This window comes from Gallinula chloropus, assembly GCF_964237585.1.
Source record: "Gallinula chloropus genome assembly, chromosome: 1".
NCBI lineage: Eukaryota > Metazoa > Chordata > Aves > Gruiformes > Rallidae > Gallinula > Gallinula chloropus.
Window position 1 is genome coordinate 62672847 of NC_140085.1, and position 143769 is coordinate 62816615.

Below are 143769 nucleotides of genomic sequence, written 5' to 3' on the forward strand. Positions count from 1 at the left end.
CCTCAACACCACTCAGGTTTATGCATGCAGGGCCACAAATCCTTAAAAAGCCTTTTCTCTCTCAGGCCACGCCATCCCATGTTGCTGACTGAAACTGAGGCGTTTTAAATTTCCTTCATAGGGTGTCTTGAACCCCCTCCCTGCCAAGCAGGCATTTCCATCAGAAGAGGGGTGGCCAGCAGGGACAGGGAGGTGATTGTCCCTCTCTCTACTCTGCCCTCGTGAGGCCCCATCTGGAGTTCTGTGTCCAGATCTGGGGCCCCCAATACAAGAAGGATGTGGAACTGTTGGAGAGGGTTCAGAGGAGGGCCACAAGGATGATTAGAGGGCTGGAGCACCTGCCCTACAAAGAGAGGCTGAGGGAGCTGGGCTTGTTCAGCCTGGAGAAGCGAAGGCTGCAGGGGGACCTCATTCCAGCCTCCCAGTACCTGAAGGGAGCAGAGAAACAAGAGGGGAATCAGCTTTTTAACAGGGTAGACAATGGCAGGACAAGGGGGAATGGATTAAAACTGAAGGAGGGAAGGTTTAAAGTAGATATTAGGGGGAAGTTTTTTACAGAGAGAGTGGTGAGGTGCTGGAACAGGCTGCCCAGAGAGGTGGTGGATTCCCCGTCCCTGGAGGTGTTCAAGGCCAGGTTGGATGGGGCCCTGGGCAACCTTGTGTAGATCCAGGCCTGGAGGTTGGTGGCCCTGCCTGTGGCAGGGGGGGTGGAACTCTGTGATCCTTGGGGTCCCTTCCAACTCAGACCATTCTATGATTCTATGAACAAAACTCAACGTGTAGCACAACCAATCTGCATTTAACGTTATTTATTCTAGACATGGCTGTAGAAATCCATGCCAAAGACCAAAATACTTAACAAACGGCATGCAAATGCTTTCCTATTGCCAGCAATAGAATAAGCAACGGTGAGTTGTTGTTTTTTTTTCTGACAGTCTGCTATTTATAGTAAGCAGGCAAGCACGGGGGAGTGACTGCAAGGAGATTCCATGCCAAATAGAATGACAATGAAATCTGTCAGGATACGTGCTTGTCATCACTCCCTCTCCCTGTAAAGAGCAGAAAAATAGGGAGTGAGGATTTCCTGCTTGATACCCAAGGCTTTCAAATAGCCTGTTCTCTGCCTTGGTGAAAGTACAAAATAAAGCAGGCATTTCTTTCTGCAGTGGAGTGATCAGCAAAATGCTGAGACAGGGGTTTTCCTGAGGGTTGTTCAGTGTCTTGTGCCTTTCAGCAAAACCCTTGCAGTTTGGGGGGAGTTTCCCTGACACCTTCTAGTGAGTTATAATGCCCAAGATGCTGAAAGAAATAGCAGGCAGATGGAGCTAGTGATTTATCCATCATCAGAAACAGAGGATAAGTGAGAGTGTTTATATGTGCCATCTGCAGCTTCCTGCACTAATCCTACAGTCTGTTCATTATATTCAGGGTTGACACCAGCAAGAAGACCCTTCAGTACACAAGCGGCACTGAACTGTAGTGAAAGTGTAGTTAAATCAGATGTAATGAAGACTTTGAGATCCCTGGGAAGAGTAGTGTACCTCAATATTTTTGCTGAAGGAGGCTCCAGCAGAAGACACCCACAAGTATCACTCATAGACATACTAGACTTTTCAGGGTAGTTTTCTTATGTTTGAGAAACAAAGTCGTAAATCCTAGCCTGCTTTTCCACTGTAACTTTTGTCAAATCTTTTGACTTTCTACCTCAATATTTGCCTCCATGAAAAAAGAAGATACTTCATTTTATTTACTTTGTATAGATACTGTGAGGCATTTTTGTATTTCCATATTACTCTCAACATGTGACTAGTTAAATAACATGCTGCAGTGGAATACAGTGCATATTACTGAAAAGAGGGCTGAATCTAATGGGGACTTACTGCCTGGAGTTTTGTGGGTGTCAACAACTTATTTTGCAGCAATGATATTGTGGAATGTGTGTGCCAGCACATTGTAAGCTTTCTAGTGGGAGTATCTCCGACAGCAAGAAAACTCAAGCCTACAAGGGGCCCCAAGACCAGTCATGTGGCTCTGGTAAACAAGAAGAGGAAGATAAGGGCTAGAGTCCATGGCAGAAAAACAGTGATGAAGATGAGGGGATGAAGTAAATGACCGCCAGGGTCCATGAAGACCACCTAAAGACTGTGGTACACATGCAGGACAGGGTGGAAATCTATGATAATGAATTCTGGGGAAAGTAATGTGTTAATAATTTTTCAGAAAGATCATTAATATGCGTGTTTAACCTGCGTATAAGCTGTGCAACTGACTTGGTCAGCGCACACATTAGGAGAAGCGATCCCCTGTGCTCCCAGTGCTGCAATAAAGAATACCTGCTTAATAGTCACCAGGGTTATTGAGTTTTGATTTCAGCCTTTCACAGCATTGTTACTTTGAAGGGCCACCAGCCCACATTTGAGGACATATGAAGCACATGTTTCAAAACTAATTTTCTTGTGCACAATAGAGATGGGTCCAATTTGTAGCAATCCAGACAAAGCTCGTACTGTACCAAAACACTGTGTTATTCAGACTTGGAGTGCAAGGCTAGGGCCATCTCCTGTGAACAGACACTGTTCATGCTCAATGAAAAGTGAAATTAGAAAAAGATATTAGTTTTAATATGACTGTGTTAATGTATTAGAACTGGAAAATCCAACTTGGGTTTGGACTAGATGACCTTTAAAGGTCCCTTCCAACCCAAACCATTCTGTGATTCTGGGAAAATAATAATAAAACGGTATCTTCTGAGTGCTCACAAATATTTAAGGTTCTTTCTGTCTGTCCACACAGCAAAATTTGTCTTTACATTCCTCCCAAAAAGTAGTATTCTAATAACTACCTTTTTACATGGGAACAGCAGAACGGGTAAAAAGAATTTAAAGAAGAAATCCCATGGCATCCAGATAAGGGTAAAGTCCTGGCCCCACTGATTTTAATCAGAAGTTTGGCTGGATTTCTGCTTTAGCACTTTTGAATAGAAAGTTTTGACAGCGTCCCTTTTATCATCCCTCAGCCCATGGATGTGGGTAAGCAGTAGTATGTTCTTAAAATATAAAGAAGACTATTGTGATGCATCCCTATTGCTCTTGAAAGCTACAGGCTGGAAAGCACTGGAATGAATGTGGAAATTTATCAGGAAGACATTTTACTCCATAGTTCAATACACAAAGGGATGGACTGGGGCTGAAGCACCTCTTCACTGATGTAGACAAATTCTCAGTCTTCAGAGATCCTCAGCAGGCTGAGGGGACAGTCTTGAGGATATGAGTTCTATAAAGTTTTGTTTAAAAAAAGCACAAACAAAACCACATAGACTTTCAGTTCTTGTGTCAAATTCGTTTCTGAGATGGTCCTTCCCAGGAGTAAAGGCGAGTAAAGCAACAGAAGGAAAACGCTGTGTGTCTGTGGGGCTTTAGCTGAAGGTGGCATAAGGAGGCGTTTTCACAACCAGTCACCGCCCTGGCAGAGTGGTATCACAACTCATGTTTTCTGTAGTACACGATTTGCAGAGATAGAGGAAAGCAGGTCACACAAGAAGAACTGTCTCTCTTTTTCAAGAAAAAACTCAGACTTCTGGGGACAAAAATAAATTTAGCTCCCACTTGATTACATTATATTTTAGCCCTAACGGGGGCAGATTACCTAAAGTATTTTGCTATGATTTTGGTTTGCACCACATGGAGCTACATGTGGCAGAAAAGTTGAGTAAGAAGCAGTCTTTACCCCATCACCAATAGGCTGATGGCTGCTTTTAGGAGACAGATGAGAGGTATCTGGTGGAAGAGAGAGGAGAGCACTTAGAGGCAGAGTTATCCAATTACTCCTGCATTTGGCTGAGATGTCAGATTTTTTTCAGTTTAAATTTTTTTAAAAGCAACATTTTCCTGGTTTTGTACCGATGACCTGCCTAGCTGTTTTCACAGTACCATATAAACCCAAGGATTTAATGGAAGGAAAAGGTGTTCAAGGCCTCTGTTACAGTTGAGGACACCATGGAAGGTGCTGCTGGGGACACACAGCCCCAGGGAGGGTTAAGGAGAACAAAATGAGAAGGGAAGAGCGTCAGGGAACAGACACCATCCACCAAACCTAGGATGACCCACCTCACCCTGGGATGACTGAGTGTGATACCCAGTGAAACAGGGGACTAGGAAAGGGGCAGGAGAGATGTTTGGCCAGAGTGGAGCCTAGGGAAGAAAGCGTGTTTCTTAAAGTATTTCACTACGTTCTCTCTTCCCCCCTCTCCCCAATACTTGACTCAGGGATCAGAAGTTGGTGTTGACTGACAGTAAATTAAGTAAAAATTACCTTAGTCGAGAGCCTTCTGCCTATAATATGACCAAGGGAAAGAAAAAACCAAAAACCAAACCCAGCCATCTTCCCTCCCTGCAATTCCTGGAAGTTCAAAACTTCCCTCCCAAAGCTTTTTCAATTAATCCTACCAAAGGGCTGGTTTTGCTGAGGCTCATAGGCTGAGCACCTACCCTGTAACCATTTTTGCCCCCTCCCACTTGTGCAGCCCTGCCCTTTGCTGTCAGGCTCTCACAAAGGCTCTCTTTTCCTCTCATTCGCTTTCAGGTCTTACCTCTACATTTGTTTCTCCTGTGCCTATTCCTTTGCCTCCCTCTGCTGTTGTTTTGGGGTTTTATTCTGTGCTTCACAGCTGTATCCCTTGTTTGACTCACCGCAGGTTTGAAGTACCATGGATTTGAAGTACTAGGTTCAGATCCAGCCAGTTTTAGCGATGAGGAGCATTATTTAATGGAGATATTTACTAAGTTAAAGCTTGATTAAAACAACAACAACAACAAAAAAAAAAAAAACCAACAAAAAACCCTAGACCCTGAAATACCGGTTTTTGGCTTTCAGGATGCAATAAGCTTGAATCTGCACCCACCCCTACTGGCACAGCTCAGTTGGCAGAGGTGAGTTCCTTCTGTGCACAGAGCCAAATCAGGTCAGAAACACACAGTGGAAAATAACATAATAAAGTGTCCATCCTCAGTGATTATTTTATTTTTAATCATGTGTTTTTCACAGTTACTGAAGAGAAATGAAACTGCACAAATGTTCTCCTTTAGCAAATAAACCCTGTGCATAGGCTGGATGTCACAGACTTGCCTTTGCACAAGCAAGAAATGACTAATGAATGTTTTTCTAACATTTCTACTGAGTATAGTCAAGTTTGTTCAGTACAAGGAATACTGTGCCGACGTTGTGCGGGGGATTTTATAGCTCCACATGTCAGGCAGGTATTCCCAGTCTCCATCTGTATTTTTGCCACTCTCCCCCCTTTCGGAAAAAAAAATGTTACTAGAAATTTGCTTCAGTTATGTTAGCAAAAGGCCTTAATTCAATAAAACATTTCAGCAGATTCTGACCTTCTTCCATCTTAGTTATACGGGGCTAAATTAAGGTTGGCAGATTCCTGTGTGTCTTTCTGTTTTCCCTTGGGCTTTGTTGTGGAGAAATTATTAAAAACTCGTAACTGTTTTAAAGAAGTAATAATTTGCATTTATTTGCATCAGGGACATGTAATTATCTGGTTTTATATTATGCATTAAGTAGATCATTCCACTACATGACACAAATCTAAAACTGAGAAGAAAAAAGTCTTACTCTTTAACTCCGACAAGGTGATTAACACCATTTTTAGTTCCCCCAAAATCTTAAGTCAGTCCTATCCATGGCCAAAGAAAGGATGCAGCACCTAAACCTGACCAAAACTTAATTGTTGTAAATGTCAATAGTGGCTTGAGAGTATAATATGCACAGATTTTGGAACAGAGCACGATTATGCAATGATTTCTTCTTTCAGTCATTTAAGGACATTTACTAACCAACTGAACATTGACTTGTGGTCACTTGAAAAGTGATTGTTGGACACAATTCTGAATGCAATTGGACTTAGAAGTTACTGATGATGTCCGAGTAGAATAATACCTTTAATTTCAAACACATTCAAAAGCAGTAGAATGCAGCTTCCCTGTTTCTCAGAAAAAAAATTACCCATATAGGCAAGCCAGTTATCAAAAGATACTGAGACTGATACTGCTGATTAACATAGTCTAAATATTAATTACCCATTAATTACCTGCTACAGTAACTAACAACAATAACTCAGCTAAGAGGAGTCAGTTCAGAGCCATCATACAGGCATTAAACACCATCACCTTCCTGAATGCCTGATTTCCAGATCCTTCCTAATTATCTTCATGCGTGTGGATACTGAAATGCTGTTCGTAAAGCTGCTGTGCCTTTCAGAAAGGGGCAGCAGTTTCTGTCCTGTCAATGAACTTCCTGGGCCACTTTTGCAACAAGAACATTTACCAGCTTCACTGGATTTTAATTAGAAATTTAAAAAAGATTATGGTGGTTTGGTTTTAAACTCTCAGTTAGACGATTAAACTATGAATCAGAAATGATTAGGAGAGTGCTGTGATCCCCTCCATTTTGGGGTGTAAGCAAGGAGGTGATGGCTCAGTGGTCCCCCAGAGGACCCTCACGGTTCTCTTGCCATATCAGAGTGATCTCACCCTGGATCTTCACTGTGCTCTTGGCTGCAAAACTTGTGGAAGAGCCAGAAACTTCCACGATTGTGAGGAAAAACAGTCTGGTGGCTCACATGGTATGGTTGTCTTTTGGTGGCTTTGCGAGGAGCAAGCCCATCATGTCGCACAGCCCTGACTGGAAAGTGAATGCTTGTAGAAATTCAAAGGCAAGCATCAGAGTCTCCTTCTCTGGAGACATTCAAAACCTGCCTGGATTCCTTGTGTGTCTAGGTGATCCTGCTCCGGCAGAGGGGTTGGACTAGATGATCTTTCAAGGTCCCTTCCAACTCCTGACATTCTGTGATTCTGTGATTCTGTGATTTCACTGCATTAGACTTTTTGGAAGGTCTCTCTATTCAAGCTACACGATCCTGGCCTGCTCCTGGACTCTCCCTCATCCAAAAGTCTGTTTTTCACAGCACCACCTACCCAGAGTGCTACTTGTGCCAGACTAACTTACTTTCAGCGTGGGCAGCTGCTTTCTGTACATTAAATAGAGGAAAATTAAAGCCAGCACAACTATTACTACTAGAGAACTTCACATTCATTTCAGCAGAGTATTAAGGGTACTATCACACTGTTTTTGACCCTTTTCTAAAGCCCACTTGAGCCACTGACAATTATTCTGGTTTTCAAACCAGAAAAGTAAGGGTAGATTATATCCCTACCTTACAGATGTTGTGTTTAGACTGTGTCTTCATACTTACTAAGGTATTACTAAATTTAAGTCATATCACATTGACCCCCTCCTATTCAGAAAGCTCCTCAGGTACAGGAGATTAAGGTAACTTGATGTGATTTGTTTGGATTTATTAATGCCAGTTACTGCTCATTACCTGGTTACTTTCTAGTGCTTATACATAGATAATATATCTTTATTTCTAGGAAGGGAAAGTAATTCCCTTGGTTGTCTACTCCCCTTCCATCCTTTCAAAGGTGGCCACTGTGATGTCCATTTTGCAGGCCTCTAGAATTTCCCTCAACCTTGATGTATATTCTCTCCTGCAAACAAATAAAGGGGTCAGGTCTCCTGGACTGTGGCTCATGGGCAAGTTTCATCACAACTGTACTCACACAGATAAAGCTTAAAAGGATGAGTCAGTTCAGATATTTCGTGAGACAGAAATGCAGAACCATCTAGGCAACTTCCAACCAGATCTGCAGACTGCAAGGTTGCAACAGAGACAGCTGACAAGAAATATCCTGTAGCTGGGGCAACGATGAGTATACACATCATATTTCATTTCTGATGTTTACAGCTATTAAGCATATGCCAAAATGAAGGTCAGAGCTCTCTACTTATCAAGAGCAGCCTGTCAAGGTTCAGATGTGAGATACCGGCCTTTAACATAGTAGGAAGGTGACAAAAGCAGGGTGAAGAATGAAAAAGGTGTTACATAACATGGAACGGACCTAAAACCACACAGGGCATGTTGCTTTTGTGTATTCTTCTATGCATCAGGCCTTCTTGTGACAGAAATAAAATGAACTGTGTGGTACAAGAGGTAAAATAGAGAAAATTGCCTGAGCTGCCTTTCCCTGATTAGAAAATGTTTCATAAGCTTCTGACAGGCTGGAGACTGCATATTCACAACACACATTTGCAGAGGTGGATGGAGTCTTGATTCAATTGCCCTACTGCTAAATAAAAACCTTAACGAGGCTCCGAGAGATGCCTGTGCTTTGCGCTGAATTAATGAAGGCCTGTCTGTGAGAGGAAAATCAAGTGTGACGGTTAGACTCTTTTCAACACGATCCCCCCAAGCACTGACTGGATAACCACCCTGAACAGCGAATATGTAAGTCTTGTTTTCAGTGATGATGTGATACAGAGACCAAGCAAATGAACTTAGTGATCTACAGAGGAACGGGACGTAGTTAACTCTGCTTAAGGTTAAGATTAGGCCTGGAAATAGAATAGGCTTTGAGGATTATCCATTAAGGACATACAGTATAAAGACATAAAAACTACATACATTAAGGGCATGAATGTTGCTAGCAATCAAGGGTCAGGAAGGAGACTTACGGCGAGATACAAGCTTTAATTTGCAATCTGCCAAGGAGCAATTGTAGTTGCTGCTTCAGTGAAAGCATTAATCTCAACAGCTAGTCAACAGGGGACCATATTCATAGCAATTATGGTCTAGATGAATGGCCTTGTTTAGCCAGCAATGGATAATACGTCTGAAAGAATGGAGGGCCTGCACTATGAGTTAAAAGCACTTGCTTTTGTCTAAATTTAGGCCATAGAATCATATTGCATCCAATGTAGTAGACAGCTATTGAAAATCAAAATAAAATAGGGGAGAAAATCATCCCAGGGGACAAAAAGAACAAGAAAAGGAGACTGAGAAGAGAGCCTTGATAAAAAGACCTCTTATGAATGGATCAGCAGCTATTGCCCGCTGACTTGACAAGGGACCAGAAAGAAGCCTCACAGCTATGGAAGTCCCTTCCTTCCCCTACAAGCAGGTTATCTCTTTTTGGAAGACAGGCTTCTGACTCTGTACAGATAAAAGGAATAGACAGTTCCACTCTGTACAAGAGTCCACACTGCAGAGGAAAACACAGTATGTCAGCAAGAAGTTCTGGAAAAGAAGGTTCAGCCTGGAGCATCTTGATCTTAATGTGCATGTCTTCTTTCCTTCCTGCAAAATTGGCATGAGGTGGAGCAACTGTGCCAGCAGCTTGGCCCCTATCAGCAGCTCAGACCCATGCAGCTGCTTGCTCACTCCCTATCATCAGGATGGGGAATCAGAAAGGGTAGAAGTGAGAAAACTCATGTGTTGAGACTGTTGAACACATAAAGCAAAAGCAGTGTTCCCAAGGAAAGCCAAACAAGGAATCCATTCACCATTTCCCATGGGCAGGCAGGTGTTCAGCCATCTCCATCAAAGCAGGGCTCCAACACTCCTAACTGTTATTTGGTAAGGCAGACACCATAACTCTGAAGATCCCCCCTTTCCTTCTTTTTCCCCAAGCTTTTATTACTGAGTGTGATGTCATATGGTATGGAACATCCCTTTGGTCAGTTGGGGTCAGCTGTCCCAGCTGTATCCCCTCCCAACTCCTTGTGCACCCCCAGCCTACACACTGGCAGGGAAAAATGAGAAAAAGGAAAAAAGGGTCCTCAACCTTGTATAATCACCGCTCAGTGATTATACAAGGTTGGAATAAGTTCCTCCCACTCTAACATCTGGAGCACTTGGAGTCAGGATGTGGCAGATGAGCAAGGGGCTTAATGCTATGTTTTGAATGAATGAATCTTAGGACCAGATTGGAGTCCCTGATTGCAGCGGCCATCTGGATGCTGGATATTGTGGTTTTGCATGGCAAGGTTCTGTTGGAGGAGTGGGGGGGTGCTGCAGGGGTGGGTTCTGCAAGAAGCAGCTAGAAGCTTTCCCTAGACTCAACAGAGTAAATACCAGCTGGGCTTAAGGACAGACCTGCTACTGACCAAGGCTGAGCCCATCAGTGACAGTCACAGCACCTTTGGGAATCATGTTTAAGAGGAAAAAAAAACCCTGCAAGCAGCTGCTTTTTGCCACCAGAGAAGGGAGTGAGAACATACAGCATCTGCAAGAATCCCATCCTGGCAGCATTGGCTAAACAAGCTGAGAAGTTAGATTGACCTCCACCTCACAGTTGTCCAGTTTAGAAGCCCACTTTGGTTTTACAAGGACTAGAAGTTTCTTACTCTGCAGTGAGTATCTCATACTTAAGGAACTTTGGTACTTCATCAGCGAGGATCTGTTTTGATTTGTCAATGAAAAACTCTTTCAGATTTTTTTTTAGATGGGGGATGACATTAATCATGTAAGTAATTTTAGGTAGAGGAAGAAATATCTACATTACTGCCTAGGAAGAACTGCCAATGATATGTGACGATTTAGAACAAAACCTGTTCTCTTCAACTGCAAAGTTCAGATCTGGATTAATAATTATGTATGTTGGCCTAAGCAGCTTATGGTCAACGTTGCCACCAACCAGATATAACTGTATGCAAAGAGGTTTACTAAGGAGTTTCAGCCTCTCCCTCTTTTTCCCCCTCCTCCCCTCAAAGACCCTAGCCAATCTGAACTTCCCAAAACAGACCTGGGTAAGAACTAGCCTGATGGTGCCACTTCAGCCTGATGCATCTGGTATTTGCCTTATAATGAAGACATATGAATTTTATTATTGGCAAGGGTTATTTCAACCAACATTCTACATGACATGTGAATGTTTTAAATCCTTTATGTACCTTTAACCTGTAGTGCTGGATTGGATGCATTTTATGTTTGATTTCCTCACATTACCAATTACTAATACAAAGAGTTACAAAGGTATACAAGCTCAGAGACAGGTGAAAGAGGTGCATTATGTCTCCTTGCTGCCAAGAACTCCCTCTCAGTAGGATTACCGGATTAAAATCCAACTCATACAGTTAAATATAATCTTATCAAGCTCAGTTCACTGTACATGAGAAGTGTGAGGTTCTCTACACGGAAGTTTGAGGCTAAAAAGAGACAGATGGGGAGAAGAAGTTTTTTCCAAGACAGCAAAGGAGCTGATACAGCAGATATTTAAAGATGACTTGTCAGACGAGAGTACTGAAAACTGCAAAAATGACAAACCAGATGAGGGCTAAGAATATTTGAACACTTGGAGATGCAGAAGAATAAAAATATGCTGGTGCTTGAATAATGCCCGAGATGAATTAAACCCCCTATAACATCATGTCCTAAATAACTAAATATAATGCAGAAGAGCAGGACTGACATATTTCATAGAGACAAGTTTAGATCTAAAGGAAGGAGGAACATACGCAATGGCATTCTGGAGCGCCAGGGTCTGTGACAGAATGAGTAGCTCTAGCATCTTATAAAATAAAAGTCATCTAACAGTGGAAAAACAAGTTTTAATTTTTTTTATGTTAGCCCCATGAATGAACAGAGCAAATTCTGGATTACAGAGCACACAAGTCATTTCATAAGGATGCCAGTTGTAACTGTGAACAAACTGAAGACAGAATTACCATAACTTAGAAATACTTCAGTTACGGTGCAGCTCAGCTTTTTGAATCAGAGTTTAAACGTTGTCATCTTGCTTTAAATTTTAATTAATCCAGCCACGCCAGTAGTTTTAAAGTTTCAAGACATTTATTCTAAACCAACCACACGTTACCAAGCTCGACAACAAACAGGGCGCTACTGAACGCCCTCTTCTATCACGAACAACGCGCTTACAACCAAACGCTTAACGCTTCTCCATTTTAATTACAATTTGGGTGTTAGTGATGTCACAATGCGGATAATTGCTCTAAGGCAGAGCCGAGCGATGTGGCAAACCCAGCAGCGTTGCGTGGCTGCAGAACTGTAAGCAGTGCCGAGGCTGTCCCGCAGAGGGCAACGGAGGGCCTCTGAAACTGGTTTTCTCTCCGTAAGAAGAGTCTAAAACCATTTTAGGTGAACATGTTTTTAGCTTAAAAAACCCCACCCCAAACCTCTCATGCTGTTCCCCGCAACCCCAGGTGCTTCCTAATTATAACCAAGTTTTGTTCATTATAACTAAGAGCCAAATTTTGATTTTTATAATAAAAGTTGTTTTCAATCTGAGAACAAAAGCCTCCATGATCTTTGAGATATGGAAAGATGAAAACTTCCAGGAAAAGCAAGGAAAGGGCAGCTTCCCTGAAAATGCAATGCCGGTGGCATCTTTTGCAGTAATGTTTTTAGTACAATAGCCTTAGTTTACTTCTGGATGTTGGGTTTTTTTTTTCTTTCTGATTTTCAGAACCATCTGTACCCACAGATGTAGCAGGCAGCTATACTATACATGTCAGAGAAACCAGAAAAAAAGAAAAAATTAGGGGTGCAGAAGGCTCCCTTGTCAGTAGGGCAGAATCCTTACTTTACTTTCATCTCTTCTCTGCCCTCCCTTACCAGTAAAGCCCCATGTGGTACATGTTACCACCAGATAATAAGATAACAACTAGCAGGATTACAATGAATAATCCTCTAGTAACTCTGCAACTACGCTATCTCAGAATAATGCAACTTTCATTATCGTCTTTACTGAACAGAGCTTGTTTGTATTCCTGTAGCATCTACAGGCCCTAATCGTAGCCCACAAAGATACGTGCAACCACTGAACTAAACACTCTGCCTTTTTACTGTTCACCTTGGACTCTAAAATACTTCACCTTGGTTATTGAACACGCAGAAGAGAACTTGGGAAAGAACCATGAGATGGAGGCACTATCATAAATTCCTACTCGGCAGATGGAAGTTGTTCTTGCCTTGGGCTGAGCCTCATGTCTAGCACACAGCACACAGCTCTTCTGCTCACCATTTCACCCTTCCTTTTGCAAGAGCTGGGAGGAAGGAGCAGTTGCACACAACTGGGGTGAAAGGCCTCCTTCACTGTTATAGCAAATTTTATCCCATAAAGAAAGGAACTAGATTAAATCTTTGTGAGTCCTCAGTGCACTAATAGGCCTTAATGGTTCTGAGCAGCCTCACCTGGACCTTCCACTCACACCCATGGGCCCTCTATTTAAGCTCAGCCCTGGGCATTCAGTCCTTGCCTGAGCTGTCTTAGCAGAGCAGTGCTTTTTTAGGTCAGTCTGTGTTATGGCCATTCTTGATCTGGGCCTCAGCCTGTAGACAGACTTCCCAGCTTTGCCTTCAGCCTGGTTTTGCTGCTGTGGTTCTGTCTTGGTGGTTACCGCATGTGATCCTAACTATGACTGGGGGATTTTTTTGGTTCTGGTTTCACCTTGGATCTTTCTTCCATCCTGATACCTGCCTCTTCATCTGGCCTCTTGGCTGAACAAGATCTCTGTCTCCAGGTTTGTCCTGTTTGGGTGCTGTGAGAGTGGGCGATCAGGTCCTATCTCTGCCTGCTGTGCTACTACATACTTTGGCTCCCAGCTCACCTTCCCACTGATGAGCAACCCTGTTCCTACTGCTTCCCGACACCCTCAAACATCAAGTTGACCCTTAAGTTACTTGAATTTCTGCTCTTTTTGAAGGGTGTAGAAATATGCCTCTTCCAAAGATGGAACAGAGCTGCTCCCCTTTCACATAGTAACTTTTACATCCTCTTCCTGACCTCACATGAAGGAGGGCTGGTTGCTGTAGCCTTCCTACAAGAAAAACAGATTGTTTTCCCCTGCTACCTGTGGGCCTCCCACTGTTCTACACCTGATCACAGATACATACTGCACAGGCAAATGCTTTCCCTAGCCCAGATACTAATGGTGGCACTTAAATGGTTCTGTCTGATAACCCTGGTAAGCGAGGTACAAACTCCCCCTGCTCATCCAGTGCTCTGTGTTGTCAAATCTGAAAATGTGATACTTTGGTCATTTTCCCTGTAAGAGGACCTTTAACATAAATTTTCTGTGGCATAATTCTGGAACTTAGGAAAGCCTGTATCAGCGTTTATGTGATTCAGTTTAAGCCATGTGAGCAGAGGCCTAAGCTTTTCCATAAACCATTGCTGATATGGTGTGCTTCCAGCCTATCCCTTGTATCACAGACTGGAACATGAGAGCTCTATAAAGGTAGGAAAGCATGCTAAGGAGTGAGCAACAGTAATGTTCTGGGAGCCTCCAGGAGAAGCAAAAAGCGTAGTATGGGTTCACCTGGCACACTTGCTCAGTGAACCAATGCCATCTGAAACTGTGATCTCTCGGCAGGTGTTTACCATTACTAAAACCCCACCTTTCTTTTTTATGGAGGTCTTAAAGTGTGAAAGTGCAAGATGTGGTGTCCTTGAAAACAGCTTTAAAAGAATCTCTCTGTCACAAGGCAAGATGTGAATGAGTCATAAATTGCACACGTGAGCAGGCCTGGGTCCCACACTGAAGCTCTGTCCAGTTGCTAGACCGCCAGCAGCCTTGTGAATTTGCAGCTCTACAGCAGGAAAGCCCAGGTGTGTAACTCTTCTTGGAGTCAATTACCTCCTCCTGCTGCCCGACTTTGGGGAGAAGTGTTGTTTAATTATAGAAAGCTTTGTAGAAGGAAACTTCGTATCTAATGATGAAAACAAATTTATTCTCTATTTTTCAACATTTTATATCTCACTGTTGAGAAGAAAAAGCAATCTGCTGCAGTCAGGAATATGTATGTATCTTTCTACAGAAGTATTAAGAAGTACTGAAGAAAGAATACTTAGCCTTTTAATTAACTTGGATTATTCAAGGAGCAGAATGAAAAGATAGTGATGGGAACATTAGTCCAAGATAATGGGTGGCACTGCTACATAATTGAGGTACAACAGATAATTCTATGAAAAATAGATTGAGATTATTTTCAGACTCGGGAAACATTAATCCTTTGACAATTTTTCTGCGTCATTAGTTAGGCCAGGACTTAAAGGTGCCTGGCTTTTTCTGAATGTACTGTCAGCCCTTTCCCTTGAAATAAGTGGAAAGAAGATGCTCAGCATTTCCCTAAGTTATTTTCAGCATTTTGTGACCATTTTCAGTTACAGCAGCTGGCAGGCGACGAGCACCTGTGTAGACACCGATTTTAAATCCAGTAACATATGTAGGCTGCTCACAGTGGTTTTTCATTACTACAGACATTTTTAAAACTGCATCTTGAGATGAATAAGAAGAAATCCAAAGCGGGGAATTCCTGTTGTTACAATAACTGGAACCACCTCTTGCCAATTTATGGGTATCATCCAGAGCGTATTTTATTTCCACTGTTACTGCCTAAGTTATTACTTAAAACCACACCTGATGATTAACACAGCGCTGCTGAGTGGTGTGTGACTGTACTTTTTCCAGCACTCTGCACAGTCCAGCTCCTACTTGGAGGAGCAGTGCCACTTGGGAGGAGGGGGGGTTCTCTTAAGCAAAAGAAGGACAGCATGAGGGGCAATGGCTGCAAGTTGGAGCACAGGAAGTTCCGCGCCAACATGGGGAAGAACTTTTTCACAGTGAGGGTGACAGAGTCCTGGGACAGGCTGCCCAGGGGGGTGGTGGAGTCTCCTTCTCTGGAGATATTCAAGACCCGTCTGGACGCCTATCTGAGTGATATGTCCTAGGGAGCTGCTTTGGCAGGGGGGTTGGACCCGATGATCTCTCGAGGTCCCTTCCAACCCCTACGATTCTGTTATTCTATGATCCACGCCGCGAGGGTCAGCAGCTCCCTCCGAGCTCGGCCTCTCTCCCAAGTCTTGCCCGTGGGATTGTCCTGAGCCTTTTGTTCCTTCGTGTTCCCCGCGCAGCCGTTTCACAGGCGCGAACCCGTTATGCCCCCGCCACAGCGGCTCCCTGGCTTCCTTCCTGCCTTAAGCCCGCCCGGCCGCCCCTACAGCGAACCATGTCCTGCCTCCCCAGCTCTTCCAGCGGGCTCACGGACCCGGGACCGCGGTGACGGCCGCCCGGAGCAATAGGGGCGGTGCCACCGCCTGACGGGGCGGGGCGCGCCTGCGCTCGCGCCCGCCGCGGCGGATGAGGGGATCAAACGGCGACCGGGCGCCGTGCTCAGGGAGGGAGGGAGGGGGTGGTGAGAGAGCGGGGAGCGCGCGCGCGCGGGAGAGAGAGAGGGAAGCAGCGCTCGGTGCCGCGCGCGGCAGGCGGAGCTCGCGGCGGGGAGGGGAGGGGTCCCGGCCACCGCCCCCACCCCTCCCTCCGCACCCGTAGCCGCATCGCGCCGTGCCTCCCGCCGGGACCTGCCCGCGGGGAGAGAGAGGTGAGAGAGAGAGGGTTCGGGGGGGCGGGGGTCGCTCGCTTCGTCGGGCCCTGGGCCGAAGCTCCTGCCCGTGCCGCAGCGGTCGGTGCGGGGCGTGGGGCAGCGCCGCAGCTGCCGCCACGGGGCACTGTGGCGGGGGGGGGGACGACGGTGTGGTCGCGGTGCCGCTCGGGTCCCCGCCGGTGCTGTGCTGCCGGCGGTGTCAGGAGAGTGTCGCCGGGTGCCGCCTCCCCGCGGTCTCCTGGGCGGGAGCGGGGTTCTGGGAGCCCCCTCCCCCCCGCCGTCTCCCCGGGGTCTCCGGCAGCGGCTCGGCCTGGCGCCCACCCGGGGACGGGGAGAGGAGGCAGAGAAGGGTGCGGTGGTCGTGGCTGAACTCGGGACGGATGCGCGCTGAGCGGTGCCCGGGCAGCCGAGCGCCGTGCCGGGGTGCTGCGGTCCGGGCGTAGCGGGGTTGTAAAGCTCGGTTTTGTTTTGGAGCGGCAGCGCGCCCCCCGCGCAGCTTTGGGCTTCGAAGCCGCTTCTCCGTCAGGGACTGGCTGTTAGTAGCCGCCGTGCTCACGCTTCCAGCCCGGGAGGATTCGCGCCGCGCTGCCAGGGCAGCCCGGTCAGGTACCGGCTGCGGGCAGAATTTGGCTGCTGTGGCGGTCGGTACGCGCCTTCCCCTCCCAGGCTGGGAAAGCGATCTTCAGACCGAGTCACGCCCGGGGGGGGATGGAACCTGAGCCCCCGTCACTGCCGCCGGTCCCTTAGGGCTGCCGGCGCGCTGTGCTGTGTCTTTAGGAGCAGGCCTGGTAAGCGGCGGGCTTCCAAAAGACCCCGCGCTCCTTGGGCTGTCCAGAGGCGCCCTGCCTGACGCACTCGGTGGCGAGTCAGGTGAGCTTCGGGCGTCCGCTTGAGATAAATACTATTCGTAAACCGCGTGTTACAGAAACGCAGTATCGAGTTCCTTTTCCGAAAGGGGGAAAGCCGTCAATTCCCTGCGTGTCACCGAAGAGGTCTCAGGCGTGAGGTACTTGTGACTTGCTGCCCAAAGGAAACAGAGTTCTCGGGACTGAGGGCAGGAAACCTTCTCAAGCTGCTGGTTTTCGCCTGGAAGTTTGCTTATCACTTCAGCCTATTCAGAGCCAGCACATCGATCTGTTTGATCCGCTCAGTGTTGCCACAGTTGAGGACCAGCTGATGCTTGTTTAGTATCAACTTGATTTCCGAAGTTTTGAGAAGTCAGCGGTCGGTACAGTTAGTTAGCGTGTGTGGAGGGAGGGGTGTTGCTCCCTGCTTGGCTTCGTCAGAGCTCTTCTCCAGCTAGGGAGAGTTTAGAGTTGTTACAGTACTGGTCTTAAATGCAGAAGGTGGGGGAAGGGAACGACTTGATTTCACTTGTTGGCTCTCAAGCAGCTGTCAAAGGGAATGGTAAAATTCTCTGTGCCTTGTTTCAGTTTAGAGTCCCCTGCAGACTTCTCAGGAGGTTTGTTGTTTTAGCCACGGACTAGTTTTTTTCCGCAGAATTCCTGGGCTCTGAAGTAATCTGTTTTGTGAACATACGACTTTTAAAAGTCATCTGTAGAGCCCACCTTTCCAGGTGTTGGTTTATTGTGGCCTGCTTCAAAATCCAGACTAGCTGAGAAAACCAGCTGTGCTATTTAGTCACTTGTGGGCTCATTGGCTGCTTCTTATCTGTTGTTGTGGCGTTGCGAAGATATAAGTAAACTGAACTTGTGACTGACACAGCTTAGGCCTAGTAATGGATAGATCTTTCTCCTGCTTTAATCATGGGTTAGGGAAAGAGCTCCTTTGAAACACGCTGCTCTGTCAGATTAGTTAAAAACTGACTGCAGTAAAAGGCCGTCCAGCTTGTCTTTCTGCCACAGGCGTGAACTTCTTGGGGTGCTTTAAGCTCTGTTTTATAAATGCTTGGTAAAGTTTGTTAACTTTTACAATGCAAGGAGGAGTTTTCTTATGTCACAGAAAAAAACGTTGGACCTGTACAGTTTTTACAGGGAACTGAAGGGGACAAAAAGTCAGACTGATACTCTTTCATTACCCCTTACTGTATTGGCTCAGGCTCTTACTCCAAAGGGAAATAAAATGCCGAAATGAATAGAAAGTAATTACGTGTGAAGTTTATTGAGGATTGTTGGGGGTTTTTAGGTTGCTTTTTTTAAAATTCTGTGGAAATGATCAAGAAGGGTTTTAGGTGATGTAGTGCTTAACCTTTTTCTTTTGTCTGCTCTTATGCTTTCAAAGAAGTGTTTGTGGAGTTGCCTAGTACAAGAAGCTATGCATGTTTTGTGTTCTGTGAAGTTGTGTTTCAAACCCCTCTCCACCCAGTAAATCTTTGCATAGAGCCCTCAGCCAGCTTTGAGTAAACTGTGAGTCAGTTTTTCATCTCTTCACCAACTGTTGGTTTATCACCTGCCCTGTCACTGCATTTCCCACAACTTCTGTTTCCCAAAGCCTGGAGGGGGAGCTTTCTAAGGGCTTTTTTTCCCTTCTCCCTCCCCCACGCTGTCAAATTTCTGTGGCTTTAGGCTGTCTGTCAAATAATTTACCTGTTGGTTTCTGGATTTCTGGTTTAGAATGGAAAATAATTTTGTTGCAGAAACGACATAAATTTGACTAAACATAGTCAGATCTTCCCAATGGGCCAAGCAGTGTGGTTTGGTAGGGTTTTTTTTTTTGGTTGGGTTTTTTTTTAATGACTGTACATCAACCTCCGAGTTACTCAAATTTACACTGAAACGCAGAAGAACAATTTATAGTGTTCAACGAACCAGAGAATTGTGAAGAAAGACAGAAGATGGCCTTCAGTGAAGAAACAGAGCTGAGGTTGGGGTATTTTGCAAATAGGATAGTCTTACTACATAAAAGTGGGTTTTCTTCAGTATGTACAATGTGATAGAAGAAGTACCAACACAGAAGCTGATGATCCTATTCCCCAAACTGTAACGTGGACATCTGGGTTAGTAACTCGTGATTCGTCATACAGTATGCTGTTAACAGAGATATTACCTCTGTGCTGTTGGGGAGGAGGGGAGCAGTGGCTGAAAGGTTTTTGAGGTGAGTTTATACAGTCCCTGTTTTTACAGGAAGTGAAGCAGCATGGTTCTTCACCCAAGTTGTTTTGGTGAACTGGTGAGGAAGTAAAAAATAACATTTCTAAATGTCAGTTCTTTACTGAGTAAACTGGTGGTTTGGGGTTTGTTTTTTTTTTATTTGTTGGGGGTTTTTTTCCCACCCATTCTAACAGGGTTGTAAAGATGTTCAATGAATAAAGCTTTTCTGCTTCCTTAGGCAACCTTTTCAATTAACTCTTACTATAACAAGTAGCTGATGGTAATATAATTCAGAAATACAACCCTTAAGATACAAGAGATGACAGGCACAGTCTTGATGGGGTTTTTTTGGTTCTTTAAAGAAAAAACCCACAACAGAACAAAAAGTTTTTTTCCAAAAGATCTTGACTGGGGGTTTTTTGGGTTGGGTTTTTTTTTTTAATTTTTGATTATTTCTGGATTTGCTAGAGTGATTTCTTTTGCTATTGTCTTATGTTTTGGGAGAAGTTCATAACCTCTCTCTTTAACTTCAGCCTGCCAATAGTTTCCTTCCCTCTGCTACTTATGGTTCTTCCACTAATGTAGAGTTGGAGCGCCAGGCTCAGAGTTTGCAGCTGGACCAACATAAAGAGCTTGGTAAGCCTCTTGCTTCTTTTGAAAGTGTAAGAGCAAATACTGTGATCTGTGTGACTTTCACAAGTTTTCTAGGTGTTGGAAGGTCTACCTGTAACCAGAATGCAGAAAAAATTAAGTTAATTTACTCTGAAAAATAAACATTAGTCTCTGTGATACTGGGAATTTGTATAGGAGATACATTGTTGCTGCTTTGTGGACTTGGGCTTGAAGAATGTGCATAATTTTGGGGATGTTTTATAAATTAACTTTCAACAAAGGGGACAGTTTCTTTGCCTTAGAAACTCTGGGAGTTAAGAGACAGAAGCAGCTGTGCGTAGCTGTATCATAAAACACACACTCGGCCAGCATCTGGGAGCAGCAGGGTGCATGATTTGCTGATAATTTGCCTCAATTAGTTTTTGTACTTTCATACTGTAGTACAGAGACTTGGGTGGAGCTCAGCATTTTGGGGACTGACATTGACTTTTAAAAGGAGAGAGTATGTGCAGTCTTGAGCCCCGTAAACTGAGTGATGTTTAAGAAATGGTGCTTGTATTAGGGCGTTGATTAGCAGCAGATATATTAGTCAGAAGTATTTTATTCATGATAACTGGTTCTGGTTTGTTCACAGTTGAAATCCAGTGCAGTGTTTTGCTATGTTTGTTACAAAACAATGTTTTATTCCATCTGTACTCTACAACAGGAAAATCTGTTGCAGATGTAAAGTATATAGTAGCTTAAGAAGCCTCTTGAGAGCAGCTAAAACTGTTTGACAGATGGTAAAAGGCATTTGGGAAGTGAGATTTTCGTTTTGAGGAAGTAGCTTGGACTTGTGTTAGGAGAGGAATAAATAAACCTCAATTTCTTCACACTCTTAATTGTGGAGGTGAGGTTTTATCTCAGCTTGTTCCCTCAACACACGGCGCAGCACTGATCCTTCTTCCACTAAAAATTCTACATCTGTCCCTCTGGAAGTTCTTAAAGTTCCAGTGACTTTGACACAATATGGGAGTTTGTGTGTCTGATCTTTTTCTTCTCTCTTTCAACTGTTCATTCATCCATTTTAAAGCGTTCCTGTTGCATATAAGCTTGGGCTACTTCATATGCTATCTGTATGTTCCTGCATTTTTCAGTGCGGTAATCCTGTCACCCAGTGTTTATGTTGTAGTACTGCAGAAGCTGTTAATGTGACTATTCAGTTGAGGTAACTGGAAACAGCACATTCTCTTTTCCTTGCCTGCAAACTGAAGCCATAGGATTTTGAAGGTTGCTCTAAAGACCAGGAGGCTGCTTTTTGAAAGGCTTGGACTTGGCAGTACAGGTATATTATTGGACATTTAAACATGTGAAAAAATACATTTATTGAATTTAGTGTTCTTGCACAGCTGAGGGAAGCATGCATACTGTAGGTGGCTTTCTTTGGTTGATGGTTGTAGCTGTTAAGGGAATTACGCATCAGAAGAAAATAGGTTGGTTTTGATATTGATACATTTATGTGTGGTAGTAAGTGGGTGGTCCAGTGAACTGAGTTGGGTATTTGACTGTGGCTTGGGCTTAACTTGTTTTAGGAATGCTTTATTTATCTTAGCAATAACTTCAGTACTAAATGACATACTTTTTCTTTAATCTTGTGTTAACTTCTGATGTAAATACCTGCGTAAGAGCTCCCATGTCTTCTTTGAAACAGGCCATAGCACGAGGAGTCCTCTATGGTCTGTTTCTGCAGGTGATACCAGTACTGTGGCATGGATTCCGTGGGTAAAACACCACTCTCTGTCACACAGAGCTCTTGGAAGAAGTCCACTTGCACAAGCTGTCCGTTCCAGGCCCGTCTCAGAGGTGGCTGCCCAAGGGACCTGCAGTGGTGTGCTCCTCCGTGTGTGGGGATGCGGGGTGGATAGGAGCAGGGTCAGGGTCGTGTTCCCCATGCGGTGGGATGCTGGTGCTGCCCAGAGGAGAAGGCAGCAGCAGTTTGTTTGCAGAGGAGGTTTTAGTGCAACTCTTAGCTGCGTAAAGTAAATCCTGGATATTGTTCAGACATGAAGCCGGCGAGTCTGCGTAAACTGCAGTTTGTTGTGTTGCAACTGTGGGAGCTGATTCCTGCAGCCCTGTACTGTACCAGGAGAGCTGGTTTACCATTGTTGGTCACTGGAGGACTGGTAGAAGAGAAGGGCTACAGTCTGAAAACAAATATTTAACGTGGCTCTAGAAGGCTGCCAGTCTCTTTCCTTTTGTGACTTTACTTTGTCTGATAAGAGCTCCATTATAAGGCTTCTGATGTAAGCAGTTTCTTTTACATAACTCAGAGCTCTTGTGATGTTTCTTCCAGTATTTTTTCCAGTGGAAAGCAATCACAAGAACAAATTTGTGTCTCTGAACCGAGCCAGCTTACAATATCCATTTAGAGTAGTGCAATCAATTGCATAACGCTTGGAAAATGTTTTGTTTGAAACAAATGTATTATGACTTAATGTATATAATGCAGTCCATATTATTTGGGACTTATTCTGCTTGACCTGTTTAACTTTTTCTTCCCCCTCATCCCCACCCTCACACATGTAGCACGACAATGAGGCAGCTCATTTGATTGATTGGGATTCGTTTATTTGTCCTTCCGTACAGTTTGTCATCGGGGTGTCTCTCAACCTGTGGGCAGACACAGATAATCTCTGCGCTCCTTGTGCAGGAAGGTGGTGGTAGCGCTGGCTCCTTGTGTGCGCTGCCATCTGCCACCCTGGCAGCTGCGCATGAAGCCGCCTTTGTGTGTGTGCTTCACTGAGCCCGGCGTCCCTGGGGTTACTGTTGGGAGCTAAACCAAAGGTAGCTGCTGGGAGGGGTGCTGGGTGCAGGTCGTGTGGGGGACCAGGGAAGTTTCCCTTTCCCCCTCCCTCCATTTTCGGTCATCTCCAGGTAAAGATAGCCTATGAAGTCAACCAAGCCCTTTAGAAGCTGGGCCTCTTTCTCCCCTGAATAGGTGGATGTATAATGTTTTTGGAAGGTCACTGCTCTATGCTCTAATATGACTAGTGCAAGTGTTACCCTGTTTATCCACTAGTCCTGGAAGCTGCTGCACGGCTCTTTTTGAGGGACTATTAGACACTCAAGATTACTGAATTATTATAATTACTTTTTTTTTCTTTACAATCTAGGAGACTGAGTATTTAAAAAAAAAAACCCACTCAACTTTAAATACTTAAAACATGCTGATCTTATTAATCTTACTAATACATAGTCTGTGCATAGTTACAGAATATAATATCCACTGACCTTAGGGTGATGCATAGAGGATGCTAACTAAAGGAAGCTTTAACTTTTTCTAATACGCCACTCCTAAAAGTATAGGAGTGGCCTCAAGTTGAAGTATTAACATGATGAAAATTACAAGAATTGAAGAAAAGTGGCACAGCTGTTGTTCCTTTTAGCAAACAATCTTTGAGTAATTACTAATATATTTAATCCAGGTCTGGAGGAAACAAAGTTTGCTGAGAAGCTGAAGCAGAGTTAAAAATAAAAAAACCCCTGTGAATCTATAAGATTATTTGTTAAAGATCTCAATAGCTAGTGTGATTGGGAGGAAAAGTTCTGTAGACTTGGATGAGAAACAGACATTGACTCAGTGTGAATTCATCGTTCCCGACAACTCAGTTTCTTTCCAACTGACATTTAGCACGTGGTGGTACAACGCATCAGCTCAACTTCAAGTCTTTGCACTGTAAATCTGGGGCAAATCCAGTGATAATTTGGCTTTGACTGGTATCTCTGGGCTTGTTGCATGCACTGTACAGCCAACGTACATTTATTCTGAGTATAGTATACAGGGTTCTACCAAATTTTGGATAATACATTAAATTTTGTTAGTGTGAGTCATAAAATTGAGTAATTGGTTATGCTGCAGCAGCAATTAATGCAGAAATGCTCTTTTCTCTTAGTGCTTATTCTTCTTAATGGTCTCTTAACATTTTGGGTAGAGGAGGGAAAGAGAGCGGTCGGTGCATCAGACGATGGTCTTGTGTTGGGGAGCCAAGATCCAAGGTCTGCAGCAGTAAATTTCAGGGTCAATAACAGTGCTTAGAACTGTGTGATTTCCAGCTCTCTGGTTGCCAGACTGTGAGTAAGTCTCTGAATCAGGTGTGTGCTATTCTGCTATTCCATTTCTTACAGGGAGAGCTTAGGGTGCTCCTTGGCTCTCTCTGGTATTGTGTTATTCTTTTCCCCCATGATCACAGTCTTTCTGCAATTCAGGCAATGCCATGGAAGTTATGGTAATTGGGGGGCTGGGGTAGCACAGTGGCAGAAAGGGGTGCAGTAAGAGGATTGAGTAAGGCTGTTACATTTTTACCTGAAGCAGCAGGTAGGGTTAAATCATTGTGGCTGAGCATCTGGCTATTCTTGTAGCTGACATCTGACCTACTGAAGGTGAATGTAATGTGCATATCACTAAGAGAGGACTATTTTTTTGGGAGCAAAGATGAATTGCATCATGTTCCTAACCTAATGGCAAAAAGTGGCCTTTTTGCTCCTCTTCATCCACAGGATGGTGAGGGCCTTCTGCTTGTTAGCTTTACTGAGGAACAGACATCTGGGATTACTGTTTTCTTGTGATACAACCTAATTTCTTCTGCAAATCCAGCTACACTACCTGTTATGATTTCGTTGGTTACTTAACCAGCTTTCTCCTGCCTTGGTCTCCTACACAGATAATGGTTAAATTGCTGCAGGGAATTTTCTGTCTCATTTCTTGTAACTCTGGGCACTGACTAATCATGGCTCTAGCTGATTTCAGAAGATTATCATTTTAGGAGAGGGCATGATCATAACCTTCTATTCCCTCTAGATAGCTCAGACTGTGGAGATCTACTAGCTGAGGGAGGTGACTGAGTGTTGTTTATTCAGGGTTTTTTTAGCAGTATGCTTGTCTGTGCAGTCTGTATGTGATACAGAGAGTGCCTATGTAGTATCTTCTTTACTTCAAGGACTTGCTTAACCTGTTAAACATATTCTGCATGTTTAAGTGCATATATTTCTGTGTGTAAAATAAGTGTAGTAGTAATGCATTGGAAGCAGATAAGCTGTAAACAGGCAGCTGGCAAACCTCTGGGCAAGGCTTTCAGCTGGGTTTTAGGGGTAGCCATGACCTGTAATCCTTCGTGTTATTTCCACTCTCCTTTGGAAAAAAACAGCTTTTTGTATCGATAAATAAAGCAACTTTGATTAATCTGTATGATGCAAATTGTGGGCTTTCAAGGTACCTCTTTGCTTTACCTTTGGACACCCACCCCCATCCCCCCCCAAAAAAAAAATCTTCATTGACTCTGCACAATACATGAGAAGCAGTTGCAATTCTAAGCCAGTAATTCTAGCTTCAAAATTGACACTAAAGATTTTGCTAGGCTGTCCATTGCAACCTGTTGGGGGCTGAAAGATTCACGTGACTGTCATCTCAGTACAGGAAATATGTCCTATCTTGTACTATTCTTTAGTGATCAAATTAAAATCTCATCAGCGATTAAAATGTGGTTTTGGTGATTGCAGAGAGAAGCCAATAAGCTGACAGTTCAATCTTGGCTTGCAGCATTAAGGACCCCGCACTAACTTGTACCTATGAAGATTTACTGCTTGCTGTTTGTAAAAACAGTACCTTTATTCTAGTTTGCAAATGACTTAATTGTCACTAACCTGTGCTGCCTTGAAAAGGGACTGCATGAATCTTAATGCAAACAACGGTGTTAAAAGATCAGCTATAGACATTTTGGCCAGCCCCTTTTCAGTGGTCTGTGGGGACAGGACAAGGGGCAATGGCTGCAAGTTGGAGCACAGGAAGTTCCGCACCAACATGCGGAAGAACTTTTTCACAGTGAGGGTGACAGAGCCCTGGGACAGGCTGCACAGGGAGGTGGTGGAGTCTCCTTCTCTGGAGATATTCAAGACCCATCTGGATGCCTCTCTGTGCAGTATGTCCTAGGGAGCTGCTTTGGCAGGGGGGTTGGACCCGATGATCTCTGGAGGTCCCTTCCAACCCCTATGGTTAGGGAAAACATGGATTTAAGGCCTGTGATGTTTGCACACAACAAGAAACCTCCTCTACACAAAAGTCGCTTCAATCTGAATAATGCACAAAGTTTCTAAGTGTAAAGAGAGATTTTTAAGATGGATTTTTGAAATTGTCAATGATAATGAATGAACATTCTCCCTTGATGAGAAAGTTCTCCTTTCATTAAAAAAGAAAACCTGCTGAAGGAAAGAAGCATTGTGTAGAAAGTTTATCAAGGTAGAAAAAAGAATGGAGAGCATCAGTTTGCCCCGTAAAATGAGGGGAAAACTGGTGAAAAATAAACCTGAGTATACAGATGGGTCTGTACTATCTCACTGCTTGAATTAAATATTAACTATACATGCTTACTGTCGGTGCTTTAAAGAACAGTGCTTAATATTCCACTCTCAGCATAAAAGAAAATATTCTTGTTAGGCATAATGATCAGCTCCATTTGGTTCTCAGCTTGAAACAGGAAAACATGCTTTCTTTTTATGTAAACTGACAACTGGTATAAGGAAATGAGGCCGCCTGTGAAAGGTTTGGTTTTTCTTGAGTTTATTTTGCTTTTTAAATTTGTAGAAGACCTGTTCTGGTCACTGTCAGATCACAGGTCACGAATTGTGTTACTCTGGTTTTCAGAGCCATGTTCTTGTTGAATTAAAACAAGCTTTAGTACTTTTTTCCCTGTTATTGACATATAAACAGTATTTGCCTTCAGTGAACTTTAGAAAGTTGTCCTTGTATATTTTGTTGATTGCTGTTTTCTTCCCAGACAGAGCTTGATTTCTACTTACTTTGCAGCCTCAGACAGAGCTTGATTTACCACTACAGATGATAAAGTCACAGACTCGTTTGTGTTGGAAAGGACATTAAGACTGTCTAGTTCCAACCCCTCCTTGCCATGAGCAGGGACACTCTCCACTAGACCAGGTTTCCCAAAGCCCCACCCAGTCTGGCCCACGAACACTGCCAGGGTGGGGGCAGCCACAGCTTCTCCGGGCAACCTGTGCCAGGGCCTCACCTCTCTTATGGTGAAGAATTTCTCTGTAATATCTAATATAAACATCCTTCCCCTCTTTCAGTTTAAACCCAGTGCCCCTTGTCCTGTCAGTACCTGCCCTTTAAACAGTCCCTGTCCAGCTTTCTTGTAGGACACATCAGGTACTGGAAGGCTGCTCTAAGGTCTCCATGGAGCCTTCTTTTCTCCAGGCTGAACAACCCCAACTCTCTCAGCCTGCCTTCACAGAAGAGGTGTTCCAGCCCCATGATCATCTTTGTGGCCCTCTGTCCTTGCTTTGACAGCTGAATATATTTCTTGTGCTGGGGACCCCAGAGATGGGTGCAGTACTCCAGGTTGGGTCTCACCTAAGTGGAGTTGAGGGACAGAGTCACCTCCCTCAGCCTGCTGGTCAGGCTGCTTTTGGCGCAGCCCAGGACATGTCTGGCTTTCTGGGCTGCAAGCGCGCATTGCTGGGTCACGTTGAGCTTCTTGTCCACCAACTCCCCCAAGTTCTTCTCAATCCATTCTACACCCAGGTTGTAGTTGTGCTTGGTTGGTAGTTATTTCCACACATAATAAATCACTCTACTTTGTTGTAGCATTTATTGTCTTTAAATATTTATAAAAAATGACCAGAACAGATGTTTATGCATATTTTAACTACATATTTTATTAATTGTGATACTTTGTTGATATTGTTTTTTTTATATTTTATACCTCTTTATGAAAAGTGGTTGGTATTTTGTTTGTGACTGACAGATTACTATTGTAAATATAGCCCACTTATGAAGGTGACTTGTATTAAGTTGTAGTATAATTATAGTGCAATAACCTTTGTTGTATTAATTGTCATACAAGCAGCACAGATACAGTCAGGGCATGAATGGATTAGGTCAAACATCAACACTTAGCTGTACTGTTTCAATTGCTCTGTTAAGTGAATGCTTCCAAGTATCACCTGTAGTCTTTCTTTTGAAAACATTTATCTTTCCATCCTATATAATTTAAATATTTGCCAGTAGGAAGCTCAGAAGAATACATTGTGGATGTTGTTCCACTTACCTTCCTGCATTGCAGTTCTTTGTTCCCTTATGTGGATTTATTTCTGAACTCTGTTCTTAATTTTTCTCTATTAAAAAATTGTGGAGGAGTCCTCATACTACATGTACAAGGATTCATTATCCCTCTGAAATTCTTACTGGCAAAACAGTAATGCTGCGAGTGGTTAAAAGTCACATCCTAATGTAGTTGTTGTTCTTCAGCAGAACTTGCATCAAGACCTTGTACGTGACATCATTGAAGATCCTGCATGTCTTGGTCTGCTTTTGGAAAAAGAGACCATTAACTCCTCACTAACACTGTGGTCACTTGGCTTTGCTGAGTGACAACAGGGGGCTCAGGCCTCTCAAACCACTGGCTCTTTTGGGTTTTAAACTTCAGGAAACTAAGGCTTATTGCATCTTCAGTAAGTAGTGTGAAGGTGTATTTATTATTCATGAGAACTATAGACTAAAACCAATGACTTCTTAATTTTATTTTATTTTTAAAGTTTTGAATACAGGCTATTGTCTGGCAGTTGACCTTTTGTGAAGATGGTGTGTACAAAACCATTTGTGCTGGCGGCCCAGTACAGGAAAGGGAAACTAGAGTGAGAGAGACTTGATGTTACTCACAGTGTATGGTGTCCAGAAATGATACCTAAAAATTATCTGAGATACTGCACATAAATCTAGACTATTATTCATTGTAAGCCTTTTTGTGGGTTTACAAAAAAATGCTTACATTTCCAGTCTCAATCAAATTAATTTAATCAGGTTTTGGGCGTTTTTACTCTTAGTTTCTCATAGGTGATTAAAATGTAAACGGCTTGCTTAGTGAATGCTTCTATCTTAAATGCAGGCTTAAGAACCCTGGGTTGTCTTTCTTGTAAGGTGAGTAGCATCTGTTGTGATTCATATGGCTTTAAGGTGTTGGGGGAAGTGTTGCAAAAGCAACGTCTTGGCTCGGAGAATCATTTCCTGAATATAAATTATTGCCTTGATAGAGATGATGTTTGAATTTGAGCATCTGTCTGTGAATTCTTGGATGAAAGGAGGTGTTTTGGGGTTTTGTTTTGGTTTTTTGTTTGTTTGTTTGTTTGTTTTCTTCTTTTTTTGGCCAGGGAGCAGCCTGTGTTTTCATGACTTGTAGCTGACCCTCTGCAGCCCAGACAGCGGAAACTCTAGAGTAGTGACAATTAGTTACTAAACAAGTTCTGTGTTGGTGAAAACTTGGGAAAAGACCTGTGTAAAGGAAGGTGTGTGTATGTTATCAGGGTTTTAACTTGTAATCTGAATGCCCTCACTAAATACTCCCTCCATTTTCCAGTGTCAAGGGTCCCAGGAATTGAGACTGGGAGGAGAGAAGAGGTGACAGGGGTTTTATGTTACTGCTTAAGGGTGTAGTAGATACAATCTTTCAACTTCACTCAGTATCTTCCCTCTTCTTGTGACACAATGTTACTGTTGCCATCCATATGAATGAAAGCCTCATTTAGCTTTGGTGGGCTTATTCTCCATCCTGTTAGAGAGTAATTTTTGGTTTAAATGTTAAAAAAAGATGATGTTTTTTCTATTTCCACATTTGTCCTATTATAGCCATATGTTAGACAATTGCTCTGTTCATTAACTGTTTCAGTTATACTTGTCTGACACTTTTAAATGCCTTTTCTCCATCCCAGCTTTATTCTCATGTTTCTGCTTGGATAACCATGTTGTTTAGCATAACACAGGACTGCCTTGCCTTACCATCTTCTTCTGTGTCCATGGTAGATTTATCTTTACCCTGATGTACCCCCCTCTCATTTTTCTTCTTTCATTTAAGCATGTTTGGTTTTCTTCGTGGCTGTTCTCCTACCTGTCTTGGCAACTCAGAAACCTGGTAGTGTTCTTCTCTGTTCTTCTGCTTAATTTTCTCTGGAGAAAAGTACAGATGCTCACTAATTTGAGCTTGCCAACATACTCACATATTTTGCTGTTGTGAAGTTTTAGATGTCTCGGATCCTGTGCAGAGCAGTAATCTTTACTGGCAAAGATCATGCTATTGTATCAGTGTGGGAGAAGCAGCAGTGGAGGTGCTTATGTCAGCAAGTGTATCCTCCCTCCCCAAACAAATTACTGCACGCATAAGCTGTACAAGCAAAAATTGTAACACTCTTGCTCCTCCCAGTACTGTGTCCAGGGAGATTGTTACGAGTATAAATACATTTGCTAGGACCAATGTTTGCAGGCGCCTTTCTGCTGATACTTTGGTGGAATGCAGTCATAGGAGTCTGCTGTCCTGTGCAGCCTTGGACTTTGTTCCATTCACAGGCTTAACGACAGAGTAGCAGGATTAAACACCATCCAAGAAGATGCATGGCATCTTCATTATTGTATCTTGTCTCTGCTCCTCCTTCATCACCCTTTCTGCTGTTTCATGCCTCTTGTACTTTCTACCAAATGTTTTGCTGAGTAGCGATGACAGTGATTTTGCTCTTAAGAGAAGCAGGCTGTCCCTTCTCACAGGGAGTGGAAGTGCTGGTCTCTTATGAATTCTGATTTGTGAGCACAATGATGAGAAGCTCTTGTGCTTGGTGTCCTGGGAGAACCTGTTTGAGCTAGCATTCATGTAATTTGCTTGAGATGCATAATGGGGCTGACAGCTGGGAGGGAGTTTTTAGCTGGGAGGAGGAGAGGGGGCACTGAAATTACTGTTGAGGTTGTTCCTAAAACTATTGACTTGCTAGTGATTGAGCTGTTTTTCTACCCATTATGAAATAAATATGAACCCATTATGAAATAAAAATGAACCTACTGCGATAGCGGCGTGGGATTTTTTTATAGTTGTGCTCTTTCATAATTGAATCTGTAAGACTTGTAGCAGTGGGATATAGCACTGCAGTAATTTACTTTTAAGCAAAGAACTCCAGTTAAAATTTTAGGAAGAAAGGGAATTACAATTGGTCAAGGCAATATATACCTGAATGCCTGTTGTGTTTTCCAGGAGTGAGCACCGGTTCATTTTTGTGAAGTACACGTTGTGCGTGTCATGGAGTGGGCAAAGTCCCCTTTCAGACAGAAGTGACTGCTACTGAGAGGTTCTGTATGGAAAGCTTGTTGCTGACAGACTGGGGGCAACGTAAAGAAAGGAGTTGGTGAGATTAGTGTGAAACTCAGACGTTTGCTGTGCAGCCTGGTATCTTCTGGAAAGTCCATGTCCTGATTTCTAGGCAGAATGGGAGGATCCAGGTGTACCCTCCTACAACAGAACAGCACTTTCTAGTTAGGGATTTGAGGCTATTACAGAAAACTGGTTTTGGTCAGCTGGAGTAAAATGCCTTGAGCGTGCTCAAATGCCATATGCAGGAACGCTTTATAGTGCATCTTAAAGATGTTCTCACCTGCAGTAACTTAAAATCCTTATGTTTTATGGTACATGTCTTTAGCCAGTTAGCTGAGGAGGGACCAAGGTTTTATTTTTCAAATCAATACATCTTAAACGCTTTCTTATGTATGGTGTGTTCTGCAAACGCTTAAGTTCAAGGTTCTTGTACCACCTGGCAGTATATTCCGTGTATTGTGCTGGTTAACGGCAGGTTAAGGTAGAGAGCTGAGCTGCGTGAAACACTGCCATCTACAGCACAGCTATGTGCAGTAGTTGTCAAGGGTAACTTGATGGCAATCACGGGAACTCCCTATAGGAATTAAATATGTGAAATATGTCTTGACATGAAGACAATTAAGACTTTAAGCCACCACATATAGGGGCTGCTTTCAAAATGGATAGCTAATTCAGTGTTGTTTTAACACCTGAACAGCTGCTTGTTAAGCAGAGATATTGTGTATATTTGAAAAGAAATTTTAAAATGCAAGGAGAAATTAAAATTAATGCCACTCTGAACTCCAGTAATGAATGAATGAAGTTGTACGAAGATATAACATGTAGATTGCTGGAAACAAAATTCTGATGTTAAAACTGAGTAGTAATTATAAAATGGTGGTAATCAGCTCAGATTCACTAGAAAATCAGAAATTACTTTATTTACTTTTCCTGTGTAAAAAAAGCTTATGTTTCTACCTAGTGTTTCAACTGCAGAAAAACACCCATGAATTTTATTTGCTCTGACACTAAACACTAATAATGAAGACTAATGTGAAGGAATAGATGCAGCAAGAAACAATAAAGAGATGCAGATTTTTTTTCTTATGTTGTCATGATGTGACAGCCCCCTATATAAAATAACATGGAAAAATTGTAATATTAAAGGAGTGGAGTTTCATGCCTGGCTTAAAGTCTTTTAAATATAAAGTTTGAAGCTCAAATGGGAAAGCGAGGAAACCAGGAATGATAGTAATTTACTTTTAAGCAAAGCTGCAGAGTACTTTTGGTCTGCACCTGTGACAGTATTTGTCATGCAAAATAGCTCACGTTCAGAATCTGGATACACTAAAAGGCTCTTGAAAATGGCTGGACGTTGGTTCCTTTCATTATTTAGGGCTGTGACTATAATCTTCTATTCCCTTCATTATTCAGGGGTGTGGTAATAGAATAGCATAGGGATTGCCCCAGCTGCAGTGAAACCAAGGGGTTGAAAAGAAGTCTGATCATCAGCCAGATATCCACGTGAATCTGAATTTCAACGTGATTCTTTTTACTTTTTTGTTGGTAAGAGGGAATATGATACCCGTTATAAACTTGTTAAAAATGCTTTTTGTCTCAAGAAGGAAGAAAAACTTAATATTCAGCAAAATGTTTTAAAAGATCAGCACCACTTTTGATCATTTAGAGCACTTTGTCTAAACTGGAATGCTGCCACTCTCAGAGATATTATTGAAAACGAGCAATTGCTTGTAGTTTTATGGTGTTTCTTAAAGCCAGCTGGATTTAGAGAGGTCATCTCCAAGGACATTCTCTACCACTCTTAAATGCACTTTTATATTTTTTTATTGAAGTTTTCAATGTGTAGGCTTTTAGTTGGCTGCAAAGCCTGTCTGAAGCCTTTACCTCGCAATTAAGTATTGTAGGCCAGTGTTTTCCATCTAGGAAGGAAGCGCTTAGAGAGAAAAATGAGAATTCCAGGTCCATCTGGCAGTCTGGTTGTTCTGTGTAACCATAGAAAAAGTGGGTTTAGCAATGTAACTTCTAAGTGGATTTCTTTGTCAGTATTTGATCCAAAAAGCAGACTGAATAAGGGTACCTTACTGAGGGAGAATAAAATTAAAGCTCTGAACATGAACTGTGCTCTGCAAGCTGAGAATGAGTTCTGGCCCATATTGACATGTGAAATATCTATTGTTACAGATAAGCATGAAAAGGGAAAAACCAAACTTCATAGCCTACCTAGCTCATCTTTATCCTTTGTTTTTGTGCCTTTTTTCCCCTCTCTTTTCTGTCTAACCTTCAATTTAGCTAGGATCAAAAAAGTTCCTTTCATCAATGTTAGATGTTTCAGGGTCTTTATGGAGAATTGGTGAATTCTTCATTTCTTGTTAAAATATGATTTATTTATGAGTTATGATCTTTACTAAAGCTAACAGATCCTTGAAGCTGAGACAATTGTACTTTTCTTTCTGGTTTTCTTTGGGTTTTTTTTTTTAAATCAAATGCAATATGCCATTCTCCACTCCCAAAGTGGTTAGACTGCTTAGCATTTTAATTGGTTTTCAAGCTGAATTCAGCTTTAATGTTGAAGGCCAAAGACAGGGTTATGAAGGTTAATTATACTTATCAACATTCCGAAGTAGTCGATTCTCATTGTTAAGTGTTGGCACAGTGCTGTTCTCATGGAGGTGAAAGTAGTTTATGACTTCATGATGTAACTGGAATGCCAGTGTGCTTATCTCGGTTAGGTGGTTTCAATGGATAAGCTTCTCAATTATTTTACACTTTGGTGATTGTAAATGGCATTGACATATCCAAGTGGCTATTCACTTCAAATTTGTACTTTCTGAAGTTAATAGGACTCCTGCAGTTACCAGTTCTTAATTTCATATTCCATGTGTGTTGCAGACAATCTGAATATGAAAAACCGTAAGTTATGAATGTCTCAGACTTTCTAAAAGCTGTCATGGGAGTGTAAGGCCTGCCATTGCATTAAGAACTAATGGATTATAATGGTTTTTCTTGGGTTGTGATCATTAGGAGGAGAGGGCAGCTCATCCTCTGAATCCTGAGGGCTGCAAAACAAAGGAATGAAGTCCTTTCTCGTGGGAAAATTTATGCATGCCTAGGTGTCTTTGAGAGTAGGGAGCTCTGTACATCTGTAGCTTTCAGTAAATCAGTATTATATATGCTTTTGCGTGACAATTTTGGAAGAAAAAAAAACAAAACAAAAAACTAAACCTTTATTCTTGTACATGCTCGTTACAAGACTTGGAGAAATCAGAGTTTTTAAAAGTTAAAGCCTCTAGTTGTAAGCCCAGCGTACCTGCTGAAGTTCACTGCTTTGTATCTGTGACCACTGGTTTGGGATATTCAGTCTGGGCACTCAGTTAATAATAGATGAAAACCCATGGCACGATTTCTCCAGTCATCCCCGTTAGCATAGCACACGTCTGGAGACATGTAACACTAATTATTCTTGCAGTTACTCCTCCAGGAAATCTGAACAGGTACATTCAGTCTTCCTCCTTCAGACATCTCAAAGTGGTGTGTGAAAATGAGCATCAGAGGTGGGATGTGCCTCAGGGAGCAGATGCTTGGGTATAAGTTGGGATGTATTTCTGTTCACTTACAGCTCTGAGACCTGAGCTATTGCTGCCTATCTTCATTTACGTGGTGAATCAGGGAAATTGGTGTTTCATTGTTTTCCTGAATGCTAGACTTTGAAATAGATGCATAAGCTGCCTTCAAGGGAATAAAATGTGCAACATGATACTTAGAGGTTTAGTTAACTGCTGAGGCAGAGATAGAGGGTATTGGATTGCTTTATGCTAATATTATCTTGGTAGTTAAGCGCGTGTTATCTTGGTATTGTGTGTGATGTTAACTATGAGAGTAAACTATAAAATGCTATTAAACTGATAACTCTTGACGGTTTTGGTGACAATACTGGAATGAGCTAATGCTGTGAAGAGAAGGATGTAGTTTTTGTCTTTTAAAAAATACTATACATCACATGATCAAGCTATCTGATAGCCTCGTTAAGCCATTTTATAGGAAAGAGAATTCCCAGTACTTGAGTAGACTGTGTGGAAGAGGAGAACGTGGTGCCTTGTCCATTTAACATTTGTTGGGCCTTAAATAGAACAATTCTTGTCAAAGACATTAGGGGTTTTTTTTCTTTTTTTCTTCTCTGAAATATTTCAAAGAACTTCCAAGGAAGCATCAAGACTCTGCTTTCCTGTTTGTACAGTGTGAAGTGACCTTACAACCACACCCTGTTTGTCAAGGAACAGAAGAACCCTATTATCTCAACCGTCACATGTGCTGTCTTTTACTGCTTGAACGAGCACAGTATCTTCTATATTGGTCCCTGAAACAGAAGGTTAAATGTACCCTGATAACATGGGGTTCTTGCTACTGTGAATTTTGGTGTCTACTTGCAGCACCAGGAGCAAAAAGCATTCTGCTCTTCAGAAGTAGGATAGCTATGGGAAGAGGTGTTTAACTGGTGCTTGAGGACTGGCTTTGGGCTGTCAAAAGCTTGGCTTATATTTCCAGCTCTGGTAAAAACTATTTTTATGTAAGTTGACTGTTTATTGTTGCAAATAATATGAGGAGTTGCCTGTCTCACAACAGGCAGAGATAATGAGCTGATTTTCAAGTGTTATGAATTGCAGATACATTGTCATTGATGATATTTCTGTCTCTTCCACAGCCACTTGTTGGGGCAGGTGAGGCGCTTCTTGATGCCCAAAGAAGTGTTGTGGTGGGGAAGCATGTGATTTCTTGAATAGAAATGAGTGGAAAAATGAGGTCTAGTGCTAGGTTATGCTAAGTCTACAATGCAACGATATTTTACAGTTCCTGTGCATCAGGTTATGGTGTTTAAATGCTCTTGGTTCATCCTGTTAAGCTAGAAGCTATATGAGATTTTTGTAACACTTCCAAATCACAGTTAATTAGAAGTTACTCAGCTTCAGAAAGAGAAGCTTAGATATTTGGTGCGAAAAGCACAAGTCCTTGTTAAGCCTTTACAGAGGCTATTTGAAATATTACTTCATGACTTAAAAGCCCTCCACTGAACAGCAATGAAAAAACATCCACAAAAAAATCCACTTTCTCTTGGTATCCCAAAAAACCTCCCAAAGAAAAAAACAAACAGAATCCCCCACCCAAATAAAATAAAACAAAACAGCATCCTCTCCACCTGTGAATATCCTGAATTCTAAACATGTAGAATAGCACTGACACCTAAAAATACAGAAGTTGGGTTCATCGGCTTCTTTTAATTAGGCAAGGAGTAAAGCAAAAAAACCCTTGGCATAAACAATGGAAATCTAAATTAGACTTTCTAAATCTTGTTAATAAACCATGATGTGTAAGCCAGATACTATCGCTGCCTGTTTGAACTTGCTGCTACTTTAAGTTAGAATTTCTAGGGTTTTTCCTATTGCAGTAGGCTTCTCTGACCTTTCGTTCTTAAATTCTCATGCAGATATCCTGTATCTTGAAATTGTGAGGACTACCTTCTAGTCCTAGCCAAAAGAAATCCAAATGAAGGCCATCTCTTATGTCATCAACTCTATTTTAATATCAAGAAGGGATACTTCTGCCAAGATAAGAAAATGAAATTCTTTGTGAGAATAAACATGAAGTTCCTGGTTGAAATATCCACCTTGTTTAATCCTGTGGAAAGTCCTTAAAACCCTCTCAAACACAATGAAACCGTATTGCAGCTACACACAGCTCAGCTGAGACTTGTCTGTATTAAGTCTCCTTGATGCTTTTAATCTTAGAACTGGCATTGATTTTTTTAAAAAATTATTTATTAAAAAAAAAAAATCTCAGAACAGAAATTGGTGACTTTCTTAGCTGAGTTCGGGTGAAGCTTGTTTGTTGTTCTTACTAGCAGGATGCAGAGAGGTAATCCCAGTTCTTATTTTGATGAAACTAAGCCATTGGGGTTTAGAAAAATGGTTCTGTACTGACAGGTCTTTGGGAAGACTATTTTATTCATTTCACGTTGATGCTATTCTTCAGCAGTGCTTGCTGTCAAAAAAAACCTCTGTTCCCACACACCTTTAGAAACCTGTAGACTGGTGTTGTTTCTAAATTAATGCAGTTAAATTGGATTATTGTGTTCTTCTTGGGTAGGTCTTAGTGAGTCTCCTAAGTTATATTTTGAGGTTGCTTTTGTGGGGTTTTTAGTGTTCCCCTCCTCCCTCCAGTTTTTAAGGTGTTCTTTCAACATGCATAAAAATCTGGAAGAGCCTTTAAGATATATTTCACATCTTTCAAATGAGTTACCCATCCTTTTAAGTTCTGAGAAGCAGCAAGATGCGCAGCACAAAGGAAAGATTAAAATTCTAACAGAATTGGCACTTGGATAATCAGTCCTTGATAATCAGTGACTTGATTTTTAATGTAGTTTATTTTTTTTATTAATTTGGGTTTTTTTCTGTACTTTTGCATTTCGATGATTCTTTTCCCTGTCAAACTCTTGTTTAGTCAACAGTAACTGTTTATATTGCTTTGAACTTGAGAGCTGTTATCACATTTGAATCAAATTGAACTTGGTAGTATGCAGATATGGAACAAAAGAATAGTTTGTACTTGAGGGAGCTTATAGTCAAACAGGGACCAGGTAAGAGAAGCAAAGATTGGTATCTGCTTTGGTTAGTTGTTGCAGTTTCTGTGAAGGCTGTGGTGGAACCTCATGTGATACAATAAGTCTGATACTGTAAGTCACTTGGAGTCAACTCTTTACACATTTCTGGTCTTTTAAAGGTGTGTGTGTTTGGGGGTTTTGGAGTCCTGCATATTCTGAACTTTGACCTTTACAGCTGGGTGATTCAGAAGATGTTTATACCCAAGAATGTTACATTAGTTTTAATTTGCTTTAGTTGCTTTGAACATGAGTCTGTTCTCAAGGAGTGTTCTGAGAAAGATTTGGTCACTTTTGAGGACAGTCATCCTGTTCCTTTAGGTGCAAAGATGGGCAGAAACTGTAGGTGAAGAAAGCAGGGGACTCTCCTTATGCAGAGGGATGTGTAGTCTTTTGACACAGGCTTGGAAAAATATTCTTGTCCATCCCCCAGCAGTAGACTTTAAAATAAGTGATATTGTAACACAAGCAGTATAATCCTGTCATGCCTGAGATAGTTGCTTGGTGTTCATATTAGAACTGCAAATTGGTTGTAAACTCTTAGTAAGTAAAGTGTTGTATAATGACTGTGTGACCAAGCACATAGCCTGCGATTGTGACAAGCTGGAATCTTGCTTGTATTTGCTTAAGTCAGCTGAGAGAGAAGTGATATAGGAAATCAACTGCAATAGCTTTTGATGTTGCAATGATCTGTCGGCACAATAGTGCCTATCTATCCAAGCAAAGTCACTGCAGCTTGGAACACACAGGAACTTCACAGTAGTTTAAGCTAATGTTTTGTTTTATTTGCAGTAGGTAAAGAAAACTCACTTAGTCACATATAGTTTGTCTGGTACTTGGTAATTCATTGATCTGCAATAATACGATTCCTTACAACCATTTCTGTATAATCTCAGAATAGCTCTCTGAGCCTGCATTCTTTATGAAGTTGATTGTATTCTTGACCTGCACACAAGACTTAAATATTTCTGGATCTGTAGTCGCATCATAACCAAGATGTTCAGAGGGTTTCATCAGTGAAGGTAGTATTCTGTGTCATTTAAAGTATTAAAATAGACTTTCAGCATCCCCTTATTGAAGTTTTTTTCAGCCCAGTGAATTCATTCTTAGATGTTTAAAGGTACTTTTTAAAATAGGCTTGAAATAGTGTCTTTTTTCTTTGTTGTTTTTCAGTGTTTTGACTCTGTATTTGACAGTAATGTCTGTCAAGGGGAAAAGAGAAAAATGTTCCTTTCAGGAAGAACAAGGTTGGGTTTTGTTTTGGAATGTTCCATGCAGAGGAAATCCAGATCTGTCTCGTGTCTCAGGACAGCAACTGATTCTACTTTGGCATCAGAAACAGGGAAGGAACTGTCCTGCCACATATCCATCTTCTCTGTGGAAACATCTCTGCTGACTTCTCTTATTTTTCATTTCAGAAAAGAACCTTTAACAACAACATTGCTTTTCCTTTTGCATTGGCTTGACTCCCCTTACTTCCTGTAGAAGTTTCCAGTCAGTGTCAGGCGAGTCCATGGCTGTAGACTTAGTCCGTGCTTGCCCAGGCTGGTGGGGTTGGAAAGAGGGTGGGTTAGGAGGTGCCATTCAGCTGTCTACCCCTGCTCAGCCACACCTGCAAGCAGAAAGGCAGGTGTAATGTCCCAAGGCCTAGCTCAGTTTAAATATTCCGTGCTTTAGGAGTGTCTGTGTAAAATAATTTGCAACAGTGGGGGTCCCTCTGACAGAAGGGGGTTAAGGGAGCACTGCGCAGACAGGCCTGTGGGCAGGTGGGAAGGCAGAGGCAAGGACCAGGCCTGGAGCACGGGGAATCTCTTAACTCCTTTCTGCTGTGTCTAGGAGTCTGTCACACTGCAACTTCACATAGCTGCCAACATGAGAGATGAGAAACCACAGGGAGTACAGCTGGCCTCTCATCACAGTGTGGAACAACCTTTTTGTTTTGGTTTTTTTTTTTAATTTTTCCACTCTCAGATATTAATAGAAGCATCTTGGCTTCTAACGCAAACATGAGCTGACTAGATAGATGGAAGGAAGGGGCTGTTAGTAGTACCTTATGGTTGTAAAAGAAAACTTTTCATGCCATTAGAAGAAAGGCAGGATTCCCTGACTTTAAATTATTAAATTAGTCCTGTTGCTTCTTTAAACCATTTTTAGCTTGTCATCTTTGGGCATGAAAAATGCAAGGCCCGAATAATGAATGTAGCCTTAAGTTGTGGGGTGGGGTTCTGAAAGGAAAACAGTTTGCAGTGTGTCCAACCACTTAGTTTAAGTGCATCTTTTGTTCTTCAAGCAAAGGCAGTAATTGGCCAATTTGATCTTGTATAAAGTTCTGTAAGATCAGTTATTTTGGTGGTTGGTACTGCAGCATCTTGAAATGCAGAATGAAAATGCTAGATCTGGCCATGTAAGGTTTGATTGAAACTTCTTTCCCTACTTCATCACAACAAAACAAAACCAAAATTTCTACTGAATATTTTATGAAGCTTCGTATGTTTCCTCTGATGCAGGTTTAAATATAAAAAAGCCAGTCTAAATAACATAAGTTATTGCCTCCCTTGTTGTTATGCTCAAAGGTTAGACTGAGCCCTAGGTTAAAACTGGCTTGTGGAGGTAAAGTGGGTAATCCTTTGGGTAGGTGAAGAAGTAGCCATTTTTACCATTAAGACCAACAATGCATTTGAATCATGGGAGCAGTCTTGCAAGATGTGCATCATGAAGACTGGGACAAGTTGGGGAGCTTTGGAGCTGTTTCAATGGCCAGAGGGCTCCAGAATGCTTGGGCTTGAGTGTTTGGAAGGATGTTGTGTGTTAATACCTGGGGGTGACTCGTACCACCTTTTCTTTACTCCCTCATCTTTAAAAGGACAAGTTTGCCTACAAGACACTTGTTAAAGGCAGTAAATATTAAAGTTGCAGTGGGTATTCAAACATTTGCTATCATTTTCTCAGCATTTATTATTATCTATTGCTCTCCAAAGATAGCTGAGGTATCTGGGTTATGCTTCTACTTTCCAAGTTTTTTCTAGATAAGTGATGTTTTAAAGTCTTGTTTTGAAGTGCTTCAACTTTCCTGTGTTGGCTTTTTTTGATGGTTTGAGTTGTTGGGGTGTTTTTTTCTTTATTTTCCCTTCTGAAAACAGCAATAAAGAAACAGAAGAAACAGCTTTCTTGTCACATTGTCTATTTATTCAGGAAATGAGAAGGCAGGTAATGAAACTCAGGGTGGAAGGAAGTGTTTCACAAGGGTGTTGTTTGGTGGCTGATAGTATCATGTGATCATGTATACTCAGAGGACATAGGTGAGGCAGTTGTTGACTCTGAGCAGACTTTTGAGCTTTCAGACATGGCAATTCAGAGTTAACATAACAATTTGATTTGTCATCTGTGAGTTAACCTATATTCTTACTGTTTTTGTCAAGCTCTTCTGCTTGTCCTGACTTCACAGTAGAAGGAATTGAACCTTGAGATTTACTCAGCTCTCAAGTTTCTCATCTAGAATTGCAGAATAAAACCTCTTCTTGGTTCTTCCAAGTTTTTGTTAGCATGTGTAAGATGCTTAGTTTGAGAGCTCAGGAAAATTTGTGATTTCATTGTTTACCAGATCTGTTGCTGAATCGTTTGACCCCGTTGGCCCTACTCCAATCTTACCAGTAACTCAGCTTGAGTTCCTGCTTTCTTGGAACTGGTTTCAGCAATGGCCCTTGGCACACAGTGGTATTGTCATGTGCAAGATGCTGGCCTGATCTGTAGCTTGTTAATGAAGTGTACTTGGTGTATGGACTCATGAACTGAGGGAGACACTCTCTGGCCTCACACTGCAACCAGGGGGCTCTACTCTCTCTGGTACACTGGATTCAAAGAGCCCCGAAGTACAGCATGTACCCTGATGACCTTCTGTGCTATTGCTGCTCCCCCACTACATGGAACGAAGTGAAAGTGCCTTCACCCTGTCATATGATTGCTGAATGACACTTAGATTATTCAAGAGCCTTGGTTTGATCACCCTGTTACATTCAGGATTTACAGAATCACAGACTGGCAGGGTTGGAAAGAACCTCTGGAGATCATCTAGTCCAACCTCCTCTGTTAAAGCAGGATCACCTACAACAGGTTGCACAGGATTGTGTACAGGTGGGCCTCGAATATCTCCAGAGAAGGAGACTCCACAACCTCTCTGGGCAGCCTGTTCCAGTGCTCTTTCCCCCTCACAGTGAACAAGTTTTTCCTCATGTTCAGATGAAATTTCCCATGTTCGAGTTTGTGCCTGTTGCCCCTTGTCCTGTCACTGGGCACCACTAAGAAGAATCTAGTCCCTTCTTCTAGGCATCCACCCTTTAGATATTTATATGCGTTAATAATTTGATTACCTTTAATATCTTAAAACTGTTCCTATCCCTGTTAGCTCTTAATTTTTATGAAACTTACTTGTTGGGTTTTTTTAGCACTTAGATACCTTTCTCAAGAGTACTACCTTAAACTTCCTTATGGACCTGACAACCACATTTGAGAACTGCTTACCTCAGGATCACCTGGTGATCCTAGTGGACAGCAAGTTGAACAGGAGCTAGCATCATGCCCTTGCCCCAAAGAAGGTGAATGGTATCCTTGGATGCATTAGACAAAGCATTTACAGCGAGTTGAGGGTAGTGAGCCTTCTTTACTCAGCGCTGGTGAGGTCACACTTGGAGTGCTGGGTCCAGTTCTGGGCTTCTCAGTACAAGAGACACTGGAAGATGCCCAATGAAGGACAATGGAAAGAGTCCAATGAAGGACCATAAAGACGATTAAGGGTCTGGATCATCTCTTAGATGGGGAAAGACTGTTCAGCCTGCAGAAGAGAAGGCTCAGGGGGATCTCATAAAGGTATGTAAGTACCTGAAGGGAGAGTGTGAAGGTGACAGAGCCAGGCTATTTCCAGGGGTGTCCAGTGACAAGACAAGAGGACATGGGCACAAACTGAAACACAGGCGGTTCCCTCTGAACAAGTAGAAACACCTTTTTACTGTATGAGCGACTGAGCACTGGCACAGGGTACCTGAGGGGGCGGAGGAGTCTTCATCCTTGCAGGTGCTCAAAAGCCATCTAGATGCCCTCCTGCAAAAGGAGTTTGGACAAGGTGACCTGCAGAGGTCCCTTTCTATCAGTCTGTGATTCCCTGTGGAATAGCCTTTCTCTGGTACAGTTGTGACTCTGCTTTCCAGCAAGGACCTGGGTGAATTTTTTCCCTTCTTGATGCCAATGTGAACAACTAGGTTTTCTTTCTCTTAGTGTGCCTTGTCTGTTGTTGTTGCCATACTGATCTTTGAAGTCAGTGTATTGTGCCTATGTCATCTTAAATAAATCCATCTTGGGAAATTTAAGTGCATTAACTTAGTTTAGCCCTTAAGGAAAGAAGGCAGGTATCCAGCAAAGCTTAACAGGTCAGTTTTGGAGGTCAGAGCTATGGAGAATGCTTCCCCTTTGGAAAGCCTGGATCAGCCTGCAGTAGGCATTTCACTGTGTGCTCTGGGCAGGTCACTGGTGAGTCAGTACCTTGCCTATGAGCTACGATGCTGGAGTATTAGAGGGTACTCTGATACTATAACAGATCACAAAACCGTATCACAGTGCAAATGCCCTATCTAATGACCATAGGTGATAGTACTTAGGGAGAAAGCTAAAACCTGCCTGTATAATACAGTATGCAGGTATTCAAGTAACTTGGTCCATTGATGAAACAGAAAATGTATTAGACTCAGGAGTCGTCTCTACCACTTCCAGTTTGTGGCTGCACCTTGGCTGAAATTCAAGAACCTCATCTTGGGGGCAAGTGAGGATACAGGAGGTAGCATAGCAAGCATCTCAGCTATGAGATCAGGCAAGGACTCTTGATGAAGTTCTCCAAATTTAATGAAGTGTTTGAATGGAAGCTAATCTGAGGGAGAGGGGGAAGAAGAGGAGTCCTTTTGTGACTTGAATTACAGTTTTAATGTCAGAAACATACATCCAGTAGGGTATTACTGCCATGGAGTCAGGTTTAAACTGTCTAATATGCCTGGAACAAGCTACATATTTGAGCCTTGCTTATACTGGAGTGCGATGAAGGGCTTGTCTATCCTGATAATCCCTTTATTCAGTTAAATGAACATATCTCCACAATAAACACTGATAGAATCTGGTTAACATACTGAATTTATAAGTCTATACAGAACACCCCCAGATCCACTTGTCTATAAAGGTGTGCTGCCACAGAGAGTTTTGTCATGGCCAAGGCATCTGGCTTTTGGTAGATGGCTTATGCAACTCTACCTTAGATATTATTATGTAAACATGAGCTAGCAGTGAGCAGTTGTGGCCAAGGCCAGTGGGGTGCATTAAGAAGAGGGTGGCCAGCAATACAAGGGAGATTATCCTTCTTCCCCCTCCGTTCTGCTCTGGTGAGGCTACATTTAGAGTACTGTATTCACTTCTGGCCTCCCCAGTTCAAGACAGGTAAAGAACTACTGGGCAGAGTCCAGCAGAAGGCTATAAAGATGATTAGGAAACTGGAACATCTCCCTTGTGAGAGGAAAGGCTGAGAGATCTGGGTCTGTTTTAGCCTGGAAGAGAGAAGAATGAGAGGGGATCTTACTCACATTTCTAAAGGGTGTCAAGAGGAAGGGGCCAGGTGCTTTTCAGTAGTGCCTAGTGACACGACAAGGGTAAACAGGCACTAACTGGAACACAGGAAGTTCCTCCTGAACATAGTAAAAGAACCTCCTTCACTGTGAGGGTACCCAAGCACTGGGACAACCTGCCCAGAGAGGTTGTGGAGTTAACTTATCTGGAGGTATTCAGAACCCACTGGAACACAATCCTGCTCAACCTGCTGTAGGTGATCCTGCTTTAGCAGGGGGGTTGGACTAAATGGTCTCCAGAGGTCCTTTCCAGCCCCTCCCAGTCTGTGATTCTAGAATCACAGAATCATTTAGGTTGGAAAAGACCTCCAGGATCACTGAGTCCAACTGTTAACCAAGCACTGCCATGTCCACCACTAAGCCATGTCCTGAAGCAACATGTCTCTTAAATACATCCAAGGATGGTGACTCAACCACCCTTGGACAGCCTCTTCCAGTGATTGACAACCCTTTTGGTAAGGAAATTTTTTCCTAATCCCTAATCTAAACCTCCCCTGACACAACTTGAGGCAAGTTCTTCTTGTCGTAATCCTTCTTAGTTAGGCAAAGAGACCAACACTCACCTGGTTACAGCCAGGTCTCCCCCCAGCCTCCTTTTCTCCAGGCTAAACAACCCCAGCTCCTTCAGCTGCTCATCAGATTTGTGTTCCAGCCCCTTCACCAGCTTTATTGCCCTTCTCTGGACCCCCTCCAGCACCTCAATGTCTGTCTTGCAGTGAGGGGCCCAAAACTGAACACAATACTTGAGGTGCAGCCTCACCGGTGTCGGGTACAGCGGGACGATTGCCTCTCTAACCCTGCTGGCCACGCTACTTATGACCAATGTCATAAATATGCCTCAAAAGCTAAAAAGGTGATGGTTTAAATTTGAGGGTTGTGTCTTCAGATCTGATGGTTAGCTTAAGTAGAAGAGAGCTCACTTACTTGTGGAAGCACTCCTAAAAAAACATGACTGCATTTACAAATAGAGTCCCCCTTCCCTATATTGATTTGAAAGTTGTTTCAAAGCCTTAGGGCTTGAGTGGTTGGAAGCATTCTGGATTTTTCAAAATAAATCTGTTCTCTGAGTCCATACTTACTTGCCTTTTTGGCAGTATCATTTTGCTGAGAGATCCCTTTTCCCTCCTTGGTGTATTTATTTTGGCGTATTTCAGAAGCGATACTGTTCACTTTCAGCCTTCATTTTGCCAAGAAAAATAAGCCAGGCGGGCTGTCTGCTCCTAAGCTAAACAACGTGGGGGAAGGCAGTCCTTAACTGTTTCTGCCCCTGCCTCACTCTGTGGGTCTGTTCAGACATGAGCCAGGCAGACGTTTCTCCCTCTGTCTCCCAGACAACTTTCCTGTTGATGGATTATGAGTTTCTGGGGACCCTGAAAGACCACGACTGCTAAGAGTTAGTACTTTAGGGTACCAGTCCAGTTATAGTTCTCTTCAGACTGAGATAAGGAAAGATGTAGTGGCTGCGGTCGCATGAGCAAATAGAGAAGCAGAATACATCAGGAATGGTGACAATAAAAATTATGAGTTAAAAATTTGTCTGTTAAAAACGGAGATGGGTTTAAAACTGCTCTAGAGTGACTGTGCCTGTGTCAGGAAAGATGTCTCTCTTATTTGGACAACCGAGTGTGGCTGCAAGTTTGTGTAACTAAAAAAATCTCCGTGCTTTAAATATCAGTGTATACATCTGTTTGCAATGCCACTCATTTTTCATCCTGTTTGAAAATGTAGTGTTTCTGTAAATTGAATATGTATGCAGCCTGGTGTTGCTGAATTGCTGCTAATAATAGAACCTGAAATAGGCGTGGGGGGAGAGATGACAAGGAGCAGCTTCCGAGAGACATTACCCAATTCTGTATCCCCGCGCTGGTGTGGGGAAGGTGTGTGTCGCAGTGCCTGCTGCCCTGGGAAACAGAGCTGCTGGGGTGGATTCTTCTTTTTTGTGGTAATGCCAACTTTCCTTTTATTAATGCAGATTAATCATTTGTAGTCATATCCCTTCAAATGTGTGTTGTTTCTGATTTACATGAAGACATCTAGCCGTAAGCTTCCTGGTTATGTGCCTCCTCAATAATTACTCAGGTACTTGAGTGAGAGCCTCATCAGTTCTTCAAACTGAGTCACAGGGAACTATAAACTTTGCAGTTTCTTTAGCACACGGTCTTTTTGTTAAACTTTTTATTAATGCTTCCTTTTGTGGTTTAGTGGCGTTATGGTAACTTGCTATAGTGTGTTAATACAGTATGTTCTTCCTAGGGATTTTTAATTCTAATGTGCTCTATGTAATACAAGAACAGCAAATATGATAAAAACCAGTGAAAGCAGTTGAACAACCGGTTCTTGATAGTGAGATTTGTTTTCATGAGTGTGTATTTTCTGAGGCAGGCTTTGAACTGCAAGATGTTGTATATTCTCCTGGTCCTCTTGCCCTTCTCCCATCCTCCTGCACCCAGGACGCTCACTCCTCAGGCTCCCTGGAGGGGCTCTGATGCTTCCTCCCACCTCACCCCTCTGTTAATCAGTGTCTGCTAAAACTTGAGCTGAAGCCATAGCTTGAGGTATACTTTAAGCACAATATGCTAACATTGTAGCTTGAGGGGAAAAAAAATATCTTGCTATCTCCATGCTACCCTTGTTCTTGCACAAGTGTTGGTTTAGCAATCTGGTTTGTATCTTGTCTGCTTCCTGCCCCCTCACCCCACTACAAAGAACAGAAGAGTCTTTGGGCTATTTCTCCGATCAATCCCGTGCTCTGGCTGGAGGGAAGGGCAGTGCTAGCATGGCTTATGGGGGGTGGGACTGGAGGCTTGTTCTCCCTGTGGGATACTGGCTTTGCTGTTTTGAACAGGCCAGCTTACAGGCATTGTGTCTGCTTGTGTCTTCTGCTGCTGGGGACCTTGGGGAGAAGTAGACCAGTGGGCTTTGTCAATGGGGATGCCTGCAGAGATGCCGTTTATATCCGCTTCCCTACTGAAACCTACCGAATGCATGAATGGTGAAGGCATGAGTTTTCCACTGAGTTTTGCTTGATTCCGTAGCATTTTCTTGTCTCACTGATGACTTCAAATGTGCTGTAAATACTGAGGTTTACCGTAGCTTTCATGCTCAGTAAATAGGGAATGCCTAGAGAGTGAGGCATTGCTATCTGGCTGTGTATGGTGACCAGCAGCAGAGTGCCTGTGGTGCTGCAGAGGCTGCTGGTTTGCAACAGTGATTTAATGTCTATATCTCTGTTTCACAAACCAAAACGTGGCTCTTTCTGGAGTTGGGAAGCCCTAAACTCTGCCTGCTGCAGAACAGCATTTTTGTACCCAAGCAGCTTGTGTGGATGAGCCCATGGGATGGGAGTCGTGTGTTGCTGGGGGCTCTAGAACAAAGGGAAATACAGGGCAAGAACTGTGGATTTTTCTTGTTCTTTTTCTTGTGTTCTTCCAGCATACTACTTCTTTTTTTGATGCAAGGGTAGCTAAATGTAAACACTTATTTTGGTTTGGCTGGTTTTATTTGAAACTATCCTCTTCCTTCATTCCTAAAAAGTTTATCTTTATGGGTGATGTGTATGTTTTGCAAGGAACCGTAATATACACAGTTTACAATAGGAGACTGTTTAGCCTCTTAAAACATAGAGGTGGGAGCTCTTTAATGGTTTGCAGCTATTGAAACTGAATTATTATATTTTTGTTTCCTTCTCCAGAATCTTGAGTATCAAGATGGAAGAACTCTAACTGAAGGAGAGACAAGACAACACCGCCCTTTCAGCATGGAGACTGTTCCGGTTGACGGGGATCTAGATAGAATTTCAGTAAGTAACTTAAATGAGGCTTCACATAATCAGGCAAACGTGAAGATGATTTTTCAGGGAGGGGATTCAACAGCTTGAATCTGTTGTGGTTTGGTTTGAATTCATACATGTCTGGTGATGTACTTGGGCTGGTGTACACCCTAGTAAAAAAAATTGAAACTGAAATGTAAAAGAAAAAAGCAACATATACTTTAACAGAGATTGGACCCAGTAATATTGAAGACTTTCAGTGTATATAAATCCTGATGCTTCCCAGAACTTTCCATTTTTTGAAAGGCCACGTTTGAGACTGTTCAGTATTCTGGATTTTTAGCTGCAATCTAATTATTTTTTTTCCAAGTTCCATTTGTCTGATTAAAATTCATGAAATACGTGAATCATGAACATGTATGAAGACACCGATCAATGCTTTGCTATGCAATTTTAAACCTTGTAGAGGGTTTCTAGGAGGTACCTGAAAAAAAACCTTTTCAGAGGCACCAGCTTTAAAATGTGTTTTTGGCTTGCGTGTAAAAGGAAAACAGAGGAGATCACAGAACTTAATATTGTGGGTTTTCTTCCCAAGCTTTTCCCCTAATCTTTTTTGGCTTTTGCCCTAATCTTTAATCTTCAACAGGAAAATAATTTTGATTTATAGGACAAATTGGCAGATAGAAGTTTATGTTTAGTAGCAGTTCTTATATGCTTTATTTCTGAGAATTTAATGTCTAAAAATAGTACTTTTCTGGAGCACAGAGCTGCTTTTGTACGAAAAGAGTTCTCTCTGCTGTCTCATATTGCTGGTTTTATTCCTTAGTCTTAATTTAAAACTTTACTGTGAGAAAGGCTAGGTTTTGAATGTCTTGGTAGTATCATTTTTAACTAAGTGTGCCTCAGCAGAAGCTAAAGCAATTAATCAAGGTGTTGAGAGCCTCCCCTATCAAAGGACTTATTCTGTAATCGAAGTCATCAATTGAATACATTCAGAGTAGGCTGTGTGTCTGGAAATAAGTGTACATTCCTCTTAATCTTGTATATTTAGAATAAAAATGTGGGAGGTGATGGACAGGAATGCCCCAAGGGCGTTTATTTCAGAGAAGACACTGAAGCAGTAAAAACATCAATTCTTTTGTTCCCTTAGGGGATTGGATCCCCAATCTGTAGCAGTATGAATCTCAGATGACAGAACCACAGTAAGAGGTCTTTTTGACTGAAATAGTCTCATTTCAGTATCTTAACATCTTGCATTGATGCTTTGAAATACACTTTCTATAGGTTTTAGGTAAATACACAGACCCAAACAGCCCTGACAGAGAGAGGGGGTTGACCAGCAACGGAGGCAGCTTGATGTGTAAACAGAATGTCTGTTGGAGAAGATCAGGGACAGAGTTAGAAGAGCTTGTGTTTCAGCCTCTGGCGTAGGAGCTGTTTGTACCAGTTCATAGGATTAACCATGCAATGCTAAAATATTTACATAAAAAGCCCCTGCATCGTCTCGGGTGACGGGTCGCCCTGCTCTGCGGTGTCATGTTGTATCTTGGTCAGGGCTGCTTGAGCAGCCGGCAGTGAGGTGGTGGGACCGGCTGCGGGGCTCTTTCACTCTCTTGCTTCAATGTGTGAGTATGTGCTGCGAGTGAACATGCTGTCTGATTCTCATCTGAGCCTGTATGTCTTTTAGCATTTTACTCTTCCTGTCCTCTTCTCCTGTTTTACAACTTGCAGTGTGAGCAGACCAGTGCTGAGTAGTGGTGCTCCCAGTCCTTCAGCTGGTTGCTGGATCTCTGTACAGTTACTGCAGGCTCCTTTAACAGTCGCTATTCTCTTGAATCTAAAGCCAGTGTGGTGTAATACAGTTCCAGTCTGAACATAAGTTGTTTCCTAGTCTGTAGTATGTTACCTGTGCATTAAAAAGAAACGCTTGGTCTTGAAAACCATTGAATTCTTGAATCTGTTTCACGTACTAGTACCTGAACCTGTCTAGTAAGTTCATGGGTTCCCTTAGCAGTGTTTTACTCTTGACCTAAATTTAGTCTCTGGCAGGGACAGAAGTTTGTTTACCAAGTGCAGTTATAATTTATTTCAGCTTCCCTTGTTTAATCATCATTGTTTAATCAAGTCCTTTTTTTAGAAAGTGCAAATTATGAAAGAAGGGTTCCCTCACCTTTCCAGTGATGCGTACTGCAGTTGCTCTGTTCTCATTGCAGTACTTTACATTTGCACGTCGTGGTGCCAATTTAACATCCCTAGGCAGCTGAGGGAGACAAAAATCCTTGTTTTGACATCAGGAGTGTAAGACAAGACTCCTGTTTGCTAAGATTTTTATTTTTCTCTTTTATGTTTCCTGCTGTTTAGTCTTGATAAGAGAGGCAAGATTGGATCCTCTTTAAATCAGGGCAAGGATTTCTCTCCTTTATAGAGCAGGTGTTTTTTGTTTAAGACATACAAGATAGAGAATGTTTGGATTTATTTTCTTTTTAAGGATGAAATGTTCGTGCTGATCAGGATACTTGTTTTCTCATTTTCTGTTATTTGTAGGTTTCAAATATAGTAAATCCTTTAAGAGATACTTGGAACATCTGTATATGGCTGAGCACAGGGGGATCTTAGCCCTGATTGTGCCTTGAGTACCAGTGATTTATAAAGGATTCCAGATCAAACATCGGAAAGGAGTACAGGCTATTGCTATGTAGTTACTCTCCTGTAGTGCCTATATTCAGTGCATTCAGTGGGACAGGAATAATTTTTTATACAACATTATTCTTTGAAAATACTTTGATATAAAATTGTGATGTAAAATGACCTCTTAAAGTTTAAAACGGCCCTACTTGTCTTGCATCCTAAGCAATTTAAAATGTTACCTGTGTTTGTAGATGAACTGAACCTGTGGCTTCTACGTTTGTGTTTGTGTGCAAAAGCAGTTAGGCTTGGATCTGGCATAGTGGGTGTTTGCACATTACTGATGGCCTAAAAGTTTCTCTCTTTCCAAAACAACTGTCTAAAAGTGGAGCAGTATTGGAAGCAGATCTTGTGTTATCTCAGCTTTCTTGAGGGCTTTAGTCTTCTGAAAACATTCCAGCCTAAAAATTTCTTAAAAGTATATTATGTATCAAGTGATAAGAGCACTAAGTTGCTGATGAAGAGGTGCCACTCAGAATTAGCAGTTGGGGCACTTGCTGTTTACTAACCATATGTGACGATGGCTTCTACTAACGGCTTCTCTGTAAGCATATTTGTCAGTTTTGTTGCTTCAACTTTTCTGAACTGCCAAGTCTCTTGAGATCTTGCCTTTGGTATTGAGGTGCATGTTGTATTTTAGTTATGAACTAACACTGTTTTCATTGTCCTTCTTTCCCGCTGCTGCTGCTGCTTTTGTGCACTTGCTTCTTCCTGGCCTGGAATTTTTTGTTTGCTGTTCTTCGTTCTTCAATTGTATGTGTACACAGCATCATGGTGATAGCAGAGACTCTCATGGACCATCAAGTAAGTAATTCCCTTCTCCTACAGTATGTTTGTGCATATGTTCCTAGTAGCATGTATCTTTGCACTTTGGCTTCTTGGCTAAATGCTAAGTTTTCTTCTGTGTTGTAATTGGGAAGCTGAAGTACAATGAAAATTTATTGTTGGAGAAGTATTTTACCTGGCATATAACTCATCTACATGTTTTCCTACATTAACCTTTTTTTTTGTAGTGAGAAAAGTTTATTCTTCACTCCTTGTCATGACTAGAAAAAAACCCCATCTTCTAAACTGAATATCTGGAAGAGCGAAAGATACATTTATCAGTTTGAAATGAAATCTTCTAATGTTATTGTAGCATAGATAATAAAGACATGAGAGTCATGGTTCAGAAACAGTTTCAGTTTTTGAGCTTGGCTGTTTATAGTGCTATATGGTTCACTTTATTTCAGTACATTTACATCTTCAGAAATGAGCAGGTGTAGATACTGTAATACTCAAATAAGGATTGGATCTGGTGTGGTGATAGGGAGAACTTCTCTGTGGGTATATACATGCATACATGCAGCCAAAGACTTACCAGTGCTGTTGGTTCGTGGGCATTAGTATGGTCGTATGATTGGCATAATAATGTTGCTTGGGAGTAAGAGTTTGCATATGTGAGGAAAGGAAAGGTGCACGTACCAAATCTTTGGTGATAAATCTGTGCAAAAGCAATGGTCTTAGCTGATGTTGCTTATTATAGGCATTAAAAAAATTACATGGATTTGAATTATAATAAACCTTTTCTATATCTGCTGTCCTTGTCCTATTTTCAAAGGTGTAGGCACTTCCACGTGCTCATTATAAAAACAGAATAACAGGGAATATGCAACTTCAAATATTTTTTCATAGCTTTATCTGGTTAAATAAATTGGCTGTGAAGACCCCAATTTGTATTTCTTTTGATGTATGAATCTTAGTGACAAAGTATATATTAGTAATTTGATGGCTAGCATGAGAAAATTGAACAAAGTGTATGTATTATCAGCTCTCTTAGCTCTGTTGTTATTGAAATGCACCCTCCAAAGAGTCACCAGGAGGCTTTGATATTTACTAATTGATATTTCTTCTCTGAAATAACCCTCTGCTCATCTTCAAGGAGATTGATAGTATGGGTTTAAGCTCACTCAGGTAAAGGAAGGGATGAACGGAGGTCATCTTTCTCTTGATAGAGTGCTTTGAATTCTGAGTGAATCTAAAAATAAATCACCACTTTGAGGCCCCTGAATGAAAGGAATGGTTGGCAGTGCTGTTGCATGTCTTGTTGGACATGTTGAACATATGCCTACAAATCCATCTTTCAAGTTGCAGATGCCACGTGAAACCTGAGAAGAATTAGAGTCACAGAATGGTTTGGGATGGAAGGGGCCTTTCAAGTGCATCTGGTCCAACCCCCCTGCCATGGGAGAGAGATGTTCCGCTAGATAGCCCAAAGCCCCATCCAACCTGGCCTTGAACACTGCCAGGGAAGGGGCAGCCACAGCCTCTCTGGGCAACCTGTGCTGGTGCCTCACCACCCACATAATTTTTGTCCAATCTCAGGTTTCTTTCAGTTTAAATCTGGTGCCCCTTGTCCTGTCACCACAGGCCTTGGTAAAAAGTCTGTCTGTCTTATAAGCCTCCTTTATACATTGAAAATCTGCAAGAAGGTCTCCCAAGAGCCTTCTCTTCTCAGGGCTGAACAATCCCAACGCTCCCACCTTCCTTCATAGGAGAGGTTCTCCAGCCCTCATTTCTGTAGCTTAGGCATTCTCCAGGAACATAAAAAAAGGAAAAACTGTATTTTGGTTGCACTTTTCAAAACTCACTAGAAGGTGTGACTGTTTACAAGGTCAGTCAGTGTGCGTGTTGAGGTACTCTGCAGGTACATGGGGACATGTGAGTCCAAAAATATAAGTTTCAGTTTGATATTTTGGGCAAATAAGAAAATGTTTGACAAGGAACATAATTTATTAATTCATGCTAATTTTTATTTCACAAATGAGTAAATGACCACTGCTTTCTTTCAATGTCAGTGGTGGTTTTATTCTGTGAATGTAACGAAATTCCAGGATAAAATAATTCCTTGCTTCACATGAGTTCAAAATTAGCTGTAAGGCCATCAAATGACCATAAGTGGGTGATTTAAGCATGTACCATACATTTTTATAGTGTTCATAATTTCAATCCATCAGAAGCTGTAAACAGCAGTCAAGGAGCTTCTACAAATTGCTGAGTTATCTGTTATTATGTACCAATTAAATCTACTCTTCTAAGAAGAGGGGGCTTAAAAAAAGGGGCTGGTTGGGAGTACACATGGAGCACACAGGCTGTGAAATCCCATCCCTGAGGAGCGAAGTGGCTGGTAGTACTTCAAGAGCAGCTTTCAGCTGGTTGATTGAAAGTTGGTGCTTATCTTTTTTAAAATGAGTATAGCTCACTGTGCTCTTGGGGACCTGTTTTGTGTAAGCCTGTGAAACAGCTTTGTTCTATTCCTCCTTTTGTTTTTGTTTATTATGCTGGACCTTTTATGGTACAGTCCCTTTGCAAGTCATCACCAAATCCCCTGTTCACCCCCTTTGCCCTTGTAGCTGCAGGAAAAGAAGCTAGTTTGGTGGTCATACAGAAAGAATAGTCAGCTGCTACTTCTTTAATTTTGGCCTTCTGGCACTAGCAGAGTTGAACTCTGAACTGGTAAAATGAGCCCTTTGCCTCCCTTGTCCACCTCCTCACGTATTTTTCCTGAACAGCAGTCTTTGGTATGGTATGGTTTGTCTGGAGCAGAGCTTTAGATTGTTGATCTGATAGAGAAAAAGGGTGAAGGTGGGTATTCTTGCATTCTTTATCCCTGCCTTGTGTTTACACTGAAAAAATGTTTCTGTTACTTAATAATAGCAAAAATATAGCTAAGAGGAGGGCCTCTGTAATTTGGAGATTCCATCCAGAAAATGGAGATTGTTTAGACTAGGTCTTCTGCTGAAATTTTAAAACCTTTTGAGGAAAGCTTGGGAAGCCTTAAAATGAGCTGCATCATATGTTCCAATTTTTCAGGCAGGCTCTTCTTTGTTAAGCATCTTTAGTGTCCCACTCTGATCTTTGTCAGTGTATCTGCTTGCACAGGACAGGTGTTACTGAGTCAGCCATTTTTCTGCTATCAGTAAAGGTAGAGTTTTGGGGTGTTCAGCTTAAGGAAAGGTACAGACATCATAAACAGGATGGCTGGCCAGGTGATCTTACGGATAGCTAGAAAGCATCCAAGTCCTTCAGACCAATGAGGTTCAGAGAGAGTAATTCTTCTGCTTAAAACCTTTCTCTTGACAGTCTATAGATGATCTTTATTAGTGAGATTTGTTTCCTGTGATGTATGTACCTATGTTCATTCTAGCTTTTTTGGGATGGTGACACAGCTTGCTCTGGCAAGCCATTCCCTGGGCCACCTGTGTTGTGGCTAGTTAAAACAAGAACATTCAGAAAGGTGGCAGCATCAGCAGGATTTCAAAGTTAAGTAGCAGCTCAGTACTGTATCTGTATTCAGTAGTAGCCTTTCCTACCTCCACCTGGTTTCAGTTTGCATCTTCTACCTCGTGTCTTAGACCAGTTGTCTTGTCCTCTTTCAGCTGTCCCCTCCACAGCAAATCTCTGGTTTGACATCCTCATTTTCTAGAATGACAAATTTTGCAGGACATCATTTGAATACCAGTTTCATCAATAGCAGTGAAGTTGGTGATAGAAATCTATGCACAGGCACATAACATCATTGAACGAGCATCCATCCCTTTTGTATCCCAGCAGTGGTAACAAACAGCGATGAATCACAGCTTTTAACTCCAGGAAAAATGAGCCAGCGCCAGGGGAAAGAAGCCCATTTTACTCCAACCAAAGAGTTACTACAGCCATCTCTCAGCCCAGGAACTGCTCACAGCCATGGTAAGACAAAGCTATTTTTTACAGAGGTTTTAACAGAGCTATTTTTTACAAAGGTTTAATGTCAACACTTTAGTGTTGACATTAATTATTGGTTCCAAATTCAAGTCCAAGAACACTGCCTTTCACAATGAAGAGGTAAGGAAGAAAGCCTGTTGAAACATTCTGTGTAATTGTTTGTATCCTTATGTGTTAATCTGAAAGAGAAAGAAATGAGTTATGTGATACACAATTAAAGCATGCTATGATTTATGGGAGAACAGTCCACGTGATGGTAAATCATCATCTGTGTGTAATCATGCAGCCAATGGTCATGTTAATGTCACGGGTATATGTGCCTTTACTCAGAAGTGTTGTGATACACCACCTAAGCCTGGAACCTTTGTGTAAAAGTCTTTTAACAATTATTTCTACTGAAAGATCCTTCTCTTTACAAATGGAAAAAAGAGGTCTCAGCATTTCTTCTTGACAATCCCTCTTCCTTGCTAAACCTGTTGAAAACAAACTGTCAGTGGATCCCTGTGACCTGATTGGATGCAAGTGAAATTTGTCAGGTGATATTGACATATTGATAGTATGTTTAAAAACAAAAAACCCTCCATAAGCCACAGTTGCTTCCTTGTGCCTGTTTACTTTTGAAAGTGCTTGTGTTGTCCTATTGCCTAGGATATTATTAGATGTGTTTGTTATGGTGTATGGAGTCCTTAGTGAAAACGTCGGTCTTTTTAATCAGTATTCTCTCTCCTTTTACTCTTGGCAGCCATGCCAGTCGTCTATGCTTCCTTCAATTGTTGCCATGAGTAATGCTCCTGAGATTTCTTTTGGTGTGAGTGTCCTTAATTCCCATTGTTTGCTTTCTCAAAGTAATGGTATTAGTCCATCAAAGTAATAGCAGCAGTTTCTCAGGTAACTTTGAATCATTTCCCAGTTTTCCCATTCAGTACTATTCAGATAAAGAGAAAAAAATCTTTGAAGCCAAAGATAGTTGTTAATGTGTTGCATCTGGGAGTCTTTTAGTGTATTTTAAGAATTATGATAATATTTTCAGTGCTACCCACAGCCAGCTCTGATATACTTTCTAAAAGCTGCTGTTACCTCACTGGAACAGCCCTTGATGTCCTCTGGCTTGCATTGTGCTTAGTCGGAATGTTCTTCTGTAGAATATACATACATAACTTGCTTGTAGGTTATTGTCTCTATATACTGTGTTGTGTCACTTACTAGACAAGTGTTGTAGTTATATATTTGAATATCCTAGTAAAGCCTTCCTTTCATGTTGCTGTTCCCTCTAACTCACGAAGGCAAAGCACTATGCTTTTTTTAATGGCTTTCACTCGCGGGAAAGCCATTAAAATGGGCTTGAAGAGCACTAAGACTTGATTGTACTACGTCAAACTCCTTGCTATATTAAGTCTTCTGATTATTTTTTCCCTCTGATTATTTCAGGGCTTATATAAGTGATTTTAAGCTGGTGAAATCTACCCATGGCTTTTTTTAGCATTGGTCATCACTGATTTAGTCTTCTGAGAGCGCCACTAGAAATGAGGCTGTAGTTTCATGAAACAAGGAGTTTGGCCTGCAGCCCATTTCAGTAGGGGACAAGGCTTCAGCAACCTTTAATTACTAACTTCTAGCCTAACTGCAAATTGGGAGGTGTAGGTTTGGATTTTGTGGAGGTGGTTGACCCACATTTATATGTTGGGTGGTTATTCCGTGGTAGTTATTCCTACAGGAAAATTGCAGTGCAGGTAAAAATGGGAGCTTATTACACAGGGAAAGAGAGGTGCTGTGCAAGCCTGAAGAATACAAAGTAGAACAGAATTTACAAGATGTTGAGTAGTTGAGGCTGACTGTTGTAACTGAAATCTAATTAGCAAAGGTCTTTGCGATATATCTCGACTACTATATTATAAGAATATGCAGGAATAGGAAAAATGTTTAGATATAGTATTTAAAGGCATTTACCAACTAAATAGAAATCATTCCAGTCACTGGCACCTGAATACATCTTAGGAGATGGATAATGTACACAAACAATACAACAGCATGCTAGGCACAGGATAAAAGAGAGTTGAAACAGAAAAATGAATGATACAGTGTACAGAGAACTGATTACATGTTTATAATGGGGAGCTGTGACATTGGTAGTTGGCTTTTGCCACTGGACAGTTGGATGTCGTTGGATGCTATTTCACCACCGTTACCTACGTTGGGTTTCCTGCTGCCTAAATGGAAGAGCCTGTGTGGCAAAGCCCATTTTGTATAGAGCTTGTGGTTAAAAGTAAGTGAGTTGGAATGAAACAAAACCCATGAAGAGGCAGTCTTTGGAGCAACTAGCACTAACTTTGGTGTTAGTGGGGAAACACCACCATGTGTGCCAGATTCTTGAGCTGGACAGCAGCAGTCCAGGGAGAGGTACGCTCAGTGCCCATCACTTGGAAAATGTACTGGAACAAGTTTACTTTGTGTCTTCTGCTTGTGTTTCAACTAAGATTTGCTACTTATAAGTATTATAAATATGATTAATAACAAATGAGAACTTGAGTCTTAGTATGTGGGAGTGGAGGTAAGCATTGAAGATCTGTTTGGGCCATTGGCTTCCTGTTTGGAACCAAGGATGAACCATGTATGTGGTGTTGTTAAGATCTAAGTGGTGTGTATTTCATGATTTTCAGTGCTTCTCTGTAAATACTAGGTTTTAATTTTGTGTGACCATAGCTCTCGATTTCAGAAAGCTGCTATTTTCCTATACTTGGCTTCTTAGTTTAAAACATGGCTTATTCATTCCTTATTCACTTTGGTGGGATGGAACTTAGTATGTGGGCTGAGCCAGAGATGGAGGTCTCCTTTTTGGAGCCCAGTGCAGATCTGGTTTACGAATGTAGAGTACAGCTTGATCTGGCAGCATTGCCTCATAATTGTTCAGCAAAAATCTATTTATACAGACATTGTTCTGCATAATGTTTGTGGGAAGAAGTAGAACCTTCTTATTTTACATAAGGTTTTTAAGATTCCTGAAGATATGCTGCCCTTTATTCTGAATCTGAAGGCTTGCTTATCTTTTAGGCTACAGACTGACCTTTAAAAGTGGGGAGGTCAAACTCACTTCCATAGAAAGCTGTCAGCATGTTTTTTTGACAAAATGGGTTGGGAAAAACCTGGTGGTGGGCATCATGCTTGTTTATTATGCTCAGCAGTTTACATAGCCAGTTCAGAATTTTAGTGTTGAAGGCAAACTCAGCTGTGTATAGCATTGGTCCTGAAATTGACTGGTTATTTTAATTATTGTGGATTTAATTTATTTCTACCTTGCCTATCATTAATTAGAATAAGCCAATCCTGATCATAACACTGCAGTTACAATTTACTCTATAAAATAAATCTATTGAGCTTCCAAACATCATTGCGTTTAAGTTGGAGAACACTTAGTGCCATCTACTCCAACTCAGATCTGTTGAGGTTCAACAGACATCAAAACAAACCTAAAAACTCACTTTTTGCATCCCTAGTGTTCAAGAAAGAATTTAGTAAAGGCACGAAGTTGGCTTCACTAAACAACCTTTCACAGCCTGTATGGTCCCACCATTTTTAGAAAGCCAGCAATACAGCTTTTCATGGGAGCTCTAAGCTCAGTTACAGAAAGGAAAACTTGAGTAACTCAGGGACTCCTTGTGAAAGTGGCCTTGAGCAGCTCCACATTGAGTTGATCTTGAAAACTTTTACTGATTTGACTCACTTTTCATTGTGTATGTTAAAGCAGTTTCTAGACTTGAACAGCTCATTCAAATGGATTGCTTTGCTTCTCAAATCGGGGCTGGAAATGATCAAACAGCAAAGGTTTGCAGGAATTTCGTAGATCAAACTTTCTGAAGGAAGTCCGTCTTCCCCCCACCCCGGTCATTAATTTTAACTTTTGAAGTCTTTTCTTGTCCTTTAATAACATCTGCCAAGTTAGTCCTGTCAAATTTGTATATTGAATGTGAATGCTGCCTTCCAGTGTGGTTTATGTTCAGATCATCTTTGGTTTTCTTCTGCCTTATTTGCTATGCAATGAAACCTTCCTACTTCTTCGTGTTTTGAACATCTTAAGTGGTTGTACTGTGGGTTTTGCTAAATATTGTTATTTAGAATTGTCAGGCTTGGAATTGGACCTAAATTGTTCAGCACCCTTTTGATGGGGACCTTAATGGGTTCGGGGAGGTAGTTTTTGATGTAAAGCTCTGCTTATGTCTGTGCCTTGGCGTGGTTTTAGGCTCTTGTGAGGTAGCGTGTCCTTGACAACTCACCAAGACCGTATTCTTCTAATTGTAGTGTATGTAGATGTTAGGAGTGCTAAAGCATCTTTCAGTTCTAGCAGCTGAGCACATAGATAGAACAATGCTAATTCAACTGATTTTCTGGGTTTGCATTCACAGAAACAGTTAAACATTGTTGGGCAAACTACTAAACTGTCATGAAGCTTATTGGGGGGGGTGTCCTTTTTTTAACCTACCTATGTGTGACAAAAAGGTATCATGAACAAAACTGTTTTGTTACCATTGAAAAGTGAACATGCAAAATACGGAATCCAAAACTGCATTTTCAAAGCCATAGAGCAGAACTCTGCTTGCTGATATAAGCTGGTTTTGTTGTTACATGTATTAGCCCTGGTAAATTGGATTCTTGTAAATCTTGGTAACACAGAGTTACATTGGGATAGTGCTTTTATTTATTTGATAAAATGGAATAATATAGAAATAGTGATTACTTAAAATTCATGAAAAAAATGAGAGGTCTCCTCAGAAAGGGATTTCAGTGTTTTCTAATTTGGAAAATATGCTGTTAAAACATATTTAAAGCTTTTTAATGAAAACAGCATAAATAATAAGCTATGCTTGTGGTAAAGAGAGAATTCTAATTAAGATATTAATATTAAAAATGCTGTAATAGGATGTTTGAAAATGGCTGACTTCTTTTTTACCAGTATTGCTATTGTCTGGTTAAGGTTTTGTATCAGACTTCACACTGTTCTCTGTGTGCCTTTTGAGTGTATGTTACAAAGTATATATGATGAAATGCTTTTCTAGTTTTCAGACTTAATAGTAATTTACATATGTATTTATTTGCTTGGGAGAAAACCTCTGGGCCTTTTTTTTTTAAGACCATGAAGATGTAAAAATCCACATGAAGAAGAATGTAAAATTGTAACATTGCCTATAGAAAGATTTTGCAATTTGGGGGTTTTATGGATTTGAATGGACTCTAATTTGCAGGTAGTGCTGATGAGAGCATCATCCAGCCTTAAACAGGAACAAGTACCAGTGGTGCTTGTGTTGACAGTATTATATTTGATACTTTAAGGTTGGCAACTCAGCAGATGATGCATCAAGATTTTGGAGCTCTAGTTTCTATATTTCACATGGGTAATGATGACCTGTGCCGACAAACTTCCTGGCTCGTGAACTCAGCTGCATCAGCTCTCAGTATTTTTCCTATCTATTCAAAGCACTGATGAGATGCAGATGGGGTGGAAATGTGAGTAGTATCTGGGAAAAGCATGTTAGGATGATGATCAAGGAGGTATTTACAATCATGTCCATCTTTGAGCTAACTTAACAACTTCTTGCTGTCTCTTTTTTTCTTTTTTTTTTTTTACCTTTTTGCTTTTCTTCTTTCCTCCCTTCCAAAGTCTGCTTATCAAATAAGGGTAGGCAGTGGAAGTATGTGCCCAGAAGGAGCTTGAGCTGAGATAAGAAACAGGATCTGCCCCTCCCTTCCAGTAGAGTAGTAGTAGTTGTTAATTCAGTTGGCAATGTGATGGAAATTTATTCCATGTTAACAAGATTGAGAAACAGAGTGCTTTATTGGATGGAGAGGTGAACTGACAGTGGAAACAAAAGTATAGGTCTGCCAACAATGCTTATGATCACAATGAACAGAAAGGAGGGAGGTGAAGCTGATTTTGTGGGAGAGTAATGGCATTTTTGGTTGTTCTGAGCTTGTACTAAAGGCTGTTTTGCTCCAAAGTAAACATCTAGAGGACATGCATGGCTTTTAATCCATAGGAGGCTACATTTGTGGAGAAAATACAAATTTATCTATTTTTGCATATGAGAGAAGGTGGAGAGTGAAAAATAGATGTTTTCAAGCAGTAGGTCCTAAAGAACATTACCCACTGAAGGAATGAGATGAGTGGGAGTAGTAATGGCTGAGAAAGTACAAGACTTGACCTTAACTGTCTACCTAAGGCAGCTAACAAGTTAAGGGTGGTTTGTTGCAGACCTGTTCAACTTGCAGCCTTTTAAAAACCACATTTGTTTCAGGTGTATAGCTCAGTTGACAGTGTGGGGTTTTTATGCCAGGTGGTAAGAAATGTCTGGAGCTCCTGCCTCTCATCATCCCTGTTCTAATTCACTGGTGTTGCAGCGAGCAGGAAGCTCTGGAGATGTAACATGCATCTCCTCATACCAGCGGTCAGGAGAAGGCAGGTTACTGTGGTCCAGGGGAAGGAAAGATACAGCCCCATGTCAGTGAACTCAAAACCTTTTTGGAGTGTTAGCAGCTCTTCCTGAGATGGACACTTGGCTTCAGTCCTTTGGCCAGGTTTCTGCCAGGAGGCCATGAGGGCCTCTCTGTTCCTGTGGGTACAGGAGACTGAAAGAAACCACAGCGGGCAGTTGCTGTGTTGGAGCTGTGGAGAGAAATCCTGCATGTGGGTGGTTACAGCAGATACATGGGCAGTGGGGAGGCTGTAACTCCTCTAGTAGAATAGTGCTTACATGCCAGCTCCTGCTGTCTTTCAGCTAGCACTTCCAGAGTGTTAATATTTCTTTTTGATAATGGTATTTGGCTTGCAGATGGTAGAATCTGGGCAATCTATCTGTTTCCAAATCAGGCTGTTTCTTAGGTAGTTGGATTATATCTAATCTTTGATAATTTCTGGTTTTCTTCTTGTTTCCTTTGACTTTACATCTAGACAGGCTTAGTTGTGAAAGTAACTTCATGCAGTCTCCTGTTTCCTTCCACTGTATCTGTCCTTTGAACAGAGAAGTGGAAGCGTGGCTAAATAATTTATTGTCTTGACAGAGTAAGAACACTTATTACTAAGCTTATCATACTTCTTTCACCTCACTTCATGTTTCCATAAGTGTGCCTCACTGTTTCAGCACTAGAGAATAAAAACTACAGGCAGGCTTGTTGAGGCTCTCCAACTAGCTTACTTTTTAAAACTTCTGTATTAGCAGTAATTTTTTTTTTTCTGTGGTCAGGCACCTTCTCTGTAGATTAACTATATCTAATGTTTTAGAAAAAATGTTAATGCTTTTGTCTCCTGCCATGTGGGGATTCTGTCTAAAACCTTGGAAGGTCTTGGTCTCTCTTGATGTATTCTTAGGAGGTGTTTTAATTTGTCTTACTTTAGCTTTCCATGCTTAGGAAGTATTTTGTAACCAGCAGTGTATAGGAGCCATGTGGACTGGTTCTTCTTTTGGTAGTTTTGGATTAATATCTGTTGTGCTGCAGACCTGACCCCAGTGACACAGGTGATCACTTGTCAGTTTTATGATGGAGAGTACATACTTCATGGAGGTGAAGCTCCAGCTGGGCAAAACTGTGTCTTTCTTGGGTAACTTTGGTGATGTTTGTCTGAAACAGGATGCAAGTGGGATTCTAGTCACAGTTGTCAAGGAAGGAGTTTGACTTTAAATAATCTGGTTTTAGCTTGAGTTACCAGGCTGAACTTCTCATGAAATGTGCTAAGTTCTGGTGTGGGGTTAGGTTGCTGAACCTAGTACCTTGACCTTCTGCTTTCTTACTGTAATGCATTCTCTGGTACATTCCTCTCTGCGAGTCATTGTGTGCTTATTAAAACCTGCCCCTTCTGAAATGCTGCTCCACCCAGTGTTTGTGGTTTGAGTAAATGGCATGTATTCCTTGCCTTGTGGCTTCTAGCTTTATGAAAGTGTGGTGCTGGGCTTGACAGGCACAGCAGTGCTGATTACCGTGAAGCTTCTCCAGCAAGCTCTCTTTCTCCATGGCAGTCTCTGCAGAGCTGGCGCACTGGAACCATGACCTTGAGAATTTCATAAGGGCTGAGATGAAAACTTGAAACCTGAGCAGTGAGCAAGCCTATTTGCTTTGGGAGGGAGGAGCTGAGCCTGTGCCTTAGCAAGTGAGGAGGTGCAGCTAAACGCAGTTGCCAACAGGGCACGGGGAGCCTTGGTGTTCATTCATAACCACTCTCAGGTATGCCTCTGGAATTACTCCTCAGCTGAACTGCACTCGACTTGGAAATACTGGAGAACAGAAGAATATTTGGTGAAAGAAACGTGGCACTGTAAACTACTGATATAGCTTGTAGCCATGTGGTTCAGATTATCTGTTTTCTGAATCAGATATTGGTGTCTGAAGGCAAGTATATCTTTAATAACCTTTTTGTCACATAGGAGAAAACCACTTAAAGTCCATATGACTAAAATCAGGTGTTTGATAAAACTCATTTATAGGTACGGTAGTCTAGTAGTTTCCTTTTTTTGGTTTTGGCATGCTGCAAAGAGTGTGTGGATAATCTTGCATGTAGAGAATTATTTCTGATCTTTTCTGTTGTTGGATGGGGGAAATTCTGATGGAAAACAGCATTGTCACAATGTCAGGGCAAATTATTGTAAACTTGAAGGGCAAGTCTAAAAAACTTCTGTCTTCTCTGCTATACCATCAGTTTTCCTTCCTCCCTCTTCTCCCTTCAGCTTTCACAGAGTTTGGTTTTAAGGTTTTGGGTTTTCCCTCTAAGGGGGAAGGGATTTTTATTTTTTACTTTGCATCACTGGATATCCTTTTAGTTGTGATGACTGCATTGGTATCGCTTTGTATGATCTGCTCATTATTTTGAACTACTAAAATCTATATGAAAATGATTATTAAAATTCCTTGGCTGGATAGCTCAGAATATATTTGATTTGAGTTCATTGTCCATGCTTGGAATTTTTACCTGTATAATTCAAAGAGGGCTTTTTTTAGCTGTAAATATTTTTCCATTGGAGAAACGTTCTAAAACTAAAACCAGGCTTTGTCAAAAGTGTTCATGTGCTGTTGGAATTGCAGGAGTCTTCTGTTTGCCTTTGTTTTTTATACTGAGATTTAAGTTTTGCCCCAGGCAATATCCTGGAAGAATGTCTTAAGCACCAGATTATTGTTTGTTTTTCAGCCAGCATTTACTACTTGAAGAAGCCCTGATTGAGTAGCTGATAGGAGCAATGCTTTGTGTCCTTTAGAAAGTATGTGCAACAGATAAGTTTTGCTGCTCTAAAGACATGGTCAGTAGATTGTCTGAGAATGGATTATTCTTCCCTCCACCTGAGACAGTTGAACTACATATGAACTACATATTGCAGTCATGGACTGTCTGGGGTTTTTTCCTTCCTACTGATTTAGGCGTTCTATAAAATGGAGAAGCTAGGAGACCTCCTCCCTTTCAGTGGCGTATTTAGTCTAGTGCCAGCTTTCATGAAGTACCTCAGTTGTGTTATGGGGAATCTTATTTTTTCATGCACACATAAACTGTGGCACACACCTGACGCATTTAGGCTAGAGACATGATAATTTCCTGTTTATGCAGGCTTTTCAGCTATGTCTGACTTCTGCAGTTGGACTTAGCTCTGGTTCTATTTGTGAGTATTTTGAAACCATGTAAACTACCAAGCTGTGTATGTAAGTGCATTTTCGAACTGTATCAATTATTAAAGCACTGGGAACTGATATCAAAAGGATAGAAGGCTTCCTGGGACATTAGTGTAAGGTCACCTAATAAAAGATTCTAATTCCAGTTTTATCAGGAAGTTGACTATTCTGTCTGAATTTATTTTTGGTAGGGGAGAAAAAACAATTTTAAAAATTTTTGGGGTCTAATATGTGGTGGCTAATGAAGTACACCTCTCTCTTGTCATGTACAGAACACGCAAATAAAAGCACTTCTAATTACTTAGAAGTACCTCTGTGTCCTTGCAGGAATTGAAGTTATTGCAAAGAATTAGGGTTTCAAAGAGCTTTGGGTGCTGAGTGTGTAGAGAGCAGAAATCCCTTTAATATTGCAGACCGATGCTCAAGAGTTCCAATATACTTTAGCCTAGAATCACACCATGGAGAAGAATGCTCATTTTTTATTAATTTTATAGATTCCTTTTGATATAAAAGCCTTTTGGTTGTGCGTCAGCTGTCTCCAGCAACATAGAGTGCTTTGAAGTAGGTGAAGCAAATAAGCATGTGTATGCAAGTATTAGCAGGCATAATAAATCACAGGCTGTTGAAAAGGTGGAGAACTGCTGTATTTTTTACAGCCAAACCATGTAATTAACTGTTTTATTGTTACAGGTTTCAGTGAAATATGAAGGTGACAGGGGAAGGGGGGTGGAGAGGGAGGGAGGTAGATGAAGGAGGAAGCTTAAATCAGGTGGTTTTTTTCTTTTCCCCATCCTTTGTGGTGGTGAGACAGTCGTGTTTTGGGAAAAGGCACAGAATCTGCCTCTCCTGGATTGCAGTTGAGTTAAAGCAGAAGGTACTGAATCAAAATACCCGAGTAACGTCTTTCTTGGTTGGGAGAGGGGAAATGTAATGTTATCCACATTGAAATACTTAATTTTATCTACCCAAAGATTTCAGTTTCACTTCTAAATGGAGAGAAGGGCATGGGAAGGTGAAAGAGGTTTTTAATCTCTTCTCACTTACGACTTGGCTACACGAACAATGTCAAGGGACCTGAGAGGGCATGGAGAGAAGGAAGAGAAAAACCTTCAGGATCATATTGCTTCCTCAACCCCCTGGCTGCCTGGCCACTTGTCAGTAAAATGAACACGATGTGGCAGGGAAGAGTGTTGTGGAAGAAACCCGGCAGGCGGGCAGAGTCGTGCTCAGCAGTGGCTCCAGAAGTGGCAGGCATGGCGGCCGGAGGCAGCTGCAGACAAGGCCATGTGGGTGACGGGTGGTGGAGCCTCCCCTTAGTCTGTGCCACCCCGCTGTACAGTGCAGGACACGGAAACGTCCTGATACCGGTGTCAGGAGAGCATTCCCAGGCAGGGTCATAGCCCTGACTCTGAAACACGAGATAACAGACCCATTAACTGGGCAAGATAGGCCTCTAATGAGAGGATACAGTTCCTTCTGTGTGTAAGGGGAGTTTTTCTGCTGCAGCTTTCTGTTGGCTTTAATTAGGGAAAAAAAAGCATATTCTGAAGCAATTCGGACTGAGGTGGTTTGCTCTGTTCTGTAATTAAGCAGATAGATTTGGAGAAGGGACACAAAGCTGTGTTTATTCACATTAAAATTAAAAAAAATTAAAATAAAAAAGAGAAAAAAATTATAATATGTTCTCCCTCTCACCCCACCATTCTACTCCTGAAGTTTTTCAGCTGCCCTTTCTGTTCCTTCTGGGACATCTGGACAAAGGCTGCTTCAGCTGGGAGAAGTATGAGAGACAGTAATGGATAAATGAAGACAGGCCTGAACACACAACGTGCTCATCCAGTTTCTCCCCCTCCCCGTGCTCAAGTGAATAGAGTTTTTCACTTCTTGTACAAAAGAAGTGCAAGTTATGTATCACATATAATGGTTTCTATTGATGGCTCATACTTGGCTTTTTCAGTTACGCCTTCTTTCCCTTGATGTGCATTGATACATTAGTTAAGAGGCTTGAAGAAATCGAGTGATTCATATGATTCTGGAAGCTGCTATGTTTCATAATAAAAAAAGATATTTTCAGTGTTTTCTCTGTGTGCCTTAGCGTATGTATCTGTAGGTGCTAACACACATACACTCTATACAGTTCAAACCTTTCAGAGGGGTTACAAAATCCTTCAAGTCTACTGTATTCCCCTTGAGCCCATGTGAACTGAAATTATTGAGATGCAAATACTAAGTTCGCTTCTTTGCATAAGCAGCTGGAGTGAACGGTATTATTTAAGGGTTAATAAAATCCACAGTACTATTGATTTAATTTGCGGTATGCACTTCAGTCTCTTCAGAAGAGGAGGAGACCCCCTAGGTATGGAGTAAGGGAGAATGCAAGCTTTTATTTTCAGGCCAATTCTTTGCATCTTGTTTTTCTGCTTGCCAGAAGAAAGTAGGTTTCAAAATGTACTTCGTCAGAAATAAGGTGTGATGGGGAAAATGGGATGAGCAGAGAAGCATTAGACAGGATGGAAACTCCCCATATGAAGAGAGTGGACATGCAGACGGTGATCGGGGCAAAGAAGCAGCCAATCTACAGAGCAGCAGATGAAGGAGGTTAGGGAAAGCTTATTTGACTTTATTCTGGTAGCTATCAGCAAAACCAGTTTGGATCAGCTGATTTCTACACTTCAAGCACAGTTTACTGGGATTATTTTTTTTTTATGTTTAAAACTTCAGTTGGTTCATTTAAGTGTTTTATCCATTGCATAAAATATTTGGGGCATTGATAATAAAAACCCCCTTTTTGTGGAGCTTATGTTGTGCAATTCTTCCAGGAGTCAGGCTGGTTTGTATGTATAAATATAGCAGAGTCTTAGAAAAGAAAAAGCTATCACCTCACCTTTTGCATAAAGTGAGAAACGAAGCTGTAGAAGCCACAGCCGCAACCAGTTGATGAAAACTAGCTAGGTAAGTGCCTTAACAGAAGTTCAACATGGCTGTGTAGTGCAAAACATTGACTCCCTTTTCAGGTTCTTGTAGTATACCTCATTGTCAAATGGGGAACCCACACAGCTCATGAATGGTGCTTTGTTCAGTATAAATTTGGGACTTGAAAGACTAACAGGAAGAAGAATTGTTTTAATGAATCCTTAAATTCTAAGTAATCACCTTTTTTGTGTGCTTAGAAAGCAAAGATGAGTGGGACCAGAACTGAGATGTAAAATACAGGATGCAGTGTCTTTGTGGAAAAGATGAGCTGAAGCGAAGCCATTCTGCTTTAAGCATCCTAATGGGTTTGAGGAGAGGAGTGTAGTGTTGCTTGGCTTGCTGCTGATTTGGCAGCCTCTCTCTCTCTCTTCGCTGCATTTTTCACGTGTGCCCTTCGTTTGTTTCTTTTTTTTCCTTTTTTTTCCCCCTTTTGTGTCTTACTCATCAGAATGTGAGGTAAAAGGCTGTTACTGCAACACTCTTGTTCCAACCAGCTAATGCTAACCAGCTTTCACAGAGAACATAATCCTTACACAAACACCTTAACTCATGAAGGAAGAGGGTCCGGTGCGACGTAGGTTTTCTTCATGTGCTGGGATTTCATCTGTGTTTTCTCCAAGAGCTGATGGCCGAAAACTTGTCCGGAATGCTTCATTTGGAGGATATAACGAACTCTCTCCTGCTTTACCAGGTTTGTTTTGGTCTTGCATTTCTTAAAACCTACACAAGAGAATATAATTTCCATCTCAAATTTTTCCACTTGAATGAAAGTGTTGTACTGAGATGCTGGTAGAAATCAGAAAGAATGTTGCTTCTCTGCATTTAGATAACAGCTCTTTGTAGTGACAAGATTTGTAGATAGGCAGGTGAGTAAGTTAGCTTACACCGCAGCAGATCTCTCTTTACAAGGCATCTGTGCATTTGATACAGACTAGTTTGTTTTGGTTGTTTGGGCTTTTATGACTGAAATTCTGTGATGTGGTTTATAAATGCCATCCTCCCTTGTAGTTTCTGCTCCCCCTGCACACTGTGGAATTGGTTTAAAATAGTAAAGTAGAGCAGAGAGTTTTAATTTAGCTATTACTACTGAAGAATTGGATGCTTGTCATCAGTGGTTTGACATTAAATGACGAGATGGAATGAGTTAGAGCTGGAAGCATAGCCTTGCTAAACTCTGTACTGCAAGATTTTTAAGACATTTAACACCAGAAAAGGGCTTGAACCTCCTTTTGTTCAGATTTTAGTCTCCTGAAATTCAGCACTGGAATATTGAAATGGATTTCTAGAATTTGACTGTCCGTAATGTGTACTTCTGGCAGAGCTACCTGAGTTTCAGCAGTTTACTTCAAGAAACTTTGATGCTTGAAAATGTGTTTATTACAAGGTCACCCCTTCCTGAAAGGGGACATTGTAGAATTCGTACATTCTTAGCAGAATTACTCTGCCAGTGTGATTTGTCCTGTGCATGCGCACATACGCGCTTTGCTGCGTAGTTCCATGGGGCCAGAATGGTGGGGGAAGAGGGGGGAATAAAATGGGTTTAACTTTTTATTATCTGCCTTTTGCACAGTGGCTCACTGAATTTGTAAGCTGTGGCTCAGAAGCCATGGAAAATAGTTGGGATGCAGAGCTGGTGATTAGGGAGCTCTCTGTGTCGCTGCTGGTGCTGGCTTGCAGCATCACTTGGAGCAGCATGTGCAACCGCAGGCATCTGGGGGCAGTTGCTTGGGACACCACGTTCTATTAAACCTCGTGTTTTACCCTATAACATTTCCTTTCACACTGCTTCAGGAAATGATTAGCCTTCTTCTAAGAACAGTAAGTTTTATTCAAGCTGCTCAGGAAATAAAGATCTCAAAGCTTGAAAGCGGGGAGCTGGCAACTAGACAGATCTTCCCTACCTTTAAAATAAATGCATGTAGTCTGGTAATTACTGAAACAACAAGGGGTTTGTTTCCTGTTTGCTTCTTCCCTTTAGAGGATTCTACTTTAAAGCTGATAGCTTTCTGTAAATGGACAATGAATGACTTCTGAAATCTCCAGCCGTTTTTACTGGGGAAAAAAAAAAGTGTAAACATAGAACTTTTCTCTTTTGGAATCTCCCATATATCCAAAGAATTTAAACAGTATTCATATGCTGGAACGTATACTCTTTCAGTTTGCTTTAAGCAAGGAGTAGTTATTGCCTCTTAAAAAGATACTCCTGTAGTTAGAGTGAAGACATTCTTAGGTTATTGTTTATTTTATATGGTGTTTGCAAAAGAGAACATGACCATGCAAAAAGAGATAAAAGATTTTTTTCTTGCTTTTCTGATTACTTCAGTTTCAGAATCCAGGGAGGAATCTCAATTAGCTAATATGGGATTGTATTCTTAAAACTGGGTGTCAGCAAGCTTCTGAAAATCAGTCTGTTAAAAAGACTTTTGTCTCCCATGTTCCATTCTTTAAAGAGATTTTCCTTTTTTTCCCCCATGTGTTATATAATAAACATCATTATTGATACTTCCCATGAAGCATAGCTCACAGCTCTTCCAGAAGCATATACTTTTTCAGCTCATTTATTTATTCTTCAGAACTGCACATGCACACTAGTAATAAATTAGGCTTCCTTGCTTTTCAGTTGGAAGTCAGTAATATTGTTGCTTGGCTTGCCAATTGTCATCTTTTCAAGCACATAATTGCTTTTTTTACCCGTTCCTCTGTTGGAAAAAAAGCTTCCGCTGGATGGCAATTCTTCCTTTCTTTTTGGATGAAATAGATCTGGCTTTTTTTTTTTTCCTGATGGATTTTTCTCCTAAATGACGATGTCATTTGTCAAGAGGTACAAAACCAGTATTTGAGAAGTAGGAGATGTGATGTGGTTGGCTTTGGTTTTGCCTTTCCCTCGAGATTGAAGAGACAAACTCAGGGTGCGACTTTAAAGAACGTTATCGGCATTATGCTTCAAAATTAAAATCTCCTAACTAAACAGTTCTGGCTTAAAACGTATTCTACTGCAGACTTTATCCTAAAGATTCTTTATCACTAATCTTACAATCTATATACTCCAATTTTTTGAGGATTTTTTTTCCTTCTGGTATTGGCAGCGTGTTCCAGCTCGGTCTGTAAAGAAGAGTCATTTGGTTTTGTTTCACTTGCATCTTGCATGTAGGGAGTTGTGCTTCTTGCAGTTGCATGCACTTGTCAGGCTCTTGGATCCATCTGAAAGCTCATCCTGAGTTTCCATGTAGATTTCTCCCTGCAAGTTTTGGAAGGACTTGCTGAGTTCTCACAGTGGGAATGTACTAATAGACGGTTTCCCTTTCCTTCTAAGGTCATACCATGAAATGTAGCTGTTTGGATCAGCTTTCAGAGCCCATGGGGCCTGCGATGTTAAGACAAGGAAGGTCACACTGAGAGAAAGTCTATTAAGACCCAGTGTTGTTCTGAACACAATCCTTGATGCCCAGAACTGGTTTTTAGTGGCTACAGTAGTAGAACTTGTGTTTAAAATTTAAAAATAAAAAAAATCTGTGGGTTTTAAATAATACTAGGAGCTGAATCTGCAGCTCTGAAGGTTTATTCAAACTGTGCTTCCTTTCTGTCCCCTGGCTGAAAATTGGTCTCATGAGATTAGGTAGCAAACAATAAGCAAATCCAAGAGATTTAATACAGAGGAAATTACAGAAAGGGACTGTATCCTTAACACCTGAATTTCTGCATTGTGAAATCTGAGTGCAGGTTGTCTTATTGAAAAGTTACTGATTAAATTACAGGATGGTAAACAGTAAATACGCTAAAATAGTAAAACCCCAGACCACTCCTGATAGACATTAAAAACTTTAAGCATGTTCTTTTTATTAGGCCCTGCCTCTGTCTTTTCATACTCTGGCTGTATCTGCTCCAAACACAGACTTCAGTGACTTTTTGTGGTGCGATTTTCAGTACCTCTGGGGTGAACAAGACAACAAACAAAGCAGTAGAGCAAAGCATCATTTAGAGGCAGAGTTCTCTCAGCCTGAAGTCCATGGAGAAATGCATTGTTCATAATGGGTAGCAGGAAGGAAGAAAGCAGTATTTCTTATTGTTGATTCTGTGAATGTAATTGTTCTGACGTTGTTTCCTTGACCAAGTATTTCCACAACAAAATATGTATCACAGTCAGCTTGGGCCCATCTATAGCTTTATGCCATGTTTCGGTAAAACTTCCCTGCAGGTATTAGTATCAAACTGTTCTTGTCAGGAGAAGTAAGATTGTGTTATGGTACTGGCAGCCCTCCACCTTAATAGAGGCTCCCTGGAAAACATGTCCTTATGCTGTGTGTGAGGCTGTTTCTGGAACAGCACCTGAATTAGGATTTTTTAAATTTATTTATTTTTTAAACACATATTTTATCTCATGGGGAGAAAAGCTGCCTGTCTGTGCTCTAAGTGAGCTTATCCCTTCTGCAGAGAGGGTGGGAGGTTCCAAGACCTCACAGACAAGACGGAGCTGTGCAAAGTATTCCAGCATCTGCATCCCCCTGACTGGGGTTTGCTGTCAAACCCCTCAATAAGGAGTAAGGAAGAGAACAGTGAGTGTGGTGGCATGTTTATAAATGAGCATGCCCACACGAGAAGGAGGTGAAGTTCAGGGAAACATGGCTGAGCTTTGGTCTTAGCATCTGATTCTCTGGGACACAGTACTTGATTCTGTTTTCGTTGATGAAACCAATGAAAAGAAGCTTGTTTGTGAAAATAAAAGTATATATATGGTAGATAAGGATGTGTAAAGCCCTTAAAGGCGCTGTGGTTTAGAAAGCAAGGTGTGAATTATAGCTTCTCTTCTGTAAGAACAATCTTGACTTAGCACTTTCTTCTTCATTCCTGTCACTAAGTTTTTTGTGTGTGCATATAAATAAATGAGTGAAAACTGGAAAGCCGTTAGAAAATGCCTGCATTTCCATTTTCAGTATGACTTGGTTCCTAATTGGGAATTTCTTTTGAATTCGAGGGTGAGGAGAAAACCTCGTTGCTATGATTCTGGCATGTGTTTGTCTGTTTAAGACTGGCATCAAATCCAGTAACTTCTCAGTGAACTAAGGCAGATCTGCTTGCTTAAAGGTCTTTTTGGCACCTGATGCTGTAGAAAACATGCTTTTGTGTTTGATGTTATATAGGAAAAGTGGCTTGTGGCCTCTGGATCATGATGTGACTTTGGGGGGTTTTCTGGATTTTCTAGTACTACAAATCTTCTGCCTGTTCAGGTGGTACTTCCCCGTGGTCAAGTGGTCTTCTGCATTATAGGTTTTCATTAGCCCTGCAACCCATCATGGATGTGTTGGAGAATTTCCAAAGGACGTATGTAAGGGACTGTTCACAGAGGGGCTTCTGTGAGACTTGTAAAGGTTTCTTTCTGTAAAGGCACGTAAGGTTTTCTTTATGTAAACATAGCTGAAATATCATTGTATTGCAGGATATAACTTCTTTAAATCTGACCTTAAAATGGAATTCCTGCAGAATGTAATAAATATAAACAAACCCCACCCCAAAGACCAGGCCAAAACTAAAAGGAATCTCTGCTTTCTCACGTAACCTGAAGACCAACCTAATGCCTCTATAACTCCATGAGGCTTCCCAAGATGTGTATTAGTGATAGATGAATCAGTTTCTGGGTATTGTAAGTTGTGGAAAGGAAGGTAGTGGTTTATAAAAAAATTTCTACCCTGAGCAAGCTACTCCACATTGTTACAGAAAGTTAATAAAAATTCTTTTAAAGTCCATAAAGACTCACCACATGCCACCCTCTGAAGAACGTGAAATCAAGCCGTTTCTCTGATAAATCTTCTAATTTGAGAGATCCTGGTACCAAATTTCCCTTTCAAAGCGTGGAGCATGTCCAGGCGTTGTGGTGTCTGATGGAGCAGTTTAGCTGCTGATGCAGTGCCCTCTGCTGGGGTGACGCTGGTGGGTACCACTGGCAGAGCCACGAGGGGCCTGCCAGCTGCCTGGATTGTTCCTGAGGTGCATGTGTGACTTACATATGTGTATCTGCCTTCTGCCTGGAGGGCAGGCAAAGGATGGCGTTTTTACTTACTCAGATAAATGCAATGTGCAGTTTGTTTCATTCTCGTTTATAAAAGCTATATGCTGCCACCAACCTGTTCAAAGACAGTGGATCACTGAGATTTTCTGCCTCACAACCAGAGTAGATTATTTTTTCTTAACATATACTGGGAGCCTAGCACCCTCTTCTGTGCCACAGAGCAGCTGTGCAGCAGTACTGATGCCAGATGTGACACCCCCCTCTCCCATTGTCACAGACACGCTGGTTCCAGCTGTTACCGCAGTTTGGTTTTTGGATGCTGAGAAAGTGTGGGGTTTGTACCGTGAGTCACTCACAGAAGAGAAATGTGGGATTTCAACAACTGTGTTAATATACAGGCTTGCAGTCAAGCCTCTGCCACGTCAGGTTGAAAGTATGAACTCAGGGCTAACCTTGAAGGAAGCCAGCTTTCTCCTTTGCTTGCCAAACCCTGGCGATCTTAATCAGCGGCTTAGGTTTGCTTTTGTGTAGGTGGCATTAAACAATTATTTCTAGCTACAGAAATGAACACGCCAAAAAAAGGCTTTATTTAGTGTTCTGCTCCGTGCATGGGTTTATGCAGGCAGAGGAGAACAAGAAGGTAAAATGACAAGAGTTTGCACGCCATACTTACAGTTTGTCAGGTGAATGGATCGGGTGCAGCACCATCCGAACACAGTGGACTGTTCTCGCCTCTTAATGGGTATTGAAATAGTTTATATTGCAGTAGCTGGTGTGGGTTTGGCTGATGTGATGGACTGGTATGTATATGTTGTTTGAAAATCCAATTTGCACGTTTTTATGCAAAACACAATTTGCAACTTTATTCCAAAGTCTAGCTCATATAAAATGTCGTATCTTCGAACCATTTGCAACAGTGCTGTCTTTTCTTTAAGGTTTTGACAAAGGGAAGGATGATGTGTTGCAGAGCAAAGAGGATACAGCACATTCTATGTCCAAAAGCAAGGTAAGGAAAGAAGCCTCCTAATCCGGCTTAAAATGGTCTGTATGCAAAGGAGTTGAGTGTATTTTAAATTAAAAGCAGAAGTATTTCACTTTTGTTGTAGATAATCTTGAAGATTACTCTTCAGATTCAGCAACAGATAAAGATTCAAGGGAATTTCTTAATGTAGTTCTTGGGATGACGTAACATAAAAACCTTTAGTTCAAATTAGTGCAGATGAGACGTGGAGTCTTTGCACAGTCATCTTTGGGTGGGGTGTTGCCTCGTCAAATATAATGATGGATGGAGGCCAACTTGTGCTATGGAGCAGAATTTAAAATCCTTTTAAGCTGTAGATGAAGATGCTGTTCACTGAGCTGTAGCAAATCTTCTAAGAATGTTAAACTGTAATTGGAAAAGAGTTTAATGGCTTCAATTGCCAGAGTAACCACAGTTAAATGTAATGTGTTGTCCTGTCTGTTGCAAAGGCTTCAGTACCTCCGCATTTGACTATAAAGGCCTAGCTCATTGAGGCAGGAAGAGTGCAAAGGAAAGCATACTCAGTAGAATATTTAACTAGATATAATTGGTATGCGTGTTTCTGCTTTCTGGGAATCTTGGTAATAGAAATGGAAAAGGCAGGAGCCAGGCAAATTTGTAGTCATCACAGATTGTATTGCCAAGATGGAAAAGGCCCACGGAGGACGTCCAAAGTGGAGTTGTACATTGTGGTCTCCAAAACCATAGCATCTCAGGGTGGCTTACCTTGAGAAAGAAGGTTACCTGAGCAAAACAAAAAGACTGTATACCTGAGCAAACAAAGATTCTGTTTTCTATAATGATCCCAGGTTGTTTCTGTCCAGAGTTGTGGTTTGTTCCGATTATTGTGTGTAATAACCTTCTGGTTCAGAATAAAATGTTCTTTTCTCATGGTAATGAAATAGTAGGCACATGATGAGAGATTTGTGTAAAAACTGATGGTAGTAATGTAGAGAAAAATTACCATAGCTCACTTTTCCTTTCCCAATTTTTTTAAAATGTATAGGTCACATTTATAGATGCTGTCAGTTTTAGGACATTGAATAGGCTGCTCTTATGCAACCCTCTTTATTGCTTGTCTTATTGTGACTCATAAACTGAGTGAACATTTTGGTCAGCAAAAGTGCCTGGCATGTCAATACACTGAATTTTATCTGCTAGTTTTTTATGTTTTTTAGAATGTGGAACTCTTCAAGACATTAAAGAGAAAAGGGAAAGGCTGCATTTTGTGGAGGGGAGGAGGTTGCATTTGTTTTGATTGCTGTATGGAGTAGCGAAATTCACTTGTTTTTCTTACTTTATTGCATTGCTATTATTGCATTACATTATATTATTCTTACATTGCTACAGGATACTGTTTAAAGGCTTTAAATTACCCAGCTGTGTGGTTGTCTTTTCTGCTGGGATGCCCATTGTTTTTTAGAGAGGCAAATATGCCAACAGACACTTAAATGGATTGTCAGGGCACAGCAGGCCTGGGCTGGTCTGAAGGGGAAGGCAAGGACCCAAACTTGAACAGGAGGGGGACAGGGAGATGTCTGCTCCTTGCTGCTTTCTCACACAGCTTGTTCTTTCCAGAACACTCTGCTGCAAGGTTCACATGGCAGTCCATCAGAGCTGCCCTGGGCACGAGCAGCTGCACCCCTGGGAGACCTGGGGGGATTGCACCTGAGGTCTTTACACAGTTTGTGCTCTGGTATTTCATCTTTTAGAGCCTTAAAGAGAAAGTTAAAGTGTTACTGAAGGAAAGGAAAGCTACTTAGAGGGAGCATTTTCCTGCATAGTGTCATCAGAATTGCACTGGGGCAGCTGATGCTGCAGTTCTGTGGTGTGTAGCGAAGCCTTTCCAGCTGTTGGTTTCTTGCATCTGATTTAGAGTCACAGAAGATTTGTGTCTTTCAGCTTTGCTGCATCCTAGAGCCTCACTTGTCAGGGAGATGTAGGAAACCTACTTTCCCATCCAGCTCACTCCTGATAGAAATATTTACGTTGGTTCAGAAACCTCTAAATAATTTTGGACTTGGAAATCAAGTTAATATACCCTCTTTTATGTTGCATTTTTTCCTATAAATCATTTACCTTTGACTATCCAGTTTGTTTTTTTCTCTTCCTGATACTTATTTTTCTTGGTTCTTACCTTTAATTCTTTTTGTGCTTTGCCATTACTTTTGTTTGTGTCATTCTACTATCAAAGGTGACACCGATATTCCTACTTCTCCTAATTAACATATATATATATATATATATATATCCTTCTTCATCCTTATTTTTGCCATGTCTGTGTGAGAGACTTGATAAGACTAGTGGTTCAGTTATAACCCACTTTGGACTGAGAGATGGTAACTGTCTGTCGTAGCTGTGGGACTGAAGTAGCAGCCCTTCTTTTTAAGTAAGGATGGAAAGGCCCAGAGTTTGGTGCTAAATGAACCTTGCTGGCAGTTGCAGTAGGTTCTCTTGAAATGTGCTATTTTGAATTTTGATCTCATCCATTTTGCGTGGGTGTAACGCAGAGGAAGTTGCTGGCTTAAAAATACACAAATCACTGACCCTTTTCATAATCTGTTGGACAGGTAAATACAGACCTTTACTCAGTGTCATGTTAGCCAGCTCTGAAATGGAGAAACTGAGAAAATGAGGTTTTCTAACCTGTGATACTTACTGGTTTGGGTCTTTTATATGCATGACCTTTAGATTGCATTAGCTTTCTGTTAGTGAGCAACTAGAATATTTATGAATGCTTAAGATCCTCCTTTATAGCTTGCATAACGGGTTCATTAGCTCTTCTTAGGTGACAGTGATAAGCATTTTTCCCTCTTCTATTAAAGTACTGTATTTCCTTTAACTTCTAGGCAGAAGAATTAAATTTCAAGTTGTGTGCTTGTCTTAAAACTAGATTTTGAGTGTTAAGAAAATATCTTTAATACAAAACGAAGATGTTTCCTTTGTTTTTCTAAGATGTATTTGGAAGTTAGAAAACATTTACCTATTGTTGAAAGGATTTTGAGATAAAGTTATTTTTTGACACTAGCTAGCTAAGTAAATGCCTGTGAAGTCTTAGTTCTGAATCAAAGGCATCAAAGTGGGATAAAAGTTAAATTGTTTTGTTCCACTTACAAATCTCTATTTTTATTTATTTAGTTTGAACAACATCTGTCCTAAAAAAATAAGCATGTTCAAGTGCCCTGTTTTTATTATTGCAGTAAGTTTTCTCAAACCTTGTGTATTTTTTGACTTTCACTCTATAGCATTCCAAAATACAATTTCGGTGACTAGACTTTGCCTTGTAGTCTGATATTTGACATGACTAGTCAGAAATGCTGAACAGCTTGAGAAGCAGTTCTCATAAACTGCCCTTGAATTTACACTTTCGAATTTTATGTTGATTTTTCTTTCTTCTTCAGTTTTGGGGGTTTTTGGGGTTTGGTTATTTTGGGGTTTTTTTGGACTAGGCAGGACCTTTGGGTCCATCAGGCCTATTAATTCGGTGCACAAAGAAACGCAGCTCTTCGTATTTTATTTGAAGTTCATATATGGTGGATACCTACTCAGGGTTGTCTGAGTTGCAAGGACAATGACGTGACTGTTTTGGTTTTTTCTTGTAGCAAGAACTCTGTATCCTGGCATGAATCTCTGGTGCCTTCTAGTTCCTTTTCAGCTTGTAGGCAACAGATGCCAAGGAATAAACTTTGAACCTTACGAAGATGTAGGGAGAGGAGGGAGGGAGAACTCACGTAGTGCTGAGGCAGCATATTGTCCTGTCATGAGCAAGGACTTGGGTTCCACAAACAGACCTGAGCCTTGTGCCCCTGGCTGTTGCCACTGTGAGCTTCTTGAAGATGACTTGCAGAAAGTAATCGGAGTGTGGGATTAGGGAGGAAGGAGCAGAACGTGTGCACTTGGTGGGCAGTTGTACTCTGATCATTTATAGAGCACTGAATCTGAGAGTGAAGAGGCTGTATTTTCCTTCATGGGTCATGGGGTAAGTGCCTCTATGGCAATCCATTCGGCAGAGCCGTCAAGTAATGAATAAAGATGTTGGGATTCGTATGTCATGGGAATAACTCCTGTGTTTAAACACTGAGATTCTTCTAAAACCTTCTTGCTCTGCTAAAATAAGCCCTGACTAGTCAGGTCTGCAACATACCAGGTAACAAGCTACGTGCACTAAATATTTGCTGTGTATAGTTCATCTGCTTCTGGAGAGATCTCAGACTTCTTTCCCATAAAACCCTTATGAATAAAGACTCCATAATAAATAGGAGGTGAACAGCTCATGTTACAAGCTGTGGGTTTTTTGTTAAGTGGAAGGAAGTGTAGAGGAGTGAGAATGAGAACCTTACAAACGTAATTGTGCATTTCAAACACTTTCTAAAGTGTCTGCAACAGTAATATATCCTTGTATCTCTCATTATAATTTATTTATTATGCATTTTGTGAATTCCAGTCTGAATCCAAGCTTTTCAATGGCTCTGAGAAGGACATCTCTTTATCTTCAAGCAAGCTTACAAAAAAAGAATCTCTCAAGGTAAATTAATTTCCAAGAAACTCCTTTGTGGACTGTAAATGCATTCATGTAGTTTTACTGTATTCTCTTAACAAGGAGGCAAAAATGCCAAATAATGATGAGACCTCTTTGAAATACTGAAGTAATGTGAGAAGTAGTGGTGTTGAATCTCTTCAAATCTGATTGTATGTTGCTTGAGTATGGGCTTCTATAATGTAGTCTTTAAGATGGAACAAGATTATAGCATAACTCAGAAAATTGGAGGATAATTCAGGTTGGCAGGGACTTAGGACATCTGCATGCAATGAAATATCAAATTGAATTATCAAAGTTAAAATTTGCAGGCAGGACCTCTGGTTTCTGCACTGCCTTTGTCCTCCTGTGTTGTAACAAGACCAAACTCCACTGCATGAAAGATATATCATGTCAGGAGAAATATAAAATTAATTGCCTCTGAAAGAGGAAGATACACTGCTGCAGATTTCTACTGATGAGGGAAAATAATTGGTAAGTAAGGACTTCTGATCAGATAATGTACCTGTAAAGCTGAATCTGGCCCAACTTTGTTTTTTTACTGTACACTGGGAAAGGAAGGGAGCAAGGAGGGTTGTTTGGTTGGTTTCCCCCATGTGATTCTTGCAAGAGTTTTGCAGTCTTCAGTCTTAAAGGCAAAGTGCAGAAGAATCTGACATTGGGTACATGGTTATGTTCAAGAGCAGCAAGCCCTTGAAACAGAATTTGAAATAGTTGTAGTCAAATACTGTGTTTTAAAGGTGCTTCTCTGTATTGCAAATTGAATTTACCATGTTTTTTCTCAGCTTGCATTGATATTTGGTTTTTTTGTGCTCCTATTAATGGTTTTTGGCTGTGACACTGTAAATATTTTTATTATTATTTGCAGGTTCAAAAGAAAAATTACAGAGAAGAAAAGAAGAGAGCCACAAAAGAATTACTTAGCACTATCACAGACCCGTCAGTTATTGTTATGGCTGACTGGTTGAAGGTCAGAATCCAAGTGTGAAACCTGAGTTGATGATGTAGCAGCTGGTTGTTTCTTTCTGACCAGAATAGAAAAGGCTCAATAATCTTTTACTTGCTGTTAATGTTTTTCTACAAGCGCAGTAGCCACTAATTGCATCTCAGGGTCTCTGTGCTCAGATCCTAGAGGAATAATGAAGGAACCTAGCTCCCACTTACTGCAGTCACCAGAGTCGTGTGCATCTTGTGTGTATAGCCATTAACTTCAGATGAATTGGTGTTACAATGTTAATTTTGTCTTTTTTATTTTGCACTTTGAATTGAAGCTCTGTTATGTCTGTAGCAATAATGAAGATGGTTCAGTCAGATAGTTGAATACAGATTTCATTACGTATCTCTGGTAATTTTCCTTTCCTCTCATTAAGAACTACCTGACCTCTAATACTGATACAAAAGGTGGGGAATTAATTTCTCAAAGATAGCAGTCAGCATCATCATCAGTAGTGCAGTTTATATATTTGTATATAATTCCTGAAGTTTGTAAATAAATTCCTTGGAAATTGTACAAGAAAAAAGATCTCTTTCCCATTTGTAGAGTTCATAGCTTGTCTGGAAAAAGTTTCTTCAGTTTTTGCAAAAATCAATGTAAACAGGCTAAAACACTGCACAGATGTCAAGTTGGCATTCAGGCCTACAGATAGAGAAGTAATTAAAATCCAGAGTTGACAGAATTGATGCAAGCAGGCTAGTCAGATTCAGGGACTTGAAGAGTTTTTATATTTCACATATAGGTTGAAGCTAACAGCTATTCTAAGAGGTTTTACCTAAGAAATACAAATATAACTGAACTATTTTGTGAATATCCTACTTTTCTTATGTGACATCTGCCCTGTTTTCAGAGGAGTTCTGTTCCTGAAGATTATCCTGTCTTCATACTAGTGGTAAAATACATTCTGGATAGGAAAATTCATGAAGGTTTTAGATTAATTTTTAAACTTCCCATATCTGGATGTGTGTATGCCAATTTGTAGAATAAGTATTCATTATGAGAAAATAGAAGAGTGAGCATTAAAATTGTACCTTTGCATTGTCTTTGATAAAGCTGGGTAAACTTTTGATAGACCTGATAAACTTTTTGTGAAACAAAACCAAATAAATAGTTTCCATTTAAATTTTCATTTTGTTAAGGGAGGTGGTTTTGGTATTGGGTTCACTGAGCTATAACTCTAACTGTTTATCTTCTAGATTCGTGGTACCTTGAAAAGCTGGACCAAACTGTGGTGTGTACTGAAACCAGGAGTGTTGCTTGTTTACAAAACCCCCAAAAACGGCCAGTGGGTAGGAACAGTGCTCCTGAACGCCTGTGAACTCATTGAGAGGCCTTCTAAAAAAGATGGCTTTTGTTTCAAACTCTTTCATCCTTTGGAGCAGTCCATATGGGCTATAAAGGTTAGTGGTAGCTTATATGCTTCTTAACGGATGACTAGCATTAGCCAGCTATGAGTAAAGACAACCTTAATGAAAAGCTGAACTACATTTTCCCTTGTAACTTTAATGGTTTGTTTATTCTTAATATGAGCCTCCCACATCTATTCCTCTTCATCACAGAACATATTTGATTTATGCCGCTCTGTATACTTAAATAGCTTCAGAAGTGTGGTGTGCAGAGGGATGCCATTAAAGGCATTAATGCCATTTACTGGCAATCATGTAAATGAAAGGAATGACTGTATAATGCTGTAGTTTACATCAGATGAATCTGAGAAATTAAGAAGGGAAGTGATTTGCCAAAATGAAAGAGTTGAGATGTGTTACAAACATTTCTTGGCTTCCAACCCTATGTTACTGCAATAAAACGCCAGCCTGGTTCAATTTGATTGTAAGAGTAGAAATTCAGATTACTACCTTGTGCAATAATTGTTCATACTGCAACATGTTAGCCAGTTGTGTTCCTTTTTGGCTACAGTTTTAGGAAGATAAATGTTCACTTTCAGTTCTTACGTCTGTTTGCTTTGTCATACATAACATAATATTGTGAGCAGCTTTTATCTGTAAGTGTTGAAACCCACAGTGTGTTCTGCACAGCAAAGGTTTATTTCAGTTTCTGGTAAGACTCTTTAATGTTTGCTACTTACTACTCATTGTTTATACTGTAGTAAACAAACTATTGTAGTCCTTGTTTTGTGTTTGCACATGGGGAGGGAATGCAGAAACACAGCACAAGTGAACACACTTACCTCCTGAAGTGAGATCTTGCTTTAGATGGAGTGATGCTAAGTTATTAGGATCCTTATCATAAGAAATGAATTATGCCCTCTGCAACATACACCTTAAGATAGCTGCTAATTGTGAGATTTTATCTTTGAATCTTAACTTGATACAGATGTGCAGTTACATCTGTGGAATATGCTGCAATGATATTCTTGTCTTTACCTCAGACTTGGAAGTCAGTTGGCAAGTATAACCCTGGTGTTTGTTTGTGGTCTTCCTGAATTGTTATGATGATTGGTGTTACCTAAATTTACCAAACTTCCATCAAATCTTTTGTATCTGCTTTTGAACAGTTTCATTTAAATATTGCTTAGGAGGACTTTTCACTAATTGGCTGTGATCTCACATTTGCAGAACACAAACTTCTTACCCATTTTCAAAGATACAGAGTTTGATGATAATGTGATTTAATTAATTATGATCATGTGTACATACATTGCAATGTGGTGGCCTGTCTCCTGATCACAAATTGGTCTTATATTTCTTTATTGCTTGGCAATGAGAAATGGATGTGTTTGTTTTTTTAACTAGATATTTAGAATTTAGAGGACATGCCCCACCAGATTTTTACTTTTTTAAGGTAGGTCAAATTTTGAACCTGAACAAGTTGATATTGTCCATTCTAAGTGTGCTGAGAGCTGGAGTGGCGTTTGTTCATTTTGGTATGGCTATTTGCAGTTGAGAATTACTGGATTTAATTAGTTAAGAGGCCTTCAAGTTTGAAATCTTTTTCTGCCTTGTTTACCTAGTCAATGATAACATTCTGGTTACAGATTTATTATTGGGAGGCAGACATTCATAAGCATAATAGCAATGGGCTGATTTACAGAGTACATTTACCAGAATGAGCCTGAAGTCTAAGGCAAAATGAGCCTTGTTTGCAGTCAGTGCAGGAAGATGATGTTGCAAGAAACATTTACACAGGCATAAGTTCTGCAGGAGAGTTTCTCACAACAACACATGTCCCATGGTGTGTCCTTCTGGCAGACTGCAAGTTCTCTTCTGCAGTAGTTTGTGGCCAGTCACTTCACGCACTCCCATAAGCCTGTTGCTGTGGTCTTTGATGTTCCTCCTGCACTCTGAGGTAGCTGATGCACTGTACTGTGTTCTGCCTTCCTCATGTGCCCGGGCCTGATGCCATTTCAGTTTTCTAAAACTAATAACTAGGAAAGCTAATGCAAATATTTTTTCTTGAGTAAATTTAGCCAGGCGTGACTGTATATTAGTTTTTATTGCTTTCTCTGAATGTTCATGGCATTTGAGTTTTATTGGCATGAATATTCTGTATGAAGGAGTCTTTCTGATCTGGTGGAATTTTTAACTTGCCCTTTACCTTGCGTTTGAGTAGTTGGTACCCTCATGTTGTCAGGAGCAGAGACAGTTGAAACAAAGTCACCTAACAAATGGAACTTGCATGGAACACTTTCATACTGGAAATTGATATTGAAAACATAATGGGTGATACCAAGAAAAATGTCCAGTGCTTTTGGAACAGCAGTCAATTAGGGGAAGTCTAGAACCATGAGCAGTTATTCTAAATTAAGTCATCCTACTTAAATGTTCACTGCAAATTATTCCTTTGCTTTTAATCAATGTATTGGCAAAGCACCTGTGGAAGTATAGCTTTCTTGTATTAAAAGTAAATACACACACATACACCCACACACACCCCCAACATGAAAACCACACTTCATCTCGAAATGGCACCTCTTTGGTACAGAGTAAGTAGTGTTCCTTGCATGCCCATAATACAACCCTAAAGGGGAGATCTCATGGACAGATGTCTGGCCTTAGTCTGTGTTCTGTGACCTGAGAGTCTCAAGAGTCTCAAAGGCTGAGGCCTTTGCACCTGTGCAGGCCTCTGTGCAGCACACCAGGACCTCTCCCAGGCCTGCCTGGTGTTGCACTGCGCCATGGTTCTCTCCTCTCCTCAGAGGCCCAGAGAGAGTGGCACCTCTTCCCTGCCTACCTGCCCTCGGGGTGTGGAGTACTTCTGCATGGGGTTGTCCCTTCTGGTTCTCCTAACTTGCTAACTCCTAATCCCTGTGAGTCCACTTCATCAAAGTCTTTTCAGTCTGTCAGCTCCCTTGGAGGGGGACTGAGGTTTGGAATCTTGTTTCTAACACCCACGTTGCTGTTACTCTGTACTGACTATCTGGGAGTTAATGAACATCATTTATACCAGCACTAGCTTGCCTGTAGTGGTATTTAAGTGCCACCAAGACTCGCCTCTTGCCCTCAGAAATGTTCTGGCTGTTTCATTTGCTTGCTTCTAAAATACCTGCCTTTTACCTGCTTTTGCTCAAAACTTCTGCTGGCTTTCCAATTCCTTCTTCTAAGCCTTGTACTGGCTTTTCATCAGGGTGTTATGAGGGGAATATCAGTCCAGACAAAAATGTGTTAACTTACCAGTTAGGCAGGTTTAACCCAGCTTCCCACAATAGCTTCAAGTATGTTTCATACAGCCCTCTTTGCCTACCAGTTTTCTTAAAGGTACCAGAGGTAAACTTTTTTTGAAGGGGCTTTAAAATGGTTGTTTAGCATTTTATTCTGAAATGAAGCTCAACAGAAATTGAAAGGTCTTTTGGATTACTTTTTTAATTTGGAATGTGAAGAACTTCATAGTGAAAATTAAACTTTGGCATTTGACATCCTCTGTGTGTCTTTTAGTTGAACATGTCATGGTGTCCTGCTGATACCCTTTATAGAGAGACTTAAGCATCTAAATGTCTATTATGGACCTGGGCATCTTTTTTTTTTTTTTTCTTATTTCAATGCTAAACCTACAGTTAGGCACCTAAACATTTTCAATATCAGTTGACTCAAGTGCCTTCTGAGGACAGACAAAACCTATGGAGTTCTGGAGCATAGGGTTCTGGTGAGGCATCAAACACTTTGCCATGTAAAATAAGTATGAAGTTGATCACTTTAAAGGGCCTCACCACCTTTGCAGGAGTTTGCCTTGCCCTTGTGTCTCTCTCAGCTATGAACCACAACATCCTTTTAAGAGTTGAGAGGAACCTTTGCTGTCATCAAGAATGAATGGCACTGGAAGGGGAAGACCCAGTTGCTGTACAAATGTGGGGTGTCTTATGAGGCAGCCTTTGTTGCAAATCAACTCTTAAACCACCCCACAGATATGTCTTTTGTGTTGCTTGCTTTTGATCATACCTCTTCAGCTGAAATTCTGAGTTGAAGAGAAATTGCCTGTCCCTTCTGACCTCCCTACACCCATCTGCAGGAGCTCCCAGGCAGTGAGAGGGACTCTCCCATGGTGTTTCTTTGATGCTTTTGTCATCCTGCTATAAGTAGCATCAGCAGAGCACTTCCAAGTTACTGTCCCAGGTAACTGTTGATTTACAAAAACAAAAACCCCAAGAAAATCAACACAACCAAACACCAAAACCTAATTGAATCCCAATGACTGTTCTGTTTAAAATGGGGTTGAACTGGGAGCTATACTTAAAATGAAGTCTTTGAAGAAGAAATCCAGTAAAAGAGGGCTGTCCATCTTTCCATTCATGTCTTCATTAGATGTTGCTGAGTGACAGTAAATAGCCCTGCAGTGTGTCAGCTTGTTCTTGGGTTGAATGATAAACTGTAAAACTGAACTGAAATGTCTGATGCTGTTGCTTGTTTTGTGTATTTCAAGGGTCCCAAAGGTGAAGCAGTTGGTTCTATCACTCAGCCGTTGCCCAGCAGTTATTTGATCATCCGAGCTGCCTCAGAATCTGATGGTAAATAGGTATTTCAGTGTTATTCTGCAGTGACAGCAGTTAATGATTAGAAAGAGATGGTTTCAGCTGTATTCCCAGGTCTGTTTCAGCACTGTGATTACAGTTTAACCATTGTAAGGGTTCTGCCTTAATTCAGCCCGTTCGATTGTGTCAGTACAAGAAGAAACTGAAGAAACTGTCATTGAAGACCTTGCAGCTCTCTTGTGTTGGCTGGGTAGAGGAGCAGGAAGGGTTTATTTCAGATTTAACTGTATTAATGTATGTCTAAATACTCAAGCTAGTGTCTTTCTGAAGTGCAAATGTGGGCATGCTTCCTTTCTAATGAAAGCATTTGTGTATTATAAAGTACAGCAGTCGCACAGAGTTCTAGTAGTAAAAACTGCCTCCAAATAGTTTTGTAACACCCTTCATCACTGGGAGGGTGGTGGTCAACATCAGTGCAACCATCTTCAGAGGTTACAGTGTGGAAAGAATTTGAGAGTGTTGTCACCTTCGTAGCAGCTGCTTTCCTTCTGCTGGCAAATTAAGCGTAACCCTGCAGACTTCAAATGTAGGACTCCCTTTGCCTTCTGACTTGATAAAGGGGTTAAATACATGGAAATGAAGAAATAAGGAGCAGAAAGAGCACATGAATTCTAGTTATTTTGGGGAAAAAATATTAGAATTTATGCTGTGTTATACTGAAATGGCATTTATATGCTATTGTCACAGCTCCTTTTCCACATTATTACTGTTTTATGTGAGCAAATTTTGCCAACTGATACTGCAAACTTTGCAGTTACTTAGTCTTCAAAACTAGAGGAGGTCTGCAGGCAGCTTTGGAGGGATTCAACAGTCAGGGCTGGATGGAACCATTAAGGAAGAAATGCTGGAATATGCTCAGAATCACATTGCTTGTCCTACCCTTGTACCAAAGCTGGGTAGTTGCGAGTTGTTTTTATGTCCCCACCAGACTATAAAATCCAATGGATGTAACATGGAACAACTCTGAAAAGTGTCTTGAAAGGCAACATAAGCAGACCTAAAAGGACTGTGAAATTAGGAAATGGAAGTTGTTTAGTTTGGTTAAATGCCTAGTTTTCAGTCTAACGATACATTTGTCTTTAGGCAGGTGTTGGATGGATGCTTTGGAGCTGGCACTGAAATGTTCGAGTCTGCTTAAGCGTACAATGATTAGAGAAGGTAAAGAGCACGATTCAGCAGACACTACTCATGTCTCTCTCTACGGTCTGCTTCGTGCTAACAACTTGCACAGTGGAGAAAACTTACCGTAAGTGAATTAATTACTAAGCCTGATTGTCCTTTAGGCAGAACTCTATAGCAATGACTTCTTCACAGGCAGGATCTCTTTCTAAGGTTGCAGTTCTTTTTGCTCCTCAGTTCTCTTTATGTGCCTTATTTGCTCTGTGATTTATACTCTATGTGGATAAAATGAAACAAATCTGGTTTTTCAAGCAAAGTGGAATCAGAGGAAGGTTTGGCCCAAGAAACACAAAGTTGGGTATCACATCAGTAAGTTTAAGTACTCAGTTAAACTGTTAAAGTTTAATTTTTTTTATCTCAAAGTTGATCTCTCTTGTTAACTTCATCTAAAAATAAGAAGCTTGGTACATGTGACAGAAGTTGGTAGATGTGAATATAAGTTACTGTTCTTTGGATAAAGAAATGAATATTCCTGCTGTTATTTAAATGGTTGCAGTATGTCTCAGCTTTGAATCACCAGACAGATGAATAATGATTTGGTCACCCTATTATTGTATTAAATTAAATGCACAAAAGTTGAAATTGCCTGGTATCTCTTATGTCTGAGTGCCCTTGAGGAGCTCCCTGTTTATTCCAATTCAGTCAGATTTTGGGGAGCATCAACTTTTGTGGAGATATATTATTAAACAAGCATGAATGGTGTTTTCAAACATTTCAGTTGTGGTACCAAAGAACATTATAAAAGGTTGAGTCCTCCTTGAGGTGAGGCACAGTTTCTCTCAGGAATCTTCCCTGAATTTGATGTACTTTGAGGTGGGTGTAAATTTAGTTCAAATAATCCGTCCCATCCAGCTGCCCATCTGTTTTCTGGGTGGGCAGGAATTTTACACTCCTGTTAAGACTGTGCTCCTGTATTTGATCCAGAAGACCTGAACTGGGAAAAATGCAATTCTTTCTGGCATAGGTATTCTGAGAAAAGCACAGAAAAGGCGAATTATTGCCCCCAGCCCATAGTCAAGGCCATAGCCAGATGACCGAGCAGTCTCAGCTACTGTTTTGCTCCTTCTGTTGTCTCATGGAAACAAGGAAACTGCTGTGTGTACAATTCAGCTGGAGATCTATGCTCATGACTAGTAGTTTAATATCAGCAGCTGGCCCAGTTTACAATCACAGCAATTAGCTACCACTGTTAAGTCTAATTAAGACTAATGGTTTAATTAAGTAGATCTTTTGATACAGCGTATTGTAAGAATATTCAGTGTGTTAAACTATCTAAGTAACAAAAGCTGCAAGCTCAGTTTTAATGGGGTTGGCAAGAGAGGGAGAAGAAAGCTTCAACTGAGAGCTAGCTTTTTAAAGTACGTTTAACAGCAAGAGGAGGCCCAAGGAAAACATTGGACCAATCCTTTTTGAAGATGGTCACCTGAAAAAAATAAGGATGAAGAAAAAGTGGAGGCATGCAATGTTTTTTTGCCTCAGTCTTTAATAATACTCTTGGGCTGCATGGTCCTCTGAGTTGGAGGACCATGAGTATGAGAACTTCCATTTGTGGAAGTGGCTTTCCATTTGTGGACACTGAAATCCTAAGAGACCAATTGTATCGGTTGAATGTTTACAAGCCCATGGGGGTCTGATGGGGTTCATCCCAGAGTACTGAAGGAACTAGTGGATCTTACAGCAGGACCCCTCTCAATCATTTACCAATGGTGTTGGGGGGTTGGGGAGGTTCCTGCTGACTGGAAGCTAGCCAGTGTTATTCCAGTTTACAAGAAAGGCATGAGTGAACACCAGGGGAGCTACAGATCTGTTAGTTTAATCTCGGTTCCTGGAAGAATTATGGAGAAGATCATACTGGGTGCTACTGAAAGACACTTAAAGAACAGTTCACACTTTTTATCAGTGGTCTGGGTGCAGTAATTGATTGCAGCAGTAGCAGATTTGACAATGATACCAAACTGTGACATGCTTTTGATTCTCTTGAGGGCTAGGAGGCCTTGCAGAGGGTTCTAGATAGATTGGACCGTTGGACAGTCATCAATGGCATGCAGTTTACCATGAACACATGCTGGGTTCTGCAGCTCGGACACAGTAACACCAGACACAAGTATAAATTGGGAGCAGAGTGACTGGAGAGCAGCCTGACAGAAAGAGACCTGGGGTGCTGGCCAGCAGCATCTCAGTGTGAGCCAGCAGTGTGCCCTGTCAGCCCAGAGGGCAAACTGCACAAACAGGGTAACGAGCCAGCCAAAAGAGGAGGTTGCCCTGCTGTATTCAGTGTTGGTGTGGCCTCACCTTGTCCAGTTCTGTGCTACTCAATTTAAGAAGGGTCTGAAGGTCCTTGGATGCATCCAGAGGAGAGCAGCAAAGCTGGTGAAGGGGCTGGCAGGCATGTCCTGTGAGGAGCAGATAAGGACATTGGGCTTGACTAGCCTGGAGGAAAGGCCAAGGGGCGACCTCACTGCTCTCTGCAGCTTCCTGAGGAGGGGAAGTGGAGAGGGAGGTGCTGAGCTCTTGTCCCTGGCATCCAGTGACAGGACACATGGGAATGGTTCAAGCCTGTTGGTGTGTGAGAGGCCGTTGGACAATGCCGTTAAGAACACACTTTAACTGTTGGCCAGGCCTGAAGGGGTCAGGCAGTTGGACTAGGTGATCACTGTAAGTCCCTTTCAACTGAGCTACTCTACACTCAGTGTGTTTGGTGGTTCAGTGAGAAGTGTACATCCAGTGTGTTTCCACCAAAGCTGGTTTGACACTGCTGCTAGATCAGGCTCGTTATTGGCAACTTTCCTGGTTTGGAAACACGAAATTATTGTGTGAAGTTGAAGATTCATTTAGCTTTTATTTTGTCTAGGTTAAACGACAGTGAAATTGAAAGGCATCACTTTAAGGATCAAGATATGTACTCTGACAAGTCTGATAAGGAAAATGACCATGACCACGAGGAGTCTGATAACGATGGATTGGGGAAAAGCGAAGAAAGCGACAGTGACACATCGGAGCGACAGGATGATTCTTACGTGGATCCAGAGCCAATTGATATCAAGGAAACAACTTACTTAGAACAGAGTCATGAAGAACTTGGGGAGGTAAAACTTCTGTTGCCATAGTGACCAAGCAGCTTCCCCAAATAGAAGGCTGATACTTTAGGGATCAGGTTACAGTTGGAAGTTGGCTTGCAAGTCTGGCTTTCATTTTATTCAGCATTACTGTGGAGAAAAGTTCTGTTCACCCATGTTCTGCTCTGCTTTGCCACTCTTGTGCTTATAGCATAGATTTCGACAGAGGTAATGAGGTTATCTGGTATATTGCTCAGACAGAAGGTGCTCAGTTTGAAAGGGCCACCTGCAGTTGAAGTTGATACTTTTTTTTTATTAACTTTTGGGATTTTTTTCTGGAATTTAACAGCCGTGGGGTCTGCAGAATTCAGTGGCAGGCTTGCTGTATTTCTGATGTCACCCTGCATTCCAATATGATGCCCCAGAGCTTCTGTTCCCCTTCTGCTGGTTGTCTTACGTACCTACAAGGCAAATAACTGTGTTTTCTATGTTTTACTTGTGATCAAGATACTGAAAAATTTAGAACAGGGATTGAGATTATTTTTCACGAATTTTCACAAATCTTCCCTATTTTCTGAAGATGAGAAACCTATGAGGTTTCTTTTTTTCATGCATATGGGAATAAATACTTTGTTCTTTATTGCTTTATAGTATTGTTTCTAGAAGCAGCAGCAGTTTAGGAAAAGCTGAGGAGTTTGACAATAGATTTTTGACTGTGCATTTTAGAACTGTTCTGGAAAGAGGGATGCTTTTCCTGCAACCTTTGCTTTTGATTTTAGAAACTGTAAGGAAGAAATCTCCCCTCTTCTTGGGACAGGAAAGAGTGTATGGCAGTGTGCCTGCTGGTTTTGCTCACTTACCCCAAGTAGTGGCTTTATTTAGGTGCAACCTTTGTGGTGGGGAAGAGTTGGTAGCATGAACAGCCCTTTGCTGTGTAAGTCCTGCACCTGAGGACATGGGGCAATGGGCTTGATGCCTGGGAAGGAACTAAGGGAGGATTTCTGAGCAACAGTCTACCTCCATTTTTTCTGTTTCAGGGCTGTGAAAGCAAATGCAGGTTTTAATGCTAAATAGTGTATCTGTCATACTTCATTAAAGATTTATCATAAGTGTATTTAGAGAAAGTTGATTTTTATTCCATTGTTGTGAGGAAAAACTCCAGCTTCTGAGGGGTTGCCATTAAGTATCCATTTCCCATTGTCACTGCGTCCCTAGAATGGGTTGCCCTGTTTCTGGAGGATGAATTTCTTTCTCTTTCCTGTAAGCAGTTCTTTGCTCATCCTAGGCAGGGGAGGCTGCTCAGACAGAAGTAGTGTCAGAAGAAAACAAGAGTCTGATCTGGACGCTACTGAAGCAAGTCCGGCCGGGAATGGACTTGTCCAAGGTTGTACTGCCTACGTTTATCTTGGAACCTCGTTCTTTCCTGGACAAGCTATCTGATTACTACTACCATGCAGACTTTCTGTCTGAGTGAGTCAACCCTATCTCTGGTTTTCATTCTTCTCGGTTTTTAAACTAAAATGGGCTTAACAGTGTGTACAGAAACATTTGATCCGGTCTACTCAAACACCACCATTGACTGTTTAGAGTTTGAATGTTGATCTGACAGTCTATCAGTCACCAGATAGCCTTGTTTTTGAAAGCTAACTGCCTGGGAGCTGTGAAATAGTACATCTTGAAGTCCATGCCCTCTTAGTAATTTAGTTTAATAGCAATTGTGCTGCAGACATTTCTGGTTTAGCTGGTTAGAATATCTCTCAAAATCAGTTTAACTTTTTTTCTCTAGGAGGCATAATTGAAATGGCAAACCAGTGCCAGTTAACCATTTCAATACAGTGTTAAATTCTGTTCAGATTTGTAGTTACCTGCTCACATGTAGGTAATAAAGACTTTACATGGAAATATTATTCCACTTGAGTTACGTACATGACTAGGCCAGTTCTGTAAAGTAGAAACTTATAAATGGAAGAACTTGAGTGGGGGGTGGAACAGGATTTAATGTTATGAAGAACAAAATCATGGAAATACCATTTCTGATCTTTTGTTTTATTTTCCATTTTCAGACAGTTATTTGAAAAACTTTGATATGCTTGAGCTGAAAGTTTTACAGTAGTGTGAATCACAAAACCTGTGTTTTAGTTAGCTCCTCGATCCAAGATCCATCACAACAATCATTAATGTGTTCTAACTGAAACAACATTGATTTTTATCCATGTGATCTGTTTGTTTCATAGAGCTGCACTGGAAGAGAATGCTTACAACCGCATGAAAAAAGTGGTGAAGTGGTATTTGTCAGGATTCTACAAAAAGCCAAAGGTTTTCTCTCACATGTTATTTTATCTTTACTTTAATCTGTCCAGTTAGAGGGCTGAGGGATGTGCTGCAGTTTTTCTTTTTTAAATGATACTGCTAGGCATCTTTTAAAAGCAAGGTTAAGTTTTTTCCTCATTTACACAAATGCATCATGGACCTTTTTGGTCCCTAGCCATGCTTAAAATAGTCTGCATACAATTGCTCTTTTCCCGTGGAGCAGAAGCTGAAGTAAACATTTTGTGATAAAGTTGAGCCAGTCCTGTGTTTACTGTTCTTCTGTAATAACACGCTGCACTTGGAGGGTTATTAGTATTTCCACCTCTTTGTTTAGCTTTATGCTAAATACTCTTTATAGTTTTGTGGGTGGGAAACAGTACTGAAAGAAGAAAGCACTTAGTACATAACTTCAGGCAAAAGGTCTGTAATAATTCCACAGGAAAATTCTTACATTCTGTTTGTCTTTATGTGTAGCCTGGGATAGTTTAGCAGGTATATTAAGTCTGTGCTGATTTCCGTAGAATGAAGAGCAGTGTAACTGAGCATCATGTTCAAAGGATGAAGTCAAGTACAGTGCACTATGGTTGCATTTTTTTTTGTGGGTCTTCTATTCAGTGACAAACTGATAAAGTATTTTGTGAGTTCTGTCCCTGCACTGTATGGTTACTCTCAGTTCTATTTCTGTTTAGGGACTGAAAAAGCCATACAACCCCATACTTGGTGAGACTTTCCGCTGCATGTGGATTCATCCAAGGACGAATAGCAAGACTTTTTACATTGCAGAACAGGTAGCTGCAATAACCAGAACAAATATCTTTAAGGAAAAATAAATGCATTGTATTTTTGTGCAAGTCAAACAACGTGGTAGTTGCAGAAAATGTGTTTCAGTATATGAATAGTATCCAAAAAAGCTCTCCTGGTATGCATAGTTTTTTTACAGAAGTGTGTTTTCCTAGAGAAACAGAAAGAAACATGTTTCCAGCATTTCTGTCTCCAGTAAAAGTCAGGGGCTAATTTTCTTAACTCCTGAAATTCAGCATTTGCTTGATGCTTATCTCTAAAGATTATAGTCACATTTCACATCTGCTAACTGTATCCCGTTATGTGCACCTTGACTTTTCCATTCTCTCGTAATTAGGTCAAGGTTTATACTATGCTGCTTGTTCTTCTTTCTTTTTTTTATTTTAATACTTTCTTTTTTTTTCAACAGGTGTCACATCATCCTCCAATATCTGCCTTCTACGTTAGCAACCGCAAGGATGGGTTTTGCCTTAGTGGTAGCATTCTGGCCAAATCAAAATTCTATGGTAAATAATGTTGGGTTTTTTTGGTTGTACCTTTATTGAGGAGTGCAAAATTGGTGTAAATGAGCTGTGATTTATGGATGAAAGATGGCTGTTAGAAGAATCAGGGTTTTGATCACTGTGTTATCCTTTCTTTGCAATGTTTTTGCTACTGATCTTTGGAATTTCAGTTTCTGGTTTTGGATTATTTAGATTTTTAATTGGAGACAGTGTGTATTACCATGGCTTCACTTGTCAGGATAGATTGCAATTCTAAATAGACTGATTTTATTGCCTAGTTATTACAGAATATTGACTGGCATCTTGCAGAGTGAGGAATGTGATCTTCTCTCTTTGAATTTCAGGGAATTCATTATCTGCCATACTAGATGGAGAAGGACGGCTAACATTCCTCAATAGGGGAGAAGATTATGTCATGACGATGCCATATGCTCACTGTAAAGGTAGTGGGGTTTTTTCATTCTCTCTAGGTGGCAATGTTATGAGAACAGAAGATTATTATTCTATATAGTTTAGTGTGTTGGATTTGAGCTTGTCACCTGAGTGTTCTGAACATTGGCCACATTGATGGCTTCCCCATTATCAGGAGAAAAACACATCTATTGTTTAAGCAATGTTCTATTTTTTAGCACAGAAGATTATTTTTGTAAATAGCTAAGAGCATGTGTATAGCTATATGTCATTACATGACAGTAATTTACCATTTAAGCTGCTTTAAAAAAAAAAAAAAAAACCAACCAAGCAACCAAACAACAGTTTTGGGCTTTTCCAATGTTTTCCTCTTGTAAACATTAAAGCCAGTGTAGTATCTACACCTTAATGTGGGATTTGAGAGTAAATCATGATCATTTATCTTTCATTTCACTGTGGGAAACCAGTCAGAAATTTGTAATGCTTCCTGGGAGGTCAGTTGTAGTAGAAAATACATTGCAGAACTGCTGATTTTTAAACTGTCACTTACTCAGGTTTATTTACCCATATATTCTCTGTCAGAATTTTCTTTCAGAAGCCTTATAGTCAGGAACTGTAATATTTTCTTCCTTTGAGAAATATGAAAAACAATTAGTAGAATTAGATAATTTGACACTAATTTGTAGGATCTTCTCTTTGCATTGTTCATGGATGTTTTTGATATTCTGACAGTTTTTTAATGGCTTTGGTGAACATAAGTAAAACTTAACAATTAAAAAGCACGTAACATACACTCAAGTCAAACATGAAGGAGAACTAGCATGACTAGTAAAGCTGGTACAAAGGGAGAAAGGTAGAAGAATATGCAGGGAAGGAGAATGTGCATGGTGAAAAAATATTTGAACATAGATTTACTGTATGTAAAACATGTTCAGTGTTTTAAATGCTGTATTGCAGAGGGAAAGACAGTAATCATGAGACAGAAAGGGTACTCAGCATTGTCAGCTTCATACCTCCAGAATTCTTTAAGGAGATGATCGGTGTTGTCTTACATTGGTTGTCCGTGACAGTCTTCACCTGTGGTCTGACTGGAAATGCTGCTTCTGTTCTAGTGAAGTTTTTCTTTGCTCTCTTTACTGTAGAGTTGTGTTCCTCTCTTAACCTCAAAAGCTTCCCTTCTCCAGTCACCTCCAGTAAGACTAAATACTGGTCTTACTAGAGGCAGCAGCATTCGCTTGCCAAAGATACGTCTTAATCAACCGTTTTTTCCTGCTTATCTGTAATTCATGTAGATCTCTTTGTTTCAGTTTGGGTTATCTTACTTGGCAGAAAGATCATGCTTATCATTACAAAAGGTCATCTGGAAAGATGTTTACATGTTTACTCTAGGAATTGTGCCCAAAGAACTTCAAGTTTTTGTATTCTTCAGCTCTAAACATTCATTTTAGTTATGTGGGTTTTTTTTCTCTTGCAGGAATTCTTTATGGCACAATGACCTTAGAGCTTGGGGGAACAGTCAACATCACCTGTGAGAAAACTGGCTACAGTGCAACAATTGAATTCAAACTCAAGGTTAGTAAATGCCATGAGTGGGCACAGAAAAGAGGAAGGAGCTCTGAAACTTTCAGTGCTGTCTTCATCTCTGGCGATAAGAGCTGCAAACATAGTGCTAGTTGTGTGAATCTTAAGAACAGCTCTAGTGGGGGAAAAAGCTTATCTCTGTCTGTCTTATCTCCAGTGGAGGCACCAGTGGGTTTCTAGGAAAATGTAAGAACAGGGGAAGTGTTTTTTGATCTGATCAGTGGTTCAGATATTTTGAATACTATTGTTAATGTACCTTGGTGATTTTTAATTCTCTAAAAATGTTCAGGGTCTTTCCAAACTCCTGGAGAGCCCTTGAAAGATAACTCAGACCTAGGTTCCCTTCTTCTCACTTGGGTAAACTTGTTTGTGACACCTCCAGTAAAGATGATGCAAAGGCTTTGGCTAGGATCTCTATCAGCCTAATGCCCAGTGCTGAGCCACAGTTCACATGGCCTATTTTTGGTAGATCTGTGTGCTGTAGGAGCACCTCTCCACTCACAAAAACTAAACAAAGTTTCTAAATTGTTTCTAGATGGCTTGCAGTTCTGGAAAAGACATTTGCCATCTTTGAGGCAGAAACTGATTTAAAGCTGAATAAATAGTTAAGTGTGCACATGAAGAGGGAAACTATTCTGCTGAACTTATAGGGGAACCATAAAAGTTAGGAGGCTGTGTTAACAGATATTTTGTCTTGTCAGCCCACAGGATGCTTGTGCAAACTATCAAAAAGGCCAAAGGAAATCCATGGCAGTCATTTTTGTTGTTGTTTTTGCAAGAGTTAATCTCTAGTAACAAATGGTCCTTGGCAAAGTGGTGAAGTTAGTGTAGCAAATGACTATGTCCTCCCAAGATATCTTTGAGTTGCATTTTTCTGCATTATTTTCTATTTTCTGTTTTCTTTCCACATTTCTTAGCTAGCAAATATATTTTTTTAAGAAAATACAGCATGAGGTAAACAACTTACTGTGGTTTTGGACTTGTTAAGGAGATTAAGTAGGCAGAAGGTACAACACTGAAAGCTATCAGGGCTGTTTGCATCACATTTCATAAACTTTTTCCTTAATGCTAAACAGAAATGCAAAAATAATTTTCTGTTAAACATAAAAGAGCATTGACTTTTGTTTTGCAGCCTTTTTTGGGTAACAACGACAGCGTTAACCAAATATCAGGGAAAATTAAGCTTGGCAAAGAAGTTCTGGCTATTTTGGAGGGTCACTGGGTAAGTAATGAGTGATGGTATTTTATAAATTCTGGCTGGTAGTTGAGGCAAGTGAACACAACAGTTACAAAAAAGACTCAACAAAAAAGTGAAGTACCACTTTTATAGAAAGTGTCTGTATAGTTCTCTAGGCAGTTCTCAAGCAAGTATGGGACCCACACAGTATTGTTTGCAACTGCTAAAAGGTAGAAAATCCTGTATGTTTGATGAAGAAAACACACATCAGCTTGTGAAATGGTTCTGGTGTATGTGTTGGTACTATGAAGAACTGTTACTGCACCAGCATGGAATATTTAAACTTCTTTCAGTTCTGACACTGGCTCTGCTGGTTTTTGGCTGTGGTTTTATTGCATCTCTGTTCCAAGCAACAACTTAGTGGAGAATGAGGACGTTGCATTTTAAAGTTAGCATATCTAATTAGTCTTAACTACATGTATGCAAAAGAAAAAACATTCTTATTACCAAAAAACCCCTCCTATTCCTCCCATTTCTATTAGTTTGGCACTCTGAGGTTATTGCAATTAAGGTAACGAAGTTCTGTATGTTACAGGACAGCGAAGTTACCATTAGTGACAAGAAGACGGATGTTTCGGAGGTATTCTGGAACCCCACCTCCGACATCAAGCAGCGTAGATTACCTAGGTACACAGTCAAGTTTGAAGAGCAAGATGACTTTGAGTCAGAGAAGTAAGTTCACTTTAGAACCATGTCTTATTTTGACAAAATAAAATTCGTCATCTTCTCCAAACTGTGAACAAATTACGATTTTTCTTTCCCATGTTTGCTGAGATTGGCCTGTAAACCAAGAAAGCAACACTGTTAAATACAAGATCATTAGTAGCAAACCTTACAGCCATGGAAAGTCTTGATGGGAATGTAGGTAAAGCATATATTACAGCATAATGCACTGCTTAGAGGTTGCCCCATTTACTTAGCGCTTAATTAAGGAAATAATTGCAATTATTTCTGTCAACTGGATTGTAACTCTCTATATTGATTGTTTTCCAGGCTTTGGCAACAAGTAACAAGAGCAATAAATAATAAAGACCAAACAGAGGCTACTCAAGAGAAATACGTTCTGGAAGAAGCCCAGAGAAAAAGTGCCAAAGAGAGGAAGCTTAAGGGTGAGGAGTGGACGTGCAAGCTGTTCGACCAGGATGCAGTCACAGGAGAGTGGCACTACAAATATGCTGAGTGAGTCCTGAAGTGCTCTAACAAAAACTGCTTGTTAAATGCTTGGTAGTGGTGCTGAGCCTCTTCCTGTGGTTTCAGGAGCAAAAGAACTCAGATAAGTAACTGAGTTCAAGCTTGTTGTTGTGGTTTAACCCAGTTGGCAACTAAAACAACCACATGGCTGGTTGCTCACTTGTCCCAGAGCAGGATGGGGAGAGAATTGGGGGTGGGGGGGAAGGTGAAGGGTAGAAGATAGAAGGGTTTGAGATAAAGACAGTTTAATAGGGTAGAAAAGGAAGATAACGATGATAAAAGGATATGCAAAACAAGTGATGCACAGCACAATTGCTCCCCATTTCCTGAGTGATGCCTAACTAGTTCCTGAGCTGTGGTCGTGCCCCCAGCCAGCCACCTCCAAACATGACATCATGACATACTGAGAGTGATGCATGATGTGGAATTTCCCTTTGGGCAGTTGGGGTCAGCTGTCCTGGCTGTGTCCCTTCCCAGCTTCTTGCTGAAAAGTCTTTGTCTTACTGCAATCATTGCCCAGCAGCACCAAAACACCAGTGCGTTAATCAACACTATTCTCATCCTAAGTCCAAACCACTGTACTATATCCACTACCAGGAAGAAGATTAACTCTATCCCAGCCAAAGCCAGGATGTTTGTGAAATATGCAATGCTACTTGATACTATTATTTATGTATTTTAATTAAAATGCATATTTTTTTAGCTGAACTTGGTTGGCCCTTTGAATGTTGGAAAGGCAGTGATTGCTAATGCAGCAAACCTCTGGAAACCACCAGGCTGGAAAGGTGCCTGGTGGAAAAGGACCTGGGGGTGTTGGTTGACAGTTGGCTGAATAGAAGGCCACAGCATAATAGAAGGCCAACAGCATCCTGGCTTGTATCAGAAGTAGTGTGGCCAGCAGGACTAGGGGAGTGATGGTCCCCTTGTACTTTGGCACTGGAGAGGCTGCACCTCGAGTACTTTGTTCGGTTTTGGGCCCCTCACTACAAGACAGACAGTGTATGGAGTGTGTCCAAAGAAGGGCATTAAGGCTGGTGAAGGGTGTGGAACACAAGTCTGGAACTGGTGGTGTTTATCCTGGAGAAAAGGAGGCTGAGGTGAGACCTTATCACTCTCTACAGCTACCTGAAAGGAGGTTGTAGCCAGCTGAGTGTTGGTGTCCTCTCCCAAGTAACAAGCAATAGGACAAGAGGTAACAGCCTCAAGTTGTGCCAGAAGAGGTGTAGATTAGAGATTAGGAAAAATTTCTTTACTGAAAGGATTGTCAATCATTGGAACAGACTGCACAGGGAAGTAATTGAGTTACTACCCTTGGAGGTATTTAAAAGACATGTAGTTGTGGTGCTTAGGGATATTCATTGGTGGACATGGCAGTGCCAGGTTAAACAGTTGGACTTGATGATCTTAAATGTCTATTCCAACCAAAATAATTCTATGATTCTTAACCACTCCTTCCTAGGCAGCTAAAAAAAAAAAAAGGCAAAAAGCAGTCCAAAATAATAATTAACTGTACATTAAGAAGAAAACCTCTCCATTTGTGACACATACTTACCACTAGCCAGATAAAATAATAATGATATTGTTGATTAATATAATAGCTTGTGCTCTTACCAGCTAGCTGAGGGTTTGACCTGGACATAAGGTTTATTTTTTGACTTGGCCTTCAGGTTAGGACTGGTCTGTAGGTGGAAGATAAGATCACTTATTCTATGTCCAACCTTTATATATGGAGAGAGAGCTTTAACCTGTTCATACCGAGTAGTTTCTGAGCAGGGAGATGTCTTATTTAAATTGCTGTGGTGTAAACCAATTATATTCACTTTGTTTAGTACCAGACCATGGGACCCTTTGAATGACATGATCCAATTTGAGAAAGATGGCACCATCCAAACAAAAGTTCGACATCGGACACCAATGGTATGTTCCAGTCCTGTTAGCAGGTGCAGCAAGGTCCAGGGCCTTGTATATATTGCAATACTGTGTGTAAAGGTCATCAAAGCTTTGGGAGTGATGTGTGAAATACTGTTGCTATCCTACAAAAGCGCAGTTTACTTCATCCATAGTCTTTCAATTCTATGTTGTATCCCAAGTGGTAGAGATGACTTGATTGGATAGGCATATAAAATAAGGAAACTCAACAGTTTAATGTGAGTTTTCCCTTAAAAGGGAAGATGTACAAACTTCAGACTGCTTATACATCAAAAAATTTCACTTGGACTTGTATTAGATGTTGTGCTTTTAACTATTTAACTGCTTTGCCACAGTTCTGGTTCTCTGGAAATAATTCATAAGTTTATTGATTGTAGGTTAGTGTTCCAAAAATCAAACGAAAGCCAGCCAGCCAGAAGAAAGGGGAGTGTGGCTTCTCGTCCCCAGAGCCTGACAACCAGGACTCCTCTGGGAGTGAAGGTAGGAAGAGATATGTTTGCATCCAGAAGTAACAAATTAATTTGACAGTGAAACAGAATTCTGTAGCCACACATACTCTTCTTACCCCGTGTTTGTGTCATGAAATAAGGCGTGCTTTAGGTCGCAGCTCTGTCCGACATGAAGCACATTGTGGAAAAAACCAGAAGCAGCAGAATAGTTTCTGGGTTTAATTGCACATTTTCCTGTCCTTTTAAACATCAGGGTGTAGTCTGGGTAGGCCTAAGTGCTGCACGTATTTAGTATTTGGGGAAAAGGTTGTGTTTGTCAAGTCCTTCTTTCTTAAAACAAAATGAATTGCTTTAATTTGTAGATCAGTATATTGTGAGAAGGCAGATTTTTGTTGCTGATAATGCTTGCAGAAATTAAGCAATACAGCGAGTGTTTTAAGGTACTCAGGAGCTTGACTTGCTGCCCATCTGTGCTGTGGGGCACTCTGAAAGCTAAAGGTTTATTTCCACAGAAGACTAGTTAGAAAACACTCTCATTTTTACAACTGGTTTAGTTTGCCACTAGTACTTTGTTCCTTTTTTTGGCTTAGCAGTCACCTCTGAGAGTAACACCTGGCTGTTTCACCTTTCTAGCACAACTTCTGAAGCATAATACAAGAATAAGGAAAAAAGGGGCAGACCTTGGTGAGCTGCAGAGTGCCATTGAATCTATAAAGGAAACACAAGAAGACATTAAGAGGTAGTACTAAACAAAATGCTTTACAATGGTTTAGAGAATACTGATTTTTTTTTAGCTTTTTACCCTGGAGGTTGGTAGGTGTCTTTAGGCTCTAGAGCCTCAATGTCTTTAAACTCCTCCTCCCAAATGTGTCATAATTTTCTTCAAAAACTCTCTTCTGTAGGAAGCCCTAACATACTAGAAAATGCTGAATTTTCTAGGTTGTCACTTACCAGATGTCGTTTTCTGTCTTCCAGGGACATCATGGCTCTACGAAATAGAGTCGCTTCCAATTCGCCACCCGCGGACTACCACTTCTTGCAGTTTAAGCACTATGTCTTCATTTTCCTCATGGTTCTGCTACAGCTCATCATTAATTTCCTGTTCAAATAGGAAGTGTGCACAAGGGCCTTTCTGAACTGGAATGAACTGTTACCGGGGGACCATATTTTCAGTTGGTCTTTTAAACGATGCAATATTACCTAAAAGAGCCCTGTAGCAACCACGTACAGAACTTTGCCTCAGCGCCCCATGGTCCAGAATCATCCCCCCCCCATCCCCATCTACCCAGTCGCAGTAAGAACCGTGTAAGTGCCAGTACACTCTTGCTCCTGGTGTGTGCCTCTGCCTCGCAGACATTCGACGTCCGCCTTGTGTTTTATATTACGTCACACGCTGTGCTGATCCATCTCCACCACGGAATAGAGGGAGTTAGAAACCCAGAGGTCACACCCCGTAGGTAGGATGTGATTCCTGGTAGGGTAGAAGGATAAACGAGCATAAACTTTGTTATACTGAAACTCGCCGGTTTTGTAACAAAGGAACTTTCCAAGTAGCCAACAGCTTTTGTAAATGGCCTTGGGTGTTGGGGAGAAAACTTTTGTTTAAGGTCAAGAGATTATGTTGTTGTTATTATTATTGTTCAAAGGTCATGCCTGTTAGGAACTGGCACGTAACCAGCTGAAGCCTTTGGGAATTTTGCAATGTCACGTCCTCTGTTTCGGAAGTACGACACTTTTTATCCACAGTAGCGGCTTGTAAGCCAGTTGGTTTATTTTTATAGTTTTAAAAACTTCAGATTCTTCATGAAAACATTCCTACATCTACTGTACAGAGCACATTTTTAACAGTACAGCACCCAGGAAGGTACTGTCTTGGTCCACTCTCTCATGGATTGCAAATGTCAAGGACTTGCGGTGTTTCTAAGTCTTGATAAATCTACAGCTTAGAATGTGCATTTGTTTGTAGCCATGTCACAGGAAGCAGGCAGACTGCTGAAGCCAGGACACTCTTATTTTTGGAAAAAAAAATGTGAAGATGCAGAGGTGCTTAGTGTGTATCTTGAGTTGAACCTCCCAAAAGACAGCTGATGTAGAACAGAATTCAGGCACTGTCACGAGTTCTCACTTGCAAATGAAAACACAGGTATTTTTTTTGCAAGGGCAAAGTCCTCAGAAATTGTGGGATGGCTAATGGCACACACATGAAAGCAAATGAGAGTGAAACCCTAAGTCTTTGTTGAATTCCCCCTTACTGCAGCGCATACTACCTAACAGAATACATGGACGTGGATGCACCTATTTGTTATGCTGTAGCCATAGAAAATAGTGTGAAGTTTAAGTCTCAATTTAAAACCAGGGTTTCTGACATTTTTATTTGGAGAAATATATGCATGCATCGAACTTGTAAAACTCCAGCAAAAAAAGACTTAGCACCAGTGTTTATCTGGGGAATTCCTTATTGCCAGTCAAGCATGGCAAGTCAAAAGGGAGCTGTAGTACTGCACTGCACTCTCAGTAACCAGAGGAGACAACAGGAGGATGAGCGGCACAATGAAAGGGCAGCCAGGTTTGTTCTCCGAGGATCCTCTGAGATCTAATCCATCCCAGGCAGTGGAACAGTTCAAAGGCTGCAGTTGGCTTTTTGCCACAGCCCAGTTATCCCTCTGCCTTGGGCAGTCTCCCTGAGTCTCCAGGTGACCTTTCTGTTCTGCATCAGTCTCACCCAGCGTTTAGTGAAAATACTGTTTACTTGTTGTTTATCAGTCCAGCTTATAAATTCCTGTGGCTGACATCTTCACACACTTCCCCTTCTCTTTCACCCCTCCTCTCCTTCAGGCCTCAGCCATGTAAAATTTTTCTGCTTAAGCAGTCAACTTCAGCTTGTTCCTTTCAGCTTCGTATCAGCGTAGTTTGGTCTTGAATCACTTTCTGGAATGTCATACCTTAACCAGACTGATCTTGTATACGTGGGCTAGACCAAACTTGCTTGGACTTCTGTTACATCTACACCTGTTGAGGTAAAATTTGTGAATATACAAAGTCCCTCACTGTTTAAAAAAAAAAAAAAAAATTTTATAAAGTCCCCAGGTTAAGGGGGACTTTATATGCCATCTACAAAATGGCATAAAGAAAGCAAAAATAGTATTACAGGATTAATTTCATGTTCTCAGTCTGAAATTTGGCCATTCATTACCACATTCAGATGTCAGAGCTTCACCTGTCTTAAGATCCATTACAAGCCTTTAAGCATATGCTGTTTGTGGGATTAATACAAGAGGAAATGAGTGAGAACTTGGGCAATAACTTCAATCCCCGAAAATAGTACCCTGCTAAATTGGAGGTGCTGAAACTCTTGACTGATAGTTAAGACTGATAGCTTTTATCTCCCTTGTAAATAGAAATGTCCTTCTGCCCTTTCCTCTGGCTTTCTTTTTTTAATTCCTTCCATCCAGGACCAGTTACTAACACAGCCTGCATGCATTTTGTATACAGACTGCAGGGTAGTCAGTGTGGATTTGACCCAGCCAGCTGGCTGGCAGCGCTGTGTCGGGACAGTGTCAGGCTAAACAGATACTAAATAGAAACTCTGCTGAATAGAAATCCACGCTCAGATCAAGAGAAGTAAAAGACTGGGAACAGTGAGGCAAAACACCTGTTACTATATTCCTTTTCAACTTATTTGTGTAGAGTTTAATTCTGTTGTAAATGTGTTTTTGGTCATGATTTGGGAAGGTACAGGATGATATGAAGAAACTTTCTGGAAAGTAAATATTCCAGACTTCTGCTCGACAGTATGATTAGCTAACTTAAATTCTAAAAAGTACTCTGAAAACCTAGCAATCTCTGTTTTGCTGGGGTTTGTATGATCTTCCCTCACGTGAACTGAACAAAGAAACTCCTGACCTGATTTTTACAGTGCAGCTGGTCACAGGCATGTATGAAGCCTTTTCTTCAGCGCATCACCATTGTCTGTTTAACCATGTGTAGCTGACCTTGAATGTTACATCCTTAAGGCTGAGCTCTGCACAGCCACAAAAACGGATTGTACAGTTTGCAGATGTTTGAGGGCTGTGGCCTCCTCCTAGTTTTTTAAAGTTTAAAATGGCACTTCTTTTCACGTTTGATTTACAGACCTCGTTTGTTTTTCTTGCACAGGAAGTCTTGTCAGAGTTTGTTGCCACATGGTGGTGGTGTTTTGGCTTTGCCTGGTTTTATTTCAAACGCGCTCTAAGCCTTTAATTTGCTGCTTAGGTACAGATGGCCTAGGTAGGTATAGATGGCCCAAGGGAAGGGAAAGCCAGTACGCCATGTGAAATGTAGCAAGTATCTCCTTCAACATTTCACATGTTGATTTCTTTTAAATAGTCAAGGTTACTTAATGAGGGTACAGCCTAGTTGCAACCCCCCCCCAATTAGATCTCATAAATTATTTGAAAGGTTGTCTCATAAAACGTAATGATGGTGGTTTCTTCCTTTTCTGTTTGTTGTTCACAGCCCTCCTGTGCCTTTGAGAGTTTGTTTGTTTGTTTGTTTTCTAGACTGGTGTTTATGAAACAGATTTTGGATGAACTGTGTCCTATAGTTTCTTAAAGGCTATTACTTCACCACTGTTTGTGTAAATAACATGTAACAAGGATCCTGACCGTCTGTTAAGGTTTAATTATCGTTATTTGAAGGGTATCCTGGAATGGCAGGCAGTGGAGCGGCTATTCCAGTCTTGTAAACAGTGCCTTCTTGCTGGGCGTTCCTTGCTGTTCCGAGACGTGTGAAACAGACCTGTCGAGTTTGTGCCATATGGAACATCTGACCTTTTGTGAGGGCTGCTGTGCCTGAAAACTAACTTTCCTGCTCTGTCAGAGACCCTGGGCGGGAGGGGAGGGGTGGGAAAGAGCTACGGACACACAGCACGTTCTTCCCTCTGCGGCTGGTGAGCCCCAGGCGGGAGTGCTGGTATCTGCTGCACCACCGCCTGGCCTCTCAGCCCTAGCAGAGCGTGTGAGGGGGCGTTAGGCCGGCTTTTTGGCCCAGCCGTAATAACGTGGGGTGAGGGCAGAGGCCGCCGGGCGCCGTCCCTCCCTCCCCCCGCTGGGCTCTGCCGTCTGACCGAGTGGGAACATTGGTTTTCGCGGCACTGCGCCCGTCTCTTCCCCCTCCGCGCCCGCTCGGTCGCTGTACGGCACCCGGCCGTCTGCGGAAGGGATGTGAACTGTTACCGGGCGGCGGGAGCGGGCGGCCCCGAGGCTGGGGCCGGACCTCCCGCCGCCCTACCCAATAAAGACGTGTCGCACCTCCGCCTCGCTGAGCTCTGTGCGCCGCTCTCCGGCCGCCGTGCCCGCGCCTCCCGGGCCGGCTGCGGGGCAGAGGCGGCCCCTCCGGCCGCCGCGCATGCGCCTCCTCGGCGCCCGCGCAACCCGGCAGGGGTTGCTCTCGGGCGGAAGGGGCGGCGCGCCGCGGTTGCCATGGCGGCGCGGCCGGAGCTGGGTCGGCTGGCGCAGGAGGCGGCGGCGCTGGCGGGCGCGGTGCGCGGCGCCCTGGGGCCGCGGGGCGGGCGGGCGCTGCTGGTGCGGCCCACGGGCCAGGCGCTGCTCACGCGGGACGGGCGGCGCCTGCTGGAGGCGCTCAGCCTGGAGCCGCCGACGGCCAGGTACCGCGGCGGGGGCGGGCCGGGGGGGGCGGCGGGGGCGGGGCGGGGCGCGGATCCGCCTAACCGCCTGTCTGCCCGCAGGATGATGGCGGCCTGTGCCTGCAGCCACCGCGCCGCCACGGGGGACGGCGCCAAGACGTTCGTCGTGCTGCTGGCCGGCGTGCTGAGCGGCCTGCGAGCGGTGGGCGGCGGCGGCGGCCTGCGGCGGGCGCTGCGGGTCTTCGAGGCGCGGGTGCTGGAGCGGGCCGTGGCGCGGGGCCTGCGGGGGCGCGGCCTGTCGGCTCTCGCCGGGCGGCGGGAGGAGGAGGAGGAGGAGGAGGGAGGCGCCCTGGAGGCGGTGCTGGAGGCCTACCTGGGCGGCCGGCTGGGGCCGGGCGAGCGGCGGCTCCTGGTGCGGCTCTGCTGCGAGTACTACCGCCGCTGCGCCCCGGCCCCCGCCTCCCGCCCGGAGGTGCTGCGGCTCCTCGGCCGCCGCTTCGCGGAGCTGCACGCCGCCGTGGCCGGTCTCCCCGTGGCGAGCTCGAGGGTCCTGCCCGGGCTTGTCCTCCGCAGGGACTTCGCCGCCTACTGCCCGGCGGGCGGGGACCTGCGGGCCCTGCTCGTTACCGCGCCCCTCCGGCCCGCTCTTTCGGCCCCCGGTGTCGAGTTCGTCGTCGACTCCGAGGGTCAGTATCAGGCCTCCCAGCGCTGGGTCTCAAGGAGGACCGAAGCCTTAATGAAACACTTGCAGAGCAACAACGTTAAGCTGTTGCTATCGAGCGTGAAGCAAGAAGAAGTAGTCATCCGCTATGCAAAGCTGTACGGTGTGTCGGTGGTAGAGTGCTTATCGTCGGAAGAAATTGCCCTTATCTCTGAGATCACGGGAGTCTCACCTTACATGCCTTTTGGTGATAAGCTAGACGGAGAAATCACTGAAACTGCCGTGGCAACGTTTTGCCAGCCCTTGCTGCTTGGCTCAAGGAGATGCGTCCATGTTGGCTTTGCCAGTGCCTCCAGCTTCCAGCCGCATTGCCTCATTCTGTGTGGGCCCGTCGATGGTATTAACGAGCAACACGCTGCTGCTTTGCAAGGGGCATTTACAATGCTGCAGCAGCTGTTTAAAACAGTCGATCAGAGGGAGGAATGCAAAGCAGAAGGTGAAAGTTGGAATGAAGCCGCAGATGTTTGCAGCTGGCGTTCTTCGGCTACTCAGAAGCAACTTGTGATAGAAAATACTGCTTCTGGCGGTAATCAGGTTTCTGAACATCGCCTGAAGGCTCACAGGAGTGAAACAGAGACAGAGATTGTAGACCCCACCTTGCAGGGAAGTAAAAATCCAAACTTGCACATACCCTCAAACCCCATCTCATGCATCAAAGAATTCGGTATTCCCACTGAAGGAAACGAGTCTTTGAGAGATGTACAGAAACCACATGCAGAATGCAAGTGTCTGGGCGACGCACATGAGACACACAAAAGAGATTCGCTTGCAGACAGTCAAAAGAATTACAGCCCTGCTGCCTCAGCAGCACGTAGCGCCACTGGATGTGAACCCCTAGATGTTGGCAAAGCTGTAGAGAGAACACATTGCAGTACAGTCCCATCTAAACAGCAGAAGAGCTGTGTAAGTACTGTGCAGGACTATTCCAGCCCCCTCATAGAAGCAGGGTCAGTTTTGCCGGTAGGAGGTTACTTTGAAGTCCTGTTGCACTATTACATTCAGTACTATGCAAAGCAGCTCCAGCCGTCAGAGGTGACTGTCGTGTCTAACGTAGTCGCTGATGCTTTGCTAAGTGTCCCCAAGTCCTTATACGGGACAGGGGGACAAAACAGCTTTGCTGGGTTCTATCTCAAAGCTGTAACTGCACTCAGAAAAAACCAGCCGTGGCCTGTGAGTGAAGCAGGCCTGGAACTGGTGTATTGCAAATACCAGCTGGTCGTCTCGGTTCTTCATTGTGTCACGGAGCTTCTCTCTGTAGATCTCGTGATCGCTGTTAAGCGGCCGCTGCGACAAGTCGAGGATGGTGATTCAGAAGATGACTGCTGAAATTATGAATAAAGAATGGCTTTGATTACCTGTTTTCCTGTGTCTTCTCGTCATAGAATCATAGAATGGTCTGGGTTGGAAGGGACCCCAGGGATCACAGAGCACCAAACCCCCTGCCACAGGCAGGGCCACCAACCTCCAGGCCTGGATCTACACAAGGTTGCCCAGGGCCCCATCCAACCTGGCCTTGAACACCTCCAGGGACGGGGTACCCACCACCCCTCTGGGCAGCCTGTTCCAGCACCTCACCACTCTCTCTGTAAAAAACTTCTCCCTAATACCTAATCTAAACCTTCCCTCCTTTAGCTTTAGGCCATTCCCCCTTGTGCTGCCATTGTCTGTCCTTTTAAAAAGCTGATTCCCCTCCTGTTTGTGTGTTCCCTTCAGGTACTGGAAGGCTGCAATGAGGTCCTCCGCAGCCTTCTCTTCTCCAAACTGAACAAGCCCAACTTTCTCAGCCTCTCTTCATAGGAAAGATCCTCCAGTCTCTGATCATATTTGTGGCCCTCCCCTGGACCCGTTCCAACAGTTTCATGTCCTTACATTGGGGACTCCAGAACTGGACTCAGTAGAGTAGAGGGGGAGAATCATCTCTCTTGACCTCCTGGCCATGCTCCTTTTGATGAGCCCCTGGATGTGCTTGGCCTTCTGTGCTGCAAGCATGCATTGCCAGCTCGTGTCAAGCTTCTCGCCCACCAGCACCCCCAAGTCCTTCTCTGCAGGGCTGCTCTCTATCACATCATCTCCCAGCCTGAATTGATGATGAGCATTGCCCTGACCCAGGTGCAGGACCTTGTACTTGTCCTTGTTGAACCTCATGAGGTTCACATGGGCCCACTTCTCCAGCTTGTCCAGGTCCCTCTGCATGACATCCCATCCTTCTGGCATGTCAACTGCACCACTCAGCTTGGTGTCACCTGCAAACCTGCTGAGGGTGCACTCAACCTCACTATCTATGTCATTGATGAAGGTATTAAATAATACCAGTCCCAGTACAGACCCCTGAGGAACACCTCTCGCCACAGAGAAGTTTAGACAGGCACCAATGCCGTTTTGTGTGAAAAACCTGAGACAGTGTTTCAGTTCAGACTTCCATCATTTGGGATTTTGTTCTGGGATGGATTTGTTTGGGGGGCGTTCTTTTTTTTTTTCCCCCTAAGGGATTCTCACCCCAAAATGATTTGCTTTAAGCTTGGTACCACCTGCATGTCAATATACCTCATTTTCTGATGTGTCTTATAAACTTGTGGTTTGGTGTGGGAGGTTTCTGTTAACTGAACAGCTGCAGCCGATAATGCTGTCACATGGCCAGTATTATGTAATACTTAGAGTAACTGGAGTTGGTTTGTTTTTTAATCTGCCATTAAATAAAATTCAGTGATGATATTTAAAATCATAGGCACAAATCATACTTATCTGCTGTGCCTGGGATGATTAGGACTAGAAAACAGATTTTTTTTCCTCCATTAATTTATGCTGTTGCTTTCCCTTTTCTCAGGTTCTTCAAGAAGAGTCCAACTACAGAAATTGTTTCAGGTGTTTTGGCAGCAGTGCCTTGTTTGCCTAGAAGTTTCTGCTGAAAGTTTATATATACACTTGATAATACAAAACACTGAGGGCAAGATTATTATTTTTTCCCCCTTACACACTCTCACAGACATCTGCATGTGGAAAACAGCGAAACTCGGCGCTGACTGGAGCCATTTCTTTAATAAAGGGGTAGGGACAGTCATTTACTCTTCTTTCCTCTTCTCAGAGTCAGTTTTGGTGGTTGCAGAGGGGAGGATTAAAACAGGAGAGGGGAGAAAATGACAATGCTGCTGTTCCAACACACCTTCAGGAGCTGCTTAGTGCAACAGGCCCAGTATGAGCAGAGGGAGATGTATCTCTGGTGGGAGAGCTGCGAGCCCTGCTGGGCCTTGGGGCTGCTCAGGAGCTTCCACCAGCCCTGGTGCTTCAGCAGGCACTTGGGTTCTGTGTTTTACCTTCGCCCTGAGCTGCTGAGGCAGCTTTTTGCTCCTGTGTCCTCTCTTCAAACTGCTGACCAGCTCGCTGGCCAAAGATTAATGATTCGCTTCGTGGTGGCGAGGCCCGGCAGCAGTGGGGGTTGTCTGCAGGAGCTGCTCTTGAATTCTGGTGCTGGGTGGGTTTCTGAGGGAGGCAAAGAGAATGCTGTGTCACTTCACAGTTACTCGGGACCGCCTGGAGTTCTGGGCGCTTTCGGGTTTACTGCAGCTCCTTGAGAAAGGTCTACACAGAATTACGTGAGTGGCCTTCTGGCTGCTTGGTTTAAAGCCTGTCATTCTCTTCTGGGAAGAAAAAAGTCCCAAAGCTTTTCTCACATACACACCTCATTTTTGTATGTCAGGGACAGACAGGAGAATTTTAATTAATTAAATGACAATGATGTAAAAGTTCTTCGACCAGTTTCTGATGAAACCTCTCAAGTTCAAAAGCTGATGGAGTCAGGCACAGTATTTCAGTGACCTCTCCTGTCTTCTTATACTTTGCGAATGATCAGTTTTTCCTTCTGAAGTCCTGATTCCCTGTGTTCTGTGGTGACCTGAGAACAGGGCATGCCTTTCCCTTGGAGAGGAATGTCCCCTCTTCATCCTGCTCTGCTGGGATGGATGCTTGTTCGGGACATGGCTGTTTGGTTTCCAGTCCTGGAGTCTTCAGTGCTTTATGAGATGTGCACCGCTCATGGCACTAATTTAGTCTTTAGGGAGAAGAGCAGATTTACTCCTGGATTCAGCTCTTTCCTAGCTTTATGAGTCTTCTCCAGTAACTGGCCTAGGGGTGCAATCATGACCCAATCTTAGGAAAAATGTCAGGATCAGTGCTGTCCCATCTACTCCTTAAGGGAAAGGCTGGCTGTAGCCCTGAGGACCGTCGGCAGTCTGCCCCCTGGGCCAGGTGCAGATGCCCTTGGTCCCCTTCCTCCTCCGCTGATGTTCCTGACCCACTTCCACAGCTGCCCCCTGCTTGCAGAGGCTGTGGTTCCCCAGTCACCCCACTCTGGCTCTTACTGGCCCTTGGTACCCCAGCCTTAGGCACACAGTTACAACGTCTGGTAGCTATCCCAAATTTTAAAGCTGTCTGTGAATGTGACTTGCTCTTTGGCAGGTGACGTGGGGACGACTCATAAGAGTGATCTCTTGACATAGTGTCAGTGACCAAAGGGGTCACCTGGGGCAGCTTGGTGGAGTATATTTACTCAGTCAGAGCTATAAGGAGTGGTAAGTTTGGGCGTGCACTGAGGTTGCAAAATGCTATGTTATTTTTTCCTTGCACTGCTTGTCAGGGATTATTTCTATTTTGTGTTATGACCCATGATTTTTATATTTCTCACTAGGGATTGGCCTCCTCACTAGTGGTAATAGTCTTAAAAGAGCTGTTTTAGCAAACCTTGATGCCTAGCTCTCCTTTCTGCAGCCCCTAGGAAGCCTGTATGAAATTCATCAAGAATATTTTGAAGGCACTCACCTCATCCACAAGGAATGTAGGTGTCTTCTAAACAAGGTAATCCCATTTCTCAGGTAGCAGATTCACACACAGAGGCAGGTTGTGTTTTGGGTTTGGTTTTTTTGTTCATTTAAAAAATAAGAAAAAGTTTTAAACCCAATGTGCAGTAATGTATGGTGAGATTGAAACGGCATCCTGCACACAGCTCTTGAGAATGGGACCAAGCTGTTTACTTGGCAAGGGGTTTATTTGTTGATGTGAGTAGGGGGCACGTCTCCAGAGACTTTGAGAGGTGCTGTGGCCACACAGAGACAGCCCCCGTTCCCCCACGCTCCTCCAGCTGCCTTTCCCCATGCCAGACCCCGCAGCTCCCAGCCCCACACCTTCCCAGGCCCTTCCCATTGATCTCCAGCAACACCAGCTCCTGTTTGCCAAACGGGTGTAGCTTAACTTCTGCAGCAGAAGTTACACAACCCAAATAGGACCTCAGATTTTCATCCGTGCTCAGCTGACGGCCAGCCCTCAGCCTGGCTGACAGCTGTACAGACAGGATCGCTAACTGGAACCAGTTGCAGCAGGGATGATGATTCTCTTGCATCACAAATCACACATGACTGAATCTAACTTGGAAGAGGGAAGAGGAGGAGAATGCCAGTGTGATGTTGAAAAACATAAGCACAGTGAGGGTGAGGGAGCCCTGGGACAGGCTGCCCAGGGAGGTGGTGGAGTCTCCTTCTCTGCAGATGTTCAAGACCCATCTGGACGCCTCTCTGTGCAATATGAGCTGGGGAGCTGCTCTGGCAGGGGGGTTGGACCCAATGATCTCTCGAGGTCCCTTCCAACCCCTTTGATTCTGTGATTCTGTGATCGTGGCATAATGCTGGGAATTGTATGTTGTGGCTGTTGTTACCTTTGTGACAGTCATCTTCCAGAGCCCACAGGCGGGTGATTAATTGTACCACATGAGAATATGAAGGATCTTTAACTTCTTCACTTGCACATACCTCCTGGGCTTCGCTAGAACTGTGTTCATCCGAGCCTGTATTTAATTTGCTTTCTGTTACATAACAAACCTGCTATTAGCAGTAGAGGCTTCCATTTGTGATTGCTGAATTTATTTCTGTGTTGCTTTAGGTTAATCTCTCCCTTGGTGTCTTTTTCTGTGAGGTTCTTTTAAATCCTGTGTTAAGAGAGAAACTATGTCAGTGTTCAGTTGCAGAAGTCTCTTCAGTTTAATCACCTCGAAATCTAAGAAACACTTTGTTTGGTCACTGGTAAAACCAAAGATTGAATACTTGCTTTATTCACTGTGCTATTTATCACATCATTACCATCAAGACTGAATAAATCAGGAGAGCAATGTCTGAATTTATAAACAGTACCTTCAGAAATGTGTTGGCTGTAATTAGCACAGTTATACTTTTGCAGTAGCATTTTGTGCAAGGTGCCATTTGTGTTCTGTCAATGGAGCCAGAAATAGGTGTTTGGATCTAGGATCACACAAACTGCTTCCCTCTCCAAATATTAAACTAGTAATTCCTTCCAGGAATAAGAATTTTAGTTTTAGCATTCCAAACCTAAAAACAGTGATAGCAAAAGTGTAACAGGCTTAGTGTACAGTAGCTCCTTCTTTGTTGTGTGATTCAGTCAAAAGCTAGGCTGGGGCAGTAACGCTCGTTTATTCCTGGGACAGATAAAGTGGTGTCTCTCTTTCAAAAAACACGTGTGGCAAAACCAAAACAAAACAATTTTCTGCAGGAGAACCGTCCCTGCTGGTGCAGCAGACAGTGTGTTTCTCATGGAGTCACCAGCAGCCCCAAGAGCTGCTGCTCTTTGGTTCGGCACGGGATTAAGGGCGCATCAGCAATACCGCTTCCTGCGTGGCTGTGACCTACGGCACCTCCCGCCGAGCTCGCTGTACTGGGTAGTGTTTCCCTTCAAGGGACTTCACAAAAGGTAATTGTTTTACCCCACAGAATCTCTCTCACCCCTTCTTATTTTGCGATTCCCAGTAAAACAGTCCCTTTGCAAACGCTCATGACCTGCTTTCAGTGGGTGCCGGCGCTTTCCAGGCTCAGCATCTGGTTAAATATTACCTTGAAGTGTGAATGCAGAGAGCGAGCACGTGGTGGGGATTTCTCTATGGATGTGGGGGAAAGGCAGCTCCAGGTGAGAGCTGAGATTCGAACCTGAGACCCGATACGTGTCTGGTACCGTGTGTGAGGATTACATTTAGGCTCCTGGAGCAAGGGAAGTCATTGTGGCAACCGCTGGATTATATTCATAAGGCAAATAAACTGCATGGGATCCGTTTCCTGAAACCAGAAGCACTCAGGGGCTCTTGATTACTGGTGTGGTACTAAAAAAACCACCCCAGAATAATCAGTGCAGCAAAAGAAAGAGATGTATCCAAAGTTATCTGCGTCAGAGATGGTTCCTGGCATGCGTGGGTGGGCTTTTTAATTCACTGCTCTTGGTACAGCGCTGAGGACCAGCACTCCCGCTGCAGCGCTGCTTCTGCCCTCCTGCCGGTGCTGGGGGCAGCCCTGCCCTCCGGCCCCAGCAGTCAGCGGTTCCCCCAATTTTGGCTGTTCTAGGACGCGTAGCTGCAGGGGGTCTGTAATTTCAGCGTGGCTGGTGCATGTGGAACGCACAGAACGGAACAGCAGGCGGCTCGTTGTGGGACTGAGGACTGTGCATGTGAAGCCTTTCTTCATCGCTTACCCGTCTGAAAAGAAAAGCTCAGAACTCTGGTGCTGTAAAGACAGGTTTTAGTAAGACGGACCCAGCACTTCCCATTATTCAGGTCAGGTTTTAGTGCTCACAGTTCCGCCCGGATGCTCCGTCTCCCTACACTGTGACTGATTCCTGCCGACTCACGTGGGAAATTTTGTCCAAGCTGTTCCGTTGTTTCCAGAAAACAAATCAGGGAAAGAACCCCACACACACACTTTGTTTTGCTTTCATTTTGAACGACTGATCTTTGATTTGAGAGTCTTTGCAATCCCATCGCTTCCCTGCTGGGAGCGCAGCTCTCTACTTCTTCTCTACTAAGAGAGCTGGAAGGAAATACAAACTAGGGAGGGGAAAAAAACATCAGATACCAAATCTTCTACTTCCTATCCCAGATCTCCGAAATAACGTGCTGCTGGGCTGCTGCCTCACTAGGTTCCCTCTGCTGACACTTGTAATAATCAAAAGCTGCCCAGTCACCTATGAGAGGGGTTTTCCCATGCCGAGCTTAGATCCAGCTTGCTTGACTAGGATGAATTTTGGCCAGCCCAGTAAACCTCGGAAGCTGCGATGTGGGTCAGTGGAGGGGCTCTGTGGCATTTCCAAACAACTGGTGCTTATAACACAGCATCTGAAATTGTCATTGGGAGCACACCCATGGCAACCTGAGGCGTTTTCATCACCTCGCAGAATGTTCCAGTGAGACACCTCGGTGGTCATTAGGAAGTATTATCAGCACCAGTTTGTTCCAGGACCCCCCACTATCTCAAGGTTGCCACCTTGGCCATAATCCCCAGTGTCACAGAAGATACGTGGCTTGGATCTATGCAGAGTAGCCAATCTGCAGTCAAGCAGAAAGCGGGATATTTGCTCCCCCTCTTCCACTGGGTCATCGCTTCTACTCTCTGCTTGAGACCTGACAGTGCCATACAGTGATAGCTCCATGGGCATATGGGTGGAGAGAAGGGGGGCAAGAAGAAGAGGAGGCACACAATAAATCCCAATTCAAAAGGAAGAGGCAGGGGGGAAGATGAGGGTTGAATGGTAAATCTGGTGAAGGAAAAGACTGTCATGTAGAAGGGAAAATGTAGAATCTCGGATACATGAATGGGAAGAAGCAGCCCCAACTTCCACCCACCCCTCCCTGGAGATGCAGCAGCAAAGGGAAGACATGGAGTTCTGGGGAACGAGGTGCAGGTTGGTTGGCATCACAGGTCATGCAGTGAGTAATGTGGGGTTGTCACAGCCAGCTCGGAGCCTGGAAGCTGCTGGGATTACTGCTTGGGAAGATAAACGTACGAACCTTCACCCAGGTCCTAAGTCACCGTGTGGTGAATGTGCCATCTCACAGGCCTTAAGGTAATTAATCTGAACTTACTCGTGTTGAAGCGCAGAAAGCCTGCCTGGGACCTCTGGGCTTATCTTACATAGTGAAACATGAGGGGTTGGGTGCTTTCAGCCCCTTACTGAATTGTAGGGAAAATGCATTTTCTTCTATAGCTCTGACTTTTCCTATGACTCCAAAGTTTCAAAAGCAGCAATTATTCAAAAAATCATAGATTTCCAGCATCTCAAACAGCAACCTCTTACTGATAGTATCTTGTTCATTTACTAGCAAGCACTTGGGACCATGAAAAGGTCTATCCCCACTGAAACCAGCAGGTTTCTACTTCTGCACACTCAGACCCAAATCTTTAATCCAAATATATTTGACTGTAAACAGAAGATACCGAATTTGCAGGGTGCCAGACCAGTAACATAAATTACTTTGGAGCAGAATGTGATCAATACCAGGGGTTTTTTTTCCCCCAAATTAATAGTTATCCTGATTAAAAAGGAAAAACAAAAATACAAAAAAAAAATGTGTGAAGAAAATCACAGATTGTTCTCTTGCTATTTAAAGTATTTTAGTTTTAAGCATGCACCCTGCAGAGTCTGTAGGGTTTTGTAAGTATGATAAATGTCTGGTTTTAAAACCTTTCCATCAATTCAGTAACTGCCTGTTGGCTGTAACATTTTAGCTGCACAGATCAAATGATAATAAGAATGTGGCAAACATATCTTGAGTGTCTTGGAAACCTGTTACTGTGAAGCACTGGGGAAAAAACCAGTGAAATTTGTCTTCTGGAGTTTCATAACAGCATATGCTTGAGGTTAGGATTGGGTCCCATATCATCAGCATCTGCAAACTGTGTTTAGTGTCTCATAAATTGTGTGGTTTTTCAACAATTTTGCCTGTACATGTTGGCACCGTTCAGGTTTATACCGAAGTCTGAATCTAGATCGAAACGCAGAGAAATAAATTTCCCATCGTTATTCCCTCTGGATGCCTGTTGTCAAAACGAGTGGGTGTTCACATCAGCAGGTAGAACAAAATGCTGCTGCCTTGAAACGCTGCCTCTACAGCTCCCAGTGTTACTGCACTTGTCACCGTGAGCTTTCGAAACGCTCCGGGTTTGACTTTGGAATGAATCTGTTCCGCTCGTGAGACCCACCCACGTCCGCAGGAAGAAGTGCTCGTGTGCACCTTGCTTTTGTTTCCATACTGTGACACGTGTTTTCCCTCTGCCTGATTTTCCTCTCCAGGTGCTGTTTTGGGGTGCCACGTGGCACTGGCCATTATTTATCCATATTTTTTTCCCTCGGGGTTGGTAGTTGTCATGTCCTGTTAAAAGCCCCGATGCCAGGACTCCACTTGACTTATCTGTTCACATACATTTTAACCCTCCTGTTCAAAAACTATTTCAGTGTAAGAGTCATTGAATGATTCAGTGGGGAACAGCAGATATGAATATTCAGCTTAGAGAAGCGAGTGCTGAGGGCTTTTTGAACCTTCCCCTGTCATAAACAGCCCAGGATTAATACCTCGGAGTTGATGATGGCTGGGTTCTCCTAAAAGAGGTTTCCATTTGCCAGAAATTTCTCAGGGTGGCTTTACAGTTGGGCAGTATCACCGTATAATTAGTTTGCTGTTATTGGTATAATTAGTCAGTGCAGTGGCAATACAGCAGCCTACATTTCTTGTAAAAATAACTACCCAACAGTTGGTCTCCTGCAGGAATAGCTGTTAAATATCACGGGGCAAAGACGTCAGCTAGAGGAGGAGGCAGAGGTTAAGACCTTTGCCCCCCCTGACCCCAGGTTTTGTGGTAGCTGGCACCAATTTACTGGGCAGCCTGCAGTAAGTCACTTAATGCCCGTGTGATTACTTTTTCATCATCAGATAGCAGTGGGCTTCATGTTTGTAAAGGTTTCAGTCCATGCTTTAAATCTCTGGGAACACGAAGACGGATGCAGTCATTGTGTGGTGGGTGCCCCGTCCCTGGAGGTGTTCAAGGCCAGGTTGGATGGGGCCCTGGGCAACCTTGTGTAGATCCAGGCCTGGAGGTTGGTGGCCCTGCCTGTGGCAGGGGGGTTGGAACTCTGTGATCCTTGGGGTCCCTTCCAACCCAGACCATTCTATGGTTCTGTGATTCTATGAAAGAAAACTTCATAAACACAATGTCTTGGACGCCCTTTCAGCCTCTTAATTATCTTTTTATAAAGCAGGGAAAACTGTTCCTACCAGGACTGCAGATACTGTGTGTTCCATGCTGACTTCTACCCCTGAATGCTGTAGGAAAACGGAGGTGTTAATGAGGGAACAGGCGCTATTTCCTATGCTCCTTTCCCTTCCAATACCAGGAAAGCTGCCTTGCATACTAAGGGCTTGCGCATGCAGTACAGTGAAATGTTTAAAATGCAGTGGGTTTAACGAGCCCATCCCTTTCCCTTGGCTTGTTCCTGTGTCCCCCTGAGCCACCGCACATGACTTGAACTCCAAGCAGCTTGGAACAAGTAGTGACCAGAATATCAGGCATAGCCCGGCCTGGACAGGTAGTGGTGACTTCCAAAAGGAACCTCTACCCCTGGCAGTGGCTGGAGGAGGGCTGTGCTTCGTCTTCAAGCACTGCAGATACCTGCCACTGTGATTTTTGACATCCCCCAAAGCACCAGAGTCCGAACAAATCCTCAGGTTCCTAAAAATAAATATAGGCAGAACGTATTGCTTATGTTACAGGGAACTAACTCTCCCCTTTACCTAAAGTAATGGGCAGGTGCACACTCACAGTGCAGCGTGCTGCAGCTATGCCCAGGCCAGGCATAGGGGTGACAGCACGTTCCTGGGACCAGTGTGGCTGTTCCCGTGCACACAGACCCACGCTAAAGCACTTGTGCTGAGGCCTGTGCTGGTGGCACAGACCTGGACCAAGGAGCTGGAAAAGCTGGCAAACTCAGGAGGTTTTGACCTTGGGCTCCACACAGAATCATAGGATGGTTTTGGTTGGAGAAGGCCTTTAAGAACATCAAGTCCAACCATCTGTCCAGCCCTACTAGGTCCAACACTAGACCATGTCACCAAGTACAACATCTGCTCTTCTTTTAAACACCTTCAGGGATGGTGACTCCACCACCTCCCTGGGCAGCCTGTGCCAATATCTGACAACCCTTTCAGTAAAGACAATTTTTCCTAGTATCCAACCTAAACTTTCCCTGATGCAACTTCAGACCATTTCCCCTTGTCCTGTCACTAGTTACCAGGGAGAAGAGACCAACCCGCACCTCAGGTTGCTGTAGAGAGAGATGAGGTCTCCCCTCAGTCTCCTTTTCTCTAGGCTAAACAATCCCATCTCCCTCAGCCACTCCTCATAAGATTTGTCTTCTAAACCCTTCACCAGAGTGTATATGGACAAGGTGCTTGGGATTCTGTCAGACAGCATGCCTGGGAGCATAAGGTTATGACCCTGGGTGTGTTCTGTGGGTTCCCATCTCAGCTGGATGGACCATTTAACTATCAGTCTTCCACTCTTCATCACCTGGACTGACAAAAGGGGTGTTTCTGTGCCCAGCTCTGTGGGTTGGCCCTGAGCTGTTCACCCATGCCTACTGTACCCCAGCAGTACCGGCTTCAGCCCAAAAGCTTGCTGAATTGTTACCTAGTGTGTTATTTGGTTGGCCATGAGAGTGCCTTCTGCGTGCAGCAGGCTGCCCATGTACCATGGGCTGATTATATTAGAGTAAAACATGAGACAGAGACCAGTTAGTGGGTTGTGTGTCATGTAGTTTCACAGTGTGCTTCTGTCCATCACCAGCACAGGTAAAAATGTCTTGCAGTTCTCCTTTGGCAGATAAACTTTAACAATCTTCATGAAATAGTCTACATTTTGGAAGACTTATTGCTGCCATTAAAATAATGAGTCCAACACCTACATATTTCTCAATTATCTATGGAATTTTACTTCTTTCTCTGTAAGTATTGGAGGTGACTTTTTTTTTTTTTAAAGACTAGAAACTTTGTGTTTACACTAATAACAGGTCCAACCCAAATTTCTAGGTCAAAATAAGACACTTATCTGGGATCCTAATCCAGAGTTTTTAAATCTCAATGCATCAGCCCTAAAGTACACAGGAAAAAGAAGTGATTTTGCTCAGATTTTTGTCCCACTGGACCAAAAGCAATGAATTTGGGGGTTTTTTTGGGGGTGGTGTGGTGGTGTATGAGAGATGATTTGGGTTGCTTGCGAGACAGCTGTATAATACCCATTTCACAGGATGGTATTTCTGTAGCAATTCTTGTACTCCATGTAGAGTATTGCATGTTTATTCATGGGCTTGGATATATTTGTTGTGGTCAGTTTGCTAATGAAATTCTGATTTTGAGCTTTAATTTCTGCAGGTACCTTGGCAGAGCAAAGTAACAGTGAGCAAGAGAGGTACAATCGTATTAGAAAGCAAACTAATTATCCTAAAGGTTACATGGGAAAGTCAGAGAGAACTGAGTCATGTGCCATTAGCAACTGAAACCTCAATTTTCTGTTGAAGAAAAGGCTGATGCTTATTGTTGCTCATAAAAAAAAGCAACAGATTTTGGTTAAAATCCGACTTCTCTGACTGCAGAACTGCAACTTCACCAGCGTACGGGTGACATTAAATGTCAGAGCAGTGATGGAACTGGGAAGGGAGAGAAGGGGGTTTATTTTGGCTCTGCTTTGCCCAGGAGGGACAGACTGGTCTCATGCCCTGGGTTGCGTGCGGCTGGAGAGCTGCCTTGCCTTACTCACTTGCAGTGATTTGTCCTGCTACATAAAAATCAACTTCCAGAGCACAAATGGGAAAGATACAGAGTGTACAGTCCTGGGGCCCAAACTCCCCTGCCTCTATGGCGAGAAGGAGACCTCTGCCAGGCTTTACATTGTGTTAACTTCCTAAATTCAAGGTACTCTGCAGGACATGGGTTCCCACAGGATGGAGGTTTGAAGGATTCAGGTTTATGAGGCAAGGGATGGTTGGGAAGCTCTACCTGAACCCAGCAGAGCTGACAAAATGCTGGCATTGCCAGAATTCCGATGGTAGGTGCTGTGAAACCGGCACAGGAGTCGGGGACTGGCCTGAGGGGGGCTGTTTGCAGTTCTCTCTGGTCTCACTGAGAGCACCGTGCTTGTTTAGCGAGCCAGGGGTATCTGCTGTCTGCACGGCAACGCATCCCAGTTCCCACTGAGCTGCCAAGGCTGCAGGAGCCAGAACTGGCCGTCTTCCAGAGGCGAGCTACCAGCGCTCCCTGTGATGCGGCAGCCTCCCGGGCCGAGGCTGGCAGTCTCTCTCCCTGGCTGCTGCCTGCAGCTCTAGAAAACCTTCTAAAAGAGAGAATTAAAAAAAAAAACAACCAGTGTTTTACAGCAGTAACCAGAACAAACATAGACCTCAGATGCCACGTCTGCTTTGGGTATCCTGGATGCTCTTCTGTGCCTTATGCAAAAGCAGTTTAGGCACATTTATACCAAATAAACCCACCTCCCCTCTACCTCATTTTTCTCTTCTTTTTTCAAGGGAAGCCCCTCTCTTTTCCCTTTCCCTGGAGGCCCTTCTTCCTATCCCAGATGCCACATCACAACATGTGAGACCAGGTGAAAGTTGTGCGAGCTCCTCATGTTGTTGGTCTACTTGGCGTGTCACCGAGTGATGATGGAGGCACCAGGAGTTCCAAGAGGCTTTGCAGGCATTCACATGGGAGGTGTCAAACAACAGGCAAAGGTCTGGAGAGCCCCTTGGGCTGAGCTCATAGTCCTGCTGTTATCTTCTGGTGCCCTTCCTCCTGTCCCCTTCCTTCTTTATTGCTAATTTATTTTTGAGATTCGTTTGCCAGCAGCTGTCACTGAAGCATCTGGCCTCTTCCAGGCTGCTTCTTGCTCCTGGTTCCTTCAGTTCTTTGAGGCTGAAGTTACTGTTAATTTTGAGGGAAAGCAACTCCAAAGCATGGAATAACACAGCATGCTTGCTGATGGCCAGCAGTTGGGTTTTCAGGCTTCTTTAATCCCTGCTTCTGGACAGATATGAGGTGTGAGGGTGTGTGCCTCCTGGGATTTGTCATAGTCCAGCTGGGCCAAAGGGAACCACGAGCTCTCCCTGCTTCTCCTGACAGTTGTTGAGTAACCTGAATGTTGGAGGTAAGAGCGAGGCAGGCTGTGGGGCTCGGTGGTGGTTCCCAGCTGTGCGGACAGGCCACCTTTCAGTTCACTTTAGCTCCCTGGCACAGCTCTGTCTACAGCTAGTATCGCTGGTGGGCTGGGGTTGGGTGGGGAGGGAGAGGAGCAGGTCACACAGAGATGTGCCCAACCCTCTTGACTAAAGACAAGCCAAGAGAAGCTCCTCTCCCCCATGGTCTCATAGCGGGCAATGGCACACGAGTGTGCACTGCTAAAATTCATACCTGTGTCCAGTTCTGCCCCGTCCTGGCTCTCCTGGACCAGGCAGTAGCTGACACTGAAACGTTTCCACGTTCTTCATTTGCTAATGCTGCAAAAGCTGGCAGCTCTTGGAGTTGGTGATGGCCCTCTACAGTCATCAAGCTTTTATTATATCATTTTTTTCTTTAAGTAAGTAATCCATCAGAATGGCAAAGCACCTTCGGAAAGAAGAGCACTGTGATACCAAGTTCTTCCAGAAGTTGCAGAGAGAAACACAGCCTGTCTGGTAATTGTTTTACTCCAATGCCCTTTGCTGGTACTGGGGGCTTAGAAGAGCTCAGTAGCGGTTTCAATTACTCGGGGATAAATCCCGAAAGTGACAGCGGAGTCGGTCCAGATTTACATAAGTATAAATGAGATTTTTAAGAAATGTCTGCATAGTTTCCTTTCAGGCTTTGGATCTAATTATCTTAATTACCCTCTCAATTCAAGGGTCTGATTTCCACCACGCTTAATGAATTGTGCTTTTACACAATAACTAAATTATCTTGCCTTCTTTTTTTTTTTCTTTTAAGGAATATTCTAAAGGCTCCTAATGAGAAAAGTAACCTCAAAGTTCTCCAGCCTTGTTTTTCCAAGTGTAAAGACTAAATATAGTATGTGTTCCCTAGACAATGTGAGTGACAGGGATTAGTAATTCACAAACGACATGGCCCATTTACAGTCCTCCCAGCACAGGATTCACCGTGGCATGGAGAGCATCTAACAAAAACAGTGTGGTTGACTTTCCTGCATTTAAAACAATTGGGGAATAAAGGCTTAATCCAGGCTAGAACTGCAAACTCTCCCTGGGTTCAGTTAACGCCGCTGAAAATACTGGATAATAGCTTAGAAATAAGCTGGAAACTGAATTTTAAAAGGCTGAAACATAATGAATAAGAGCTGAAAATGAAATTGTGTTCTGTGAGAAGCCTGTCATTTGCTTCAAGAAGGCTTTTAGAAAGCCCTCCCCAAACCCATGGCTTGGATTATATTGCTTTAAATCCTAGGCAGCCCCTTCTGAGAGCTGGGATGTTGTTTCTGTGAGCGGCCCTTTGCACCCATGGTATTTATTCACACTTGATCATTTTCACACAGTTTCCTTTTACAACAGATCTCAGCATCAGACCTTGCATGGTCCCCAGCTCCTCAAGCCTCCTTTAGGAAGGGATGTCCTGGCATTTTAGGCTTGATAACCTGGGTAGGGGTGGAAAGGAGAGAGGATTGGTGCTTCTAAGCAGGGCGACTGGGTCCCACATGGTATCGCCGGAGCATGGTGGACTTGCCCAGCAGCTGCCAGAGGGGCTTCAGGCCACTGAGGGGGTGGCAGTGGCTCTGAGCGAGGGGGGCAGAGCGTGCTTCAAACCCCTACAGAGGGACATGACTCTGGGCAGACCTGCCATGTCACGCGGCACTCAAGTGCTGCAACCATCTTCCTGCCTTGCTACCTGTATCCCACTATCTGTATCCTGCAGGGACAGCAAAGGAGCAGCAAGCTTCAGACATCCCAAAATTATCAGGCAAACCACTGGGTCAAATAACCTTTAGATGACTGGCATGTCTCCAGCGCTTGAGGCGCGTACTGCGAGCCTGCTTTTAGCTGCGTTGTCATGAAGTACCACGGTAGCTTGAACAGGAACTGCTGTCCTTCCCAACAGAGGGAACGTGAATTATCCAATAAAAGCACTCCCACTCACCCTCTTAAAATATTGCATATTGTATCCACCGAACTGGCCCTTTCCCTAATTGCCGCCTCGCTTTGTTCTCCTCAGCCGGCTTCCGAGAGCACAACCTGCTATTTAAGCCTGCCTCTGTGCATGACTTCAACCCAGTCTTTTTTCCCTAATGTCATGCTTCTGGAAAGAGGGAAGTTGGTCCAGCCCGCTCCTCCAGTAGCTGTGAGTAGGAGAAGGAATTTGTTTGCCGGTTTCTGTTCCCCTATAGAAATAACTCGCCTCCTCCTGGGGTGGAGCAGGTTTCCAGGAGCGCCTTTGAGCTTTGGCTGCACACCTCTGCTTTGGCTCAGGCATAAATCAGCCACACAGCAGGCACTCACTACCTCCTGCGCTACGAAACATGAGGTGCTACCCGCGAACACTGCGTGGCTGCTGCGCCCCAAGTGAGTCGGGGTCCGGGGAAATGAGCTGCTGCCAAACAGCAGGCTGCAAACCAGGCCTTCCTTTACCTGACTGCAGCACGTAAAGGAACTTACTGCTGGAAATATTCCTCTCTCTGGCCTTTTCGTCACTGCAAAAAAGAGGTACGTTCCTAATGGCTGGGAGGGTTCCAAACCACAAACATGTTAAAATATAGAATCGCCTTGTTTATTGTAGCATTTTAATCTGCCAGCTCCAGTGATGCTAATGCAAAGGGAAAAGGCACTTTTTTTCCCCGAGCGTGGGTTTGTTCTTGGTGTGCCCAGAGCTGCAGCTTCAACTCTGGGAAACTCAAAACCCATCTTTTCACACTGTTTGGGTTTTTTGTTTTTAACATGCCAGGAAAAAAAATCTTTACGTTTCTTGTGCTGGGATCTGCTAATAATCCTGTGTCTGTATGTCTGTCCTGGGTTTGGCCAGGATAGAGTTAATTTTCTAGCAGCCGGTGTGTTTGGGAGTTAGGATGAGAGCAGTGTTGATAGCACCCTGATGTTTTTAGTTGCTGCCAGGCAGTCAAGGGCTTTTCAGCTTTTCTTGCTGCTCTGTTAACCAGAAGACAAGAAGGTGTGGGGGGGCTGCTCAGAGAGCTGGGACAGGTGACCCAAACTGGCCAAAGAGGGTATTCCATGCATTTACATCGAGCTTAGCATAAAGTGGGCTGGGGGAGGAGGAAAGGGTGCACAGCTCCAGGATGCAGGGCTTGGGCACGGTCTGGTTTCAGGGCAGCTCTGAGCTGTACGGTCTGAGCTGTGAGAGAAACTGCATTTGGGTATCACCAGTTTTGTACATTTTGCTATAAAATCCTGCTATTGCTATTTCCCCCTCCCTTTGCTGCCCCAGTAAATTGTCCTTATCCCAACCCATGAGGTTTGCCTTTGCCTCACCCTTTCCCCTCCCGCGCCCCACCTTTCCCCATGGCGGGGTGGGGAGCGAGCGTGGTGCTCAGCTGGGGCTACACCACAGCATCCCACCAAGGAAAGTGGCGTAGGATGAAAACCTCGCCCGGGCTCGGCTGCCTTCAGGAGCTGGGCCTAAGGGAGGAGGTAGGCCGCAACCCTGCCGCCGGTCCCTGGTGGCACGGCTGGCTCCAGCCGAACGCCGATCTCAGTTTCCCCCATGTTCCACGGGTGAGGAGGCAGCTGCTGGATAGGCATTTGATCTGTTGCCATGTGGCAGTCACCCCTGGCAATAGAAGAGCACACGGATAGGTTTGCTGCCGACATCTCCAGCCTTCCCTGGGGCCAAGCCCTGGAATAAGCCATAGGAGCCTCCTCCAGTATGTGTGAATGGTGTACCAAACGGCCAGTAGATTCTGCCTGTACCTGTGACAGCTGGCAGCAGAAGCCTTGCTGTGCCTCACCTTCCCACCTGGGTCTCCATCTCCATCTCCCCCCGCGCAGCCAGCGGCTCCAGCCCTCCTAGCCTCCTCTCACAGCCTCCAACACAAAGCATTGCTGGTTTTACACGTCCTCACCCAAAGCTTTGCAATCAGGAGATCAGCTTCTGCCTCGCCATGCAAATGATGTTCCTCCTGTCTTTAACTCCACCTGCCATTTGCCCCCTCCTCTCCTTAGGAGATCGAAGGCTTACAGTAGTGGCGTGAAGAGACAGTATTTTCCTCAACAGAGTTGTGCCTCTTAGGGGGCACAAATAAGCTGAGGAGTCCCAGCAGCCCCAGATGTTCCCAGCTTGTATCTTGCAGTACCCCTTTAGGCAGAGTGGAGGCTGCCTTCATTGCTGGGAAATGAGAAACAAACATCAATCCTCACTGGAAGGAGCCAGGGAGGGCCGAAGGGGAAACCTGAGATTGCTCACTGAGGAGAGACTCCCCAAAGAGCCGGTTAGCCATAGGCAAGCCCGCGGTGCTGGCGCGGCTCTCTGCCTTGTTACTTGTCTATGCACAGATCCAGTGGGGACATCGCGTGCTCGGAGAACTGGGGAGTTGCTAGGGAAGAGCTTAACTTCAGGGGATGCAGCCTGGGTTTAGATCCAGGGGTCTGCAGATGAAAGAGCTGCAGGTACACCACATTGCCTGCATGTCTGTATGCTTGCTGCGTACTGAAGTCTCTATACCTGCTGAGCTGAGGGCCAGTGCCCCTTGCCACCCTTGGCAGGGTGGGCTGTGCAGGCAGAAGCACTGCTCCTCTAGGCCCGGAGCAGCACCTGCTGCCTGAGAACATGAGGAACACCATGGCTGTGCTCACAGCCTGGCCTCTTCCCACATGATCCACCTGACCCATGAAGCCTGTGAGATAAAAACATCCTGGCAAACACAACAAACCAAGACCGAGCAGCTCAGTGACAAGCGTCTGTCATTGCTGTAATACTGAGCTAGCTGGCAACCTTTCACAGTGCAAATTGCTCCACAAGAATAGCCAACCTTTGCTTGTGGGCCTAGTAATGTGAGGGCTGAGCTGGCATGGCGCCTGTCCTCCCAGCCTCCACACCTCTGGGTGGATTGGTTTATGGTGATAGCTACGCCTTCTACATAGCTCTTACTCAAAAAGATTGTGTTTGCCCCAGCCTGCCCCTTCAGCCAAGCCTTTTCTGAGCTTTTAGTCTTATTTTAGGAACACCTTGACCCTTAGAATCACAGAATCATAAAATCACCATGGTTGGAAGAGACCCTTTAGATCAAGTCCAACCACAGCCTAACCCTAAATAGTCCACCACTATATCATGTCCTTAAACACTTCGTCCACATGCCTTTTAAATACCTCCAGGGATGGTGACTCCACCACCTCCCTGGGCAGCCTGTTCCAATGCCTGACAATTCTTCCTGGTATCAAACCTAAATCTGCCCTGGTGCAATTTTAAGCCATTTCCTCTCATCCTGTCACTTGTCACCTGAGAGAAGAGACCAACCCCAACATCTCTGCAACCACCTCGCAGGTAGCTGTAGAGAGCAATAAGGTCTCCCCTCAGCCTCCTTTCCCCCTTTTCTCCTCTTACTAAATGCTGCTGCTTGAAGTGCTTCAAGAAGGCTCTACCATGAAGGTCTGGGTTGCCCCAGCAGCCACTGGGACGAGAGAGACACCTCTGCAGGGTGGCTTTGTCCTCTGGGAGCTGAATCGCTCTGTGAGGGGTTCCCCCCTTACCCAGGAGAGGTACTAGCTGTGGGTTCAATGCCTGGTAGTAGGTGGGATGAATCCAGGTTCTTTCTGACTGCCAGAGAGAGGTGTCCCATCCCTTACAGCACAAGCCCAGGCACTGGATTCTTCCAGAGGAAAATTAATCTTCAGGGTTAATTAATAGCTCCTTTATAGTAGCACAGGTCTGCTGCTGTCATTAGAGCAAAGGAGCAAACTGAAAGGAGAGTCACTTGTCTTCTTCTGAGGGAGGAGAAAGTCTCTGGAGAACTTTTTTCTTGATTTTGATTGCTTCCCTTTTGATTTTAATTTAAGCCTTTTCTCGACAAATAAAGACTTCCAAATAAAACTTGCTCTGCGTGAATGAATCACTGGCATGCCTTTTCTCCCTTGCCTCTGAGAAAGGTCACAGGATGAGCAATGTTGCCTGTGCTGAATAAATAGAAAACAATGGAGAAAAGTTAAGTGAAGGAAGTGAATCACTAGCCATTTGCAGCTGAGATGACCCTAAGACAGAGGCTGGAGTCATAGGCAGGGCCTGCAGCCAAAAATCTCCCTGAGAAGTGCAAGCAAGCTTCACGTGCCTCACCTGTGTGCGGGCAGCAAACCTGCCAGACACAAAACCAATGAGGTTTCACAGTATTTTAAGTCAGGCCAGAAAAGAAAATTCCCATCTGTTTTCCTGTTGGCACATCTGCCACAGGGGAATCACACAAAGCTGAGCGTAAAGGCAAACCCAGGAAAACTCCAAGCCTGTTCCTAACTCCTGCAGGAGCAGTTGGCATCAGGCTGGGAAGACATCACCTGCAAGAGAGGAATGCCCAACTGACTGGCTTAATTCTATTTTTTCTTGGGTTTTCCTTCCTCCCTCCCTCCCTCCCTCCCTCCCTCCCTCCCTCCCTCCCTCCCTCCCTCCCTCCCTCCCTCCCTCCCTCCCTCCCTCCCTCCCTCCCTTCCTTCCTTCCTTCCTTCCTTCCTTCCTTCCTTCCTTCCTTCCTTCCTTCCTTCCTTCCTTCCTTCCTTCCTTCCTTCCTTCCTTCCTTCCTTCCTTCCTTCCTTCCTTCCTTCCTTCCTTCCTCCCTCCCTCCCTCCCCTCCCTTTCCCTTTCCCTTCCCCTTCCCCTTCCCCTTCCCCTTCCCTTCCTGCAGCGAACCATGCAGGGTTGGCCTTCAGGTGAGAGCATCTCCTGCTAGACCCGACACCCCAAAATCCCTTCCCGAATCCCTTCTGCCTCTTCCTTGCCACACTAGGGTGGGGTAAGCTTGTTTAGCTGGCACACCTTATCCCCTAGTCCTGGTTGCAAGAACCCCACGTGTGCGTTACACAGGCAGCACGTGCCCTCGCGCTCACAAAGGGCCACTGTGCCCGTAGTGAAGAGCACAGGCTGGACAGAGCTGCCTGCCCAGCGCTCAGACCAGGCCACCTGCTCACTGGTCTCTCCTCCCTGGGCAACTTCCATCCTCTGCACGGCCCAGAACAACAGCTTTTCTCTCAAGGGAGGGGTGCAGAGCTCTGGCATCGGCTTCCCCAGCCTGCCTGCACCTCTCCCAGCAGGTCTCCAGAGAAGGGCTGCTGAGGACACTGGGAAACCCGCTCCAGCCGGATTGAAATCAACCTTGTCCTTGGCGTGGACAAAGGACATCTCGCATTGCAGTCTCTTGCAGCAAACCCTTTCATTTCCCTCTTGTCACGCATGGCTACCGACCTACCCTGCCTTGTGCTTCCATCAGTTTTACTGGCTGCATCTGTCTGCACGTAACAAAAGTGTCCATCCCCCGAGACAACTGCTTGAAGAAGCTGCAGATGTGTGGGTTCACTGACATATGGACTTGGGGTGCTGCTTCAACGTGCTCTGCAGATTTAGTTTCCCATTCGCTAATTAGGGCCACAGTGACAGCACAGGCATTAGTTAGTCCTCAGGTAGCTATTGCAACATGGCTCATGGGCACCTAATCCATGTCTGCTCCTAGTTTGCTTGCCTCCCTGACCTGATGGTCTTACATCCTGTAGCACTGACCTGCTGGTGGGTGCACAGCAGGTAAGCTCTAGGAGACCTCTCCCCACCGGTCCTGCCTGCCTGGTGCCCGCAGCAGGACTCTGGGGTGTCCAGCTGCAGAGCTGAACACTGCCTTCAGCTCGCAGGTGCCTTCCAGAAGGGGAAGGAGATGACTGAAAGCTGCTCTTTCTGCTGTGTCACCTCAGCTTTGCTGAAAAATTGACTGCTGGAGGGAGCCGTGGGCCTGGCAGAGGAGCAGGACACGCTGCGCTGCGGCAGGCAGCCAGCTGCAAGCAGCTGCCAGCTTGGGCTTACTCATGGCCGGCGCGGTCATCCCGGGACACCTCAGCAGGTCCGAGGCAGCTCAGAGGGGGATGTGCAGTCACTGTTTGGCCGGGCGCAGCTAAATTAGCCAAATTAGCTCATACACCTCACCCGTCAGACACAACAGGCACATCACCTGCTGTCCCTGGGGACTCTGCGTCCAGACTCCAACTTGTGCACCCAAAGCAGTGGGCGAGGAGCCTTGCAGTGGTGTGGGCTTGTTCATAGGCAGCTGCCCACCAGGGCCCTGCCTGCTGTTTCCACACTGGCCACTGCTCCGGGAAGCAGCTGCCTCACAGCTCTGTGCTGCGGTTCTCTCAGTCCCTGCAGCACTGGAGCACCACGCTGCTTCCACAGGAGAGGCTCACACCCCTCTGGGTCTGACTGGAACCATACACATCATGTGTGTGCACAAAGCCTCTGGGCACAAGCTTCTCTGCTCGCTGTGGACCATATACAGGGAGAGTGTGTGTGTGTGTGTGTGTGTGTGCACCTTCATATATGTATGTATACATGTGGACATATATATGTATGTGTGTATACGTATGTGTAACAGCAGGCCAAATTGGCTACGTTAGCTCCATGCCCTTAGTCTTGATGTGCAGGTATCTACACAGGGTCAGGGTTTGGGAGGAGACTGGTACCCGGTGGCTGAGGTGGCAATGAAAATGTGGAAGGTCACTATGGGAAGACATTTGGCACATTCCCCACGGGCATCATGGAGACGTGTGATATGCTGCTGACTCTCAGATAGAAAATCATCACCAGGACTGCCATGGTGCTGGGAGGAGAGCTGCACAGCCATTTGAATACCCTTCATCTCTTGTTCCCCAATGCTGGTTAGTTGGGAGCTAGAAACTGTCAGTAGGGAAGTGATTTGGCAAGTAAGGGCTGCTGCATGGGAAGTTTTCATCTTGCATCTTCTTTAGTTAAAGACACAGAGGTGATCAAGGGAGGTTTGGCTCACACAGGATCCTTACTTCCCTTTTTGCTTCGTTAGCAAGGGATAGCACTCCTCCATGACAGTCCTGAAGCCCCAGCACTGCTGGCTACAGCTTGGGAAGCCAGTCACTGGCAACTCTGGCTCTAACCCAGACAGCCAGCAGCTGGCTCTGAGCAACTGCCCAATGGACACGGGTCGAAAGCCCAAATGGTGGCACTCGCCAGCTCAGCGCTTGCCTGGGGAAGGCCTGTCCAGGAGAAATAACACCAAACCTCTGGCTGCCTCTTGTGCTGTGAAAGTGTGTCTGTGCTGGCCAGACAGCATTCACCCACCTCCCTCTGAACCTTTTGCCTCTGTTTTATGTGGCTGGTTCATACCAAGAGCTGCACTTGTGGCCCTCCACAGCTGAGACCAGGGGTTTAGGCTGGCTCCAGAGGCTGCATACACAAAAACAATCACAGCCAAAACAAAGCAGCAGCTACTCAATGTGTCCTGAGCCCCAGCTGACTTTTGCTTTGCTCTGCCCAGGCAGATGCTCTACCAATGGCATTTGCCACTGCAAATTGTGCTCTGTTTCTTTCTGTCCCTTATCTCTACAGAATTACTCTTGTGCCATTGCTGCTGCCCAACTGGTTTGTGGTCACCTTGAGCACCCCTGTTATTTTTGCCTAAAAAGAGCCCAAAGGATTTCATTTTCCTGGCAGTCCCTACCACACCAGTTGAAGGCAGCTGCCCAGGCTGTTGGTGCTTCTCAAGGGCTCAGCCATCTAGATGTACGTTTTTCCTCCAGGGCTTGAAAAGGGGAATGTCACATGGGGCTTGCTATGTCTTTTGGGCTGTCAGGAGAAATATGGATCTTCTGCCTCCACTGGCTTACTTTCTGATGTCACAGCCTGTTACATGGTGTGGTCCTATAGGGTCAATTCAGCATCAGACCCTAACTGAGTGCCCACCCTGATGTTCGGTGCATAGCCCCAGGCTCTGCTGCCAGTCCCTGTGCACGTGTCCTCAGCTGCTCTGAGTCCTCACCATCAGGGTGAGCAACTGCCTCCTGTGCTCTGCAGCCTCCCAGCCTAGAGCAGTGACTCCAAGGACTCACACTGCCCAGGGCTAGAGGGGCTTCAGGTCCACCCCAGGCACCATGTAGCACCACCTGCAGCAAGGGGCAGTGGCCACGGGTACAGAAACCATCTGCAATGCTCTCGGAGAGGGTGAGTCAACCACATCATTCTCATTTACCCTCTCTGACGCTCATCTCAGACTATGGCTTCTAAAAATAAATGTATCTGGAGGGTGTGCTCCTTGGGAACATCTCCTGGCTGGGATCAGAAGTTACTGAGGTGGCTGCATCTCCTGACTGACTGCCCAAGTGCTGATGGTTTAAGTGCTGCTCTCAGGACCTCTAGACCAGAATCATTCTGCAGTATAGATTACCTGGCAGATGCCAGCCCTGTGAATGTGGCCTCCATTAAACAGAGACGTTGCTTGCCCAGGGAGAGGAAAATGAGCTAAGTCATGCCTACCAGTATGGGTGATCCCTGTCAGACACTCTGCTTCCAGGAAGATGAGCCACTGGTATCTGATCCAGTGCAAGACAAGCAAAAGCCAACCAAATGAGTTGCGTCTGTCCTGTCCTGTCGTGTCCTCCCCGACCCTAATCCACCTCCAAAAATATCCCCCAGCCATGACAGGCCAGGCTCAGAGAGTTACTGTCTGACTGCTTCACCTTACCATGTGAAAAGGAAAAAACATAAAGCACATGGAGGAGAGGCTGTGGGGGGCATGAGGTGCTTTGGGGCTCCTCCCCAGTGAGGCCCAAGGGTGAGCAGTCCTGAGTTGAAAGCAGAGCTGTGCCTGGTTTTGGTTTCACTGCAGGGTGGTTTGCCAAGGCCACCCATGGTCCCTGCCAACGCTTGTCCTTGTCCTCAGCGCACGTCTCCTCCAGGATTGCTTACACTGACTTTTCCCTTTTCTGGTTGAAAAAAAAAGGGAAACCCATCTCTTTCTGCCCTGCAGACCTCTGCAGTTTCCTCATGTTTATGATTTGGGACACAGGCAGATACCATGTATTAACAGGAATAATCCAATGGGTTTCCACAGCGTGGATGATTTGGGAAGCTGACATTTGCATAATTTTAATGAAATACTGAATCAGAGCCCTGAGCCTGATCAGTGTTACAGGTGAAAGGAAACTGCTTGCATGTGGGTGGGAAAAATGAGCGCACAAAGACGCTGTGCTGAGGCCTGTGCCCACCACTGCCCAGCCAGGCACCCAGGTGGCTGCGTTTGAGGGAGAAGATTTTTTTTGGGGGGGGGGGGGGGGGGGCTGGTTGGTGCAGCCACTGCCTCCAAAGAGCAACCTGAATACAAAAGCAAGAAAACTCCTTTCCTGTTTTTACCCTTTTTCAGTATTTCTGCAAAATTGAACCCACAGCGGGCTTATTCTGGTGGCTATTCAATTCTACCGGCATTTCCAGCACTTGCTGCTCCCTCCTGCTGAGCTGTAACCATTTGCCTTGGGGCAGGAGGAGAAATGACTCTTGTCTCCTGCTCTCCAATACCAGCTTCAGCACCCCAGGTTCCCAAGGACCTGGAAAGTGCAAGGCAAGATATTGTCCCATCCCTAGTGTCCCCAACACCCAGCTGCTCCAGCCTTGCAGAAGAGCCCTTGCTGGCTGTGGGGCACCCAGCCAAGGAAACCCCAGCCTGCGTTCACCAGGGACTGACTCTGCCCAACGTGGGATGGTCCTGGGATGGAAAAAACACCCCACCCCACAGAACTTGTCCTTTGTGCTTAAACCAACCCATGTACTGAGCACTTTTCCAGCCCCATGGTGCAAGCCTCACACTTGGGCCCTGCCTGTCTTCACTCCCTCAGCTGACATGGCTGGCTGGCTGGTGGTGGAGAACTGCCTGGTTGTGTGTTTGCCACAGCACATCTCTAAATGCCTATGGTACTTCCTTGCTCTGGAGGTTGTCTATACATGCTGGAAGGCACTTGGAGACATTTAGCTGCTCAGGCAGATCAGCGCACCCAATAAAGTGTCTGGCAGTGCAAGGGGCTTGCTTTGCACAACAGGGAGGCTCCTCCTGCTCGGGAGCTCTGGGTCTGAACCCACCGGAGCACCTGGGAAGGCTGCCCAATGCAGAGGCAAAGCACCTCATGGTCTCCGTGCTCTCCAAAAACATTAGGGCAAAGACACCGTCCCTTGGCATCAGGAGACAGGCTCTGCAAGCAGAGCTCATATCTTTTATTACACCATCAGACTCAGGCAGGAAAAAAAAGCTGGCAAGTTTTGGGGCTCGCAGGTGTCTCTTTTTTTTCTGAGTGTATCGTTTGGGCTAATAAAAGACATGACCCCTCCCTGCAAACCTTGCCTCTCCTCTGTCCTTAGACCATGGCAATAGCCTACTTGGAGCCGTCTGCTTCTTCACAGAAAAGTAGTGGCAAATAAGAAAATGGTGGGCAAACACACCTCCTGATTGCCCTGGAGATATGGAGGGGAAACACCATTGTGAGTAATTAAAAATGAATAAAATTTCACTTGTTAGTGTCTTCCTCGCTGCTTCTCGGGGGAGGTGGCAGCAGAGGAGAAGGACATTGGCTGTGCTCCGAGCCTGCTTTTGTTCTGAAGGCCTCCAACAACAACTGGGGTTTATTTTTGTCCATAATTATAACTCCAGCCCTGCTCTGAACTAAGGAGTGTTAAGCCCAAACAACTGCTATGTCCTTGCTCAAGACTGTGGTGTTTTGTTCTCGTTGACTCATATCACCGCCAAGCAGATCCTGTTGTTGTTGTTTGAAGCCGTGTAGTTAATGTTTGCTAGCTACCATTAGGCAGTAAGATGTACTTTTAAGTCGGTAACCTCTCCCCCCTCCCTTCTTTTTTAAGAGCATCACCAGCCCTGGGGGGCAATGGCTTGCAGCAGGGTGCCTCTCTGCAATTCAAAGCGGGTTGCTGCGCTCAGGGCTGATGGTTTTGTGGTGTGTGAGCTACATCCTCCCACAAAACCCCAAGCGCCTGGCTACCATGGCAAGTGGGCAGCAAACTGCAGCCGGTGGCCTGGTTCCACCTTGCACGTCCCCAGGTTCTGCTGCCAACCCACCCAGCTGCTCCTGCAGCCGGGCCCTGGCTAGCAGTTCACACAGGCAAACCCACCCTTCCATAGGTTATACAGCTGAGGGCACAGGTTAGCACGTGCACAGCATTGCACACACCGCCCGAGGACCTGCTGTGATCTACGGCGAAGAAAAAAAGGCCATGGAAATAGCTGGTTAAAATGGTCAAACTCTGGTTTTACCCCTGTGCCCCCTCTACTATAAGCGGTGCTCTCCTCAGAAATTTCTCCCAGTGTATTTTCCTGAGCATTGCCACAGAAAATAGGGTTATTTTATGAGGAAAATTAGCATACGAGGAGCTGATTTGTGTGGTGGCTTGTGCTTCAAACACATTTAGCATGGAAGGCCCCCTTGGGCTGGACAAATCCTACCTTCGTCACCCAAACTTTGCCAGAGAAATCAGTTCAGATGATTAAGATTTCAAGTCAGCTATGCATTTGTCAGAGCAATTAATACTTCACTTGAACGAACAGACGTTTGCCCCCTTCAGCAAGACAGCTTTGGATCAGGCCCATGTTTACTAGAGACTCATCTTCCCGTACCCACTGAAATTGAAGTGCAGTCAAACGTTGTCTTGTAAAAGAAACACGTTTGTCACTTGAGTGTATTGCCAACGTGTGACATTAACGCTTCTCGTGGGTCACATGAGAACTATTAAGTAAATGACTGCTAATTAAAATCATTTTCGAGACAAAGACGCTTGTTACATTGCTCGTGCTCAGGTGGGGCTCAGAAACGACACAAAACGAAACCTGAAGCACAGGAGGAGGGAGAACTGCCTGTTGGGGAGAGGGAACCTGGGGGTAGACGGTGCCAAGCAGGGGCTGGAGCGATGACACCCTCCAACTGCCTCGCACAGAGGAGCTTTGCAGTGTTCCTGGAGAGATACCAGTGGGGAAACATCATTCACCTTCGGCTGAGATCATTTTCCCCCACATCACCTCAAACCCACAGCCCATGGAAATGTGACACACGGTGCCTCAGCCCCTCTCCCCCTGAGTTCATGGATTTCCCAGGAGGAAAAGGCTGGGGAAAGCCTTCAGACCTTGTTCCTGCTTTCTGACCGGCTGCTAAAGGGGCTACTGTGGTTTTTGGAAGGTTGATAAAGGTATTTTTACAGTGCCAGGGAATGTTTTCCCATTTGCTAGCTGGGCACAGCCCTTCTGGAGCTTGCTAGTGCCTCTGAGCACATCTGGATCTGATTTCTAACAGGGAGTTGTATGCAAATATTAAAATAAAAATAGAGGCTTTTGCTGCACTCCCGTATGTTTGCTGGAAAGCTCTCAGACAAAGCAGGTTGAATACTGGAATTTTTCCAGCAGCGCTTTCAGCACTTTCCTGACATGAAAGTGATGTGAAGAAAAGTATTTTCAAGGACACTTGAGCAAAGTGCATCAGTCTGTGTCATCTTTCCAGTTGAAATTCCCCAAATGGAATAATTTAAGACCTTATTTTTTTTTTTCTGCACAGCTTGATGACTGTCAGAAGTCTCTCCACATCAGCTTTGCAGAAGGTTGTGGGTTTTCTCCCCCCAAAATATGTATATAAAATGGACCAGATCATGTTCAGATCACACTGACCTCTGGAAGAATAGCTGCTTGTTTTGCAGGGGTTTGGGTTTTTTGTGCCACAAAATAAGAAACAAGCACTAAAGAGAAATGTAATACAGGGGGATCAGCAACCTGAAAGGAAAGCAGGAAAGATCACTGATGTGACATTCAGAAAACAGATTCTGACTGCAGACTACACAGCAGCTGCTGCAGCACCTGCATTTGCATACCACCACAAATTAAAATTTAAAAAACCCCAACCCTGAAGCTGTCATCCCCTCTCCGTTTCCGGAGCACGGCCTCAACGTTTCCTCTGTGCTTGGAGGAAGCGATTGCACGATGTGGCTTGTGACAGGAGGACAAAGTTTTAGCTGGCTCAAGCTACCCTGACCTCCTCCTCTGCACCAGGCACTGCTAATGAGTTGCTGATAGTTGATGGGCGTAAGCTGCAAATCTCCCCCTCCATGCCAGTCCCCCCAGGCGATGTTTTTTACCAGCATTGGTGATGTGCAAGGGCAGAAACATGGATCTGAGGAGGGAGGGTGTTCCCAAGAGGACCCTTCTGTCTCCTCATGGTTGTCCAGGACCAAGATCAATCAGCTTTTCTCTCTAGCTACACAAAAGCACAATTTTATTAGTAATATAATAGTTGTTTTCTCTATTTTACTGTTACCTGCTTGCAGTTCTCGACCTCTGTACCCTGGTTGGCAGAGGGGCTGCTGCATCCTCAGCCCTGCAGCCTCTCACCTTACTGAAGCCTAGAAGGAACAAGCTGTTTATTCATTGATATGTCATACACAGTCATATGTGGACAGCAAAACCTCAGCCAAAAAATCAGGACCAGATGTACCAATGTGTCTTCGGAAGCGACTCCTCGGACAAAGAAACTAGTCTGTGCAGACCGGCTGGCCAGAGCATTAGGGGCAGCGAAGTTTTGGGAGGGTTCATCTCCATTTTGCAGCTTCAGAGTTTATACAGCTCCCTGCAGAGAACCTGGGAAACATTTGGCAAGGCTGGGATTTGAATTTATACTGCTTGAACCCTGCTCCAACTTCGGCACCAAGGCCACCCACAAATCTGAAGTGTTAACCAGCACAGGAATAAAACCCACCTGGCTTTGCCTGGTGCTGTTGCCCACCACAGCACACCTCTGGGCAGCAGCATCAGGTGCTGGGTGGCACCGTGGCAGTAGAGCAAGTACCCAGCCATGTGTACAGCACTAGCAATGGCAAAGCAATAAATCTCTTGAGACATAAATTACCATTCACGGTCATAAAATGAGAAGAGTCAGCCATAAAATAAAGAGCTCTTATTTATGAGGATGTGTCTCGAGCAGAGCTTTCCACTGGCTGCAAATCAGAGCATATGGATGCCTTAAACCCCTAGCTGGGTATGAAAAGATACCATTTAAGGTAACTATAGGATGCTGTTTCTAGAGGAGAATTTGTCTAGTGGTGATTTGGCCCCTGTTGCTCACCAGACACGGGGCAACAGCTACCTAGACACCCATATGGGTGACAGCAATCACTGCTTTGTCAGTCTCCTCTGTTGTGGAAGATCCATATTGTTGGGATGGGACAGCCCGTGAAGGCTGGTGCCAGCCTGGTTTTGACCTGTTGCTAATGTGTGTGTGTCAGAGAGACCCACAGCCACCAAAGGAGGGTGTCCTGGGTGTTCAGGTCCCACACACAGGTTGGGGCAATCCCAAGCACAACTACAGGCTGGGTGGAGAAAGGATTGAGAGCGGCCCTGAGGAGAATGACTTGGGGTGATGGTTGAGTAAGAGCTCAACATGAGCCAGCAATGTGTGCTTGCAGCCCAGAAAGTCAACTGTATCCTGTGCTGCATCAAAAGTGGGTCAAGGGAGGTGATTCTGCCCATCTACTCCACTCCTGTGAGACCCCACCTAGAGTACTGTGTCCAGCTCTGGGGCCCCCAACATAAGGACATGGAGCTACTGGAGCAAGTCCAGAGAAGGGCTGTGAAGATCATTGGAGGGCTGGAGGGCCTCTCCTGTGAAGACTGGCTAGGAGAGCTGGTCTTGTTCAGCCTAGAGAAGAGAAGGCTCTGGGCAGACCTTAGAGCAACCTTCCAGTACCTGAAGGGGCCTACAAGAAAGCTGGAGAGAGACTGTTTACAAGGGCAGGTACTGACAGGATAAGGGGTAATGGGTTTCAACTAAAAGAGGGGAGATTTAGATTAGACACTGGTAAGAAATTCTTTACTGTGAGGGTGGTGAGGAAGTGGAAGAGGCTACAGTGTTCAAGGCCAGGTTGGATGGGGCTTTGGGCAACCTGGTCTAATGAGAGGTGTCCCTGCCTATGGCAGGCGGGTTGGAACTAGATGATGTTTGAGGTCTCTCCTAATCCAAACCATTCTATCACTGTACAACCCTGTGCCTCAGAACCGCTCAGCCTTTGTGCCACTGTCCTGAAGGCACCAGTCTGACCATTTGCTCTGAGCCATTCCTGTGGCATTGGTAGGTTTGGCTGCAGTACCAAACACAGCCAGTGAGAGTGGCCAGTGCAGCCTCACTCATCTTGCTCCTACATGCAGAAGAGTAGCCCAGAGCCTCCATAAATCAGATTTTTGTAGCTACTTCTCCTCCCGTGTTTCCAGCTTGACTGTACAAAGCAATTTACATCAGGTCTCTACTGGTTCTGCAGGATGAGGGGTCTCCTAGGGAGACCTGCAGTCACCAGGGAACTTCGCTTTGCTGGATTTGGGGGCTATAGCCTTGCAACGAGCCTTTCCTGCATGCCAGGCTTTAACAGGCTCTTTGTATTAAAATGGGATTGTATTTTAGGCTGTTGCTAACTGATGCAATAAGCAAAATTATTGAAACGTCTACGCTGGATTATTTTCCTGCCCAGGCCTAATAAGACTCTGCAGTTATGAGGCCTGAGCAACATCTTTCAATAAGCATCTTGCAAAGAAGTCACTTACACAGTCGGCACAGCCGCTGGTACTGAGCATGTCACCAGCCCAACCTCCAGATGAGCAAAGTCCTTCTCCCACCACAGTCTGGCATCTGAGGAGGAATGTTTTTATGCTATAGCTTTCAAACCTAGTTCAACTTAATGTTTTGTTTTTTTTCTCCCTCTCTCTCTCAGATGCTGAAATCCACAGAGGTCTCCAGCCTGGGTTTTTGCAGAATGACAATTTCACCCTTGCAACCCCACCCTCATCTCTTTTCCTCCCACTGATGGGGGAGGCAAAGGTATTGGGCTTGCCCACCCTTGTTTTTGCAGCTCCTGCCCAACCACAAAAGTTTAGCCACAACTTCAAGGAAAATCAGAAAGGCCCCAGGTAGATTTTCTTCATTAATTCTGCTTCTAAAAGTGGCAAATTGGGTGTTGAGCTGAGCTGCCATCTGGAGCTCCTGCTGCCTGGCCAGGAGCTGCCTCTCCTGGGTTCCATCTTCAGGGCCCACAGACCTGATACTCACAGCCACAGCAGCAATATTGGGATGGAACTGGACCAGATTTGCCTCTTTATTCATGTGATGCCATGTTTAGTCTAAATGAAGACCCACTGGGCAGCTTTGGAAGGATGCCTAGACTCACACCCCTCGACTCACACCCCTCATTTCTTCTTCCCTGAAGTGAGGACAAGGTTTGCTGCTGCCTGGATGAAGGGCTGGGTTTGGCTCAGTGTTGGGCTGCACAGTGAAGTGAACAGGAGCAGACTGCAAGTTCTCTCCTTGCGGGGCACCAGGGCTTCAAATATTCATCCCGTTTCCCCTATTGCGTATTCAGTATCTTTACGTGCAACAGCTACATTCAGTGCAGCCTAAAACATCTCTTTAAAAGGTGTGGGATCCGTCAGTTTAATCTGGTTAAAAATAAAAGGACTAAAAATGCCATTTTTGAAGCAGCTGCAGCAAAATGTACAACGCATCATCTGCTCAGCACCAACGCTGCCTCTGCTAGTACTGTTCTTTCCTTGGTAGTGAGTCCATGGAGCGAGCAGCGTGCCCACGTTGACTGCTAGCTAGCTCTCTAGTTGTCAGAGGCAATGGATCATCAATGGCTTTTCTAAAATTGACTCAGGCTATTAAAGGAAGGGCAGAGGCAGAGAGGAATGAGAAAGTGACAAGCTGGTGACTTGTTCATTCAGCTCCTCTTTCTCTACAAATAAAGTGTGTAACTGAACTTAAAAGGAACTGCTGAGGCTTGTAGAGTCAAATAATGAATCACCCAAGGAGACAAGTATCCAGACACCAACTTTAGGGAGAATTAGTATCTCCTGTTGTCACTGGGTTATCTCCAATCCCAACCATACCAGGGTTGTGTTCCAAGGATGGCCCTTACCCTAAAGAGTTTGCAATATAAGTAGGAAAATTGGATGGGGAGTGGGGAGATGTCCACATTGGCTTTTCCTTGCTCTGCCAGCACACCGACTCTGATGTTGGCAGGCTGCTCTGCTCCACAAAGCAAGCAGAGCCCCTGCACCCGGCTCTGTGCAGTGGCTAAGAAGCCAGGCATCCTGGCAATGCTGGGAGCAACAGGGCCGTGCTGCCTGCATAAAGAGTGCCAGCATCCCTGGGGAAGCAGACCCACAATGTCGGATTCCCACTGACTTTGGCTCACTGTGTCCAGGGAGTGGCAGCTCCCCAGGAAGTCAGGCACTTGGGAGGAACAGCAAGAGATGTTTTATTCCTGCCTGGCTCCTTGCAAATGCGTGAGCTCTCTGCTCAGCCATGAAGGTCGCTTGTGCCACAAAGGGGCAAAATATTGCAGGCAACATTCTGCAAAAACAATAACCTGCCCTGTTAAATAAAACCACTTCTGTTTCCTTGTTACTCGCTTGCCTCTAATTTGCAGCACATACTGCCTGAGGTTTGCAGTCAGGAGCTCCTGCCGCAGGCCTCACCCACCTCTTCCTTCCCACCGGCCTGTCGCTCACCCTCCCCAAGCCCTCCTGCATGTCGCCTCCTTCTCAGCAGTTGGCAAAGGACATTGAATAAATATTAATGCTACAATATGTTCTGACCCTTCAAGGCTCCAATCTGCAGGCTTCATTTACACAAAGGCAGTGGGAGTGAGTGGTCATGTGTCTGGGAGCTGTGGGAGTGGGCCCAATGAGTGCCATGTCCCACTCTTGTCACTGTTCAGAGGTGCAAAAAGCACTTAGCAATTGGCCAACCGTGGTTTGCCAACACTCATCAGTGCAAAGGAAAAGCGTAAATAAATTGTCTCAAAGGCAGGTCAGGATGCACAGTGTGTCTTGGTCAAGGGCTAGGAGCATGGAAGCACTAACTGAGAGGATCATATAAACTATACTATTCTGTATACTAGATTATAGGGTATTTTTATCTGACAGTAAATTCAAAAGGGTGAAGAGGCTGTGAGGGGGTGGCAGGGAAGAGCTCTGCCTGTGCGTGTGAGGGGGGAAAAGTGCCTGCATACTCACTCTTGTTCCTATTTGTCACATCATTTATTCATCACAAAGTGCTCTTCAGTGTCTGTCTCTTATTTTATGGCACCTTAAAACCATGTAAGTAATCCTCATTTCCAGTTGAAAGGTGCTGAGGAACTGGAGGTACATGCAGCACCACGCACCAAGTGCAGTGTCCTGCTGGAGTCATACTCTTGGGTAGGGAAGGACCTTCCTCACACTTGGTCCTTACATCTCCCTGTGCTGGTGCCTCAGAGCACTATCTCCATGAATGTCCCAGTGGTACACCCCTCACCGCCCCCCTGCAAAATGTCCTGCTAACCCCATGGCTGGGACTGTGTGCTGGCTTGGGCAAGCAGGCTGTGCAGGTAGGCCGGGCTCCAGAGTTTGACCCATAGCTTTGCAGCCCCACATCTGTGCCCTGGGACCAAGACATCACTGATCCAGAGGCCAGGATAGAACCATAGAATCATAGTTTGGGTTGGAAGGGACCCTTAAAGGTCATCTAGTCCAACCACCCTGCAATGAAGATGCCCCCAATCACACCAGATCCCCCTGATCATACAGGAATGCATAAGCTCTAACACCAGAATTAGCCAATAGTTTCATATTTCTTCAGCAGTGACCCATTTCTGAAGCCACAGTAGACAAAAAGAACCCCACACTGTAATGCTTTGGGGGTAGTGGTACATATCTATATGATGTAAGGATGCATTCCTTCCTGATCCCAGCTGGCAATTAGATTGTAGAGATAAAAACACATCAGGCTTTTGTTATTGTAAGACTATGAAGGAACTTGGGAAAATATACCGGATACTTTGTAGACTTAGAAAATGCATTCCTTGATTGAAATGCTCATTAATGCAACTTATGGGTTGGTATTAATCACAGGGAATTGGCTACTCTCTGTGCAAGTTTTTATTTAATTACTAAGCATTATGTTTCAAAACCTCAGTTCTTGGGTGGCTTTTCTGCCCTCAGTGGATCTGAGTCACTGTCAATGGCAGGCGAGGAAAGCAAGAATATGGAAGAGTGTCTGGCATAGAGTTCTCCTTCTCCAAGGAAAAAAAAAAGAGGGGGAGACATAAAATGTACTGCAAAACCATGCAAAATAGCTTTCACAGAATGAACTGGTCTCCAACAGAGAAGAGCTTAAAGCTTAGTAAGGTTTCACA

The 143769-nt window shown here is 43.5% G+C and overlaps 2 protein-coding genes across 2 annotated transcripts; both read left to right on the top strand.

Moving 5' to 3' along the window:
• The first annotated feature begins 16105 nt into the window (after positions 1 to 16105).
• On the top strand, positions 16106 to 103449 carry OSBPL8 (oxysterol binding protein like 8). The gene is made up of 23 exons (XM_084263717.1): positions 16106 to 16246; positions 48085 to 48192; positions 55438 to 55575; positions 75139 to 75209; positions 79669 to 79749; positions 80630 to 80731; positions 81952 to 82155; positions 86630 to 86714; positions 87822 to 87984; positions 90769 to 91003; positions 92259 to 92443; positions 93208 to 93289; positions 93973 to 94071; positions 94494 to 94590; positions 94932 to 95030; positions 96473 to 96570; positions 97712 to 97801; positions 98352 to 98488; positions 98810 to 98995; positions 100837 to 100924; positions 101314 to 101416; positions 102019 to 102124; positions 102361 to 103449. Exons 3-23 carry the CDS (start codon positions 55485 to 55487, stop codon positions 102494 to 102496), a joined length of 2538 nt encoding a protein of 845 aa, XP_084119843.1. The 5' UTR covers positions 16106 to 16246; positions 48085 to 48192; positions 55438 to 55484; the 3' UTR covers positions 102497 to 103449.
• A 3395-nt stretch (positions 103450 to 106844) lies between these two features.
• BBS10 (Bardet-Biedl syndrome 10) lies at positions 106845 to 109059 on the top strand (the record flags this gene model as incomplete). Its single annotated transcript, XM_084279180.1, has 2 exons — positions 106845 to 107029; positions 107111 to 109059. The coding sequence occupies 2 exons, from the start codon at positions 106845 to 106847 to the stop codon at positions 109053 to 109055; spliced, it is 2130 nt and encodes a 709-aa protein (XP_084135306.1). The 3' UTR covers positions 109056 to 109059.
• Between the last annotated feature and the right edge of the window lie 34710 nt (positions 109060 to 143769).

What these genes read in the sequence shown, in the direction of transcription:
- OSBPL8 (XM_084263717.1), top strand. Translation starts at nt 55,485, where the DNA reads ATGAGCCAGCGCCAGGGGAAAGAAGCCCATTTTACTCCAACCAAAGAG. An exon ending in CAATTGAATTCAAACTCAAG is followed by an intron (nt 96,571 to 97,711) that starts GTTAGTAAATGC and finishes TTTGTTTTGCAG; the next exon opens with CCTTTTTTGGGTAACAACGA. An exon ending in GATGACTTTGAGTCAGAGAA is followed by an intron (nt 98,489 to 98,809) that starts GTAAGTTCACTT and finishes ATTGTTTTCCAG; the next exon opens with GCTTTGGCAACAAGTAACAA.